Here is a 121896-nt window from a genome sequence, read left to right as displayed (position 1 = left end):
AAAAATTATAGTAATTTTTTTTCTCCAAACAAATGAAAGTAATATTATAGTTTCCAAAAAAAAAACCCTCTATATATTCCATCACCAGCCGCGTAAACATCACTTCGGTTAAAATGCCCTTGGCTATATATTTCAATCTTGTTCCGGAGAACAAAACATATTTAAGTGAAGAATGATACAATGAAGTGCGGCATACAAAAACCAGCTACAAGGGCGCCTCCATTGGTCAAATCTTAAGAAAGTGAGAAAGTGGATCACTTTCTTAAGATTGGACCAATGGGGCGCCCTTTCATCTGTTTTCTGCATTCGGTGACATTCACCAATAAAGGTATATTTGTTCTTTCCTAAAAAATTAAGGGCCCCCCCTTCCCTTACAAGTGCCGTCGCCCCTGCATATAGTCCAATATTTTTAAAAAAGTACTCGACATCTTACACCATAGGATGATCCAAACCACCCTCCAATTGATGGGCCATAAAAATCATTTCTATAGAATGATCCTAGCCGTACGATCTATTGAGAAACTACATATCATGGAAACCTCTATAGATTGGAGATCTAAAAAATCATTTGCACTCAATCTATTTACGTTGAGGCCTTCGAATGGACGGTTTGGATCATCCTATGGGTACAGTACTTTTTGAATACGACTCAAATACTTTAAGAAACATGAATGATAGACACAAGGGAGCTCTTGCATAAAGAGCCAAAAGAGGGCTCTTGATTAGATCCACGTCATTAAATGTAACTGATTTTACTTTTTCAAATGATTTTAAAATGTAACAGTGGGCAACTTTAACGCCTTTTGACGTCCGATCATGTTATAAGGGGAGCGCATGCGTACTGCAAGGGGGTGAAAATATCAGCACCCTAAAGTTAAACCTATAAAAAAGCCCTAACAATCTTTCAGCGGGGAAAAGATTCGAGGAGACCATATTTCCTATACGGCCCCCTCGCTCTTCTCTCGTTGTTACAAACTTACAATCTCTCTCTCTCTCTCTCTCTGATCCTTGATTCAGAGTTTTGCAGATGTAAGATTCTGTTTCTTATTTGGGAATCTTTAATTTTCCTTTCCTTTATTTAAATATTTGTTTTTCCTTTCTGTTTGTTGATGTGAGAGATGTTAGATTAGTGTGGATTAAGGTAGAGAAATCCTTTAGAAAAGCTCTTCTTTTGTTGATTCGATTTGTTTGTTTTCTGCTGTTTAGTCTCGAGATTTAATGCAGTTTTTTGGATTGGTGATTAGAGATATTTATCTGGGATTTAGGATTTTTGGTAGGGGATTAGAGATTTATATGTGACTAGAGCTTGTGTGGAGCTTTCCATTTAAAAAAAAAGAGCTTTTGTGGAGCTTTGATTGGGAAAACCTCAGAGAGAATTCCTGGGCTTGGGTTTAGTTTGTTGCGAATCGTTCCTTGTGGACTGGGTTTGTAATGGTTTTGCTTTTGATCTGTTGTACCTTTTTTGAAGACTAGTTTTAGGTTGTTTGATTAGGGTATTCCTTTTCACTGTAGGTGCCTTCATTATTCCTGTATCTGATGCGTTTTATATTGAGTTCTTTTGTGTTGAAATTGGTAACATTTTTTTTTCGTCATTGAATTTTTTATGCCTTCAAAAGTTGAAGTATTTGGATTTGCTTTTGCCATCTGACTGTAAATAATGTATGGTGATTTCTGTAAGGTTATGTATCTCTAAGATAATTTTTGCATGCAATATTGTAGACCAAGTTCATCCGCCGTGCTTACTTTTGTGATTGCCTATTGTCATACTACTCTATGGATCTATCCTTAATGGTGGTACATGTAATCCTTTCTTCATGTAATTGTTCTGTCATTTGAGTTTACTTGTGTCAATCACTTTCATTACGAACTACTTCAATCTGATCCTATATGATCTTGGACTCTTATTAACACTTTTCCCTACTCAATGTTCTCCTTCCCTTTTAAGAGTGCCCTTATTTGTTTGGTATTCTGATGCAAGAATTGCTGCATAGGCTACCTTGGTACCCCAAAATTGGATCCGTAGAGTGGCTCCGAAATCTGAATATGGTTACCATTTACATATACATATGCTGGTACACGTATATTATCTAACCGTGTATATATATGATCCTGCCAATGGACGTTTGAAGAAACCATATGTTGACCTAATGAGAAACTTTATTATAATCTTCCAAATATATAAGATACAACTAATCAAATATCTGTTTCTCAATAGTATATGCATGGTGCTTAGAATATATGAGTTATGGTTGCCTGAGATATCAACATTAAATGCAATAGCTGTACCTATGTAGTATCTTGGTAGTGTATAGGTCTGTTAAAATACATTGCCAAGTTACCAAAGTTGCTTTAATTAATTTAATATATATAAATATGCTAGGCTCGTTTTCTGGAATCCTTTTAGCTTGTGAAAGGGCAGCCATATTCTCATTTCTTTTTTATGTCACCAATTCTTTTGCTCTGCTTTAGGGGCTCCTTCCAATAGATGATACTTTGTTCTGTCTCTTTGACTAGATATCATTTGGCATTAAGATCTTGTTCCCTACACTGAAATGGGTCTTTTCCCATTATAAGGTCCTTATTGTTGTATTTAATGAAGCTATCTTATTATTAGGTAGATCACCATTAAAAATAAATAAAAATCTTATTATTAGGTGGAACCTGTGATTTAGCCGACACTTTGAATTTATTGCTGACACGTTTCGTGTCGTATGACACTGACTCGCGTATCGATACAGACTTAATGTGGGCGTGTAGACAAGTTTTTGTATATGTCAAGTGTGACATTCTATTTTATTATTGAATATTATGTTTACTTCTTTTGTTATAAACTCTTCTTTTATTATAAACTCTTCCTTTAGCTCTTCTTTAACTGATATTATATCCTATTGTGTCCACAAATTATACACACACACACACGCACCTTTTGTTTTAGCCATGTCCCTTTTTAAATTTTTGTGGGGTTACTGTGTTTGATACTCCGTGTCCGTGATCACTTGAAGAAAAGACACTTCAGCTTAGCAAGTATGTGCGTTCTCTGTTGGCAACATGAGGAAACGTTGGATCATCTTATGCTGCACTCCCCTTATTCATACCGCATGTGGGTGAGCGGTAGGAGTTTTCAGTATATGCTGGGTATGTCCCGAATCTATCAGCTCTCTTCTCCTTGGGTAGCAATCTGGTCCCTTCAGTGACACAGATAGAGCGTTATGATCAACCTTTCCCTACACCATAATTTGGAACGTCTGGAAGGAACGTAACAGACGGATATTTGAGGAAAAAAATAGAACTTCTGATCGCCTGGCTTCGGACATTAAAGTGGAATTAGTTTCATGGATAAAGGCTAAGAACTGAATGCCCTATGGGATGAGAGATCTTATAAGGAATTAGTGGGCTGTTATATGGGACAGAACAATTAGAACCAAGCCTAAACCTATATGTGTACCACCACCACTGGCATGGCTGAAACTTAACTTTGACGGTTGCTCCGTCGGTAATCCAGGAAAGGCTGGTACCGGGGGAGTCATTAGAAATTCTAGCTCTTCGATGGTTATGACCTTTTCCAGACCGGCTGGTATCTGTGATGCAAACGAAGTGGAGATCAGGGCTCTCCTCTTCGGATTGCGATGGGCTTTCGAGAATAACCAACGTCCCTTAATTGTTGGTGACTCTACCAATGCTGTAGCCTGGGCCTCTAGTTCATCAAAGGGACCTTGGAAACTCCAGGAATTGGTTGCGGAAATATTGGATCTGATAAGGGTGCTTGATCTGATGATTGAACATCGTAGGCGATCGGCGAATGAGGTAGCTGATAGCCTAGCAAAGGCTGGAGCCCAAAGGGAAGAAATAGAAATAGAAATGGCATCCTTTCTGTAAGCCCGCTTCAGGTTGTTGAAAGGAAGAAAGGAGTAATTTAGGATAGTGTACTTTTCCTTACTTTTTTGTATCTTCAAATTGGCCTCGGGTATGCCCGTGCCTTTACGCTTTAATATTTTGTAAAGCAGGGTGGGACTCCTGGTCTCGAATGCTACCTTAATATTAATAAAATATGTCATTTTTCAAAAAAAAAATACTCCGTGTCCGTGTCGAAATCCGACACTTGTGTCCGTGTCCTTAAATCATAGGGTGGAACTAGCTATTTTAGTAAATATAGAAAGATGAATAAAAGATAAAATTAACGAAGTGAGTATATGCTTTTTCGTCAAATTTCACTAGTCGTTCACCGGCTTGTGAAGGTGAAAACCACTTTCATTCTATGTTAAGAATGCTTCTCTTGTATCATGTTCCTATTTTGGAAGTATGAGATTGGGGGGTTTGTGTTCTTAATTTTTTTTCCTTTTTAATGGTTTTTGCAGTTCAAAGCATCACAGTTTTTGGCCTTTTCTTTCTCGAGAGAATGTAAAACAGTGTTGATGAATGCCGTTTGGTTAAATTTCTTATTATGGATGTTGGGCTGTTTACAGATTTTGTCCAGGAACATTCTCTACATTTAATATCTACATTTTTTTTTGAAGAAGTACATTTAATATCTACATTGACACATTATTTTAGCCATCCGTGCGTATACTTGTGCTCATCCCCCCCTCTCCCCTCGTTGGCTTACTTAGTTGGTCATTTTGTCTTGATGTGCAGAAACTGTTGTCATTTTGGAAGTCCTATGAGCGTTCCATTTTATTAAAATCTCTATACACTTTGGCTTCACTGTTGGTATGTCATGTACATTTCTGTTTAAAAGAAAACCCAAAAGAGCATCGGACGACCCTGTTCAGAGGTACAATTTAGCTTGCATGCATTTACGTATGAAATGGGGTGTCGAGCAAGACTATTCTTTGATCTTAATGAACCTGCTACTGAAGAGGGCGAAGAAACCAATGATGTCCTCTGTTTGCAGCCTCAAAAATTGCTTCCTTCTTCAAATCCTCCTCCCTCTGACTTGTTTGAATCATTGCAAGGTTGTCAAAGGACGCTAAATAATTGTGCTTTCTCACATGCAACTTCTGTTTCAGGCTTTCAGCCTTTTGCTAGGGTTAAAGATGTGCATAATTCTAAAGAGTGTGCTACAACGAAGGTCGCGGAATTTAATTCCCATCACGCCTCGACATCTATGGTAACAATTTGTATTGAGGAAGATAAAGTTATACAGTTGGCGACTTCTGGTACCACAGATGCTCATACTGTTGAAAGAGAAGAAGGGGAATGGTCTGATATGGAGGGTAAGGCCTCTGAGAATACTTGTCACGATGTTGGGCTTACTGCTAGCATCAAGGACGCAGTTATAGATGACACCAAGGGTGAGACTACTCGTGTTTCTTTGGGATCGGAGCCGGACCCTTCTGATCAGGCGCATCGCAATAGCAGGAATTCAGATGGTAATATTATAGGAGACGTACCTGTGGATGGGTTGGAAGAATCATGTTTAGATGTGAAGCAAAAGGATGTAAAAGGAGTTGTAGCAAGTCATGCCTTAAAGTATGCAAATAATCCCGGAAAGAGACATAAGCTTGACCAGCACAAGGAGGCAATGCTAGGAAAAAAACGGAACAGACAGACTATGTTTCTGAATTTGGAGGATGTTAAGCAAGTGGGTCCCATTAAAACTTCAACCCCTAGGAGACTGTCACTTTCATCAACCGTAACCACTCGTACAGTGAAGGAAACATTTCGTGCTGTAACCAAGGATCATAAACAAGAAGACACCATTTGTACTGAAACAATTACTCCCTTGGAGTTTAATGACCACAAACCCGAATCCAATGGGAATATAAATCCGGGATTTGAAGCTCTGCCTAAGAAGCTAAACGGTGGCAATGACTTTTCTGTAGAAGTGAATCCAGTTTCCATTCCTAGACAGGGTTCATGGAAGCAGCCAACAGACTCAAGACAGCTCATGAACCATGTATCAACTAGAAAATTGATAACGGTTGGTCAAAACCGTGAAAATATGGATTTGAAATCAGGCAACAAAAAACATCTTCCTTCAAAGAAACAAAATGCAAACAGTACACTCTATCAAGACACATCAGTGGAACGCCTTCTACGGGAGGTGACCTGTGATAAGTTCTGGCATCATCCAGGTTCGGAAGTTGTACCTTTACTTCTGTAGATTCTCTCTTGTTATTATTCTTGGTCTTTAGTCTCTTAGACTATTCACACTGATTTCCTTGTGATATATTTCTATTCAAACCTAAAACTTGCATATATGTTTTCTTCTGGCGGGTCGGTTGGTTGTTGCTTTATGCCATTCTTTCTTTCTTTATTGCTGTAGTTTGAATGTCTTTACTGCCTGTTGATGAAAACCTAATCTTACTTCGTTGGTGCCCTTTTAGTTTTGTCAAGGTTCATGGCCAACCCAGGTATTATTTTTTTTAATAATTGTGCCTTACAAGACACACTAGGAAAATAATTTAGGTTCTTCTTAGTATGGAACATTGGGAAACATTATGAAAAAAAAGCAAAAACAAACACAAGTCTAAGATTCTTGCGTTGGTCCTCAGCAACTTCTCTTCTTTGAAACAGTAGATATGAAGCAAGTATCGTTGCCAATATGTCCTCAGCAACTTCTTATTTTGGAACTGCTTTTCTTTTGATCAGTATTTTTGCGTTGGTCCTGTGAGATTTAGTCATTTTTCTTTGTAGTTTTTATAGAACAATAGAAGTCATAATCCATCTCAATGGTTGTACATGAATAACTAAATGATATCTCAGTACATGAATATATAAGTAGGATCTCAGTAGATGCCCATAACAAAACTTTAGAATTTCAATTTTAGACCCACAGTATCGATTCAGTGTATTATAAAGAGTTGGAGTAGTCTATTGAATATCAATATTTAGAATTACACTAAGATCAGGATTTTGATAACAGCTTTCATGTGGTATTTTGTTTGGTCAATGATAACTTTCTTGCCCTCCTTTTTCAATACGAGGCAACAAAGAGCAGAGAACTGTTACTCAAGTATCAATAAATCAGTTATAAATATGAGGGAGAGCAATAGTGTTTAAAAGAAAAATTCTTCTTGTGATTTAGTCGGGATGTTGTTCCTTGAGTTCTAGTAATATTTTTGAAAGAGGCGCCCAATATAGAGGGAATACGGAATGTTTGGGAAAACCATGCTTCCTCGTAAATTTGTATTGTTCATTATTCTAGGACCACATTGCCTGATTTCTCCAGATATCCCGTTTATCATCTGATCTTCTCTGTTTCGTTTCCGAGAGCATATCAGATAGGAGTTACCCTTCTATTTTTTTTTTTTTTGTTGAAAAATGCACTCCAATTTTTTAGTTACCATTCTATATGTTAAGCTAAAAATAAGCATCGTTTGAATATCAGAAGAGACGGAGCTTCAATGTGTTCCTGGCCGATTTGAATCTGTCGAAGAGTATGTGAGAGTATTTGAGCCTTTGCTTTTTGAGGAATGTCGGGCACAGCTATACAGCACTTGGGAAGAGTTCACGGAAACAGTTTCAAGAGATGCGCATATAATGGTCCGGGTAAAAAATGTGGATAGGCGAGAAAGAGGTAGGCTTTTTATACTAATTTATTTGGAGCATACATAACTTTGATTAACTTTCACTCATATTGGCACTCCATGGAGCATGTAATAGAATACCTGATTTCTTTGTTTCTTTAATTTTATAATTCTTGGACAAAGTTAAAGTTTATTAAGGTAATAATTGTTGCATGGGCAAGCACTATTTTTCTTGACTTGATTCAACATAAACTGAAGTTTGATGTTATCAAATTGCTTATACAATTTTTCTTCTTGCTCATTGATTTGTGCTAGTGTACATTTAGCTTCTTCAATTGACTCTTTCTTTCTTTCAGATATTGCTTGGTACTAAATTGAATTAGGTTTTATCATATTATCTTTTGTGACAGATGGATATCCATGTCACTCTTGATCCAGCATAACAGGTTTTATTAACATCCAATACAAGTTGTTGGAAGTTCTTGTGACTTAAGACCTGCGAGGTGAAGATAACGTAAGGTTTTGAAAAACTAGTTTAAAATTAGTAAAGCCAATAACAAAGCTAGGCTAACACAGTTCTAGCCCATACATGCATAGATATAGCCCTAGGCAGTCATGGTTTGAAATTTCGGTTTCGGAATGCGTTTCGGTCCTTACTGAACTGAAATTTCAGCCAAAATTTTGAAATTTCGGCCGAAATCCAACGAAATCAATTAAAAAAACATTTTATATCGTACAAAATTTCGGCCAAAATTTCGGGAAAATATTAGCAGGAGTTAATGCTAAGTTAGAGCTATGGAGAACTACTTTGGAATCCAAGGCTTTAGACAGAGTATATGGAGTGCAACTTTTGTAATGTAAGGAGGCGGGGCGAGGATGTAGTAAATATGACTAGACAAGAGGTACCTAAGAGGGATATGTTTTGCTATCTTGGTTCAATCCTACATAAGGAAGGAGAGGTTGAAGAGGATGTTAACCACATAATAAGAGTATGTTGGTTGAAGTGGAAGCATGCTTCAGGAGTTCTGTGTGACTGTAAAATACCTACCAAGTTGAAGGGAAAGTTTTATAAGATAGCTGTGAGGCCGGCTGTACCGCTCAGAATGTTGGGCCACCAAGAAGCAGCACGTGCATAAGATGAGTGTAGCGGAGATGTGAATGCTTAGATGGATGTGCGGCCACACAAGGTTAGATCGAATTAAAAATGAAGACATCCGTAAAAAGGTGGGGGTGACACCAATTGAGGAGAAGATGAGAGAGCACCACTTCTTCATGAACATTTTCTAAAGGATTCATTAGCCGACCCCAACTAGTTTGGGAGAAAGGCTTAGTTGAGTTGAGTTGAGTTGAGTTGAGTTGAGTTGAATTGAAGATTTGTGAGTATCCCAAAAATCCTTTGGGGAACCTTCCTCACATGTTGAAAGCAGTTAACACTAGAGCATGGTTCGTTCCAGTATGTGGTATGGGAATGGGAACGGATATATGGGAATGGGAACGGGTACGGGGTACGATGGTAAGCTCGGTATGCGGTACGATAGGTGTATGTCCTACATATTTATTCAATAAGAAAATTTCAGTTCCAAACAAAAAATATATAGAATTTGAAGATCTCAAAATATCACTAATTGAAGTACGAGCATTTATTGCGTACTCAATCTTAAAAGAAAACTAATAGGAAATAACTACCAACTCTGAAATAAAAACATTAAAACATGATTAAATGATCAAATTAATAAGTTACTGTGAAGCTGTCTTTCCCTTGTTCACCGAAGGTGTTGCCTCTAGCAAAGCTGGATAGGGGGAATATGTTGTAGTCCGGGACGATGTAGGTACCATTTTTAGCGAGCCGGATTGCGGACATACTGCATTTGGGATCGTGCGACCTAGATCGCAGGATGATAGGGAGGGTAGCGACCCTGATTACATTAATTGAAAGAGAATTAAGAAAAAATATGGTTTTGAAAACCCTACTGTGATAAATTTCTGATACATGAGTGTCCGACTATATTGGATTGTATCCTCTGATTCCAGATGTGTATCGGATGAAATTCATAATCCAGACATGGTCATACTTTTCAATTTCCACCAACACAACATGAAACTACCGAAATGTTATCGTTTTCATCCCCACTGAAACACATACCGAAATCAAAATGTATAGCGAAATCAAAACCATAAGTATATATATTTTTTTGAAAGGTAATCAGAGAAAAATATATTAAAACGGGAAGACCAAGGAGGTCACCCAAGATAAAACAACAAGAGAAAGAAAATTAGTATATTAGTGGTATAGTATACCAGTATGTGTTACATATTTATATTTGCATGTAAATATAAATATATATTTACATTAATTACATGTGAAGTGTGGTATCTACTTAATCATCAGACAAGCACTGCAGTGCATGTCACTGTGTTCGATGTTAAGGTTTTAAATTTCATTTTCAATTTCGGTCTCCATGGAAACAGAAACGTTTCGGTTTCGGTTGGAAATTTTGGTGGAAATCATGTAAAATCACGGACTCATATGGAAACATGTGCAAATGATAGAATTTAAAGACGATGCATCAGGAAATGCTAGAATAAGCACATATACACACCTAGAAACCATTACATAAGCAAGAAAACCATCCATTAATAAGCACAGATACACACTTTGAAACCATTACACAAGCAATAAAACCATCCATAATGGTTTAAAAATGTTAAAAGTATAAAAGATTAACCATCTCCAACAGCTTAAGCTTTTGGAGTAGTTCGTCGTTCACATGGTATCAGAGCAAAGGTACTGGGTTCAAAACTCCTTGATATTAAAAATCCACATGCCATGGTCATCCAAAAAGACAGGCCACATGTGACACGTGTAGGCCAACCCTAAAAAGAGGGGCCACACGTGAGGGGGAGTGTTAAGTATGAAAGATTAAATAACGTCATCTCCATCAGCTTAAGCTTTTGGAGTAATTGGTCGTTTTACAAAAAAGTATCAGACACCTACTAGCATACACTGTTGCAAATGCCTGATAATTTAATACGTACCAAAATTGAAAATTCACATGTATGAATACATAATGGGGAGCTTTTTTCTATCCCCATTCATTGTAACTTTGTAGTTTCTTTTTTTGCTGTTATTACTTTAGTTTCCACGCCAGATCATAGGAAATTGGTGCTCAGAAGCTTCACTCTAGCAAGATGATTTTTTGGCATTGTTTGTGAATTTATCTGGTGAGGTCTCTTCTATATATGTGCCACTAATCCTCTGACCGCGTGTTTGATAGATTGAATACTAACACATTAAGTTTCATTTGTTTAAAAGCTTGGGACTTGGACAGTACTTGGCCAACGTAAAACTTAGTTGACTCGGTTAAGTCAATGGTTGATACGGTTAATTTTGCATTAACCTAGGTGAGTCAAAGGATTTTTGATTGACTCGGTACGGCAGAACTGAGACGATTCGGGCGATTCGATAATTGACTTGGCGAGTTTCAAAACAGTGGTTTCAGTCATTAAAATCGTTTGTTGGTGCTGACCTGTAGTAGAGGAATATCAGTCGTTATTTTTAGCTGAAGGATTGATCCAATACTATTATACTTTCTAATTGCTTTATTTAATAATATAATTCTAACTGCTAAGTATGTTCAAGTACTTGAGACAGAGACTGTCCAAAGCCTTTACTTTATATTTAACTTTAATTTATTCATGGTTCCTAGGATGGTATGATGTGACAATTCTTCCTGTATATGAATGCAAGTGGACCTTTAAAGAGGGTGATGTTGCAACTCTTTCAACACCCCAGCATGGGGCAGGTTTGTATATGAACAATTTTTCCTTTTTCCCATATTTGCATACTACACATCTATTTTCCATTTGAATTAACAACCTCAATTGGTACTCTGTCAAGCAGCCAGAACTAAGAGGAACAACAATGCTGGTGCAAGTGAAGAGGATGTGGATCCCGAGGTTATTGCACGGGTGGCAGGCACAGTTAGGCGATATTCACCTATTGATACCCGTGATCCTCCTGGGGCCATTCTACATTTTTATGTTGGGGATACATATGACTCTACTAGGTAATATTCCAGTTTCCTTCAAGGCCTTGCTCTATTGTCATTAAGTTCCTATGCTTGTCTGTGTGGGTGGTAAACTTATGATAAGGTTGCTTCTGGGTGTCATTGCCATGGGGATTCAGAAATATTTTATTTTTCCAAAATTTTTAGCATCAAATTTGAATGATAATACTTTCACCTTTTTTTCATTTTCTGTAAATACTAAATACCGTTTAAATCTGTATCCTGCAATATTTTATTATCAAAATGACTAATCTTCAAGGAATAAATTTTCAGCAATATAGGCAATGATCATGTTTTAAGGAAGCTCCAGCCCAAAGGCATCTGGTATCTAACTGTGCTTGGATCCCTTGCAACTACTCAACGTGAATATATTGCTCTACATGCGTTTCGTCGTCTCAATTCTCAGGTGACTTACAGGTCCAATTTTATTAAAAAAAAGGCTTTGTAAGGTCATTAAGTCTAAAGCATGAACACCGACTAATATCATTTTATGGTGACGCAGATGCAAACTGCAATTCTTAAGCCGAGTCCAGAACACTTCCCTAAATACGAAGAACAGCCTCCTGCGATGCCTGAGTGTTTCACCCCAAATTTTGTTGACCATCTTCGCAGAACTTTCAATGGGCCCCAATTGGCTGCTATTCAGTGGGCCGCGATGCATACGGCTGCCGGTACAAGTGGTGTTGGAATGACGAAAAGGCAAGATCCTTGGCCTTTTACCCTGGTTCAAGGGCCTCCCGGAACAGGAAAGACACACACCGTATGGGGAATGCTAAATGTCATCCATCTCGTTCAATATCAGCACTACTACACCTCTCTTCTGAAAAAACTCGCTCCTGAAAGTTATAAACAAACAACTGAGAACATTTCTGAGAGTGTCAGAACAGGATCCATTGATGAGGTTTTGCAGAGCATGGATCAAAACCTCATTCGCACTCTGCCAAAACTTTGCCCGAAACCTCGAATGCTAGTATGTGCTCCATCAAATGCAGCAACAGATGAATTGTTAGCGCGTGTTCTTGATCGTGGATTCATTGATGGTGAGATGAAAGTCTATCGACCTGACGTTGCTCGAGTAGGTGTTGACTCGCAAACCCGTGCGGCTCAGGCGGTTTCTGTTGAGCGGAGAACCGAACAGCTTTTAGTTAAGAGTCGTGAGGAGATTATTGGTTGGATGCACGAGTTGAAAGCCCGCGAAGCTCAGCTCTCACATCAGATTGCTATTCTTCAGCGCGAACTCAATGTTGCGGCTGCAGCCGGTCGTTCTCAAGGCTCTGTTGGTGTCGACCCCGACGTTCTTGTTGCTCGTGATCATAATCGCGACACATTGCTGCAAAATCTTGCGGCAGTTGTTGAGGGTAGAGATAAAGTTTTGGTGGAAATGTCCCGCTTTCTCATATTAGAAGGGAGGTTTCGTGCGGGTAGCGGTTTTAACTTGGAGGAAGTTCGCTCGAATCTTGAAGCAAGTTTCGCAAATGAAGCCGAGATTGTTTTTACGACTGTCTCTAGTAGTGGGCGTAAGATATTCTCTCGCCTAACTCACGGTTTTGATATGGTTGTTATTGATGAGGCGGCCCAGGCCAGTGAAGTGGCGATTCTCCCTCCTCTTTCTCTCGGTGCGGCTCGGTGTGTTCTTGTTGGGGATCCTCAGCAGCTTCCTGCAACCGTTATTAGCAAAGCCGCTGGCACTTTACTATACAGTAGAAGCCTTTTTGAGAGGTTCCAACAAGCGGGGTGCCCAACTATGTTGTTATCTGTGCAGTATAGGATGCACCCCCAAATTCGTGATTTTCCGTCTAGGTATTTCTACCAAGGACGTCTGACCGACAGTGAGAGTGTTACCAATTTGGGTGATGAGATCTACTGCAAGGACCCTTTATTGAAACCTTACGTATTTTATGATGTTACGCATGGAAGAGAATCGCACAGAGGTGGGTCCGTTTCATTTCAGAATGTTCATGAAGCACAGTTTTGTCTGCGGATGTATGAGCATCTTCAGAAAACTTTGAAATCCTATGGTGGGAACAAGGTCTCCGTTGGCATAATAACGCCGTACAAATTGCAACTAAAGTGTCTGCAGAGGGAATTTGCGGATGTTTTAAACTCAGAGGAAGGTAAGGATCTATATATTAACACTGTTGATGCATTCCAGGGCCAGGAACGTGATGTCATAATCATGTCTTGTGTTCGTGCCTCAAACCATGGGGTAGGCTTTGTCGCTGATATTCGTCGCATGAATGTTGCTCTTACTCGTGCAAGGAGAGCTCTATGGGTAAGCTTTTGATATTTGTTTTTGTATTCCTTCTTAATTCAAATATTAGTTGGAAAATGCCAATTTGACGGAGATGTATTCTTTGCAGGTGATGGGCAATGCTAATGCGCTCATGCAATCTGATGATTGGGCTGCGTTGATTTTAGATGCCAAGGCAAGGGACTGTTATGTAGCCATGGATTCCATCCCCAAAGAATTCCTGGTTCCAAAGGCATCTATTTACACTCCACTGCCAGGTAAATCTTCGAGAGTAATGAGAATGGCGGGACTGAGACACAGACAGTTGGAGATGCTTCCGGAGCCTAAGCCTGCCACACTGTTAGAAGGTGATGAGAAATCGAATACATCGATATTGACAAATGGTAGTTACAGGGATTTCAAGCCGCCAGTGGAAGATTCCATACATGATTTGGAACAATCAGGAGAGAAACCTCGAAAGGTGCAAAATTTAGCCGGGGTATTCAAGAGAGATTCATAATTTGACCTTTGGTGACATCTATGGGTTTTTGCTGCACCTCTGGGGATTTGAGAATCCTTGTATAACTTGGGCAAGATCCCCATTAATGAGCAATTCAGAATGAGTGTGTCCATTCTTCAAGGAGCATGCACCATCATGTTGGTGCAAATTGCGGCTTTTGTGGCAGCACAAACCATGATTAACCCTGTAAAGCCGATTTTGCAGTTTACAATGTTAATTTGCACGTGGTTGTGCTGGGAGGATCGGAAGAATGAACTTGAAGGGAATTGTGGAGATCTTTCTCAAGTCCCTGATCATTGATGGGACGGAAACAGGGATGATCGGAGCGAAATTGCCAACCATGCATCAGTGGCGGGACTTAATGTGATTACATTCGCTTTTCACAAGGAACTGCCAAGCCTAGAATGCCTTGGAAATACCTGCACAGTTGCTTATATGGGTTGCAACTTGCAAGATTAAGATTGTCATGGTCTATATCTAACCTGGAAATGTGGAATCCTCGCAGGGTTCCAACTTGTGGATTCTGGGCCTGGGCCCCTTTCAAATGCAAATAAATAGTTGGAAGCAGGCAAGGCGTTGTTCTTACTGCAAGCCGTGATTTCTTCCAGACTGCCAGTAGCCGGTGCAATCGTTTGATTTCTGTGGCTTTTTTGGGCTCCACAACGATTCGTTCACTTTCCATAGCCGTCTATTCACTATGGCCTGCTGGTAACATTTGTTTCTTGGAAGAACAAAGCTCTGTAAATCGTTAGGATGCATGTTCAGATACATTAGGATGATTGCAGAAGTATGTATGGCCTTTAGGGCTGAATTATTTGTGGCTGCCCAAAGAAAGGGTTGATGTAAATGCCATCCTCAGGAAAAAAAAAATTAAAATTCTGTACAGTTTAGAGGTTACAGGATTACTTGAAGAAAAATTTCAGAGGGACTGAGATGTCACCTATCTGTTGTATTGCACATTACAGGAGATTATAAAAATTCATTTCTTTCTTATTTCTGATACTTCTTAGATCAAACTGCAGGTGTGCTATCCTGGATATCCCGGACTGTGCCCTTACAAATGCTGAATGAATGACCCTGTCCTGCCACCTAGAAATTACAGCAATAACAGAAAATAAAACCACCTCCAGTGCCTCTTTTTTTTTTTTTTTGTGGGGAAAATTGACAATTTATTAATCTTCAGATAGGTAGGATGGGACAACTTGTCCTTTCCCAATTACAAGAAATGGATAAAAGATCCAGGATAAACCCAAAGCATATAAGAAGTACAAAGATAAACCCAAAGCATATAAGCAGTACAAAGAGGATACAACCAACATTTCATCCCTGAGAACACCAGCTTTTGCCAGGCTATCCGCTCCCTCATTTGCCGACCGCCTCCGGTGCTCAATCAAGGGATCCAGCGCTCTTATTAAATATAGGATTTCCGCTCCGCTAATAGATACCTCCAGTGCCTCCTTATGGATCATATCCCCACCTTTTGCTAGTTTATCAGCTTTTTAATTGGCTGGAGTGCTGGACACTTCACATGCTGAAAGCGTTGTTCGATTTTGCGAATACACTCTAATTTCTGTCTTAACGCCTGCTAATTTCTAAGGTCCCCTGATATTGTTTGTGGCCGAAGCCAAGAAATCTATTTGAATCTATTTGCGAAGCAGCATCTTAAATATGTCAACCAATATTGGGTAATTTCTCATTCATCAACTGCAGGTCAAGCGTTTTGGAGAAGGTTGCTTTTTCGGCATTGTTTAGCTTCAGTTTACTCGACTCTTTAGAAAACCATAAATTCCACTTGGGCCCAGTGATCAACTGTAGAATACTGTAAGGAGTGAAAAGTGAATCCTTTATCTTGTATTTAACATCTTTTTTTCCAAACAAGACAAAATGCAAAGCCGCGAATTCCCTGTACATATAGAGGCACCTATAAAAAAGATACTCCCAAAGGCTTTGGGATTGAGGTATCATTAGCTTAAAAAGACCATCGCCAATCCACATGAAATATTCACCCATTGTCCATCAACTACGTCTTTCAGCCTCTTCTTAGGCCCTGACGCACCTTCGTGGATGAAACTTGGATCATCAAACCAGAGGATCCTAATTGTACTGCCGCCAATACTTTTCCACCATATAATTCCTGAAAGATTTGCATCAAGTTCATATCCGGCCCAAAACCCATCTGGATAACAAAGTATAATATCTATAATGAGTAATCCTGTAGAATGTCTGCCACCACTCACGGCATCTAGAAGAGTGTTGATTTATGCATTGAGAAGTCTAAGCCTCTTGTAACTTTTTTCTGTGTCTTTTAATAATGAAAAAACAATGAGCCCTGTCTTCCATGGCCCAGCAAAGCATATTAGACTCAGACAGTATTCTGCTAGATTTGTAGCTGAAAGATCGACAGAGATGAAGTTCTCACAGAGGTGATACATTTCTGACATTTTTCTTCTATAGAAACTTGGCTGTGGATTCATGGGTCAGCCAGTTTGGGCAGTTTATGGTTTGTGTAATGCCTGTTAATTGGCAGCAAATAAATGAATAGAAATATCCAAGTTTTATTTGTTTTCTCCAAGCTATGTATCTTGTAACAGCTTCTATTTTTGTTCTTCAAAAGCACAATTTACACCTGAAAACCCCACCCGGATGGCAACATAAATGATAGGCGTATCTTTGGAATGTCAATTAACAGCAACATAAATGATAGGCTTATCTTCAACCGCACATTTTACTTCAACAGCTTCTAATCTTGTAACATCTAGCTGTCTCAGATATCTTAAGTTCCACTCGAAGGGCACCTTATCATTCTTCCACCATAAATCACACTAACCCAATCTTTGGAATGTCAATATAAACATGCAGCCCATTGATTATTCTACTGATTGCTCATTTAGCCATGTTTCTGTTCTTGGTTGACTGTTTGTTTCGATTAAGCTCATACCCGGTCTCTTTCTGATTCCTCCTTCCTCCATTAACTTTCTTATCTTCTCCGCATCGTCCCACCTCCCCGTTGAAGCATATATATTCGAAAGGAGCACATAATCACCACAGTGGTCGGACTGCAGCTCAAACAGATTCTTAACAGCAATCACAGCTAATTCGGAATTTAAATGCATTCTGCAAGCACTGAGAATTGTCCTCCAAATGATTGCATTCGGCCGAATCTCCATCGAACAGATGAACTCGAATGCCTCCTTTAGCCTGCCAGCGCGACTGAGTAGGTCTATTATGCACCCATAATGCTCAATTTTTGGCACAATGTAGTAATCTTTTCTCATTGACTCAAAGTAGCACAGGCCTTGATCAACCAAACCCGCATGGCTACAGGCACATAAAACACCCACAAAGGTGATCCCATCAGGCTTTGGACCAGAGCTTTGCATCAACGAGAAGAGCTCCAGCGCATCTTTTGCACGTCCATGAACGGCAAGCCCTCCAATCATAGACGTCCAAGCCATGACATCCTTTCTTGGTATATTATTAAATAATTCTCGCGCCATATCTATGGACCCACATTTCGAGTACATTTCGACTAAAGCTGTTCCTAAAGCTGTGTTCAAGGTGAATTGTTTTTCTTCTGCGTAGGAATGGATCTTCTTGCCAATATCCAACGCCCCTAAATGTGTGCAAGCGCACAATGTGCTTACCAATGTTGGCTCGTCTGGATTCAAACCTGCCGCCTGCAATTCTTGAAACACATCCAAAGCTTCACCAAAGTAGCAATTTAATACACAACCTCCTATAAGCGCATTCCACACTCCGATATCTCTCACTTGCGTCTCATGGAAAACCCGTCTTGCCAAATCCATTGCCTTACATTTTGAGTACATATCTATAAGAGCTGTGCAAATGTTAGCATTTGACTCATATCCCATTAAGTTTTCATTGATGTATGCATGAACCCATCTCCCCAAACCAAATTCTTTTTTCTGAGAACAAGCCGAAAGAACGCTAACCATAGTGGCATCATTGGGTCTAATACCTAAGAACTGCATCTGTTCAAATATCCTCAACCCATCTTCCGGCTGGCAATTGTGTACATAACCCGCGATCATGGCATTCCAAGTAACGACATTCTTCACACCCATTTTATCAAACAGCTTCTGAGCACTGTTAACGTCGCCGCATATGGCGTACACATGGATAACTGTGTTTGCGACGAAGATATGTGATTCGTGCCCGTTCTTTACGACAATACCATGGATGGTTTTTCCATTCTCAATTGCATGGGATCGCGCGCACGCCTTGAGGACAAAGGCGTAGGTGAAGGTTTCGGTTTCAATGCCTTTTCGAAACATTAGGATGAAGACTAGAAGAGCATGGTATGGTGTGGTGCTGATAGAGAAGCCTCTTATGATGGTGTTCCAAGTGAAGGGGTTTGGGTGTTGGGAGTGAGTGAAGAGTAGCATAGCATGGCTCATGTTTTTTTGGGTGAGTTTGATTGCTGAGATCTCTACAAGTTTGCCTAGTAGGATTGGGTTTTTGTGTAGGCCTGAGGTTGTGATGTATGCATGGATTTTGTTAAACTGATTGAGAGTGGTGCATTGGTTTAGGAGGAGAATAAACTGGTGTGGTGTTGGGGTTTGGGGAGGTGTTGAAGTGCAAAAACAAGCTCTGCAAATTGGCTTTGAAGATACAATTCTCATAGTCATAGAGGTTGAAGAGAAGGAAATCATGAGAATGTGGTATATAGGTTTGGAAATTTTAATTTGAGTGGGAAATGACAACGCTGGCAACTTGAATAAGGCCTTTTGATAATAGACAGTTGGAGAACATTTTGAAGTTCTAATGCCCATCTGTAATTTTTTTTTTTATCTTTTCCTTCAGACCATGCTTATAATAACCCTAGTACAAGTGCAAACAACCCATGCTAATAGCCTTACTTTTCATTTAAAGGATGTGGAGTACTTTGTATATTTTTGTTTTCGGGTGAGTCTATCTTACACTGGAATTGAGCTTTCACTAGAAATATATCATAGATTTCGGTATCCCATATGATAGGCCCCATCTGGGTATATATGCCAGAGGTTGAGCCCAAGTAACCTTGATTCTTTTAATACCACTTTTCTTCCTAATCTTTCCTTCTCTCAGCCCAACCCCAACCAAAGCCATTCAGTGAAGCCCACCCACATGAGAGCATCATCATCATCTCTCTAACTATACAAGAAAAACCTTATTTGGCGACAGCATATTTTCGTCGCCTTTTACTAATAAACCGTCACGAAATATTTTTCGTGACGGTTAAAATATATTCCATTCCATATTTTATGCAATGGATGGTATCCACCGTCGCTGAAGGTTATTTTTTTTGTTAATGTAAACTTTTTTGGCAACATTACCTATTTGTCACCATTAAAAGCCGTCGCTGATAATAGATTTTAGTGAGAAGAATGTGGGCCATCACAATTTCTAACTAATGCTGTGACGGTACCCTATCCGCCGCTAATATTGAAATTGACGGTGGATGTTAACGGTCACCAATTCCGTTATGATTTTTTTTAATATGGGAACGGAAAAAGCCATTGCCAATTAGTATTTTATTATTTAAAAAAAAAATTATTTGGCGCTTCCCATCGGCACGCAAGGTAAATTTATTCGTATGGATATGATTCTTTGCCCGATTTTGTACATAAAGCATAATGTTCAAAAGACATGATTTTATAACTCAACAATGCATTTCATTTTTAGTAAACAGGATTGGATTATATACAAAATTTTGTTGAAAAAATAACACCCAGAGTATATACAAATATTGCATTTCATTTTAGTAAACAGAACTTCACACCGAAAATCAAAACACTTCTGCCGTGAATTTAGTCATTCAAAGTGCATCAGTCAACAAAATTGCATTTTCTTGACACTGATCCGTTTGTCACACCCTAAAATCTTCATCAACTTGGTTTTCCAAATTTTCAATGTCGTCATTGAATAGGGTTCACATAGTGCCATACTACACGATTTTTTGTAGTTGTTTCCACCATTGGAGAAGCTTCTGCAGCTACATTTATTTGGTCTTCGTTGTCATCATCTGAATCTATTTGTATGGCTCAACAAATCGAATCTTCACGTCCGTCGACGTAAACTTCGAGCAGCTCGTGAATCTCTTCATGGGTAGGGCAGAGCTCTTGCATTCTGTACCAGAAAACATGCACATAAAGGTCCCAAAAAACTACATCAAAAACAAACAAAATGAAGATTACTATACCATAACACAAAACCCAAACCCTAACCTTATACCATAGCACAAGATCTAAACTATGTAGTTCTTATCATGAGTGCCTTATACATAGACAACTTGCCTAACAAGCATTTCCTTACATCCATGTGGCTATGCCGGGTAGGCTCAGGCTCCCTTAGCGTGGTTTGGTCTAATATACATCCCAGACTACTCTTTGGATCCAACGATAAGGGGAAGCGGGGTCCATTTCATATACTCATTTGAGGTATGAGGCTAAGAATTAAGAATTTTGTGACACACTAGTGTCACATCCGTATGAATGGCTTACGTCGTACTCTGCTTCCTGGGGTAGAAGGGACCTAATGCAATGCAAAATGCAAATATAGAATGTGTGCATCTGTCAGATTTCCATGCATTGCTATGTAATTGTTTTAACTTATTTATGCAATTTATGAAAGATGAAATGCAAATTATGTGCGTTATTTATGAAAGTTATTTAAGTTATGTAATTTATAAAATCAAAAAATCTCTTGCAATACGGTAGGGTTTTAGTTTAGTTTAGTTTTAGTTTTGTTTTGGGAATAAGAACTAGGGTTTGACGTCTAATCTTAGGAGAAGAAGAAGGGAGAATGTCAAAAGGGAAAGTCAGTATTGGAAGAGATAAAATTGTTGCTTATTTCCTAGTTTTTTTCCAAACATATTGCAAGGGAAATCAAAAAACGCTAAAACTGATTAAATGGCTTGGGAGTAAATTTGCCAATTTAAAAATTTTAATGTAGAAAATTGAAGTTCATGAGTTTTAGGGACCTTTTAGCAAATATTTTCTAAAAGTAGGACAGTTCAGCTAATATGCTTTTCTTAGGGACTAATAAGCAATTATTTTGTCATGTAGGGACTAATCAGCAAAAATCCCTATCCAAAACCATAACCCTTTACATAAGCCAAACCCAAATCCAAAATGTAAAGTTGCTTAAAACCTTTTAAATGTAAAGTTTCTTTTAACTATTAAATATCTTATAAATGTAAATTTTACTATAACTATTAAATATCTTATGTATGAAAATTTCTCTATACCTATTAAATACTTTATATCGATACAATTTTCAAAGTTTTTATTTTTATCTCATAAAATTAATTAGTTATTAATTGTGGAGTTTAAATTTAGGGCGCCCCTCTTGTAGGATAAATTGGCCCCTTTAACGTGTCTTTAGCGGAAAGTGTTAAAGTGAGGGGGTTTCCCTCTAACCGGTTAATACTCTCTCTCTTTCTCTCCCTACACCCTTGGTGGGGCCGAACAATGGAATGGCGTAAAATTTTTAAAGGTGGGCCTCATTGTATTTTCATATCTGCTTACGCTAGGAAGAGTCCCGGCATAACTCTGTCTGCTCGTCAATGTTGTCATAGTGGGGCTTGGAGGTAAACAGTCCACAACATCCGTCGCTAAAAGTCTATAACACCTAGGGGCTCGTTTTAATGCGACAGATTGATTTCCGTCGTGAAATAATATTGTGATGGATTTTCACCGTTAGTCTGTCGCCAATGAGTGTATTTCTTGTAGTGTTTTGAATTAAGTTAAATATGATCATTTGTAAATACAAACTTTACATTTTGACCTTCTTTTCTACTAATTCGACCCAATTGACATTTTGCAAATAAGGAACAATTTTGTGGCATAAAATGAGGCCCTTCTTCTCCGTGGGCTGTGCGCAACTTATAGTGATAGACAAAAGAAGCAACGCGAAACATGCGGGGAATTTCCACGTAAAGTAATGGTTATAGTAGTCTTACTAATGATACTTCGAAAGGGATCTTAATGTCCCGTTCGACTTTTTGCTAATAAGGAACAATTTTGTGGCATAAAATGAGGCACTTCTTCTCCGCGGGCGGTGCACAACTTAGAGTGATAGACAAAAGACGCAACGCGAAACATGCGGGGAATTTCCACGTAAAGTAATGGTTATAGTAGTCTTACTAATGATACTTCGAAAGGGATCTTAATGTCCCGTTCGACTTTTTGCTAATAAGGAACAATTTTGTGGCATAAAATGAGGCACTTCTTCTCCGCGGGCGGTGCACAACTTAGAGTGATAGACAAAAGACGCAACGCGAAACATGCGGGGAATTTCCACGTAAAGTAATGGTTATAGTAGTCTTACTAATGATACTTCGAAAGGGATCTTAATGTCCCGTTCGACTTTTTGCTAATAAGGAACAATTTTGTGGCATAAAATGAGGCACTTCTTCTCCGCGGGCGGTGCACAACTTAGAGTGATAGACAAAAGACGCAACGCGAAACATGCGGGGAATTTCCACGTAAAGTAATGGTTATAGTAGTCTTACTAATGATACTTCGAAAGGGATCTTAATGTCCCGTTCGACTTTTTGCTAATAAGGAACAATTTTGTGGCATCAAATGAGACCCTTCTTCTCAATTTTGTGGGCGGCGCACAACTTAGAGTGAGAGATGAAGACTCACGCGAAGCATATATGCAGGAGATTTCCGTGTAAAGACAAAATTCCACGTAAAGATTAGGTCAAAATAATCAAAAAAAAATTCCACGTAAAGACAAAATTCATATGAAGATTGATATTGATTTGCCATTTTTTATTGTTAAAAGTTTGTCAAATGAAGATGAAGAATGGGCCTCATTAAAATTCAACATGGGACAAATGACATTGGCTCTGAAGTCGTTTTACCACTCTTTGATTTAGATATTAGAGTTAAGATGAGCCAAATATTAGTCTGCAAGGGCACAATCCAACTCATTGTTCAACAATATACAGGAAACGAAAGAGGGTCTTCTCTCTTTCGGTAAATGGCATTGTCACGTGCAAGGGCACAATTCAACTCATTGGTGAACAATATACAGGAAACGAAAGAGGGTCTTCTCTCTCTCTCTCTGGAAATGATATTGTCACGTGCCTAATTGACCGTAACGTATATAAACAAATTAAATAAAAAGAAAGAAAAGAGGTGGAGATCGAGGTTGATTTGAGGCAACTGGACCTCCTAAAGGCTCATTCGAGAGGAGCCATGACTCTCCGTGAACAAAGTCTCTTTGTGCTGTAAAATTTCTCTTCTCCCCATTTATGTTGCAATACAAGTACTTAAATACAAATACAAAGGTAGCACACAACATTAACACAGTTTCCCACTTACATGACACATCATTACGAACTAACATCCACTACCCTAAAACACATCACCCACAATCAGTCAATAACTACATTCTAACTTATCCCATTTATACCACTAAAATGCACATATCAGATATACACACTCCGTTGTTTTAATAATGCTACTCCTCTATTAATACTTATCTAATTATTTGTTAATGAACGATGGTGGGTGCTAAAGTATAAAAGATTTAATAACACCATCTCCAACAGGCTTAAACTTTTGGAGTAATTGGTCGTTTCACATGCTATCAGAGCAGAGGTCCCAAGTTCAAAACTCCTTGATATTAAAAATTCCACATGTAATGGCCAACCCAACAGAGGGGTCACATGCGCCACGTGTAGGCCAAACTTTTTTAAAAAAGGGCCACACGTGAAGGGGAGTGTTAAAGTATAAAAGATTAAATAACACCATCTCCAACTACTTAAGATTTTGGAGTAATTGATTATTTGACAGTGGGCATTCGATTGTTTAAAATGGGAAATAAAGAAATGTGGCGGACATGCATACTATTGTGGGGAATTTAACCTGTAGAACTCACCCCTAAAAGATAGCCGTTCGAGGGAAAGTGCCCATTTCCTTATAACCCATCTCCATCTATTTCATTTATCTGATGTGGGACTATTTGCTTTTGCGTGGAACCCCAACAATCTCCCCCTCTACCCAGAAGCAACTTGGACAATCTCGCCCCTCCACACGGCGGCAACGTGGGAACCACGAGATACTATACTGGGGTTTCCAAGATCTTCCCCAAGGGACATCCCCGCCCTTGGAGGCAAAACGGAGTTCCCACACCCTGAGCTCTGATACCAATTGTAATGGCCAAAACCCACCGCCAATAACATCCGCCAATCTACCACCGGCGAACACACAAAAATACCTGACAAAATCCAATGGAGAAGAAGATATGCTTTGATAAACAAGAGGAAAAACCCTTTTTTGCATCACCACAAAAAAGCCTTTCAAGAGCCTAAGAGAAAACACCTCTCCTAAACGTTCTCTATAAGAAGAACCTTGCTTTTGCTTTAACACAAAAGCCCTCCTTGAACCCCCAAGAGAAAACCCCTCTCTTGCCTTGCCCTATCTTTCTCCTCAAGAAGAACTTTGCTTTTGCTCCACCACAAAAGCCCTCCTGGGGCCTGCCAAGAGAAAACCGTCTTGCCTTACCCTAGTATTTTCTCCTCTCATCCCTACATTTTTCTTCTTCTTCAAATCCTTTCTTTCATATACAAACCCTATACAAAGAGAGAAAACACATCCCACTTAAAAGGGCCAAGTGGGACCCACTCCAAGAATGAAATCAAAACAGTGATTTTGTATCACCGAATCAATAGTGTTAATGTTAAGAAAGAGCCTAATAATGATTGTTTGGCGAAAAAATGACAAACTTTTTTAAAAATTTTACAAATATGGAAGAATTGCTCCTCCTTTTCATTGGTGGAAGTGATACAAGCAACTTATATGGACACCCCATTGTTGTGGTGGGTCCAATCAATTCACTACTGAAAACGTGAGGACACTCCAATCAATTCATTACTGAAAACGTGAGGAATACTCTAAATTGCCCGATCCCTGTAGAAGAATTGAGAGAACAAAATATATTGTCGCCTTCGCTTGGTGCTTGACTCGCACTTAAAGCAACTTTTGCAAGCCTTCCCTACAAGCGCGTACCCACCAACCCATGGAGAGAGAGAGAGAGAGAGATGAAACCTGTACAGTGAGGTGAGAAGACTAAAGGCAAAGGTGGCGGACCTTCAGGAAATTTCCTGCCTACTTATGGAATCTCATGTAAGGAAGTTGAATTCCCACAAGCCAAGGCTTTGTATTTATCCTCAAAACAGAAGAAGCGAGAAACATGAGTAGGAAAAGCATTTAACCAATCATTTAACGAGTTATTATATGGTAACTGGTAAGTTTACGTGCATTTCCTTATACCAATTGTCCTATATATGACCATTCAACGGTTGGATCCCCACTTTTTGATTTCTAAACATTTTGCTCCAAAGCCTTAAGGCAGACACTATTTGTCATCCAATAAAGACCTAAGATTCCTAATAATAAAGCAAAATTCCGTAGACAATTAATTACAAATGTTTTTTGACAATCATTTGCAGCAATTGGTCGTGTGAACCAAAAACCTATTAATATATAGATACGAACGAACATTTTATTAGTACTTAAACGTCCCTGTTGGCGAAGACATTAGCCTATAAATGTGAGTTATGGTTGGAAAGAGACCCTTCAATATTAGTTCCTTAATCTCATTCCAAAAGTATTTCATTTTCCAATGTATTTGCAACTTTGATCGGGCTATTTCCACTATAGTTTTGCGGTTAGATTCAATAGAGATCTGATGCACATTTAGTTTTGTTTGTTTTTTCTTTTCTTTTGTTTTGTTTTTAATCTAGGGCCATCTACAAGGGCTCTGCACTTTTCTTGTGTATTTGATCCAATCCCATAGTATTGGAAAATACCATAACCAAATTAACACTTTCATCTCTGAACAAGCCGGCCTCCTCCACCTAATATCCCTGGTTTCCCTTTTGCCGCTCCATCTATGTTGAGTTTGTATGTTCCTGAGCTTGAGAGACTCCAATAAATTGTCAAAACTCCTCGACCCACAACCGCTATGTCAACAAGGTTAAACCAATTCAATATCTACAATCACCCTTACTTATTTCTTGTTAAGCATTGGAATGCTTCTAGTAATTAAGATCGTACCCAATATTTAACCTTCCACTCTATTAATCTACATTGAGAGTGCTTCCCTTTCATTCTTCTATTACACTCTTAAGCCATACCTTCCATAGAGTGAAGAGAGTTGTTGAAATGATCGAGCAGCTTTGCTATTAGATTATTGTTTCTCTTGCAGAATCATAATTTTTTGATTTGATGTACTATTTTTGGGTTCTCATCTATGTGTTGGACAACCAGATCATGTGTAGTAGAAATAACATTTCACTGAGTTCAACAGTCATGGAACTATATCTTTCCCTTTGGGCCTATTTACAGTGAGCAAATTGAGAGAAAAATTACAAGTCTACCAATTTCAACTTAGTTTCTAGAGATGCCGTGAGCTGATTGTCTAGTGCAACTTGAAAATGATAGACGCAGTAGGGGACAACGTAGCCAACTGAGCAAAAGAACGTTCCCATCAAGCACCCCAGCACCCACAATTCAAAAAAAATTATTCTCCTTCCCATCAAAGGCCCCACCACCAAAATACCAGTACCCAGAATTCCAAAAAATGACTCCTCTTCCACACTAGACGCCTTTGCTTACTACTGACTTTTGTTACTTTACACTCCTATAAATACTACCAGTTTTCCTCAGCATTGATTCATTCATTCAAAGCTTGAGTAAGCTAACTTATCCAAACCTTTTCATCATATTCTTCTTCTTTAATGGAGGGTTTGTATAACCACCTTGCACTTTCTTTATTTCTAGTACTTACCTTGGCCACCACTTGTGTTAAAGGCCAAGGCACACGTGTGGGATTCTACGCATCTTCGTGCCCACGAGCTGAATCGATTGTTCGTTCCACCGTTCAGTCACATTTTAGCTCTGTTCCCACAATCGCTCCCGGATTGCTCCGGATGCATTTCCATGACTGCTTCGTACAAGGTTGCGATGCGTCTATCCTCATTGATGGGTCCTCAAGTGAGAAAACTGCTGGGCCAAACCTTAACCTTAGAGGATTTGATGTTATAGACGATGCTAAGACTCAACTTGAAGCCGCGTGCCCCGGGGTTGTGTCCTGCTCGGATATTCTAGCACTTGCTGCGCGAGACTCTGTGGTTCTGGTAAATAATTCTGTGACAAAACATAAAAAATTTGCATTTTTCCCTAAAGGTTTTTAGTTTACATTAGCTTGCCTATGTAGGGGTTGAGCTGAAAATTGAGCCTTTAGCTCAACTGGTTTAGGCTTTGTTCCTCAACCTCGAGGTCGGAGGTTCAATCCCAATTACTCCAAAAGCTTAAGCGGTTAGAGTTGGTGTTGTTTAATCAATTGTACTTCAACACTCCTCATGTGTGGCCCCTCTTGTTTTGTCGTGGGCCGTACAAGTGGCACATGCGGCCCCTCAATTGGGTTGGCCATACATGTGAATTTTTAATATCAAGGAGTTGTTGGGTTTTGAACGCCGGACCTGCTGTGGCCCGTGAGGCAATGGCTCTGATACCATGTGAAGCAACTAATTACTCCAAAAGCTTAATCCGTTAACGGTGGTCCCCACTTAAAGATCATGTTGACAAAACAGGTCTCAAAAGGGCTTTTATTCCATTTTCAGACAACACTAAGTGAGTAGAAAGATTCTCCACCCAAGTGTGTTGTTATTTAATCATTTGTATTTCAACAATCCCAGCTTACCTACCAAAAAAAAAAAAAAAAAAGCAGAATTAATATTTACGGTAAAGAACTTGATAGGCAATTTTGCAAAAAAAAAAAAAAAAAAAAAAAAAAAAAAAAAAAAAAAAAAAAAAAACCAATTTTGCTGCTCGCTTTGTAGGACCTCAGATGAATTAAATAAATAATAATAAAAAAAAAAAGACATTGGCGTTACCCATTTTATTTGTCTTTTTTTGAAAATATTTACTGGAAAGGACAAACAAAAGGGGGTGGATACCCATTTTATTACAAAAAAAGGATTAAAATTGGGAGGGTAAAGATTACCCCATATAAAATGGGACCCAGCTACTGACTTAGTGATTTACCAAGGCCATAACCCAAATGGTCAGTGCTTCTAAGAATGAGAGAGAATGATTTCCCTAAAAGTAATTTTAAACAAGTACATATTCATACTCACAAACCTTCTTTATTTCCTTGATAGGAAGATTAATAAAAATAAATTTTGGGTTATTTTTAACAGACTAGTGGGGCAAGCTGGGGGGTGCCTACTGGACGTAGAGATGGACGGGTGTCATCAGCTTCTGATGTTGATCTACCGGGTCCCAGTGATTCAATCGACGAGCAGAAGAAAAAGTTCTCGGATAGAGGTCTCAACACACAAGACCTTGTCACCCTTGTGGGTAAGCAATAAGCATGATATCAAGTCTCTTAACTCTCAAAATGTCTATGTTTTTTCAGGGAGAACAACCTTACCAGAACATTGATTTACCTTAAAATAGGAGTATTTTTACCATGGAAAAATTAGGAGTGCCAGAGTCATTTTTTGGGAATTTGTGTCGGATTAGGTTTGTTTCCAACTTATTTTTTTTTTAGCAAAAGCTTAGTCCCACCTGATCTAATTAAGTTGCACCCCTGGTAAAAATTCGTAGTGTCCACCCATGAGAGAAATTGCCATATTGGGGTTGAGATTGTTTCGCCTCCGTCACAACTAAGTGTGTCTCTCAGAAATCAGTCTTTCATTTTTTTTTTCGAAGGAGCGAATTAATCTCACAAGAAAACATGTTTTTTAATCTCAGCCATTCACAAAATAGTGAAAGACTGATTTCTTACTATGTGTCTAATTTCTATATTATCTATTATATATGTTAGTTCTGTGTTTTCATCAAATATTAGATCAACAATTTTTATAAGAAAATATAGAGAAGATGTTCTTTTTCTTGTATTATAAAGTTTAAGACAAAGAGAAGCCCATTTAATAAGTAAGTTATGGTGTCTTCCTACTAGGTGGGCACACCATTGGAACTACGGCTTGCCAATTCTTCAGCTATAGACTGTCCAACTTCAATGGAACTGATGCCGATCCGACCATCGATCCCTCATTCCTTCCTCAATTGAAAGCTCTCTGCCCAGAAAATGGTGATGGGACCAAGCGCGTGGCACTAGACACAGGAAGTGTTAACAATTTTGATCTTTCTTTCTTCACAAACTTGAGAAACGGGCGAGGTATATTAGAATCGGATCAAAAGCTATGGACCGATGCTTCCACAAAGACTATTGTGCAAAACTACGCTGGTCTTCTCAGAGGTCTGCTTGGCCTGAGATTCAATGTCGAATTTGGGCGATCGATGGTCAAGATGAGTAACATCGGAGTGTTGACAGGGACCCAAGGAGAGATTCGAAAAGTTTGTTCTGCTTTTAACTAGGGGAATTGTATTAGCTAGATAATTGAAGCATCAACTAGTGTTTAATCTAAGTAGATGCTATTGCAAAAAATGGAAGGCAGAATTGCCAATACTGTAGTTGAAGATGATGCAAGTATCATCTTATATAAAGAGAAGAAGTAATATAAATCCTTAGTCTCTGATGGGAATGCCATTGTGCTTGATTTTTGGGTGGATTTAGACAAAAGTAACATGGAATTGTCTGGATTTTCATTACTCTTATCATATGGCACCCACCATAAATCCTGTTGTTGATCATTGTGAAAATTTGCAACATAAAACTATAAGGAGCCACTGAGATATACGGCCAAGGGACACGTATAGAGTTCCACTAGACATAAGAGATACCAACCGGTCAGGGTGGGACCAATGTCAATAGTCTTGACTCGTCATGGGACATGTGGCCGTGCATCGAATGTTTTTTGTCTATTGCGTTCTAAACCTTCCATTTTTTTGGGGGAACTGATATTTCCCCCCTCTAAACGGGATAAAATTCCCCCCTCTGACGGATAAAATCCCCCTTTAACATTATTCATAAAGTTTTAAAGGCAATGAAAAATGTTTAAGGGGTGAATTTATCCTCAAACAGTGAACCATTCTCACAGAAACTGTCAGGGGGGGTGATTTTATCCGTCGCGGGGGCGGGGAAGATCATTTCCCTTTTCTTATCAATTACAGAAGTGTGGGTCCGTTTAGGATTTATTTCGGTGCTTGTGAGTGGGCCCATTGTACAGCGTCAATCAAGGTCATCTGTGCACTTGTTTTAACTCCCCGTTGGGTGCACAAAGCACAGTACATATTTTTTTAAGGAAATTGTGTTGTCTTTTCATTCCACACCTACAAAATTTAATACGTTGCAAGATGGAACTATTATTTTTTGGGGGTTTTACATCAACACCTCTTGAGTCTTGTAAAATTCCTAAACTCTACGGAAGTCCCTGCCACAAAAAACAATGTAGTCCTTACTTAAAGCAAAGTTATTGGAAAACAATATTTTCCTGGAAATGTTATTAGCACTACCGTATTTTGATGAGGGCACTCCTCACTTTATTCAAAGTACGGTATGGCCCGCACTATAGGATGATCCAAACCGTCCATTAGATGGGCCTCTAAATAGGTTGTGCTCCAAAAATTATTTCTATAGGTTGATCCTGACGCACTCCGATCTGAATGTTAGAGGGTTAGGAACCCTCTAACATTCAGATCGGAGGGTTAGGATCATATGGTGCGGGTCATACCGTACTTTTAATAAAGTGAGGAGTGCCCTCATCAAAATACAGTAGTGCTGATAACATTTCCCTATTTTCCATGGAAAATAGAATTCTAGAGTCAAGTAGGTTTGCAATTTTCCTAGAAAACAAGAAAATTTGCTCCGAAAAATGGTACCTGTGCAAATGATATTAGCACTCCTCTAAAGATATGGTATAGCAAAACGAAAAAAAGAAAAAAAAATGATGTTTTGTAGTACATTTAATAGGAAAAACCACTTGGCACCGACGCTTCTATATTTCGGCTACTATTACAGTATTAAGTTTCAACAAATTACCATATTTCAATGGCCCCAACGACAAAATGCAAACAGAAAAGAAGCGTGGCGGGATTTGATTCATGAAGAAATACATAAAAGAGGTGGAACAAAAAATAAAAACAAGCTTTATCAATCATGTAAGATTGAAAAGAGCAGAAAGGACTCAGCTTCTAATCAAACAGTGAAGTACTGACTATAGCTTTAGACAATATGGAACTCCCTTCCACATAGGTGGTATATGGCTTCCTAAGACATGACAAGATGGATGAAGGTGTGATTCTAATATGCATCCGAACTGAATTCCTGCAAGAGATATTGATGGGAATGCCCTGCAAGAAATAGAACATGGAAAGTGAGCAGAACGAGGATCAAATGGCAGAATATAATGGATGATGGATTGGAACTTGCCTTGAAGTATCAATGTAACATTTCATCTAACTTTTGCCTGTATAGAGCCAAAGTCTGCAGTTACAGACATATGAGATTAGTCAATAAGTTAATTTCTTAATGGCTTAGTTAGTAAGTTTATTAATACTCTGGTAAGGATATTGCCAAACCCCAGCTTGCTTACCAAATAAAAAGAGGTTAGTTAATAAGAGGACATTAATAAAAATAAGCAGAATCATCCTTGAGACAATATTCGGACTCAAACGTGATAGCAAAAATAATATGTTTTGAGAATAAAGCAAGTCAGCAAAGACATCAACATCGTTTGCTTTGGCTAAGTCAATGCAAACATCAACATCGTTGGCTATTTTCTTATATTGTGAGGATTACATGCAATGTTTCAAAACCGTGATGCGAGCGAAAATGCGACTAAAGCAAATCCCAATTGACTAGGCGCAGAGCGATCGAGTACTCGGTTGTCGGACAAGAACTCAACCAAGATGAAAGGGAGATGACTAGAGCGAGTCAACGATGACGTGGGGGAATTTTGAAACTATGATCGTATGGCATGACCTTCTAAGGCATGTGTTGATGTGAGTATGTTACAAGTGAAAGCAGAGTCCCAAAAGGCAAACTCAAGCGTGCAGTGGTTTTAGTCCAGTGTGGCAGAGAGGATAGGATAACTCTGCATCCATGACACTCTTGCATCACAAACTCTATTGCTGAGTTTCTATAATTAGTTTTCTAAGGTCCATTTTTTTGGTTTTGAGAACCGATTGGAAGTCCAAAACTGATTATTAGACTCATTTACGTTTACTTTTGAGTCCAATAATCAGTTTTGGACTCACAATCAGGACTAAAAATTCAAAACGAACAGGGCCTGACCTGTGATAAACAAATATGAACCCGATTGTGAAGTTGGGAGAGTCAGACTAACTCGACAATATTAATTCCAAGGACACAATGCAATACAAGATGAAAACGTATTCCTAATTATGTAAAATAGAAATTACAATGCAATTGCTACAAGCTTTGAACTTCATTTTCTCCGAGTTGTATTTGTTGCTGTTCAAGAACATGCTATAGAATTAGGGCTTCTTTGGATACAACCAAAATTGATCATCATTTGCAAATGGGATTATTTTAAGTTAATCTAATTTGCAAATGGGACATTAAGGGCACTTTAGAATCAATTATTAAATATATAAAACTATTATAACTATTATTTGCATAATGCATTATAAGTTTATATGGAAAGAAGACTATCTGCATAACAGATTATATGCAAATAACTTTTAGAGGTATTTAAAAGAGGCCTTTAAGAGCTTAAAACAGGGACATTATCCAAAAGTCATCCTCTGGAATGTTACTTTCCTGTGATATCCATCGCAGGTATCATGAGGTATGGGATTGAATCCTTCAAGGAGACCATCACTCCTATGGCTGAGAAGCAACCAAAGAGACAGAACAGAACTGATGTGTCACAGAGTAAGTTTCAAGCAATCAGAACATTGGCTTTTTCCAATGCACATGTTGGGTAGTGGAGCAGGAAGATTAATCAAGGGGTGGCTCCTCTTTTCCTGCTTCAAGGTATGGAAAGCACCTCAAATTTTTATGAAAATAAGAGCTGCGATCTGATTTGTAACAAATATGTCACGTGATGGAATCTTTTTGGGAGAACTCCCTCATGTTGGTCCCTTGCACATGCAACATATCTTCTTGAATTTGTGGGAACATGCAACAAATCTTGAATTTGTGCAACAAGGTCTGATCTAAGAGACGGATACCATAGCAAAGGGCCTGCACATCCACCTAACTGGAATCCTTCTCCCCAATAGGACCCCCAAAGGCCCACCTAATCTCACCTAGGACAGGGGTGCTCTGTCCTACGATAGCTCATCCAAATTGCCTCCTAAGACCTGAAAAAAGTAGTCACAGAAATGCCCCCGAAAATAGGGGTTTGTTGCCCACTAGATAACCATAGAAATGATTTTCCTTTGAATGTTGCGTGCACTGCTGCTGGAGACACTTTTAAAAACTCTCCTATTATTTTCCTTCTAGACCAACTAGATTGAAGCAGCAATGAAAAGGTTACAGAGGATTCTACCTCTAGAAGGCCAAGGAGCGTATCTCCAAGCCTAAAAAAGATCCGCGATATGACAATGAAAATCCCAACTAACTTCGAAAGGACCAAAAACGAAATATCAAAATCTTACTGAATGTACAATGTCTCAAGAGGTGATCAATAGACTTAAGATCTGTGATACATAAATCCAGATCATAAATCCATGGGCGGCCAAGTAAGATGTGGGCAACATCCATGGGTAGGACATCACTCGATATCCTATCTGAGTAATCGCTCATTTGGCTCGCCCATTTGGCGCACAGTGAATGACAATGATTCTTTGTCTATAATGAAGATAGTCAACGATGAGAATCTTGTCTTGTCAAGAAGACACACGATCCAGTAGAGAGCCTTAACTCTCCAAGGAGCCTAAGAGCTCTAAAAGTTTCTCTATCGACCGAAGGGCGTGCTTGACCAACCAGGTATTATAATAAGAGTGGACAAAGAAATTTCCTATTGTAGCCCATCTCCAAACTCTTTTATTAGTTTTCTGTCTAATAATGCGGATTGAGTTAATTCTAGACAGGAAAGAAGCGGCCATGTCCACATCCCTTTAAAATCTAACAATTAATCATCCATCCATGTCATTTTAGCTGTAAACCCCATTCTGCCCATAATGACTCAAGGTATGCCCTCTCTACTCTGTGATAAGCATTTTCCATAGTTTTAGCACAGGTCCCATTCCTCCCACAACAATGATAATGATAAAAATCGACACTCATTTGCCGGCAAAGCACCATCAATGATTTGTCTGTCATCAATGGAAACACTTTATGCTTCAAAGATAATGTCCCCCAAAGCCCACGAAGCCTATCAGCCTGCACTATATCCAAAATTTTATAAACGCTTTCCACCAAACTAATTGGCCCAAAATCGACAAGACTATCTGCCCATCCTTTTTGGGAGTCAGAGTAACAAAAGTGGCTCTCGTGTTTCTCCCAAGACTCTTTCGAAAAAATCATCGACCATTTCTAAGAGAACTCCTTCAATCCAATCCCAAGATTCATGAAAGAATGCCAAACAGAAACCATCTTCCTTAGGAGCTTTACCTATTTTCATGGAAAAAAAGAGAAAACTTGATCTTTTCCTCAGAGAACCGTCTTTCTAACCCTTCGCGTGATGTCTCATCGAAATGCCCAAACATCACATCCTCCTGCTTTGACAGGCTTCGATTCTATGAAGAATACAACATTTCAAAGCAAAAAACAATTTTCAATGAGATCGAACTTTGATCATTGACCTAACTCCATCAATGACTAGATATGTCCCACTTTGTCATTGTTTTAAATTCCCACCTAAACTGGTACGAAATGACCTAAGTGCATATCTTTCCATCCCCACAAAACACTTGCCGACTAAAAGTCTAAAACACACACCAAAACCGTAAGTATATTAGTGATATACTATATCAGTGTGTACGTTATATAATTATATTCATATGAATTGCACGTGAAATGTCCTATATGTATAAATATCTATATGAATTACATGTGAAATATGGTATGTACTGAACTATGAAACATGCGCGACATCATAAATCACTAGGTGTTTGATGTTGCTAATCCATTACGAATGGTTGTCTTGCCCATGTGATGATTGCTAAGTACTTAAGTCTGTAGTTGTGCTTAGCATTTCCTGAATTAACGTCTTAAAATTCTATCTTTTACAGATGTTTCCGTACATTTCTATGATTTTATAGGGTTTCTCCTGAAATTTCCAACTGAAACTGAAATATTTTCGTTTCTGTGCCAATCGAAATTTAAAACCTTACTCTTTGCACATCTCCAGGGACTTAAAATACTAATTTTCTTTTCTTACCGTGTTTAGCACTTCTGCAGTTATCTTAGTGTTTTACATATTACTATTGTTTATGTGATGATTTCCTTACCTAAAATAGTTGTTTATCCGCTCCTAGTCCAAGCAATAACTTATATGCAATACAAATCAAATAAATCACATTAATATTATCAACATCATAATTTGTGGAAGTAAATATTCAAAAAATAATTACAATTAAAAGTAAACACTAAAACATCCTCACAATGTTTTGAGACCATGAGAATTTGTATTACTCGAGTCACAGGCATATCACCGATCTAGCCTATACACATCACCGATAAGGACGATATACTTCAGCCTTGTGCTGAAACGCTGTATGATTGTAATATTTTGAACCTTGCTGGTGAGTAGAGCATAAAGAAAATCTCCTTGTAACACGGGAAAATACATGGACTTGTCTATGTATCATAAATGATAAATCAAAAAATGTTGCCTATATTTATTGCTCTGAAGGGCATATGATTCGCTATGTTGGTTCAATTCTGGGTAAGGAAGGAGAGATTGAAGAGAGTGTTAACCATAGAATAAGAGCAGGTTGGTTGAAGTGGAAGCTTGCCTCAGGAGTTCTGTGTGACAGTAAAATCCCTACCAAGTTGAAGGGAAAGTTTTATAAGACAGCTGTAAGGCTAGCCATGCTGTACGGCTCAGAATGTTGGCCCACCAAAAAGCAGCATGTGCATAAAATGAGTGTAGCGGAGATGTGAATGCTTAGATGGATGTGCGGCCACACAAGGCTAGATAGAATTAAAAATGAAGACATTCGTAAAAAGGTGGGGGTGGCACCAATTGAGGAGAAGATGAGAGAGCACCGCTTAAGATGTTTGGACATATCCAACGTAGGCCTTTGGATGCTCCGGTGGGAATAGGCGACTCGTGCCAAATTGATGGAGTAAAAAGAGGTAAGGGCAGACCAAAAACAACTTGGATAGAAACAATGAGGAAAGACTTGATAGCTAGGAACATAATAGCGAACATGACCTTGGATAGGATAGAATGGAAGAAAATGATCCATGTAGAAGAACCCAACTAGAGCTGGGATTAGAGCCGGATAGATTCCTTTCACCTTCTTTATGAAATTTTTCTAAAGGATTCATTTAGCCGACCCCAACTAGTTTGGGACAAAGGCCTTGTTGAGTTGAGTTGAGAAGGGCATATGATGCCAATACATGTCAAATTGCATTACGTAGACGACAGACTTTTGATTCAACCAGAATAATGAGAAAAAGAAATTACATACCCTGGTATAAGCATAGACACCAGCCTCAGAAGGTGCTACCGGACTACCTCTCCTAATGAATTTTCCTTCTTTGAATATGTAAAGCATAGGAATTCCAGTTGCTAGCTCCAAGCTTATAACCTGTGGCAAAAAAACAGAAGCACTATTCTGTTAGAACCAGAGGATGCTTTCAACTCATAAAAAAGTTGAATGGCACTCATACTAATTTTTCCAATGAAACTAGAATTACCTCTTGAGAAGTCAACTTGTCAAGATACATAATAATAGACCTTAGAGAATTCCCATGGGCAGCAATCATCACATGTTTCCCAGACAGTAGCTGTGGCTCAATCTGCCATTTAATCCTTTTCAGTGGTCAGATTTCTGTGGACGATATATGATATTAAAGTTCTGGAACAAGATCTGGTTCAACCTATACAAGCGCCAACTTGCATTTGGCATATTATATTTGGTCATTATGATATATGCGAGTCTGTGGGATATTCAAAGTTTCAAACGGCCTCATGAAATATCAATGGAAAACCAGGAAATAAATAAATAGTCTCTAGGTTACACATCCCACAATACAAGCTACATCTTTTTAAGTAAACAGTATAATTAGAAGGAAGTGCATACATGCTCTTTGAAATAAGCAACAGCTCTCTGAGCACACATTTCCAGGCTCTCGCCATTTGGGGGAGGAATATCATAGCTACGACGCCACTGATGGACTTGCTCTTTCCCATACCTATCAGCTGTTTCCTGCTTGTTAAGACCCTGTAATTTCCCATACCTAGTTAAAAAAACATAAAATAGGGCATGTGTCAACAACAAGGTTGAGCCTACACGAGCAAATAACAGTATTTTGAAGAAAACTCAGAAAAAACTCATTACATTCTTTCATTCAATTGCCAAGCGGTAATAACTGGAATGGTTTGTTTCTTTGTTTCTTCACTGAAAACCTGACTCCATGCTTTGGCCTGTTCGCTCTCATTATGCATAATTATTGGAACCTACAAATCAGGATAAATACCAACAACTTTCATTTCAGAGACAATATCAACTTTTAACGACTCATATCTCAAACTTTTTAATTGGTCCAACAAAACAGTAAATTTGTTTCCTAAATATGAAACATGTAACATTTGTAATAATTCTATGGAAAATACCTTCTTGCGGCGATGCTGGGTCATGGCTAGCATTGCAGTCATCTGGGCACGGATTAGTGCAGATGTATAGATCATGTCGACAGGTATGTTGCTTATTCTTTTACCAGCTTCAATTGCCTCTTCCACACCTTTCTTGGTCAAAGGTACATCCACACAGCCGGTAAATAGATTTTTTTCATTCCACAAAGACTCACCATGGCGAATCAAAATCAATGCAGTTTCGTCTGAAATTGAGATTGAAAAATAAGTAGACACCATTCCAATTCAATTTTCAAGAGACACCAGTAATTTAGAGGTAGGAAGGATCAATTCAAGTTCAACTGGAGCTAAAATTCATGATCTGCCAAATATCAAAGGGAATTTTATCCTCTTCCTTCCAATATGTGACCCAAACCCCAACAAAAATGATCATAACCATGCGTGTGCCAAAAGACAAATTCAGCCCTTCTTTTTCAGGAAAGAAGTGCCACCTCATATGAATTAACTCTTAAATTTTAAAGTGTATTTTTTGGGTAGCTTTATTTTAATTTTATTTTGAGTGATGTAGTGAGGAGAAATATGTATTTTGTCTCCATGGGCATTTTGGTCTTTTGTTTGCTTAGCTTGCACATGTGTGAGTCACACATGTTTGCTACAACTTTTCTCACTACTTCCTATTTCAAATTCAAACATTTACTTGGAACTCCAAACCCACTACTTCCCTAAGCATTTAAGACACCACTTTCCCATACCCACTACCACTTACCTAAGCTACATTCTCTTTACTTTCCAAGACTAAGCCTAATTCTCATAACTTCACTTTGGTAGAGATTCTCCACTACCTAGACCTCCATTGAAGCTCTCTTGTGTGCAAGCTTTCCTCTTGAAGCTTTCTTCTTTTTTATTGTTCTTTATCTTGTAGTGTTGGTCTTTCTATCATATATTGAAGCGCATCTTTTTGGGCATTGTTCTTCTTCTACTTTGGTTGTTGATTTTGGGCTAGTGTAAACTAACTTTGGTTTCACTATTTGAGGAGAGGATTTTTCGGTAGTGAGAAATTCGTCTTTCTCTATATGGTATCAGAGCCACAAGGGTGGTAGTAGGTGCTTGCCTAGATTTCCTTAGTGAAGAAGTTCAATCGGTGCTTTGAAGATGGATATGAGTGGAAGGGTTAGTGGACTCGGCATTGAGTTGCTAAATCAATCAAATTACAAGATATGAAGAACATGTATGGAGTCTTATCTTGTGGGAGAAGATTTATGGGCTGTTGTTTGCGGAGATGCAAATGTGGCTCCGGAAGATACACAAGAAAATGACGATGTGTTGAAGGCGTGGAGGATGAAGAATGCTAAGGCCGAATTTCTTTTGAAGCGGTCTATTTCGCATGACTTGTTTGAGCACATCATTGGGTGTAAATCGGCGAGTGAGATTTGGACTACCCTTGATGGATTGCTCAACAAGAAGAATATGACTCGTCTACAAATGTTGGAAAATGAGTTGGCAAATACTACACAAGGTGGTCTCTCTATTTCTCAATTCTTTTTGAAGATCAAGAATCTTTGTTCGGAGATTTCTTTATTGGATTCGGAAGAGCCTATTTTGGAGGCACGAATGAAGCGGCATATTATTCGTGGGTTGAAAAGAGAGCATATTCCTTATGTTACGTCGATTCAAGGGTGGGATCGACAACCTTCTTTGATAGAATTTGAAAATCTTCTTGCTTCACAAGAGCCTTTAGCTAGACAAATTGCGGGTTGTTCAATATCCGGGAGTGAAAGAGAAGCATTATTTTCAAGCAACAAGAAGCCTTCCAACAAATATAAAGAGAAGAAAAATATTCCAAGTAAAGGTGGAGATGAAGGAGGATCATCCGTTATGGGTAATGGAAACCGAAAGGGTATCAAGTGTTACCAATGTGGTAAACTTGGGCATATACAAAAGAATTGTCGTGTGAAATTGAAGGATGAAAAATGTAGTCGAAAAAGTTGATGATCCAAAACATGAAGAAGATTGGGGTAGATGTTTCGTGGCGGAAACTACTACGGTGGGTGCTCTGGCATCCATCAATTTTGAGGATGACTGGATTGTTGATTCCGGTTGTGGGCATCATATTACCGGCGACGAATCCAAATTCTCAAAGTTCCGAAAATATAAAGGCAATGATGCTATTATCATGGCGGACAACACTATACATCCGGTAGAGAAAGAAGGGGTCATTACCATTGGTGGTGCAAATGAGGATCCTATTACACTTAAGAATGTGTTTCATATTCCCGGTATGAAGAAGAATCTTTTTTCGGTCGCAAATGCGGTTGATGCATGAAATTATGTTTTGTTTGGGCCTAAGGAGGTGAAATTTCTTCGGAATATTTCACGCTTGAAGGCGGATGTTGTCTACACTGGTAAGAGACTTAAAGATTTGTTTGTTTTATCGGCTTCAACCTTATATGTTGATAAAATGAATACAAATATGGTGCTTCAATTTGGCATGCTAGATTGGGTCATATTAGCATGGATAAATTGAAGGTCATGGTGATAAAGAATCTAGTGAATGGGCTACCAAATTTGAATTCTTTTGATGGTGAAAAGGTGTGTGAGGGTTGTCAATATGGTAAGGCACATCGTCTTCCATTTGACAAGTCTCTTTCAAGGTACAAGGCCCCCTTGGAGCTTATCCATAGTGATGTAATGGGACCTTGTAGTACACCTTCACTTTCTGGCTTCCGCTATATGTTATTATTTGTTGATGATTTTACTTGTAACGACCCGATTTCCGTCGTGTCGCTACGAGCAAAAGAAAGTAAAAATCATGGAAATATTTTTTTTTTTTTATACAAGCATCAACGACGATCCCGATAGAATCTTATTACAACTTAAAAATGATACATGACGTAAGACGTCAAAATGCAAGGACTCCAGGAACGAACTCTCTGATCACACAGTCCCTTATCCCATGGTTCCTTCATTTGCAAATGCTCCGCCATCTAATGCCTCAACCCCTGTGGTGGAGGAATCAACGTCAAAGCAGGGTCATCCAAAGACCGAGCAAAGTAAAAGAGACAATAATAACAGTGCATACAATAAAATCCACATTTCAATAATGTCTAGAATAAAGATTACAATGCCCATGGCAATATAAATCAAAGGAGTGACAATAATTTCAATGTATGCTATGTATGCATGTATGCAACAATTTTATAAAATGAGACAGCACATTCCCCAGGTACATCCGGCTTTTCCCCCATTTATTTTTCTGTCAGTTCTTTTCTGACTTTTTCATTTTCTTTTATTTTTTTCTGCCGGTGTCCTTGCCGCACGGCTAACCACTACCCCTGTCTGAAGGTAGTGACGTTATGGACTTGGATTACGGTCTCGCATTTGCCGAGCCGGGGATACTATCCCTCGGGGATACTTTCCCTTTTTGGTTGGTTTGCCAACGAAAGGCAGTACACGCTTCTCGCGTTGGCCTTTGGACCTTAGGTCCCAGGATGATTCCACCACACCCTTAAGTTCCCCTTCACTTTCCCCCATGTATGCAACATGTATGCAATTACTTACCTTTGCCTTTCTTCCTGCATTCATTTCAATTCATTTGATTCCAGCATTCATTTCAATTCATTTGATTCCAGGCAAGCGAGTATAAATTCACTAAGCAGGTATTTATCAGGCAATTTATAAGCAGAGCTACATTGCATAGACAATTATATTGAACACCATTACAAGACAAGGTCTAGCTGTCACCTGCCTTTTCTTATAGTCGCAGTAGGACGAGATGGCTCCTGTAGGCAAATAAGTGAAATAGGTCAACTTATTTTAGTCTAGGTCCTTTTAATATCACACAGACAACACTTGTCCTTTCTGTGTCCATTTATGTCCTAAAATAAGGTTCCCTGTGTTCACTATTCATGTGGGCCCCACATGCTACTATTCATGTGGGCCCCATCATGTCACTATTTATGTGGGCCCCGCATGTCACTATTTATGTGGGCCCCATCATGTCACTATTTATGTGGGCCCCATCATGTCACTATTCATTTCACCATAAGTTGATAAAGTTTACTTTACGGTTACTATGCTAGTATTTCACCGTTAAGTATATAGGTGGTAGAACCAACCATTACTTTATCCATATAGGTGGTAAAACCAACCATTACTTCAAATAAAATATAGGTAGGTGGTAGAACCAACCATGAAAGAGATCATTAAATAATTTAGGTGGTAGAACCAACCATTGAAAGAGATCATTAAATAATTTAGGTGGTAGAACCAACCATGAAAGAGAGACTATTATAAAAGACTTACTTGGTAGTGGATTTTCTTTTTCCTTCTTCTCTCTCTCTCTTCCTCTTTCTCTTTCTTCTCTTCTCTTCCTCTCTCTCTCTCTCTCTCTTCTCTTCTCTTCTCTTCTCTTCTCCTTTTCTTCTCCTCCTCCTCCTCTATTTATAGACATTTTTTTGCATAGTACTTTTTGCATAGTAAAGACTATTTACTATTTTAAATTATTATTTCTGTCGGTCAATAGTATTTTTGCATAGTACTTTTGCATAGTAAAAACTATTTACTATTTTAAATTATTATTTTCGTCGGTTAACAGTATTTTGCATAGTTAATAATATTTTTTTATTATTAATTTTGTCGGTCAATAGTATTTTTGCATTTTTTTATTATTATTTTCGTCGGTGCGATGATATTTTCGTTTCCACTAGGGATGGGTCCCGCTGGTGGTAGGACCCGCTGGTCGTGGGGCCCGCTTGTGTGGGACCTACTTGTGTGGGACCTACTTGTGTGGGGCCCGCTGATGTGGGGCCCGCTGATGTGGGACCTGCGGGTGTGGGGCCCGCTGATGTGGGACCTACTGATGGTGGGACTCGTTTGTAAATAGTACTCGGTGGGTCCTACTGTGAATAATACTTTTAAATAGTGTATCTCAATAGTGAACTTGCATAGTATTTCTGCATAGTAATCTTGCATAGTGACTATTGTGAATAGTAATTGTGAATAGTGACTATTGGAAATTTTTAACATATATATATATTTATTCCGTTTTTGTTGACATCTGGGGTGGTGGCTTAGTGGTAGGAAGCCGTTCAATCTTAGCTTAGACTTGGGTTCGAATCGTGTACGCCCCATTATGCCAGATGTCCTCATGCCCGATTAACTTGGGGAAAATGAGTAATGGCCGATGATTACCCACCTATGAGGCCATTTTTATATTTATATATATATATATATTTTACCGGTTCTTACATTCTACCCCCCTTAAAAAAAATTTCGTCCCCGAAATTCCTACGCCCATAACCTAGATATCTTGATAATCAGAATCTCGACACATGATAATTTAAGATCATCTCCTTTACTTTGTAAATCTTAATTTTGATTAGAAATTAACGTCTTGTGAAATCCATCATAATCTGCACTGCCTCTTAAATACTACTAATCTTCTATTCTAGGCAGACATTTTACTCCTATGAATTCCCTTGTTTCCCATAATCCATAATTTATAAATAAGTTTTCTGACCTTCTGTTGCCCCATCCTGTACCTCGTTGTCATCGTTGATTAGGCCCCATCCTGTACCTCGTTGATTAGGGCGAAGAAACGCTTTTCAGTTCCTGGCTGTGCGTTCTTATCTTGGGTCAGAGGGCGGTACTGATTTCTTCTTCCCTGGTTCTGCTGATTGTTTGCACCGGTTGATATTGTGGCGGAGGTGGGCGGTTTTGGATGAAGGCTGGTGCCTTAGGGCAATCCCTTCTTCTCCAGCATTGCCCAACGTGAATCCTTCCACAGTGGGGGCACAAGTTCTTTGATGGTGGACCACTATCAATTTTATTTTTTTTTTCCAGTTTACCCTTGAAATGTGACACATCATATGTCACCTATTAGCTATCTAACCCTACTTAACGACACAACCCACAAGCACCAGGGTTTCCGTAAACCCGGGGCCCACAAGCACCAGGGTTTCCGTAAACCCGGGCTCTGATACCACAACTGTAACGACCCGATTTCCGTCGTGTCGCTACGAGCAAAAGAAAGTAAAAATCATGGAAATATTTTTTTTTTTTTATACAAGCATCAACGACGATCCCGATAGAATCTTATTACAACTTAAAAATGATACATGACGTAAGACGTCAAAATGCAAGGACTCCAGGAACGAACTCTCTGATCACACAGTCCCTTATCCCATGGTTCCTTCATTTGCAAATGCTCCGCCATCTAATGCCTCAACCCCTGTGGTGGAGGAATCAACGTCAAAGCAGGGTCATCCAAAGACCGAGCAAAGTAAAAGAGACAATAATAACAGTGCATACAATAAAATCCACATTTCAATAATGTCTAGAATAAAGATTACAATGCCCATGGCAATATAAATCAAAGGAGTGACAATAATTTCAATGTATGCTATGTATGCATGTATGCAACAATTTTATAAAATGAGACAGCACATTCCCCAGGTACATCCGGCTTTTCCCCCATTTATTTTTCTGTCAGTTCTTTTCTGACTTTTTCATTTTCTTTTATTTTTTTCTGCCGGTGTCCTTGCCGCACGGCTAACCACTACCCCTGTCTGAAGGTAGTGACGTTATGGACTTGGATTACGGTCTCGCATTTGCCGAGCCGGGGATACTATCCCTCGGGGATACTTTCCCTTTTTGGTTGGTTTGCCAACGAAAGGCAGTACACGCTTCTCGCGTTGGCCTTTGGACCTTAGGTCCCAGGATGATTCCACCACACCCTTAAGTTCCCCTTCACTTTCCCCCATGTATGCAACATGTATGCAATTACTTACCTTTGCCTTTCTTCCTGCATTCATTTCAATTCATTTGATTCCAGCATTCATTTCAATTCATTTGATTCCAGGCAAGCGAGTATAAATTCACTAAGCAGGTATTTATCAGGCAATTTATAAGCAGAGCTACATTGCATAGACAATTATATTGAACACCATTACAAGACAAGGTCTAGCTGTCACCTGCCTTTTCTTATAGTCGCAGTAGGACGAGATGGCTCCTGTAGGCAAATAAGTGAAATAGGTCAACTTATTTTAGTCTAGGTCCTTTTAATATCACACAGACAACACTTGTCCTTTCTGTGTCCATTTATGTCCTAAAATAAGGTTCCCTGTGTTCACTATTCATGTGGGCCCCACATGCTACTATTCATGTGGGCCCCATCATGTCACTATTTATGTGGGCCCCGCATGTCACTATTTATGTGGGCCCCATCATGTCACTATTTATGTGGGCCCCATCATGTCACTATTCATTTCACCATAAGTTGATAAAGTTTACTTTACGGTTACTATGCTAGTATTTCACCGTTAAGTATATAGGTGGTAGAACCAACCATTACTTTATCCATATAGGTGGTAAAACCAACCATTACTTCAAATAAAATATAGGTAGGTGGTAGAACCAACCATGAAAGAGATCATTAAATAATTTAGGTGGTAGAACCAACCATTGAAAGAGATCATTAAATAATTTAGGTGGTAGAACCAACCATGAAAGAGAGACTATTATAAAAGACTTACTTGGTAGTGGATTTTCTTTTTCCTTCTTCTCTCTCTCTCTTCCTCTTTCTCTTTCTTCTCTTCTCTTCCTCTCTCTCTCTCTCTCTCTTCTCTTCTCTTCTCTTCTCTTCTCCTTTTCTTCTCCTCCTCCTCCTCTATTTATAGACATTTTTTTGCATAGTACTTTTTGCATAGTAAAGACTATTTACTATTTTAAATTATTATTTCTGTCGGTCAATAGTATTTTTGCATAGTACTTTTGCATAGTAAAAACTATTTACTATTTTAAATTATTATTTTCGTCGGTTAACAGTATTTTGCATAGTTAATAATATTTTTTTATTATTAATTTTGTCGGTCAATAGTATTTTTGCATTTTTTTATTATTATTTTCGTCGGTGCGATGATATTTTCGTTTCCACTAGGGATGGGTCCCGCTGGTGGTAGGACCCGCTGGTCGTGGGGCCCGCTTGTGTGGGACCTACTTGTGTGGGACCTACTTGTGTGGGGCCCGCTGATGTGGGGCCCGCTGATGTGGGACCTGCGGGTGTGGGGCCCGCTGATGTGGGACCTACTGATGGTGGGACTCGTTTGTAAATAGTACTCGGTGGGTCCTACTGTGAATAATACTTTTAAATAGTGTATCTCAATAGTGAACTTGCATAGTATTTCTGCATAGTAATCTTGCATAGTGACTATTGTGAATAGTAATTGTGAATAGTGACTATTGGAAATTTTTAACATATATATATATTTATTCCGTTTTTGTTGACATCTGGGGTGGTGGCTTAGTGGTAGGAAGCCGTTCAATCTTAGCTTAGACTTGGGTTCGAATCGTGTACGCCCCATTATGCCAGATGTCCTCATGCCCGATTAACTTGGGGAAAATGAGTAATGGCCGATGATTACCCACCTATGAGGCCATTTTTATATTTATATATATATATATTTTACCGGTTCTTACATTCTACCCCCCTTAAAAAAAATTTCGTCCCCGAAATTCCTACGCCCATAACCTAGATATCTTGATAATCAGAATCTCGACACATGATAATTTAAGATCATCTCCTTTACTTTGTAAATCTTAATTTTGATTAGAAATTAACGTCTTGTGAAATCCATCATAATCTGCACTGCCTCTTAAATACTACTAATCTTCTATTCTAGGCAGACATTTTACTCCTATGAATTCCCTTGTTTCCCATAATCCATAATTTATAAATAAGTTTTCTGACCTTCTGTTGCCCCATCCTGTACCTCGTTGTCATCGTTGATTAGGCCCCATCCTGTACCTCGTTGATTAGGGCGAAGAAACGCTTTTCAGTTCCTGGCTGTGCGTTCTTATCTTGGGTCAGAGGGCGGTACTGATTTCTTCTTCCCTGGTTCTGCTGATTGTTTGCACCGGTTGATATTGTGGCGGAGGTGGGCGGTTTTGGATGAAGGCTGGTGCCTTAGGGCAATCCCTTCTTCTCCAGCATTGCCCAACGTGAATCACAACTGTAACGACCCGATTTCCGTCGTGTCGCTACGAGCAAAAGAAAGTAAAAATCATGGAAATATTTTTTTTTTTTTATACAAGCATCAACGACGATCCCGATAGAATCTTATTACAACTTAAAAATGATACATGACGTAAGACGTCAAAATGCAAGGACTCCAGGAACGAACTCTCTGATCACACAGTCCCTTATCCCATGGTTCCTTCATTTGCAAATGCTCCGCCATCTAATGCCTCAACCCCTGTGGTGGAGGAATCAACGTCAAAGCAGGGTCATCCAAAGACCGAGCAAAGTAAAAGAGACAATAATAACAGTGCATACAATAAAATCCACATTTCAATAATGTCTAGAATAAAGATTACAATGCCCATGGCAATATAAATCAAAGGAGTGACAATAATTTCAATGTATGCTATGTATGCATGTATGCAACAATTTTATAAAATGAGACAGCACATTCCCCAGGTACATCCGGCTTTTCCCCCATTTATTTTTCTGTCAGTTCTTTTCTGACTTTTTCATTTTCTTTTATTTTTTTCTGCCGGTGTCCTTGCCGCACGGCTAACCACTACCCCTGTCTGAAGGTAGTGACGTTATGGACTTGGATTACGGTCTCGCATTTGCCGAGCCGGGGATACTATCCCTCGGGGATACTTTCCCTTTTTGGTTGGTTTGCCAACGAAAGGCAGTACACGCTTCTCGCGTTGGCCTTTGGACCTTAGGTCCCAGGATGATTCCACCACACCCTTAAGTTCCCCTTCACTTTCCCCCATGTATGCAACATGTATGCAATTACTTACCTTTGCCTTTCTTCCTGCATTCATTTCAATTCATTTGATTCCAGCATTCATTTCAATTCATTTGATTCCAGGCAAGCGAGTATAAATTCACTAAGCAGGTATTTATCAGGCAATTTATAAGCAGAGCTACATTGCATAGACAATTATATTGAACACCATTACAAGACAAGGTCTAGCTGTCACCTGCCTTTTCTTATAGTCGCAGTAGGACGAGATGGCTCCTGTAGGCAAATAAGTGAAATAGGTCAACTTATTTTAGTCTAGGTCCTTTTAATATCACACAGACAACACTTGTCCTTTCTGTGTCCATTTATGTCCTAAAATAAGGTTCCCTGTGTTCACTATTCATGTGGGCCCCACATGCTACTATTCATGTGGGCCCCATCATGTCACTATTTATGTGGGCCCCGCATGTCACTATTTATGTGGGCCCCATCATGTCACTATTTATGTGGGCCCCATCATGTCACTATTCATTTCACCATAAGTTGATAAAGTTTACTTTACGGTTACTATGCTAGTATTTCACCGTTAAGTATATAGGTGGTAGAACCAACCATTACTTTATCCATATAGGTGGTAAAACCAACCATTACTTCAAATAAAATATAGGTAGGTGGTAGAACCAACCATGAAAGAGATCATTAAATAATTTAGGTGGTAGAACCAACCATTGAAAGAGATCATTAAATAATTTAGGTGGTAGAACCAACCATGAAAGAGAGACTATTATAAAAGACTTACTTGGTAGTGGATTTTCTTTTTCCTTCTTCTCTCTCTCTCTTCCTCTTTCTCTTTCTTCTCTTCTCTTCCTCTCTCTCTCTCTCTCTCTTCTCTTCTCTTCTCTTCTCTTCTCCTTTTCTTCTCCTCCTCCTCCTCTATTTATAGACATTTTTTTGCATAGTACTTTTTGCATAGTAAAGACTATTTACTATTTTAAATTATTATTTCTGTCGGTCAATAGTATTTTTGCATAGTACTTTTGCATAGTAAAAACTATTTACTATTTTAAATTATTATTTTCGTCGGTTAACAGTATTTTGCATAGTTAATAATATTTTTTTATTATTAATTTTGTCGGTCAATAGTATTTTTGCATTTTTTTATTATTATTTTCGTCGGTGCGATGATATTTTCGTTTCCACTAGGGATGGGTCCCGCTGGTGGTAGGACCCGCTGGTCGTGGGGCCCGCTTGTGTGGGACCTACTTGTGTGGGACCTACTTGTGTGGGGCCCGCTGATGTGGGGCCCGCTGATGTGGGACCTGCGGGTGTGGGGCCCGCTGATGTGGGACCTACTGATGGTGGGACTCGTTTGTAAATAGTACTCGGTGGGTCCTACTGTGAATAATACTTTTAAATAGTGTATCTCAATAGTGAACTTGCATAGTATTTCTGCATAGTAATCTTGCATAGTGACTATTGTGAATAGTAATTGTGAATAGTGACTATTGGAAATTTTTAACATATATATATATTTATTCCGTTTTTGTTGACATCTGGGGTGGTGGCTTAGTGGTAGGAAGCCGTTCAATCTTAGCTTAGACTTGGGTTCGAATCGTGTACGCCCCATTATGCCAGATGTCCTCATGCCCGATTAACTTGGGGAAAATGAGTAATGGCCGATGATTACCCACCTATGAGGCCATTTTTATATTTATATATATATATATTTTACCGGTTCTTACATTACTAGATTCACTTGGGTATATTTTATAAGGGAGAAATCCGATGCATTGCCTAAGTTTGTTGAGTTCAAGAAGACCGTTGAAGGTGTACTTCACAAGAAGATCAAGCGGTTGAGAACCGATATTGGTGGGGAGTTTACTTCCGATGAATTTTTCGTATTTTGTCGTGAGAATGGTATCCAAAGGGATCTCACTTGTGCCTATACGCCTCAACAAAACGGAGTTGCGGAGATGAAGATTAGGCATCTTATGGAAACTTGTAAAAGTTGGTTGTATGCAAAGAATTTACCCAAGGCCTTATGGGCGGAAGGTATGTCTTGAGTAACTTATGTGATTAATCGGACTAAGGTGCCTCTTAGTCCGATTAATATGAAGTCTCCTTATGAGTTGATGTTTGGCGTGAAGCCTAGTGTCAAGCATTTCAAGGTTTTTGGTTCAATTTGCTATGTGCATGTGCCGGATGAAAAGATAACCAAGTTGGATGCTAAGGCGAAGAAGTGTATTTTCATTGGGTATGATGAAAGGAAGAAAGGTTGGAAGTGTATGGATCCTACAACTCACAAGTCCATTGTTTCAAGAGATGTTGTGTTTGATGAAGTCTCTTCCTATTACGGTTTGGATGGTGGTTCCACTAATGGCGTGGGTGTAAGTGAGCACATCCTTGTTGAGGTTGTGCCTCAAGTAACAATGAACTTGCCTTTGACACCAAATGCTCCAATGGAATTTGTGTCTTCTTCGTCTTTGCCGACGGGGGAGCAAGGTGATAGGGGGAGTGATGTTGCACGTCATGTTCAAGAAGATGAGCAAAATGAAGAAACTAATGAAGAGGAGTGTAGTGCATCACATCTTAGAAGATAAAAAAGAAAGATTGTCAAGCCGGCACGGTATCGGGATGAAAACTTGGTGAGCACTTATTTTTGTTTCCTTTCTGGTCCATTTGATGACAATGAGCCTTCTTGCTTTGATGAAGCAAAAGCGATGAGAGAATGGAATGATGCCATGAATGAAGAGATGAATACACTTTTGAAAAATGAGACTTGGGATCTTGTTCCTAAGCCTAATGATGTGAATCTGGTTACATGTAAATGGATGTACAAATTGAAGCGGAAAGCGGATGGGAGTGTGGATAGATTCAAAGCAAGGTTGGTGGCTAGAGGGTTCTCTCAAAAGTATGAAGAGGATTAAGGGTGTCAATTTTGGCTCGGGCTTGGAAGCTCGCTCGAGCTTGAATCCTTAACGAGCCGAGCCCGATTTAGGCCAGGCTCGGCTCGGCTCGTTAAGAATTTAATATATATATATTATATATTAATATATACATTAAAAGGGTTGTTCAGGGAGTGAAAGGGGGGGGGGGGCAAAATATGTCACTTCATTTTGGAACCCCATTTGTTACTAGGACCACCCCCCATAGTGTAAAAAAGGTAGTCAAATTACACTAGCAGGGCTGTCCAAGGAAGATGAGGGGTGTGAACTTAATATAACCCGAGCTCGGTAAGGCTTGCGAGCCTGGCCGAGCTCGAGCCGAGCCGAGCTTTTGAGCTTAACGAACCGAGCCGAGCCTGGCCAAGCTCGGCTCGGCTCGTTTACACCCCTAGAGAGGATTATGAGGAAACCTTTAATCACGTTGCCAAGATGACTTCCGTTCGAGTTGTAATTTCATTGGCCGCTTGTCAAGGCTGAAAATTGTTTCAACTTGATGTGAAAAATGCATTTTTGTATGGTGAGATTGACAAAGACATCTACGTGGAGCAACCGCCGGGTTATAACTCAAGTGATCATCCGACTCATGTTTGCAAGCTCAAGAAAGCTCTTTATGGGTTGAAGCAAGCTCCAAAGGCGTGGTATGGTAAGATTGCCGAATACTTGCAATTTTGTGGTAATTTTGCTTCTAACTCCGATTCTAATTTATTGTGAAGAAAGACAAAGGCTTGCTTGCTGTTGTGCTTCTTTACGTTGACGACATGATAGTTACCAGCAACAATGATGTTGAGGTTGCAAAGCTAAGGGATGAGCTATCTATTCATTTTGAGATGAAAGACTTGGGAGAGCTAAGTCACTTTCTTGGCTTGGAGGTAGAGACCTTGAAGGATGATGTTCTAGTTTCTCAAAATGGCTATGCGGAGAAATTAGTTGGAAGATTTGGGATGAGTCAAAGTAAAAGATCTTCTACTCCTCTTAATCCCAACATAAAGATAAGGCGGGGAGAAGGCAAGCTTCTTCCGGATCCGCGGCCATATCGTGCTCTTGTGGGTAGTCTCATCTACTTGACTATCACAAGACCCGATTTTTTTTTTCCGTTGGGCTTGTTAGTCACTATATGCAAGCGTCATGGAAACCACACTTGGAGGCGGCAAAGAGAATTTTGAAGTATGTGAATTCTACCCTTGACTTTGGGTTGCTTTACAAGAAAGTGTTGATTTTATGTTGAATGGATTTACCGATGCTGACTATGGAGGGGACTTAGATGATCGGAGATCTACTTCCGGTTATGTGTTTTTGTGTGGATCGGCGGGTGTTTCCTGGTGTAGTACGAAATAAGACTCGGTGTCTCTTTCAACAACGGAAGCAGAATATAAGGCCGCCGCTCTTGCGTCTCAATAATGTGTTTGGTTGCGGCGGTTGATTGAAGATGTCCATTTACCTATCCACAAGGCGACGACTATTCTTGGTGACAACCAAAGTGCTCTCAAACTTGCCACAAATCCGGTTTGTCATGCAAGAACAAAGCATATTGAGATCGAGCATCATTTCATTCCTGAAAAGGTGTTAGATGGTACAATTGGTGTAGCGGAAGTGAGGAGCAAAGAAAACATTGCCGACATCTTTACTAAGTCACTTTTCAAATGACCATTTGAGCTACTTCGGGATAAGCTTGGAGTAGTTTCCAAAAAATCACTTTAAGGGGGAGTGTTAAATTTTAAAGTGTATTTTTTGGGTAGCTTTATTATTATTATTTTTTTAGTGATGTAGTAAAGAGAAATATGTATTTTGTGTCCATGGGCATTTTGGTCTTTTGTTGGCCTAACTTGCACATGTGTGAGCCACACATGTTTGCTACAACTTTTCCCACTACTTCCTATTTCAAATTCAAACCTTTACTTGGAACTCCAAACCCACTACTTCCTAAGCATTTAAGACACTACTTTCCATACCCACTACCACTTACCTAAGCTATCTTCTCTTTACTTTCCAAGACTAAGCCTAATTCTCATAACTTCACTTTGGTAGAGATTCTCCACTACCTTGACCTCCATTGAAGCTCTCTTGTGTGCAAGCTTTCCTTTTGAAGCTTTCTTCTTTTTTATTGTTCTTTATCTTGTAATGTTGTTCTTTCTATCATATATTGAAGCACATCTTTTTGGGCATTGTTCTTCTTCTACTTTGGTTGTTGATTTTGGGCTAGTGTAAACTAACTTTGGTTTCACTATTTGAGGAGAGGATTTTCCGGTAGTGAGAAATTCGTCTTTCTCTATAGTAACTATTAAATGAGTAGGACAACTTCGACTAGAAGGTGGCTCTTCTCTCTTGAGAAAGAAGGGCCGCAAAAAATTGCGTATTATATAAGATTTAAGAAACATGATTCTTTTGACAAATAGAAAAAGGGGAAAAAACAAGAAAGAAAAGAAACAAGGGCTTACTTGATTTCTTCCTAGAATCACTTGTGTTGTTGCTTGAGGGCAATGAAACTGGATCAACCACAGAGGTATGGGAGGTCGAGGCTTGAATAACACCTAATTTCCACCCATGAGAGCAATTTCTTCCTCTCCGCGCGCCTATCTCAACCGTTACACCTTTTGAAACCAAACCCGTATATAAATTCACAAATCTTTTCTGAGAATTGGACTCCCTGCAGCATCCATGAGCCTGAATGCTTCCAATGCCTTGGTGAAATGTCGTAGCAGCCATTCTGGAAATCCATGAAAAAACGTCAAGTCCCCATCAAAACGAAGTGGTAAAACATATTAAATAAGTATGTTCTTTCCATACAACGTAAAATAAAAACCCTGTAAAAGTAAGCTTAATAACACATATTACAGATAGCTCTTCCATATTGTAGGTAAAAGAAGGCTATAGAAGATCTTTGCACGTGGAATTTTGACTGCAGAAAAATTGAGTAAATCGCCACTGAGATAGACTCCTAAAATGTCTACAAATGGGGTTTGACATAGTAAAATTTGATTTTTCATCAAAATCAAAAACCCTCCTCGGGCCAACCCGAACTTATGCTAAGAAAAAAAAATTCAAATGAAAATAAAAGAAGAATGCACATACGTCTAGAATAAGCCATGATCACAACAACAGATCTAATAGAAACTATATTAGAGATTAACCACACAAATTACTAGAATATAGAGAATAGATTAAGAAACTTATCTCATTCGACCATGGCGGTGATTGGCCGGCCTGGATCTTCTACTGCTTCTGTGGTCTACCTAAACTCTGGTGGGGGAGATCTCCTTTGGTCAGGCTAGGTAGCAGCAGAGACCAGCCCATATTTACAGAAAAGGCCTCCTAGAGCTCCACCCACAATAGAACTATATTTGGCTAATCTGTTTGACCAACTACACTATTCGGACTTATATGATGTAGTTGAAATGGGCTACACTAACCATCCATATCTCTGCTGCCATCTAACCTGTCCAAAGGGGATCTCCCCCACCAAAGAGTAGGCGGACCAGAGAGGCAGTAGAAGATCTAGCTTGGTTGATCACCGCCATGGCCGATCGAAATAAGTTTCTTAATCTCTGACAAATTTAGAGAATTTCTATTATTCTTGGATATACTACAATAATCTCAAGGTGTCCTTATAAAGAGCACTTACATGGTAAACATAGAAATAAATTAAGATAACTATGAAAGGAGATATGTGTAGAATATTCTAACCTAATTACTAATAAAATCTACTTTCCTAATATATCTAGGTTACCGGTACTAGCCAACTTGCCTAGTATAATAAGATGATCCAATGGTGAGATCTCCACACAATCCACCAATGAGATCTTATGAGATCTCACATATTCTAACAATCTCTTCTTTGTATTGTAGTAATTGACATTGTTAGTTGATAGATCAGTCATATAGCTTCTATTAGATCTATTGGTGTGATCATGGCTTATTCTAGATGTATTTTCATTGAATAACATGATCCCTCCGCCTCGATCATCTCGGTCGTGCGCCTTTCTAATATAATTTATTCTTTCCATTAAAAAAAAAAGAAAAAAGAAGAAGAATTGAAGTTTAAAATATACGGCAACAGAATTCATATCCAATCAAATAGAACAAGTTTTTGCAGATGGGCATTTCACAGTTAAATCAAAACCCACGTAAGATCCAATAGAAATTATGATAAAGAAAAACATAAAATGCATGCTATGGGAAAACTCCAAGAAAATCCCATCAAATACTATCTAAACAAGCCCAGAAATGCATATTTCCATAAGGGGTTATTTCCTTGTCAATTTTAAACCAATTTCACCTATAAAAAAAAACACCCATTTAAGATCAAAATTAACTTCCCTACATAACTAAAAAAATCAAACAAGAAACCCTATAGAAGCAATTTGCTTACAAATCATTAAAACCCTATACGGCTATACCAGCAATCTATAATCATAAATTTCCAGATTTGTTTCCCTCCATTACAACAGGCATGCCATTATTATATCCAAAAAAAGAATTAACTAAATAAGCAAAAAAACATGAAAAGGACTTAACTTTCAAATGCATGAAAAAACCATCAAAAAATCCATATCACAAATTTCAAGTCACTGTTCCTTACTCAGATCCAAAAACCCAGTAACTACAACATAGAGAAAATGAAAAAAAAAAAGAAAAAAAGAAAAAAAAAGAGAGTAGCAAAGCAATAACATCATACATGAATGTTCCAAGAGGTTGTTGTAATGACAAAATCCTGGCTTGAGGAAATATAACAGGTAAGAAAGTATCACCTTTTTTATAACGAAAGATCCGATGCAGAAATGGGTTCGAAGAAACCGAGGTCGGGAAGATTTTAGGAGAAGAGAAAGATAAAAGGAAGGCGAGAATTACAGAGATGCATGTCGATTTCGAAGAGATAGTTGGTGTCGTGCGTGGAAGCAAATTGAAGTCTCCTGTTTTAAAATGACAGCAAATGAATGAACGAAATGAGTCATATGGTATAAAATATGACAATATGATATTAGGACATGATATTGGCTGGCACGTGAGGCACGTGGACTGGGGAAGTTTGCTGGATTAATATTTGATTGAACAGACACTAGTCGGGTGCTAAGTACAGGGTTAGAAGAAGCAAGAGGTGGGGGTAAATAGGGTAGTATGAGAGGGTATTTTGGGGAATAGATTGTATTAATAGGGTTGCAAAAGGATCCAAAGAGGAACAAAACTTGGCTATAAAGCAAGCTTAGACACATGGCCAGCGTGCCCTCCCCCCAATGACTTGCAAACAAGGTTTAAAATTTCGGTTTCAGTACCGGTTTTGGACCCGAAAATTTGAAATTTTGGTCGAAATCTGGTACAAAAAACAGATTTTTTGGGTCAAATTTCGGAAAAACCGAATTTTCGACCAAAATTCCAAATTTTTGGCCGAAATAAATGACCGTTTCGGTTTTTATCGATTTCGGTGGAGACAAATCTGAAATTTCGGTCGAAATTTAAAACCATGCTTGCAAAATCCCTTTTATTAGTACGGATATGTGTAGAGATTACTTGCAAATTAGATATTTTATACATACAATTCATTCCCAAAATGTCCCCACCCATTATAGTACATAGTCCCCAAATGTCCCCGATGCACCCCATTCTCTCACGGGCATCACGTTTGTTCATTCATCAGAAGTAATATAATTATAATCTGAAAAATGAAATTGTTAAACACATGTATGTGATTTTTAATGAAAGATGATGTTTATACCATTTTCTAGTAGGGTTGATGATTAACTCACCTCATTTTTTTTGGGAAACGAAGCTAAGAGGCTTTAGACCAAATGGAGCTTAGAATGAGATTAACTCTGAGCTACTCTTCTACAAATAAGAGTTAGTGCAATGATAAGAGCATAAGAAGATTTATCTGGGCCCACCCACATGACCCTTCTTTTGGTAGGACCTACCACGGATTGTCATGGCCTGAAAAGTGCAATTATCTGATGATTCCAGCCGTTTGATCAATCCTGGCAAATTCACATTTAACTTCTATTACAATCAAATGGTTTAGAAAAGTGCGAAGAGTGATTTTCACATTCTGACATCTATTAAGTTAGGAACCCTCCGATGAAGATCGAACTTCATCGGATCATATTGACATCATGTGGTGGGCCCAAGTCAAGCTTCTGGTAGACTTCTCTTCTCTTAGTATCATTCCTTTTTAGAGAGAATAAAAGACTAACAACCCTTCATTGCATACTTGATACCTAACAATTCATTGTGGGCACCCAACATCTTTGACTTGGCTCATATGCTACACAATGAACAAACCAACCCTAGCTACCTCACAATTAGGGCCCACTAATGAAGCCCATTAAATCCCAACACGTGGCTGCAAAGATGTCGACAAGTAAAAACACAAAAAAGAGAGGACAATAATTGCACAGAATATCCCTTGAATATGTTGCTGACTGTCCCTTTCAGACGTAAAAAAGCAGAGCTTAAGACTCTCCCAATGTGGGCTTAAGATAAACTAATCATTATTCTAAGTTAGGACTTTGGGGCCTCTTTGTATACCTCTAAACTTATTTTCATATAAAATTATACGGAAACAGGTTGGGAAAATGATCCAGAAATTGCCTCAAATTTCTGAAACTATCACTGGATGGTGGCTGAATTTCGGTTCAATGACTTATGGCTAATTAAGGTTGCAACTTGGATCAGGTAAATAACATGAGCCTGGTTTGGAAATCATCGGTCTTGGGTTGGGTCGGGTTTCAGGTCGGAAAAATCCGACCCAGTCTTGAGTAGGATAGGGTTTTAAGAAAAAAAACTCCGAACCCGAAACCTGACCCCACTCTTATAGGTGTGCTATAATTTTCTTAAGTATCTTTTTTTTTATGGCAAAAGATTTCATTAAAAGAAAGCAACCGAGATGGCCGTTTTCTTCAAGTGTATTGAGATAATTTTCTTAAATATCTCTTAAAGAACATGGCAAATTATTTTCAAGTATGTTAAGATAATTGTTTTTCACTGTGGTGATCAGGTTTGTGATGTGAAAAGATAGTTTCCTTCTTAAATTTATATACTTGACAACTTAAATTTAGAGATTTTTGGTGTGAAGATTTTTCAATTTCTACAGTCTTTGAAATTAATCACTATAGTAAGCTGAACATTAAAAACCCGACCCGACCCGAGATAGTTTCTTCGGTAGGGTCGGGTTTATCAATCTTGGGTTTTCCCATAAAGACCCGACCCGACCTGAGATAATTTCTCGGCTAGGGTCGGGTTTATTAATCTTGGGTTTTCCCATAAAGACCCGACCTGACCTGAGATCATTTCTCTGGTAGCCTAGGATTACGGACAACCCAACCCGCCCGACCCGGGTTGAACCCTACTTATGGCGTCGTACAGTTCCTAAGACTTTTTAGCCCTCGAGTGCATATAAAGCAAAGAAAAATGCCATCTTCTTCTTCTCTTCCTTCAAATTTTTATGGTTTTTCATGGGAAAAGAGGAATTGACGCCGGAAAAATGGAAGGTGCCGAAAAAAATGGAAAAGAAGAGGAAGAAGGAAAAAAAAGAATTGATGCGGGGGAAAATGGAAGGACAAAAAGAAGATTTAATTCTCGAAAAATGGAGAAGAAGAGAAAAAGAAGGAAATAAAGAAGAATCGACGCCAGAAAATTGGAAGGCGTAAGAAGAAGGGAAACTTGGGGTCGTCTAGGAAAACTTGGGGTCATTGCTAGTACTTGGGAACGACCCAAGTTTTCCAAAATAACCCCATGTTTAACCAAGACGATCCAAACTTTCGCTGAGACGACCCCAAGTTTTAGCAGTACAACCCCAAGTTTTCATAGACAACCCCAAGTCAAAGATTTAATTAATTTGTTGTATACAACTCATTTTATCCCACTTTAGCTGAGATTTAATTAATTTGTTGTACACAACTCATTTTATCCCACTTTAGCTGGTGGTAGGTACTTGCCGCAGTTTCGATAACATCCACTAGAGCCCGTAGAGCCATCGCTTTGACCAGGAGTGAGATAGTATTACCTTTTTTTTTTTTTTTTTTGAATGGTTAGGATATTATTACCATTCTAACGGAAACTGCTAAAGGGGGGGATTTTATCCGTTTAGGGGGGAGGGGGGAATATCATTTCCCTATTATTACTCTCCCATTTGAATCTCAGAATAGACCTCCAATACCTGCTCACCTCGGATTTCCTTTTGAGCTTTTGTGAATGTTCAGTTTTATCCATCTGATTGGTGGCAAGCTCCATGTAGGTTTCATGCAAAATTAACCCGTGCCCACGGGTCGACTCAGCCCACCCACGGGTCGACTCAGCCCACCCACAAATTTGCAGGTAAAGGTTGACATTTGAGTGACCCGTCAAAACTGACCCGCGGATCACCTAACCTGCCAAAACAGTGACCCGTCTAATACTTTCTTTTCGATCTACTCAACGATATAATGTTGGTTTTAATATCAAGCAATAGCTGACTCTACACGGTGTTGGAGGGTCCAGGCCGAGGCGGTTGGACGCTGGCTGAGGCGGGCCGGGCCCATGTGGATGTTTCTAATTTTGTTTAGGTTTAGTTTCTATATAGAATTTTATTTTGTTGTTTTCATTAGAAAAGGAAACATGATATGGGTAGTTTACCGTATCTCTAATAGTTCTCTTGAGTTTTAGAAAGAAGAGGAACCCTTGTATAAGAAAGTTTCTTTTATTGGTAGAAGAAGAGACATACATCTTAGTTTTAAAATAAAATTTGAGCCTTAATAGGAATGTTTTGTTTTGTTTTGTTTATAAAAGGGAAGAGTCATGAAGAGTGGTGTATATAGAAGAAAAAACATAACAGCAAAAGTAGAGTGTTGTGTACTGTTTTGAGTTTTTGGAATAAAATATTCAAGAGAAGTTTCTCTCTTTCCTTGCTTTTGTGTATCCTTTCGTTTCTGCGTTTTCTGCTCTGATCTCCTTATTCAACACTGAACAAGTCTTAAAAATCTGGTTATTCCTCTCCTTCCATATGAGAGGAGGGAGAGGCATACATTTATCCGTAATAGAAATTTCAATATCCATGGGGACTCGGTTTTTTTGGCCTGATTCCAACCAAAAAAAGACACAAATTCAAGTACCAAAGGAAGAGGAAGCTATGATAGATATTAAATTTACCTTGGAGCATGCATTAATACTTCATTTTGTGATGCACAGCCATTATACGCGGTGTAATTACATCATGTTGAATCTTACTGAGTTGTAAACCCAGTTTGAATCTTAAACTCATTTCGATCCAAGAACAATTTTACTAGGAGAAAGATGAACATATTCCTTGATTTCTCAACTCAAACTAACGTAATCAGTTTGCCTTTCGCTATGGGCATCCTCTTTCGCGCATGACATATAAGATTGGCTCATGACATATTGTGCCAGGTTAGAAAAAATTTCAAGATTAGCTATTTAGCTACATGAAAGAAAAATATGCCGGGTTTTCTATATTAGAATGTATTCTGAGGAATCATATGATAGTACGTTTGAAGTAAAAATCCAAACGAAGAGCTTGAGAATGTTGTAGCTATAATATTATTGGTAAATTGTGTTTGGATTGGCAACAAAGACTACAGAAAAAGTCCCATAAAATTTGAATGCATCTATCTCTTAGAATGTGATTAAATGAAGATATGTAAAGAACAGAGAGCAACTCATTAAATAAAACTGAAAATGTATTCTAATAATCGTCCAAGTATAATACTTAATAAATGCTTCCCTAGAGTTTTCTAAAGCCTATGGAATTCCAATTTTCTAAAGCCCATGGCTTCATGGTTCTAACAATGTTGGAAAAATTGCCAATGGGGGACATCGAAATACGTGAATTGCCAACAGGGGACACACTTTTGAAAATTTGTTAAAGAGGGTTGATAAACCCTTTCGAGAGTTTGATAACCCCCTTTTAGAGACTTGATAACCCCCATTTCGTCCCTCTCTAACAATTTTTCATAATTGTGTCCCCCTTTGGCAATTCTCGTATTTTGATGTCCCCCATTGGCAATTTTTCCAACAATGTTTAATTCATGCATGTATGTGTCAAGACATCATTATTAGGGAATTGCTAGCGTCCGTCGCAAAAGGCATTTCGCGGCTGGTCTGTCGCATGCAGACCACCCACCTTGTCTCCATTCACAAGGTGGGTGGTCTGCATGCGACAGACCAGCCGCGAAATGCCTTTTGCGAAGGACCCTAGCAAATCCCTTAAAACACACAAGGAGACCAGTACTAGATAAGACCTTGAAGATACATGACAGAACATCTGTAAATCAGAAATCAAGAACCAACACAACCCAAATTCCCAAGGAAATCAGATCCTTCGCTAAGAAGTTTGAAAATCAGAAAACAAGTCACAATAAGAACACCATTAATATAAACTTATTAGGAAAAATGCTTCATCATTCAAAAAAATTAAATACCAGTTACCAACTGTTACAATCTTAGAAATAACAAATAGTAAACCATCTACGATCACAACAAAGAGAGCAAGTAGAAAATCAAACCTTGAAGATACATGACAGAGCATTTGTAAATAAAAAATTAAGAACCAACATAACCCAAATTCTCAAGGAAACCAGACCCATTGCTAAGGCAACTTGGAAATCAGAAAGCAAGTCACAATAATATAATAGTTAAATAAGAGCACCATTAATACCAACTTGTTAGAAACTTAGAATATCAAATAGTCAACTACTTACCAAGATCACAAGAAGTGACCAGATTACATACTATAAGTCAACTAGTCAACTGCATTCAAGCACTGAAATCTGCATAACTAAATATAGGAAACTGCATTGAACACAGACAATAATCTTTCAATAACAATATCTAGATTATTTTAAGAAACCCCACATCAACATGAATCAAACTCCCCAACAAAAAACTGAAATCTCTCAACCATCATACTCGTATTGCTTGAGCAATTTGGCACAGCCAGCCAAAGGGGCATCCTTCTGGAAGCCCAAGTTGTTGGCATATCGGGTATCCGAAATGACACCATTGTTGTGGGTGAGAACCACACGGGAACGCTCCCGGCCAGCCACGATAGTCGCGCATTCGCTCTGGGGGCTGCTCACGAGCACCGACTCGCAGATCTCGTTCTCGTGGTCGTCGGCCACTGGGATCTTGTAACAACCATTTTTGTCAGTTAAACCCTCAATGCTGTATGTAGGCAGCCCTGTCTCCCTGTTCCGGCATTCCACTCTCACTTTCGCACCTGTAGCAAAATGTAAATTTGGGGAGTGGTGACAAACAGAAACTCATTGTTTAAGTCATCTCTACCGTTTTTTTCAAATTAAATGCACATTTTTATATTAAAGTGATTTTTCTAAAGGAAACATGAATTTGACGAATAATTTGTCAATTTCACATATATTATTTGCCAATATAGTCAGAAATTCAAAATGAAAACTAACTCACATCCTACTCTAGCAAACCCATGCACTTAACCATCCTTTCATGCGTTTGCTGTGTCTTATCTAGAAAAGTAAAGATAAATTTAGTCAATGTTTCAAAACATGACCAAAGCAAATCCTAGTCGACTCGGCACAACGCAGTTGAGTACTTTGGTTAACACAGTCATAACTCGGGAGAGTCAACAGAGTTTTGACGGACTCGGACAAGAACACAGCCTAAGGAAAAGGGAGTCAATTTGGGGTAGTCTCCACCATGACGCGGGGGGGTTTTGAAACTATGAATATCGTACACTTATGTGTTGTAAATTGAACAACAATTTCTTTTCCAAAAAATTTCAAAACATTACCCAATTTTTTTGAAAATTTACCACACAGAATTATTCTGGAATCCAAACCATTCATTTGTTGGGCCACACAAGGCCCACAACATAAATAGGTCGAACACCATAGATCATTTCCATAGGAGGTCCTAACCCTCCGACCTGTAGAGGGACTGCACATTATAGAAACCTCTATAGATCGGAGGGTTAGGATCCGCCTATGGAGATGATCTACTCCGTACATCCTATTTATGTTGCAACCCAAACTATGATTTGCGGACACATATTCGAGTGTCGAGTGTCGACACAGACAAAGAGTGTCAGACATGCAAAACCCACAAAATTTAGAAATAGGTACAAAGGTAAAACATATACAATCATCATTTGATTTTCAAAACGAATACGAGGTGCCTCACATGACAACCCATAAAAAATCTAGAAATCGTGACACGCTCATACACACGTACATTCATATAAAATTGCTAATTATTACAATAATTTGCAATAATATAAATACAGTATTCACTTGACATACTAATAAATCTTAAGATTAATCAAATAAAATCTAAAACAAGCATGAGATAATCAAATAACAATGTATTCATCAATTTATTCAGTCTCTAATATGCATTGAGAAAAGAGGATCAATAGGATACAACGAATATAATATTAGAATAAGAGTTTGTTTGGGGTTTTAGGTTTATGGGAGGGAATATAAAATCAAATATTAGTTACAGAAAAGCTAAAAGAAGAGTTTATAATAAAAAATAAAAAAAAGAAGAAGAGTTAGTAACAAAAGAGGTAAACACAGTATTCAATAATAAAACAAAATATCACACTTGATACGGTACAAAACCATGTCAACACGCCCACATTTAGTTTGACACTTCTAACAGTACATTTAAAACTGTTGAAAGGAGTGTCGCCACGTGTGTCGTGTGTCAAGAATAATTCCAAAGTATTGGCTAAATCATAGGGCCCAACAAATGACCGGTTTAGATCATCCCATGAAGTTGGCCCCATTGTACTTTTTCAGAAAATACTGGACTACACGCGCACTCGGTAACTTTCCTATCAGAAATGAAATGCCATAGCACAAAATAAAAATTCTACAAAGCCCCAAGGCTAATGTGCACTGGTTGCAAAAAAGTTATGGCCAGACCGTCCAAAAATGCAACCGTTAAAAAAACAAAAATCTGCTTCAGTGAACCACAAACCCATGACACACAATAGAGATTCTCTTTATTATCTAACCAAGAAAAAACTTAAATTGATGCTGTTTTTTTTTTCCGGACTAGGATTGAATAATGTAATGGCAATATGAAGCTGCTATAAGTCGTGTGGGATAGAATACAAATGGGTGTGGTAGCATTATCCCCCATGGAGCACTATAGACATTCCACAGTTTTAATCAAATGGGAGTTTTTTCTCAAGACAATATGATCTAAACCAAGGGATGAATGAATGAATGCCATGAATGAATGCCAATACCATGCAAAACCAACCCCATGCCGCAGCAAGAATACATGAGTACCTGCAAAAATTAGGGGTACCTTGATCAAGCAGATGTATGCTAAAAGGGAAAAATGGGAGAGTTAGGGTATGGGGTTCCAGAGGAAATACTCTTGTTCTCTCATGAGGGGGTGGACTTTTCGGTTTCTCCAATTTGGGACTCTTCTCTATTTTCCAGAATAGATACTCCCGTATGGTGGTGGTTGCTCTTTTCCAACAACTCCCAGGAGAGACTTTTCCATCTCTAGCATGGCCTATCATTTAGCTCCATTCACAAACGAATCAAGGGTCAAATTACAACTTGGGAAGACTTTTCATCTCCAAACTTGGAGAGACTTCTCATTCTCATAATGACCCCATCACCACCAATCACACACACCCATTTAAGACAACTACTCTTTCAGTAGGTGAGATATGATCACCCCTGATGAGTCACCCACAACAAGCTTGTTCACCAACTGATGTGGGAGGCTCATCCTCTCTCAATGTCCCCAATGCACATGCCTTGAGATTGATAAAGACACAGTTGGATATTAGTTTTCAATACAAAAAAATAAATATAATATAATGTATAAATCAATGCATGTGTGCAATACGTGTCTGGAGATTGTCTGTTTTAAATTTCTCAAGGAACTCTTCAAGAAAAGCAGTTTTGATTTCCAATCTTTTATTATCTTTATTCCTCAAACAAACAAAAAATAAGACTTCTCCCACATCTGTCAGTTCATAATAAGATTTCAACCACGATTTCGCCTCGTCTATCACAGACAAATCGTTCTTAGCAAGTGAAGTGTCATCAACATATACTGACAGTATAATGAAGGACCTGTGCATTGGGGACATTGGGAGATGGTGAGCTTGCCACATCAGTTGATGAACCAGCTTGGTATGGGTAGCTCATCAGGTGATTGACAATATCCCACATCGTGAGAGGGTAGTTGTCTTAGGTGGGCGTGTGTGATTGATGGTGATGGGGTCATTCTGGAAATGTGAAGTCTCTCCAAGTTTAGAGATGAAAAGTCTACCCAGATTAACACCCTGGGTCCTTAGTCTAATTGTGAATGGACCTAAAGGAAAGGCCATGCTGAAGATGGAAAAGTCTCTCCTTAAAAAAGATAGAAAAGTCGCTCCATAGAGTTGCTGGAAAAGAGAAACAACCACCATACAGAAGTATATATCCTAGTAATCAAGAAGAGTCGCCAATTGCTGAAGAAGATGTAAAGACTGACAAGTATAGACCCTCCTAAGAGAACAAGAGTGTTTCCTCCGTCCAATTCTTAGCTATTTTCCATTTTCCCCTTTTAGCATCCATCTGTGTGATCCAGGCACTGCAGGTACGAAGGTATTATTGTGGGAACTCCATTGGTATCAGAGCAAGAAGATCTCCTTGTTGCAAAAATCTTAGTAATTGGATCAAGCATCAAGTTTTATCTTTCCTGACTTGTTTTCCCATCGTGCACCCATCCGGTGCACTCTCCTTTTATTTGGATAGCGGTGATCTAGATTTTTGGGCCGGTGATGCCTCTACAACTCCAGCTCCTTCTTGCTGTTGACACAGGGGCAAGCATCTTGCAACTCTTTCCATTGTCTATGTCAACTTGGCAAGATAAAGATCAAGAAAGCAGTCATTGCTGAGTGACAACCGAAGTTTTCGTGTTTCCATCCCCAGTTGCGATTTCTACTAGGCACCCCAAGTGTTTTGCAGGTACCCAGGTACTCAGATATTCTTGTGCAGGATCTTCAATAGATATTGACAATTTTCATGAAGAACAAAACTCTAATGTTGGGGAGAATGCAAATGGACAAGCACCAAAACCTCAGCGGCGCAAAATAGAGATCAACCATGTTCATTAAGAAAAATAAACCCATAAATAGATAGATAGATTGTAAAGTAGAATGCCTTGGGGGGTAAGTAGCTCATAGATCAAAGATCTACGGCTACACTCTCCCATGTTGTTTATACATATACTAAACAAAACATAAAAATGGGTATTTTCTCATAGATCATAGAACCAAAGCTAGAAATGAATGATTACCAAAGCCTACCTGCAAAGCCCAACATAAGTTAAGTGGGGGAGAATGCAATTGGGTACACCTAACCTCTCCCACAGCGCACAATAGACGAAACCCATTTTCAACAGAAAATTAAAGAAAAAAAATCCATAGAAGATAAAGAAGAATAAAACCTTTGATGTAAGTGGTGGCACTGGTCTCGAACCCAGCCTGGCAAGTGTCGCAATAGACTTTGCCCTGGACTATGAAGTTGGGTCTAGTGGGGCGTGCGCTAACGAGCGCCGGGAGGACACAGAGAGCCATCAAAATGAAAAATCTAGCCATTGTAGGAGTCTCCTCTGTTAGAGAGAAAGAGAGAAAGAGAGGGAGAGAGAATAAATAGAGGAAGAGAAAGGGAAAAGCGTTTAAATAAAGAGATAGTGTAGAGAGGGTGTCGGTGGTCACATGGTGCGGGTGGGTGCGTGACAGAGAGGCCATTTATTTATTTATTTGAGTGTCGGTGTGGGCCCTCTCATTTATACGCGGTGTTTTGAAAAAGGAGAGCGTGATTTAAGGCAGAAGAGATAAGATGAGAATTTACGTTACTGAACCATGTTTCTAGGCGCAAGGTCCTCTAACAAAATATTGATTTTGTTGACACTGTTTTAAGGGTTGCTAGGGACTATAGTCAGTCCCCCTCATGTTTCCCACTCCCACCCTCTTTCCCACCGTCCCCTTACCTTTGGATAAGCTAATGTTAAAGGGAAAAAATTCAGTGTAGCCAGACATTGCTTTAAGAGGAAAGGGCACCCTTGTAAGAAAAAACAGCTATAAGGGCACCCCAATTTAACAATTCCGCCTATTAGTAAATGCACTTCCGTAAGATTGTTCAACAAGGGCGCCCTTGTGGTTGGCTTTTGTAAGGGAGCCCTTCATTTTAGCATTGCTCTTGTTTTAAATATCACTAGGCTTCGGCCTCACTTGTACTTTTATGTAATCTACACAAACCTTTCTTTTACTCTTAGGCGGTTGAACCTCTAGCTCAATTAGTTAAGGATTTGGTTTTCAACCTGAGGTCGATTATTTAATCCCAACTTACTTATAAAAAAATGTATGCTCAACTTGTACTCTTATAAATAAAACCCACTTATACTCTCATTTGGGCTTACAAGTAGATTCCATGGCTTCGATTCATTTTATAAATAGAGGCTGACCATGATACTGATCGAAAACATTCATGTAGTAGACTTAACTTTAGATGGTTTAACCCCCAAAATTCATTATGTTTGCGTGATATTAAGTATGTGATCAAGATTTAAAAATAAATAAATACAAAATATGAATTATGCAATGGTCCAAGACACTTAAGACATTATTAATTACAGGGATTTGCTGGGGACCATCACAGAAGGCATTTTCGCGGACTGGCTGTTGCATGAGACAACAGCCACATAGGCTCACTTTTCAACAGATTTTGTCTTATTCATTTAATTTAACCTATGTGGCTGTTCTCTCATGCAACAGCCGGCCCTCAAAAGGCCTTCTACGATGGTCCCTAGCAAGTCCCTTAATTAAAATGATTGATTTTTGGATTATAGGACATATAAGCTGGAACATAATGTTTCATCTTAATCAAGTTGTGCCCCATGTGCAGGATGGGACTTGGAAGCATGATGAGACTAGGAAGCAAGGTAATATAATGCATCCAAGGAGCATTATACACTAAGGCCCTGTTTGGATTGCAGGAATAAAAATATTTCCCGAGAAAAAAATTTTCTTAGGAATTTTTTTCTCATTTGTAATCAAACAATGGAACACATGAAATTTTCTTTTCCAAACTTTTCCTGAAAATTCATGCAATCCAAATAGGTTCTTAAGGATATATCCGTTAAAATTCCAATCTAAACACTACTACACTAGTGAATATTCAAATCATTCTCTCAGTGTGAGTCTAGATACAAATGGGAAATTTCTTTGTTTTTTTTTTAAGATACAAAGCCTTGACCATGAGCTAGAGCTAGAGGGTCAATCCCCAAATGGGACAATCTTGTAAGGTTCTTAAGGATAGGAGAATTGCCCACATTTTGTGGTAAAAAAGTTTTGCTATTCTTTGGCTTCTGATTAAGTAGCCGCATTTGTTTAGAGCATGGGCCGTGATTCTCGTGAAAATAGTCAAAAGGCCTGCAAGTCATTAGATCTACAAATAAGTGAAAACGCGTGAAAGTAAAGAAATGATTAATTCCAATGTCAAAAGAAATGAAGCATTTGGGATCCATGATTTAGATGATTTAAGTGGGGCATGCTTTGGATTTGCAATGCCGGGTTCCTGTGGACCTGGGTGGACCCTAGTTCTTAACCAAAGTGAACAAAGTTTCGTGCAGGCCCATCCATGATCAGGCTCACTAGATGATGGGCATGAATCTATAAATAATGGGCTGCATATACAAATTATTCAGCACTAGAAGAACTCTGCTTGTTTTCGATAGTTCATTTTGTGTGCTTTAAGACTTGGCCCATCACCATATGCTTGACTTATCTGTATTACCAAAAGTATGGAAAAATGACAGATAATTTTCTACCACATTTGATTGGAAATGTTAAAAGATTAGCGGTGTATAGTGGATCCGGGTCATGATATGGGCCTAATCGAATCTAGATTCACCTTGTAACCTGATCAGACAATGATTTATTTTTTTCATTTTAATTATCTAAAGCTATTATTGAGTCCTAAGTCCCGCTCCACTTCAAACTTTATGAGTCCAATCTTCGGCCCATTTGTGTACCTGTTGGCCTTTTGGGCTGATACTTTACGATCTTGCTTTTGGCCAATTTGTGAGTTTCCAAGAGTCCTGTGTTCGACCCATTTGCTCTCTCTCTCTCTCTCTCACCGAAGGTTCTAGAAACTCATGAAGGAGATATTGGAGTGGTATATCTCTTTGGGAAGAGGGCAGCCTCAGACTTCCCATTTGAAACATACAAGTTGAAATCCCTAGAAATATGAAATCTTCAACTCTTGCATTTACAAGCAACTAATAGGCTACTAATCTGAACTTTTTCATGATTATTTTTCAAAATTTATACTGTCCACGGCTAATAACAAGCACATGACAATGCACGTGAGGAAGACCTCATCTAAAGAGTATTGGAAAGTCTCCTTCCTTCCAGCCCTTTCACAAAAAGTGAGCTAATTTCAATGCATGGGAGGTCCGGCACGATGGATCTTCGGGAACACTCTGTCATTTGAGTCAAATTTTAGGTACATGAAACCATGGTTTGATCAAACTAAAAGGAAACACAATGATGGAAGAGCAAAAAGTGGCTGAAACTTTGGTAAAGACCTTCGAAGGTGAGTTGAAAGATCAATGGCCATAATAGGCTAGTGCAAGCACTAAACCAAAAGGAAATCTTATTTGAAGGTGGAGTTTGCTGTGTTGATGTGAAAGTCGAATTGGAATCCTAGGTGCCCCTTTGATATCTTATTTGTTAATAAGACATTTAGAAAAAGTAGAGATATGCTTAAAAAAAATTACTTTTATGCTCCTTTGGGGTCTATTCTTCCATCGTTCATGTGATCAAATCCATTGATCCAAACAGCCACCCAAAGTCCGGCTGAATGCCTTTGAGAATACATTGTTGTGGCCTAGGCTCTTGATCCATGAAGGCCCTCTTATTTTATATTGTGGCAACCGATTGTGAGCCCCAAACCGATTTTGTTTGAGGCTCATAATCGTTTGTCACAGTCTTAAACGAACAAAGCCTGAGCCTTATTTAAGTTTGTACCGAGAAATGCTAAACCATTGATCTTCGCAGTACTTTATACGACCATTTGCTATATACAAATCGAAGCCCACTCTTACTTTTTAGAGGGGCTAATTAATATCAGTTTCCGAGGTTTAGCAGGCAGGCCTAGTATAATAAACTTATCAACCGACCCGGCCCTAGTTTTGTCAACGGCCAGGATCAACAGGCTAATCGGATCTATGATTTACCTTGTAGGTCAGTCAAATCCGGATTCAGGCGAATTCATTTTTCCGTCAAACTTGTGATTAAGTCCGGCCCATTTACACCCTTACCCGACCAGTCCTACAACCTAGCACGCGATAACTTGGAAGTAGATGAACGATGGAAGATGGGATGGAACTAATCATCATTGAGGCCCAACAAGTAGGGAGACAGAAGAAAACTTCCATTTACTAAACGAGTCAGACCAACTAAGATGTTTCTTAGACTGGAAATTGGTCCGATGGATCGAGTCTTTAATGTTCTTCCTAGAACTTTATCTTCTTGACCACACCCGCCTTTATTACCCCCATGAGATCAAGTTGAGCCTGTTAGAATATGTGAGATCAAACGGTAGGATTGGATTAAGATCTCACTGTTGGATCATCTTGGGCGTAGATTGGGAGAGTTGGTTATATAGGGTAACCTAGATAAATTAGGCAACTAGATTGGATTAGAATAGTCTGTTTCCATGGTTATCAAGATTTTGATTCCATATTTATCACCTTAGTACCCTATATAAGCACTATTTGATTCTTTGTAATGGCATCCAAGAATTAGTGAAATTCCTTAAATTATCAGTGCCCACATTGGCCAAAATTGTAGGCCCCTCCCATGTAGTGAAATTTTTTTGGCTCATTCGAAGGCCAATATTAGTAAAAAAATGAGTCCTACAGGCGACAGTGGCAGACGAGGTGTTCTAGTGGGGGGGGGGGTTGGGCCTATGGCTAAATTGGTTGAGGCTTTGTATCTTAACCTTGAGGTGGTAGGTTCAATATCAGCTAACCTACCAATAATAAACGGCAATGATATTTCCACCCCCTTTGCTTGATATGTTAAGGGGGGATTTTATTGGTGAGAGGGGGATATCATTTCCCTATGTTTTTCCTCAAAAGATGCATCATAATTCATAAAGTTTCAACCCCTTTATACTCTGTCTGTCAGTAACTCAGTAATAGAAAAAACTTCATTTTCAAGAAGAATAAACAAACAAAGGGGGTGGAAAAACCAAATAATGAGGGTAAAAATACCATTTCCAGGACAGGAAGAAACTGATAAAATTTTCTGCTGGTAATGATATCTCCACCACCTATTTCCACAGAGTCAACCATAGTCATTACGCAAAGGAAGAAAGTCAACCAGAGTACACCCCCACTAATACATAATAATTACAGGCCTAACCACTGATTTACCCCTGGCAGAAATTCATTTCTTCGGGTGTTTGGAGGAACAAGTAGGTTTCTTTCTCGGAATGCATTTTCCTTTCAAACACTTCTCTTCCTCTCGCTTTTCCGATTCTTCCACAATTCCAGCTTTGGAACTCCTGATCAAATAAAAAATAAAATAAAATGGGCCCACTTCTTATCACCGTCAGATCATTTTATAGAACATACAATACAGGTTGGATTTCAGATTCAGATTTAGCTACATCCAACTTTTATTCAAGCGGGCCTAACACATAGGTAGAAGGTGGGGCCCCCAATAGATTTTCATTATGAGTGTGAATCTTGTCACCTTTCAATTAAAGATTAGACGGTGATGGGAAATATGCCCCAAAAATGTCAATAAATGGGAATCACTCCCTATCACCATCTATAAGATTTTACCCATTTTTATAAGGTGCAAGCCCCTAATTAGTCCAGTATTTTAGTATTTTTTTTAAAGTACTGTACGGCTCACACCACAGGATTATCCAAACCGTCCGTTTGATAATCCACAAGGTGTAAATATCATAGGATGATCCTAGCCCTACGATATGGATGGGATCATCCTATGAAAATGATTTTTGGAGCACAAACCTATTTTATTTATGTGGTGGCCCGTCAAATGAACAGTTTGGATCATCCTATGGACCTATGTGGTGTAAGCCGTACAGTTATATTGATGACAAACGAGTCGACTCGTTCTGAGTCCGAAGATAATGTTAAAAAAACAGACCTTTCTTCATTATACGAGGACGATTTCTTCAAGGATGGCTCGGCCGAAACTCGGTTCTCGGACATTGACTCAACGATACTCCCACTAAAATACTCCTTCTCTTCAGATTGCATATTCCCAAATCGAGGATTTTCAGACATGTAGATGATCTCTTCCTCTCCAACCGATTTAGTCGCCGTTTTACAAAGAACCCCTTTATGGAGACTGTTGCTCTTACGACTCATAACCAAGTCATTACCGAGTCCACTCAGTGACTGACTTGGCTTCACAAAGCGAGCGCTTCTTGCCCTGTTAGAAACCGCACCACAAGCAATGAGTTGCATCAACACCGAGTTCCGAGTCACCACCGGTTCCAACTCAGCTTCACCGTTCTCTTCAAACCTTTGGGAATCGCTGTTGTTTGTTTTAACGGAAACCGTTGAGGAAGAAGACGGTGGAGAACAGTCATCTAACGGAAGCTCTGTTGCGTTGTTTTGGGGCTTGGGTTTCTCGTTTGGTTCCGTTTCGTCAGTCGAAACGCCTCTATTACACCGAGAGTATGGTGTATTAGAGCTGCTATTGCTTCCTTTCTCTTCGTATTCTTCTTCTTCTTCTTCTTCTTCCACCCCTATTTCTTGATCTACTTCTCTGTTTTGATTTCCATGGAGTAATTTTCTCTTGGGAAGGAAAATGGGTTCTGGATTTTGCAGCTTGTTGCTTACTTGAAGGTGTTTAAATTGTTCTGCCACAATGGTCAAGGGGGGAAAACAGAGAAAAACATAAGCTGATATAAGAAAGCTACTGACATTTGCACTACCATGTTTTGATAATTGCACAAACTCAGCTTGTTTTTTTTCAACATGTAAATGATCTCCTGAGAAGGAAGAAGAAAAACTGGGTTTCGGATAAATTTATATGTGGGGGTGTTTAATGATACAGGAGAGGAGTAAAATTGAGTTCTCTGCTAAATTGCTATGTGGGTATTTTTTATACTAGGCAGCACAATGGAGAAGTAAGAGAGAGTAGAGAGAGGATGATAAAAGAAAGTTATTCATGTTGGCACTACCATATTTTGATAATTGCAGTAACTCATCTTGTCTTTTATTATTTAAACAGAGGTCAAAAGTTCTTACAGTTCCCAAAGAATCTCTCATAGACAGGCTAAGTTTGTGCAATTATCAAAACATGATAGTGCCAATATAAGTAAATAGAAGAAAAGATGAAGAAAAATTGGTTTTTTTCTCTGGAAAATTATTATCCAAACATGATATGTGGGGGAGCACGACACTAACCTGCGCACCCTTCTATAATTTCCGACCCTTTGAGAACATACTCAGCTCCATCTGTTGGATAGATCACATCATTCTCACCCAAATCGTTCCACACATACCCGTTCTTATAGCTCCTAAACCCAAGAAAATTTTGACAAAATTAAAAAGATGGTAAGAGAAGTTACTGTAAAAAGTGAATAGACAAAAACACGATTAGAAAATGATAGAAAAGAAAGAAAACCAAACCTTTTACAAGACCAAGAGAATAGAGATGGCATGCCTCTGCCTCTGAGAACCGTAAGCCGATCCACCACATCTTTTACAAAAACAAAGCAATAAATAAGAAAACACAAATGGGTTTTTCATAAACAAGAAAAGAAGCATATGTTGTTCAAAATTTTCCTACCTTTCAAACGTAGTTGTTGATTGGCCAAGTAAGGAACCTCCATGAAATGTGGGTGTTCAAGCTGTCCATTTCTACAAAGGTAATACACGACTTGGACTCTTCTAAAAGGTTTTATCTTTGGTTGCATGCAAACTCTCGCTCTATCGGGGCTCGTTTCTCTACTTCTCCTTGCTCGAACATCCATTTTCCTCTAACTTCTGCTTCAAAACTAAGCTATCGTTTTGACTTAAAATCAGAGAGCGAGAGAGAGAGAGTCCTCGAAAGACGTAAAACAGAAAGCTTTTGGGTTGTGAGAGATACAAAGGAATTGAGGACAGCAGAGTGAATACAATTGCGTACCTGTCTCTCTCTTTGTTTTTATATATTTATTCAATGGTTTTTCTCTGATCCAGAATGGAGACAGGAAAGCGATTATCAGATTGAGCTTTTTTGCCTTTTTCACCAGCATCGCACGGTACGATGTTAAAGCCTCGAAACTTATTGTCATGAATAGGGGCTAAGGTTACGTGATGGCGCATGTTAGAAAAACCGGCGTTGGATTAAAAGGTTATATAAAAGTTTTTTCTAGGGATGGATGAAAACTTGGCAGTTTGTAATGTTTTTAAGTCAAAGCGAATTGAAACGGTCTCTGTCACCTACATGGTTTTGATACCTTTCTACCCATCTCGTTAAAATTTTGAAATGAATAGATGCTTCTAAAGTTATAAAAAAGCCTGTATCGTCTAGCATACTCTTTGTTTTACGATTAAAGATAAGAGAGTGCAAATGTCTGTAAAGATGGGTGCAAATGAACGTCCTTTTCCTGTGTAATAGGGTTTTTTTTGCTCTGTCTTAATGGGTTAGTGTACCTTCTAAAGAATCCCTCTCTCGTGGTTCTCATGTTGCTTCCATCGTGGAGAGAGGCAAATTTGTTGTGTTCCACACCAAAATCAAAGGCCCGCATTGAAAAAGTGAATATGTGTGGAAGGGCTTTTAAGAACTTGGGCAGTCACCCCCGTTGAAATCCGATTGTTGCCATTTGAACCCAAATTTTGGTAAATGGAACCAAACTTCGGTGCTACATGCTACATGAACCCAATTCTTTTGTGCTTTTGTAAAATTCAGAATGAGAATAAAGTCTACAAAAAAACATCTTGCAAAAATCCGATTGTTGACGAGGAAAGAAAAAAGATTGAGTCAGGCAACTTGGCCTTGTTGGTAACTCGTGCTACTTGGTCACTCATCTTAAGAATCGTACCCCCTACAATGCTAACGATTAAAAAACGGTAAGAGATTAAAGGGCTCAATTAAAACTCCATTTAGCAATTTAAAACTAAAATTATCATTTAAGAAAATAAAACTGTTTTTCGAAAGAAAAAGATATTTTTTATTCACCCAAACCCAGACCACAGCCTAACCTGACACGCGCACGTTATATGAACTTTTTTACATGTTAAACCGGGTCATCCAACAAATTCAAATCCCCCCGAGAGGTCCTAGCCTTTGCTCCACAGTGTCTCTTTTTGGAGAAATTATATGATACCTGACCATGAAAATGTAAAGGGCGGATAGACACAAAACCTGCAACCTTGGCTTTTGAACCAAGGAAAAGTCAGAAAAATGGCTTTCTCTTGGATTAAAAATCAAAGGAGAGATGGTTTTCTCTCTCCGCCCTTTATAATCTCACAGTCGGGCATCATATAAGTTCTCCTCTTTTTTAGGAGTTGAAAGTCTCATCGACTTTCTAATATGGAACTAACAAAACTAGCATTAGAGTTCAAACCCACTCAAACACCACATAAAGTTTTGGGTTCAAATTTAAGGCAATACTAAAAGACAAGGGTATGGAAAAGCAAGAGGGAGATTCTTTATTTTGAATCTTCTCTCCAAAATTTTGAGTTCAACTTACAACATTTTAGAATAAAATAAGAACAATTTAATGTGCCAAATTTCTTTTACACCAATTTTACACTGAAAGAAACAAAACCTTGATAAAATTAAAGGTGCCACTCGGGTTCCTAAATAAATTCTGGGTTAAAATGTAAAGATGGGTACAAATTGATCACAGTCAATGTTGGTTGGTGTGTTTGGCAAAGGTCCCCGTCTCACACCGTTTCAAAGAAAAAAGAATTCAAAGGGTAAATATATTGATGAATTAACACTTAATCATCGATTTAAAGATGAATGATCAAGTTAGAGTAGAAGAGATCTAGTCCCTTGATTGTAAAGGAATCTTGATCATTGATTATAAGGGTGGTAGATTAGGTAATTGCTTGGATTAGACAATTAAGCCAAATGTGATGTGGTAATTAGGTTAATTAGAGTAGGATATTTCCATATTTATCTCATTCCAAAATAAATTCTTATCTTTCTCTATAGTTATTTTGATTTCATTCTATGTTTATCATGCAAGTGCTTTATATAAGTACTGACATTTGAAATCTTAGCTTTCCAGTGAGACTCATCCACAAAACCAAAATGATGATAATTAGGGTCGACATATCTCCCTAGCAACAATCTAACTATGGCTGAATTTTGAGTATGAGATATTCTTTTTGAATAAGTATTATTTTTATTGAGGCTATATTTCTAGCCGAAAACAAATTCTATGTCATTTTTAGTGGAAAATGGGCTTAAAATCTTTTTTACACCCATTTTACGCCGAAAGGAATTGAGCTGAGGAAAAAAAATTCCTGGTACGACATGCATCAATTATCACGTGTAGTGTGATCGAGTACACGAACAATACTGCCAATCACAAGTTCAGTTCCTTGATAGGATGATTCCAAACCTGCTTCGAGTTCGCTGTAAAACATGTCTTTTACCTGTTGATTTTCGCAAGTCTCAATTGGGAAATGTTATATTTGGCCCCTTTTCTTCCCCAGGCCACCCCCTTTTACTTAAAAAGAGTTGTCATAAAAACACGAGTGAGTGAGGGTCGGCTGGGGACGAGAAGGAGGCGAATAAACCACTTCCCGTCTCAATTTTTATTAACAGGGCCAATGGGATCTCTATTCAACATCAGGCCTGTACCCTATAATGGCCCATTGTATCAACGGTCCCAACCATGGCTGCTTTCATTCTTTTAGACCAGAACATTATGTTAGTTGATGAATTTGAGAACAAAATTGGCAAAGAAATTACTAATAGAGACTCCTAAAACTCTGACGTCCTAAAGATGGGTCCACTACTTGCAGGATCCACGTCAGAATGCTAACTTTATTGGGTTGGTGGAATAGTATTTCCATTTTGCAAAATTCAAGGTACAAATCGGGAGGATGGACCGAGGCGTTGGCTCTTCGGCATAAAGTCACGGGTTTGCACCATGTTGACGAGTGTTTGAATTCCGCCCCCAACTTACCTGATACACACGTGGTGAGTGAGTCGTTCCGTGTATCCGTAGGGACTAGTCCTACTCCCGAAGGGGGTGGGGACATCCTACGTCATAAAAAAAAGAAGGGATAATTACATTTACACCCCCTCTAGTTTCTGACACATCCACTTCAACCGCTATAGTTTAAAAAGTGACAAAGACATCCCCTCTAGTTTCGTTTTGTTTAAGGTTTGCCCCCTCAGCTGGAGGTTCGTCCATAGATTGAAAGGTTAGGATGATCCGATGGAGCTGATTTTTTGGGCACACCCTATCTATGTCAGGACCCATCAAATGAACGCTTTGGATCATCCAAATAATGTGGGCCCATACCCGAATCCAAAGCGTTTGGTAGTGTTTGGATCAAAAAGTAAAATTCAATTGGTAGCTCCAATAAGAACATCGTCATTTCATGTAAGAATTAGGATCATCTATTTGGGATATAGGGCATGGCTTTTGGAAATTGAGCCCAGTAGATGAACGGTTTGGATCATTATGTAGTGGTTTAAACTCATATTTTTGCTTGCTTATAAAGAAAGCATGCAATTTTCCTAATGGGGTCTAAGTATGCTTAAGTTGTTGAAATGGTTAAGGTCTGCAGGAGGCCTTAATCTCGCAGGTTAAAATTACAAGAGCTGAGGTGGTAGAAATAACTCTTTTTTACATAGATTGTGACAAAAAAAAGAGTAGAATATCTGTCTAATTCTTGTTTGGCGGGCCAGGCCCATTGGAGTAATTAGTCACAAAACTAGCCTTTTCTTTATTAAAGAGGCTTAGGTTCCCCACTCTGTAAGACCAGATTAAATACTTCTTTTTTTGCTGTCTGGTTGGTGTAAACATGGCCCCCACCATGCGATAGCACTCTTTATTAGGGAGAGTTGGACAGCACATAATAAAAGAAACAGCCAAAAGAGCAAGAAGGACAAATGAGTATAAGGGAATTCACTATTTCTCATGTGATTGTTGGGGCCCAATACAGAAACAAATAGGCCCAAAACCCATTTAGATTTGTGTTATTATGAACCTGAGAACTTATCTAATGACAGGATCAATTACCAATGGGGAACAAAAATTAGGTGGAATTATCAACAGGACCCATGCTTTTCAAAAATTACAAAAATTATCAATGAGGGACAACAGAGGTCTTGTCATTAAAAGCTGGACGAAAATGCCCTTTTCTTAAGCAACACGTTTTTCTTTTCCACTTTTCCCTCTTCTCTCTTCTTTCCCTATTTTTTTTTACTTTTTCATTTTCAACTTTGTTTTTTTTTAACCTTACCAGTCATCATCTTCATCATTTAGCCTCCATTGGAGGCGGGAAAACTGTAAAATTTGAAACGTGAGTTCATTCCCATCTAGCTCTCAATATCTATGTTTTGTTTTAGGGTTTTGCATTTCTCTTTCTCCCTTTCAATGAAGGATGAGGAAGATGAATCGTACATAAGAAAGAAAAAAGGGCGTTGATATTCTCCCCCCCCCCTTTGACGGCTGGTTAACGTTTTCCCACCATTTGAATGGTCTCTCTCTCTCTCTCTCTCTCTCTCTCTCTCTCTCTCTCTCTCTCTCTCTCTCTCTCCACACACACACACACACAACATGAACAGTTGGTGGGCCCAACAGAAACCATTGGTGGAATGGTGGGCCCATCTTTGAACAACGTAGGCCCCACCCATACCACACCATAGGATAATCCAAACCATCCATTTGATGGGCCATAAAGGTAAATAGGTTACATCCCAAAATATTATTTTCATAGGCTGATCCTAGCCCTTTGATCTAAATAGAAACTACATCTTATGCAACCTCTATAGATTGTAGGGTTGTGATCATCCTACGGAAATGATTTTTGGGGCACAACCTATTTACATTGTGGCCCATCAAATGGACGGCTCGGATCATCCTATGGTCTGGACGGTACACTTCATTTTCAAAAATATGGGTGGGGCCTAAATTGGTACGAACCACACCATAGGATGATCCAAACCATGGACGGCTTAGTTCATCCTATGTCGTGGACGGTACGCTTCAATTTGAAAAATATCGGTGGGGCCTACGATTGGGCCTTAATGTTAGTGTACAACCAACTCCATAGGATTATCCAAACCATGGACGGCTTGGATCATCCTATGTTGTGGACGGGCCTTAATGTTACTATACAACCACAGGATCATCCAAACCATTCATTTGAAGGGCCAACCCTTTTGGGGGCACAACCCATTTACGTTATGGCCCATCAAATGGATGGCTCGGATCATCCTATGGTCTTGACGGTACACTTCATTTTCAAAAATATGTGTGGGGCCTAAATTGGGCCTTAATCTTACTCTACGAACCACACCATAGGATGATCCAAACCATGGGCGGCTTGGATCATCCTATGTTGCGGACAGTACGCTTCAATTTGAAAAAATATCGGTGGGGCCTACGATTGGGCCTTGATGTTACTGTACGACCAACTCCATAGGATTACCCAAACCATGGACGTCTTGGATCGTCCTATGTTGTGGACGGGCCTTAATGTTTCATTATGACCAACTCCATAGAATGATCTAAACCATTCATTTGATGGGCCACAATGTAAATAGGTTGTGCCCCAAAAATCATTTCCATAGGATGATCACAACCCTACAATCTATAGAGGTTGCATAAGATGTAGTTTCTATTTAGATCGGAGGGCTAGGATCAGCCTATGCAAATGATATTTTGGGACGCAATCTATTTACGTTTATGGCCCATCAAATGGACGGTTTGGATTATCTATGGTGTGGTATGGGTGGGGGCCTACGTTGTTCAAAGATGGGCCCACGATTCCACCAACGGTTTCTGTTGGGCCCACCAACTGTTCCTATTTTGTGTGTGTGTGTGTGTGGAGAGAGAGAGAGAGAGAGAGAGAGAGAGAGAGAGAGACCGGTCAAATGGTCGGAAAGTGACATATACGTTGAATCCTAACGTTTAACTTTAGCCAGCCGAAGAGGGGGGGGGGGGGGATATCAGCGCCCAAGGAAAAAACGTGGAAATGAACGACTGAAAAAAAAGGAAGTAAAAAAGTGTTCATAAGGGACTTGATATGCCCATTCGGAATTTGGTATCCCCATTTTGATACTGGATAACCCCAACCACAGAAACTTGAAAACTCCATTCCAAAACTCCAGTACCCTTGGGCAATTTTAAGGGACTTGATAAGCCCATTCGTAAATTGGTAACCCCATTTTGATACTAGATAACCCCAATCCCAAATACTTGAAAACTCCCTTCCAAAACTCTAGTACCCTCGGCCAATTTTCAGGGACTTGATAAGCCCATTCGGAAATTGGTAACCCCATTTTGATACTTGATAACCCCAATCCTAGAGACTTGAAAACCCCCCTTCCAAAACTCCAGTACCCTCGGCCAATTTTCAAGGACTTGATAAGCTCATTCAGAAATTGGTAACCCCATTTTTTATACTAGATAACCTCAATCCCAGAGACTTGAAAACCCTCTTCCAAAACTCTAGTACCCTTGGCCAATTTTTAGGGACTTGATCACCCCATTTGGAAATTGGTGACCTCATTTTTTATACTAGATAACCCCAATCCTAGAGACTTGAAAACCCTCTTCCAAAACTCCAATACCAGTGCCGAAGAAAAAAACGTGGAAATGAACGACTGAAAAAAAAGGAAGTAAAAAAGTGTTCATAAGGGACTTGATATGCCCATTCGGAATTTGGTTACCCCATTTTGATACTGGATAACCCCAACCCCAGAAACTTGAAAACTCCATTCCAAAACTCCAGTACCCTTGGGCAATTTTAAGGGACTTGATAAGCCCATTCGTAAATTGGTAACCCCATTTTGATACTAGATAACCCCAATCCCAAATACTTGAAAACCCCATTCCAAAACTCTAGTACCCTCGGCCAATTTTCAGGTACTTGATAAGCCCATTCGGAAATTGGTAACCCCATTTTGATACTTGATAACCCCAATCCTAGAGACTTGAAAACCCCCTTCCAAAACTCTAGTACCCTCGGCCAATTTTCAAGGACTTGATAAGCTCATTCAGAAATTGGTAACCCCATTTTTTATACTAGATAACCTCAATCCGAGAGACTTGAAAACCCTCTTCCAAAACTCTAGTACCCTTGGCCAATTTTTAGGGACTTGATCACCTCATTTGGAAATTGGTGACCCCATTTTTTATACTAGATAACCCCAATCCTAGAGACTTGAAAACCCTCTTCCAAAACTCCAATGCCAGCGCCCAGTAAAAAAACGTGGAAATGAACGACTGAAAAAAAAAGGAAGTAAAAAAGTGTTCATAAGGGACTTGATATGCCCATTCGGAATTTGGTGTCCCCATTTTGATACTGGATAACCCCAACCCCAGAAACTTGAAAACTCCATTCCAAAACTCCAGTACCCTTGGGCAATTTTAAGGGACTTGATAAGCCCATTCGTAAATTGGTAACCCCATTTTGATACTAGATAACCCCAATCCCAAAAACTTGAAAACCCCTTTCCAAAACTCTAGTACCCTCGGCCAATTTTCAGTGACTTGATAAGCCCATTCAGAAATTGGTAACCCCATTTTGATACTTGATAACCCCAATCCTAGAGACTTGAAAACCCCCTTCCAAAACTCCAGTACCCTCGGCCAATTTTCAAGGACTTGATAAGCTCATTCAGAAATTGGTAACCCCATTTTTTATACTAGATAACCTCAATTCCAGAGACTTGAAAACCCTCTTCCAAAACTCTAGTACCCTTGGCCAATTTTTAGGGACTTGATCACCTCATTTGGAAATTGGTGACCCCATTTTTTATACTAGATAACCCCAATCCTAGAGACTTGAAAACCCTCTTCCAAAACTCCAATACCAGCGCCCAAGAAAAAAATGTGGAAATGAACGACTGAAAAAAAAGGAAGTAAAAAAGTGTTCATAAGGGACTTGATATACCCATTCGGAATTTGGTATCCCCATTTTGATACTGGATAACTCCAACCCCAGAAACTTGAAAACTCCATTCCAAAACTCCAGTACCCTTGGGCAATTTTAAGGGACTTGATAAGCCCATTCGTAAATTGGTAACCCCATTTTGATACTAGATAGCCCCAATCCCAAATACTTGAAAACCCCCTTCCAAAACTCTAGTACCCTCGGCCAATTTTCAGGGACTTGATAAGCCCATTCGGAAATTGGTAACCCCATTTTGATACTTGATAACCCCAACCCTAGAGACTTGAAAACCCCCTTCCAAAACTCCAGTACCCTCGGCCAATTTTCAAGGACTTGATAAGCTCATTCAGAAATTGGTAACCCCATTTTTTATACTAGATAACCTCAATCCCAAAGACTTGAAAACCCTCTTCCAAAACTCTAGTACCCTTGGCCAATTTTTAGGGACTTGATCACCCCATTTGGAAATTGGTGACCTCATTTTTTATACTAGATAACCCCAATCCTAGAGACTTGAAAACCCTCTTCCAAAACTCCAATAACCTCGGCATATTTTCAAGCACTTGATAAGCCCACTCGAAAATTGGTAACCCTACTTTTGAGAGTTACTAACCCCCTTCCAGAGAGTTGATAAACCTCTTCTACTACAAAACCCTCTGCCTATAGCAACTCTTCTAATGGCATTATAATTCTGCTCATGATAGAAATAACAAAAGAAATGGATATTGTTTTCATTAAATGTGCTTCATGTATTACATCCCAATTTGTGTATTACAAAAAAACAAATTTAAGTAAATAAAAAAATGTGTAGCCATCCATTCATGTATTACATCAACTTTTTCTTATACAACCACTTGTCTTCCAAAAAAGTGAGTGAAGTCATCCATGCATTATCTCCAGAACTCACCCTAAAAAACAAATCGCTTCAACCCTAAACAAGATAAATCAGAAACAGATGAATGACAAATAATGCAAAACCCTAAAAAAAAAAAAAAAAAACATAAATACAAAGAGATAGATGGTAAGAACTCAACATTCAAGTTTTCAAGATTTGCCAGCAACAATGGTGGCTGAACAAGGAGGAAGATGACTAGCAGGGTAAAAAATCAAAAAGGTGATAATGGAAAAGTAAAAGAAGAGGGAAGAAGAAGAAAACATGGTCAAAACGTGTTGTAAATGCCAAAGGGTAAGCAATTGGTCACATCTAGCAGCTCCTCTGGAGTCCTTTGGTAAGCTAGCCCAATCCTAGAAGATTTTGTTTTTATTCCTCTGTCAAAAGCTTAATTTTTCCAAGCTGTTTGCAAAAAGATTATCTTCACCCCTGAAATGAGTAATATCAAAATCCATAGCAAATAATATATCCCTTATTTCTTTTAATATATAGTGCATGATCCATGGGGATCTGTACTTACATTTAATGATGTTTAGCAGGACCAGGCTATCAGATTCGATCCATATTTTTTAGGCTATCAGATTCGATCCATATTTTTTTGACACGTAGGGTCGCACAGTCGTGAAGACCGTTGGTCATAGCTTTAGCTTCAGCCATCATTTTAGTATTCTCACCATAGAAGTGAGAGAAAGCAAGTCTTATCTTGCTTTTATTAAGACTAGTTACAGACCCGTTCGATGCACGGGGCGAGGAAGAAAAATGATTAAAAAAAATACATTAAACCATTTTTTTTTATTTTTAAAAAAGGAATAAATACCAAACATTAAATTTAGTGCAACCTAAGAGAAAATGATAGATTCTAAAGAGAAATTGATCAAGAATTGTGGTTAAGATACATTGAAGAAATTACACTATGTTTCACAATCATTATAATATCCAAATTTGCAAATAAGAAAAGAAAAGTTTGGAAAAAGAGTTCAGAGATGTGCCCAATAACTAAGATGCCAAGCTCACCCCATAGTCCCATTTTGAGGCTATCCATGAGCCAGGAAAAAACCAACCTTGTCTGGGCTCTTTGGAATAATTTTATAAGTAATAGCATTTCTTATCTGAAAATTGTGGGAAAAAACAAAGAATAGGAAATCGAGAAAAATTAATGTAATCATTGGTGTATCTTAGAAATTGCAGCATGAAATTGAAACCCAGTATACGTTTATGGTTTCTCTTGAAAATGATTTCTGCAGGTTGGAAAAAGTATAGTCTAGAGAGAGAGAGAGAGTGTGTGTGAGGCGGAGAGGTGCTAAATTCCTTTTCCTTTCCCTTGTTATATTATAATCTAAAACAAACAGAGTTGTTGTTATTTAATCATTTATACTTCACCACTCTATTACATGTGGTCCCTCTTCTTCTTCTTTTTTCCGGCTTGGCCGTACACATGGCACACATGGTTCTGTTACCATCCGAAAACAACTATTTTTTTTTTGGTAAGTAAGTTGGGGTTAGGCGGACCCCTACCGGCTAAAATTAATGAGAAAGAGAATTACAATCTAAGGGGGCTCAAAGGCCAATAGTCAGGGAACGTGCTCCCAGGAAACAAAAAGAGCAAAAGAGCCAATAAAAACCATAAGAGATACAGAGCTATGTCCTTGTGTAGGGGACTCCAGCGGAATCAGATGCAATAATATCTTTGAGAGAGATGGGGATGGACGACGGAGGGATGTCATCACCCTTGCAAGGGCAGTCCTCTTTTGAAAGGAAATCAGCAGCTGAGTTTGCTTCTCTCCAAACATGAGTGACTTTCCAGTCAACAAAGTCAGCTAGACCAAGGTATATTTTGCCCAACAAGGTGAGGGCCTTCCATGGGCAGGGGGCTTGAGAGTTGATAATATTGACTGCATTGAGGGAGTCAGATTCAACCCAGATTCTGATGAGGGCTTTTTCCTGAGCCAAAGATAATCCATAGTCAATAGCTTTCAGTTCATGATTGTGATGTCGTCGCCAGAAGCAAGAATAGAGAAGAGGGCGAGGACAGAGTTGGGGTCCCTAATGAGACCTCCCAAGGAGGCACCATTAACAGAAAGGGATGCATCAGTGTTAATTTTGGCAACACCGACAGGGGGTTTGATCCAGGAGCAGGTTCGGATAAGATCAGGTTTCAGATGGATAGGGATATTGAAATGGAGAGCAACTTGGAGACTTCTGGGGGAATGATTGTCATGGAGGTGGAGGAATCTAATTCTAGATTGAATCTTGTCGATGATCAGATGAAGAATATCTCTTTTGTGGGTTGGGGTACCTCCGTGGAGTCTTGAATTTCTTTCCTGCCATATACAGTATATGGCTGCCCCAAAAGAGACTTTCATGGCAATGGTAGTTTGGTTTGAGCCCCTGAATTGATTTCTCACCCATGCTTCTTCCTCACACAGAGATTTGCCAATTTTCCTTTTGTATTTAAATCTCCAGAGCAGAAAGATCCAAATCCATTTGGAGAAGGCGCAATGAAAGAAAAGGTGATTTACTGATTCAAGCCCAGAGTTACATAGAAGGCAAGCTTGATCAGTAGTAATACCCATGGAACACAGACGGTCTCTAATTGGGAGTCTGTTGCTGATGGCTTGCCATCCGAAAACAATTATTAGTCAAAAAGCTTAAGCCGTTAGAGTTGGTGTTATTAAGTCATTTCAACACCCCGCCATCGTGTGTGGCTCATCATTATACAACGAATAGAAATGATCTCTTAGGCCACAGTTCATCGACAATAGGATCCACTACATGGATGGATGGTCTAGACCATCTTATGATTCTCTTAATAAACTAAAGAAGGTGGGTCCTGAAAAGAAAAGGCGGTGAATTTATCATTTCCTTTTTAGTAAATGCACGAATAAATTACATATCTAGTTAATAGCTTTCATAAGATGTAAGCCTTTCCGAATTAAGCTACTTAAGGAAATTTGGAGACTCCATTAATATAGTCCATGTATTTTTCTAACCATCAATGAAGGGTGCACAAAATGAACGGCTACGATGGTTTGATGTGCCTCGCTCTCCTGATCCATAACTCTCTCGCGTTTATTATAGAGAGTGTGAGAGAGAGAAGAGTACCATTAAATGTGAAAGAGCATTGAGTACTGTGAGGCTCTTGGACGGTAGCATGCATCGCCCGGTCCCATCTCAAAACTCTGTTACTCCTCAGAAGATCCTGCATTTACCAGACACCTTTAGATTCATATCGAGACCCAAGAAAAGTTATATTAACAACCCCTTTTATTTGTCATCTCCTGCAGAGTGAAGACAAACAGAGAGTAGAAATAGAAATAGCGTATAAAAGAAGAAGTATGAAAGGAAATGGGGGTTGTAAAGGAAGTATAAATATATCATTTCCATTCATTGCCTCAGTCCCTCCATCAGTAATGATTCTGACCCCTTCGTCCACCTTAATGTTAAGCCATTGATGGTTTGTTAAGGGTGCAATTAGGCTGGCTCGAGGCCAAACCTTGCCCAACCCAAGATAGCATTCCCTCAACCCTAACCTGACCTAACCGCATCCTCGGTTTGAGGAACTCAACCCTCCTCTAAATCTCTCAATCCTAACTTGACACATCTAACCCATTTTTTCCAAATTGAGTCGGTTAATTTTGGGTTAACTTGGGCCAAAAATAGAAGAGATAAAAAAAGACATAATCTTAAGGTCCTGTTTATTTGAGATTATGACAACCAACGGCTACCCCTCAAACCGATTATTGGACTCAAATTGCATTAATTTTGAGTCTAATAATCAATTTGGGCTCACCATCAGCCATCATAATCTCAAACGGAAAGGTCCTAAGATTTTGAAAATTACTATAAAATTAGAGGACAAAGATCGGTTTGGGTTGCCCAAGGCCTCAGCCCTAATCCAACTTGAAATTAAATTGACTTGGCTTTTCCCAACCCAAACTCAGGAAATGCCTAGCCAACCTGAGCCAACGGGTTTCCCAAGTTTCACCCTTATATGGTTTGTAGATTTTTTTAGTTCTTGCCTGGAAATTTTACAACGATGGAACGGTGGGACCCATTGCCAGGTGTATTGTGATCTCATCGCCAAAACCATCTAAAATTTGGTTTATAGTCCCTGGTCCCACTCTAATTGGATGAGTCTACACTTTGTTCAAGCATAATGAAAAGAACCATTGTATAAAAAGTAAACACCATCTCAATTGGAGGAGTTAAAATTGTTAGACAGCTTAGACTAGTGAAGAGCCCATTCAGTTTTTTTGGGATGAATCAACAAACTTACCTTACATGCATAGACTGTAGTCTTCGTAGTCTGACGCTAACATTCCATCATTCGGCCGAGATGTGACCCAAAGCCTTTCTCTTGGCAGAGTCGGAGTAAATGAGGGGTGGAGTAAAGCCAAGTCACATCGAATGTAACGTTACTCGATAATCGATTCCATGAAAAATAATATCGTAATAATTATAGTACTCGGTTTTAGTGGTTGCAGCTGCAGATAGATAGTGAGAGATAGATAGTGAGAGAGTAGTAGGAGATGAGAGAGTAGTAGGAGAACGTTCTGCCTCTTATCTTCTTCCTCTCTTTTACCTGCACCTATTAAAAGTCAACTTTCTTGTTTTTCATCTTTTCATCTCGATTTTGGGAACACAAAATGATGTTTCAACCACCTCTTGTTTGTCATTTTCTTATAATGTAGAGTTGCAGTCTTTCTCAACAAAAAGACAACAAAAAGAGGTGGAAATGATGAAAATATCATCTGTTGTCTGGTGTGCTTCTCTTATTTGACTAAGACCGTTGATCATGTGGGCCATCATGGATTCCGTGATTGCCACCATTGGATATCTGGGGACTATGTCAATCGAGAGATTTGACTATCGATCTATGAAAATGTCGAATTAAAATTGTGCAAGTTAATTTTAGCACGTCTTACTATTATTTATTTTCTATTGGGAAATGGATTCACGGTGGTTTAAGGTTTTCATTACATGTAAGGGTTGCTACTATAAAACATCAAGGGAATTTTAGAGGGGAGATTACGAGTTGTGGTTGATTGGCTTTGCCTAAATAGTGTTATTGTTGAGTTTTGTCTTATTACCCACTCTACGTGGGTTTCTCCTCGTCCTAGTTACGTGGTATAACCGACGATTGTCATAGTGCATTGTGCCTAGCTATAGTGAATAGTTGTCACGGGGCAACTCACCAAAAATCAAATTCTGTTTGATAAAAGGGGTTGTCCGTGATTGCCTAGCACTACGCTAGTCAGCCACACTAAATCTCACACACAAAGTAACATAAATCAATAAGAATACACACACTATCACAACACAAGAGACTTTTTAACGTGGTTCGGCCAAATCCCTGCCTATTCCACGGATTTCACCATTGCCATAGCACAATTACAAAGAAACTCCAATAGTTGCCTAAGATTGCCTATGCTTGGGTGTTTTTGCCTATGAGTGCCTATATTACATTCAAACTTTGCACAATCCATATGCTTAGTTACAAACCAATACAAAGCCACCATGTGGCACAAACAACTACCTACAATGTGAGCATAATAGCTACAAACAACAGCCTTCATTTGAATATAACAGTTCCCACTCTGTTTCAAAAAACCCAAGTGTTGCCCAAGTGACGCCCAAGAGCGCCCAGGTTTGTCTTAACCGGTCCCGCCCTTTGCAACCAAGCCAATGTGTTGCCAAATGCCCGGTGCCCACTGGTGCCTTGGTTTTGCTTGCACCCACCAATGAGTGCACACCAAATCTGGTGCTTACGAATGGTGCCCAACCAGCCAGTGCCCACAACCAGTCCAGTGCCTAACCAGTTCAATGCCCGACCAGTCCAGTGCCTAACCAGTCCAGTGCCCAACACCAGTCCAGTGCCTAACCAGTTCAATGCCCGACCAGTCCAGTGCCTAACCAGTCTAGTGCCCAACACCAGTCCAGTGCCTAACCAGTTCAATGCCCGACCAGTCCAGTGCCTAACCAGTGCCCAAAACCAGTCTAGTGCAAGATGAGCATAGCCCATGCCTATGCCCCTTATGCCATGCCAAAGCCATGGTCCCATGGCCTTCTTCCCACCTTGATTTTTCAAGTGCACATTGGCAAGGGTGCAAGGTGCCACCACAAGCCAATGTGTGAACCAACATTTTAAGGGGGTGACAAACCTCCCCCACCTAAACCATCCAACGTCCTCGTTAGATCTCTTGGTAGGTTCTTCTCAATGAGGTTCTCCTCTAACCCCAACTTGGTATTCTCTTCACTAAATGCCTTCTCGTAACCTTGCTTCTTTTTGTGTTCCATTTCTTTTGTCAATGTGGCTGAAACGACATCCTCGTTTAGCTCCTTCACCCGGATTACTAAGCACCTTTCAGTCACGTCCCTTTTAACATCAAGAATCGGCACAAAACACGGACTTTGTGCATCCATAACAAAGATCCCACGCAAAAAAGGCACCACCGATATATTGGCTTGAACAAAGAAATCCAAGCCAAGAATGACTTCAAAGTCATCCAACGGTAACATCAAGAAATCAGCAGTACCTTTCCGTTCCCCCACACTTAGAGGAACCTTTCTCGCCACTCTTTGCACAGATTTTGCCTCCGAATTCACTGGCTTAATGCGACTCCCGTCACTGGTTAACCTCAAACCCAGCCGTTGCACCATAATTTCAAAAACAAAGTTGTGCGTTGCTCCGCTATCAACCATTGCACGGACCAACACCCTGTTGACCCTAGCTTCTACAAACATCAAACCCTGTTTTTGCTCCCCTTCTCTTTGGATCACGTTGAGAAGTTGGAGAGGATTAACACGGGCTGTTTCACTAGAAGCCCCTCGTTCTCCGCAACTAAGGCACCCAATTGCTCCTTCCTTGGACAATTTCGCGCTAGATGAGGACCATCACAAATGCAACACCCCAACTTCTTAGTGATTGAAGTCTTTTCTACTTAGACCTCCTTGGCAGGCTTCTCTTCCTTCTTGCTGAATTTTGCCTTGCCCTTCTTTGCTTTGGAATTCCTCTTCCCATCCTCGCTCGAAGAATCATCACTAGAATTCCTTGTTGGTTGTTTGTAGTCCGTCAAAGCATCCGCTACTGAAATTGCCGCAAGCAAGTCCTTCACGCCTTGCCTTCTTAACTCCGCTTGAGCCCAACCTTGCAACCCACTCATAAAATTGAAAAGCTTGTCTTCCTCTGACATATTCTTGATGTCCAACATCAAGAAGAGAATTGTTTCACATATTCTCTAACTGTTCCCTTGTGTTGAAGTCTCCGCAAAGCATCTCTAGCAACCCACGCCGTGTTGCTTGGAAGGAACTATTCCTTCATTTCCTTCTCCAGATCTTCCCAAGTTGTGATTTGAGGACGATTTGAATCCTCAGATCGTGTGCGCCACCACAATTTTGCATCTCCAACAAGATACATACTTGTAAATTCGACTTTGTCAACATCAGGAGTTCGAACAGCCTTGAAATAATGGTTCACATCCCAAAGGAAATTTTCCAATTCCTTTGCACACCTCTGGCCAGAGAAAGGCTTTGGTTCAGGGACTTTTGCACGTTGGCTACCGGCATCGCCACCACCAACATTGCCGAACAACGCTCTCTTAAGAAGGACAATTTCTTCCGGTTGTTCTTGTAGACGTCTTTCACAAGAAACAACCGACTCATTGCTGCCCTTCTCGAGAGTTTTCTTGATCGTCTCCAATTCCCTTGCAAGAACAGCAAGTTGCTCCAAAATTGCCTCACCCGTTGCCTCACCCTTTGGCACACCAACAAGGTCTTCTATCCTTTGAACCCTCTCCTTCAATTGTTCAATGGCAGATCCACCCGCCATCTCCTTCAAACTTTCTGCTTTGATACCAAAATGTCTGGGGGCAACTCACCAAAAATCAAATTCTGTTTGATAAAAGGGGTTGTCCGTAATTGCCTAGCACTACGCTAGTCAGCCACACTAAATCTCACACACAAAGTAACACAAATCAATAAGAATACACACACTATCACAACACAAGAGACTTTTTAACGTGGTTCGGCCAAATATCTGCCTACTCCACGGATTTCACCATTGCCATAGTACAATTACAAAGAAACTCCAACAGTTGCCTAAGATTGCCTATGCCTTGGGCGTTTTTGCCTATGAGTGCCTATATTACATTCAATATTTGCACAATCCATGTGCTTAGTTACAAACCAATACAAAGCCACCGTGTGGCACAAACAACTACCCACAATGTGAGCATAATAGCCACAAACAACAGCCTTCATTTGAATATAACAGTTCCCACTCTTTTTCAAAAACACCCAAGTGTTGCCCAAGTGACGCCCAAGAGCGCCCATGTTTGTCTTAACCGTTCCCGCCATTTGCAACCAAGCCAATGTGTTGCCAAATGCCCGGTGCCCACTAGTGCCTTGGTTCTGCTTGCACCCACTAATGAGTGCACACCAAAGCTGGTGCTTACGAATGGTGCCCCATCAGCCAGTGCCCACATCCAGTCCAGTGCCTAAACAGTTCAATGCCCGACCAGTCCAGTGCCTAACCAGTTCAATGCCCGACCAGTCCAGTGCCCAACACCAGTCCAATGCCCAACACCAGTCCAGTGCCTAACCAGTTCAATGCCCGACCAGTCCAGTGCCTAACCAGTGCCCAAAACCAGTCTAGTGCAAGATGAGCAGAGCCCATGCCTATGCCCCTTATGCCATGCCAAAGCCTTGGTCCCATGGCCTTCTTCCGACCTTGATTTTCCAAGTGCACATTGGCAAGGGTGCAAGGCGCCACCACAAGCCAATGTGTGAACCAACATTTTAAGGGGGTGACAATAGTGCATTAGGAGAGAAAGAGAAGAGTTAGTCTATGAGTCCTCTAGTTAGACTAGAACTAGATCTTGGACTTGGAGAAATTCTGCATATATTGGTAAGAGAGGGATGATGTGAGTGAGAGGGAGAAAAAAGAGAGTTTTTTTTAAGGTTTTCTTAATTAGGAGAGAAATTGAGAGGGGGATTTGATTAAGAATTCTTCCTGGCTGATTTTGTTGAACAAAATGGGTAAGGGATGAGGAATGATCCGGTGGACACATAAAAAGGTTGCTTATAGGTGTGTTACTTGTACTTGCTTTCTTTAAGAAACAATTCGCGCCCACAAATTATAGAACAAATGTGCACGGTGATCCCCAAATTTGCCTCTAAGAAACAATGAATCTCGGTAGTAAAAAACTACTCATGTATGGTTGGTTATGTGATGCGCAAATTGAAACAGACCCGACCAACCTTAGGATTTGACAAGTCTCTAAGACACTAGTTTTTGTTTCTGCAGAGTAATTGATGATCAAAGAGAAAAACAAAAATCAAAGAAAATGTGGAAATAAAAAATATTAAAGAGAATGTAGATGGATATGAAAATTCTAAATCGGTTAGTCGGCACATAGATTCTCGGATTGTTCTATAAATTAATGTTTGGTTTCTGGTCTTTTTATGGACCTTCTGGTGCCTTTTATGTTTGAACTGAACCTTATAATGGTAAATGATCAAAGCGAATTTAAATCTGATAGTTAGATCAATCTCAATCACGATTCTCAGTCCAGATCGACTCCAAATCATGATTGTTGACTACTATAAAAACTTGGCATACACTGTAAAGGTCAATTGACAATTTGGATCGCGACTGATCTTCAATATATGGTCAAGATCACTTTCGATTGAGATTTGATTATTGGTATGCGCCTGATTTTTACCCTACGGTCCAGATCGCGCTTAATTAAGTTCTAATCATTGGCACGTGACTCGTTGCAATCCTACAGTCTAGATCGTATCCAATCGTGATTGATCTCATCTATCGATCAAGATCTACAGGAATCATGATCAATGATCCAATTCTAATCAGAAAAAATTTAAGTCGCCTCCCTTGCAACAATGCGTATGAGCGGAGTTCAAAGTGTTCCCTACATCTAGGGGTGGCAATGGTTCGGTTTCGGTTCAGTTTGACCCCCAAACCGAACCGAACCGAAATTTGAATCGGTTTGGTTTTACCAAACCAAAACCGAACCAAAACTGAATTTTTGGTTCGGTTTCAGTTCGGTTCTGCCAACTTTGCCACCCTTTACTCATAATAATTGCAAATATTCGGTTTCGGTTCGGTTTGATACCCAAACCGAACCAAACCGAAATTTGAATCCGTTTGGTTTAACCAAACCGAAACCGAATTTTCGGTTCGGTTTCGGCTCGGTTCCGGTTCGGTTCGGCCAATTTTGCCACCCCTACCTACATCACACTACTCTCTCTCATTGTTCTGTGTCATCATCTCTGCGCCCACCATAACATAGGCATCAAACAGGGAAATGATATATTCGCACCCTTTTATTCCCTAGGACACCGGCACATATATTCGGACATAATTCTCACCCCTCTCTTCCGGGTCCCACCATAAAAAGTGTAGTCATAAATACACTAGAGGGGGTGCCCCAAGGAAGAAAAGGGCGCGAACAAATCACTTCCCCTTAACCAGATATGGATAAAAAAGATGATACAACTTTCTAAAGTTCAGTGTCAATCTTATCAAGTTCTAAGGTCATAACGGCCGACATCTACAAAGCCCTTAACGAAAGGTCAATAGGAAGCCATATTGGTAGATGGGAGATCCAAAGTTCAAAGCCTTTTAATTCTAAAAAATGTCAACTAACACCAGCGAATGGTCGCTGCAGATGCTAGGTCGAAAGACGTACCAAAATGCTGATCTTTTATGAAAGGCCAAATAAATGTATGCAACAATCTCGACACGTGGCCTCTCTCTCTCTCTCTCTCAACAGGAACAGTTGGTGGGCCCATCTTTGAACAATGTAGGCCCCTCCCATACTTTTCAAAATGAACTCCACATCATAGGATGATCCAAACCGTCCATTTGATGGGCTACAACGTAAATAGGTTGCGTCCCAAAATATAATTTCCACAGGCTGATCCTAGCCTTCCAATCTAAATAGAAACTACATATTATGCAACCTCTATAGATTGGAGGGTTGCGATCATCCTATGGAAATGATTTTTGGGGCACAACTTATTTACATTGTAGCCCATCAAATGGATGGTTTGGATCAATCGTAGGCCCAATCGTACAATAACATTAAGGCCCAATCGTAGGCCCCACCCATATTTTTCAAAATGGTGAGTTCCTTCTTAGTTGCTTAGAATACCTAGATGACTCATGGAAATTAAAACTATGTGGTTAATGTATTTACTATTTTTAGGGGTCTCTTTAGTCTAAAAGTATGGAGTCTTTGTGTAAAGATTGGATCCTTAAGAACTGCAAGAGTAGGCTTAGAGAGAAGCTTCAAGGGTGAAGGCTTAAGGGAGAACAAGTGTAGAAATTTCTTGTAAGTATGTTCTAATGTATAAAAGTTCTTTATATTTCGGTGTTACACTTGTCTTTTAGTGGAGCTCTACACGGCCCTTGAGCATGTATCTCCCAAGCTCCCTTACCTTTCTCTTATGATCCTAATTGATCCATCAAATTGGGCCTAACACTCTCGTACACCATTCTCACCCTCTCTGAACTCTCAACCCTCATCATAAAAACTAAATAAGCCTTAAAACCCCTCATTCAAAGTGGATCAAAACAAGCTTACCTGAATCGGATCGAACTCACTTAAATAGCGGGTTGGTTCACCCTGGGTGGCGCAAAGATTTATTCGGACCGAACTGAGTTGAATTCAGGACACCCAACTCAATGCCATCACCACCTATGAATTTGTTTTGGTTATAGATGAGTCCACGGGCGTGTTTGATCGCGTATGCAGCTAGCATCAGCATTACTCCAATAACATCTCGTCAAAGTCTTGACTCTCAAAAATAGATTTATACCTTTCATTCTCAACCTCCTTTTCCTTCTTAGATTTTAAAAGCATCCCCACCCTGCCCACCCACTTGTCTCATTATATTACGAGGTTTTCAACTAACACTTGGTCAAAGTTTCTAGATCACTAATAAACAATCTATATATATCTTATCTATGGGTCAGAAATCTCCTTCATTCACTGGCAGATAAAGTGGAAAATGGCAAGCTGCTCTTTCATGAAGTGGCTGATAAGCTTGTACTTATCTTCATGTCTTCTCTCTCTTTCATGTGCTGCAAGGGTAACCCCTAATTTCAAGTATAGAGCTGTGAATCTTGGAGGTTGGCTTGTTACAGAAGGATGGATAAAACCATCTCTTTTTGATGGAATACCCAACAAAGATCTTCTGGTATGGTGATTTTTCAACCTCAGTAACATGTTTTCTGATATGGACCTTGGGGTCTAAGTGGTATGGTGTTTTTTTTTTTTTGATGCCATATAATTCATGGTTTTGATCTTTTTTTAGGATGGTACTAGAGTTCAATTCATGTCTGTAACGACAATGAAGTACCTAAGCGCTGAAAGTGGGGGCGGAACAATAATAGTTACGAATCGGACAAATCCTTCGGGGTGGGAAACTTTCAGTGTAAGTTTTTGATGATATGCTTTCTGTTCTTTCATGAAAATAAATTTCCTTGAAGAAAGAAAGAAAAGTACATTTGGTCTTCATTTTGTGCAGTTGTGGAGGATCACAGAATCTAGTTTCAATTTGAGGGTTTTCAACAGACAATTCATGGGAATAGACAAACAAGGAGAAGGCGTCGAGGTAGTAGCAATTTCAAACACCACTGGCACATGGGAAACTTTTGAGATTGTAAGGAAAGCTGATGATAGAAATCGTGTTAGAATCAAAGCACCAAATGGGTTTTTCTTACAGGTATTTGGTTGATAATTTCCCCTTTTTTTCCCTCAATTCTGCTAGGAAGATTAAGGTCCTCTTTGAAAACATCTAAAAGTTATTTGCAAATGTTTATAGAGGAATGATAGATGCAAGGGCCCTCTTTATGCAAGGCCTAAAGAAGGGCCCTTGAATAGATTCACATCATTAAGTGCAACCGAATTCAGATTCTCAACTGACTTTAAAAATGACGTGGATCTATTCAAGGGCCCTTCTCTGGCCCTTAAAAATGACGTGGATCTATTCAAGGGCCCTTCTCTGGCCCTTGCATAAAGAGGGCTCTTGCATCTATCATTCCTCGTGTTTATATTAATTAGTTTTGGAAATAACATAGGTAGTGGCTCCCAAAGAGCCTTAATGTGTCCATTAGCAAATAAGATTAAAGTAAGACAATCTTATCTGCAATTAGATTCAAAAGATGCATTACGTGAATTGACTTGATCTGATAGTGTGGGGACCACCACCTACTAGGTTGATGGGCCCACACCCAATTTGCATAAGGAGTCGTCTCCACGTGGCAAGCATCAGATCCAGATCAAATGGCTGAAGGCACAAACAAAAGAGCAGTAGTATATTATTAATCATTATTTATTGACATGATCTGATCTTAGGCTCACTTATGTTGAACATTTTCCCGTTGGTTTTAGATTAGGACATGCCAGATTAAGACTTGGGGTTTGGTAAAAGAATACAGCCCGCGCCCCTGTTTTATTCCAAAATCACATCTTGGGCTGAGATTGGGTCGGGTCGAGCTTTTGCCAAAAATGAATTGGACTCGACCTGAACCCGACCCGATTTTATGGTAAAAGCTCAACCCGAATTCCAAATAATCATCTTGTGTAGCACCCGTAATTTTTGGTCAAAATGAATCACTTCTGCGATTCTACACTCGATTTTGGGAGTTTTTGCTCTTTTGATTCTCTCAAATTATGACCGGGTAAACCAAGTGCTTAGCCGTGTCAATTTAGTACTTAACCACGTCGTGTTGAGTCCACTAGGATTTTCTTCGGCCGCATTTCACAATTTTAAACACCGGTCGACATGCTAGATTTGAATCAGATCTGTCAGACAAAAAAATCCTGTAAGGAATCAATTTAATGCGGCTTGAATGCATCGGTTCTGCAAGGCCCGCCAGGGCCACTAGCAGCCTTATTGGTATAGATGCGACATGCATCGAATCATTGCACTTAATTTATACTTAGCCCATGGAATAATTGCGGGCCCTAGTGTGAATGGAGAGAGCATCAACAATACCCTAAAAAGCATTGAAAAAAAATATTCGTCACTTAAGATTGAATTTTGTGAGGGAGCTTTTCATGCTCCCCACTCTCTCAAGTTTTCCCCCTTTCCGGCCTATCTCTCACCACTGGCCTCATAGATATGTCATGGAATATATTTCAGGTTTGAATGAACTCATGGGAATAGATGAAGACAAATGAACCTTGATTATGCATGATTGTCATTTCAGTAATGTTGATTATGTCACCTTTAAAAAAAAGAAGTAATGTTGCTTATATCGTAAACAGGCTAAAACTGAGGATTCTGTAACTGCGGATTTTGGAGGCAATTCGAGTTGGGCTAATGACGATCCATCGGTTTTTGTGATGAGGATAGCCCGAACAATGCGAGGAGATTTCCAAATTACAAATGGTTATGGTCCTGAAAAGGCCCCCCAAGTTATGAAAGTAAGACACCTCAAGAAAGCTTCAACTGATTTAATTCAAGGAAAAATTTTCATCACAAGGGTGGCTGAAACTTAGCCTTTATTGATGAATAATCATTTGGGACAAAATCATTTTAATTCGATTAATTTGTGTATGGGTGTACACGGAAATTGCAATTTGGGCCACTTTTGTTGCAATCTGTTTAAATTGCTGTCTAAAAAATTAAAACTTGGGTAGTGATTGCAATTTGGGTGTACACTCTAAAAATAACTCTACATTCACGCAATTCTACCCATCAAATCGAACTAAACATTCTAGATCACTATGCCATGAGTCCACTTTGGACCAAGCTAAACCATAATTTTGCTCTACGCATGAATTGTATAGTTCCTAGTTAATAAATCTTTCCTCTAATCTCAGGATCACTGGAACAGCTTCATTGTCGAAGAAGATTTCAAGTTCATATCGGAGAACGGGTTAAACTCTGTAAGAATTCCTGTTGGGTGGTGGATTTCAAGTGATCCCACACCTCCGAAGCCATTCGTGGGGGGATCCTTAGAAGCTTTGGATAACGCTTTTTTATGGGCACAGTAAGTAAAAAAGTAAATTTTCAAAAACTAAGATCATAATGAATGCCACACGCCGAAATCCCCAGGACTGAATGAAGCACACTAAAGATATTGAGATTCAACTATGCTTATAATGAATGTTAAGCCACTGAAGATCTAAACATTCCACCTAAGGGTGTCAATTTTGGCTCGGGCTCGGAGGCTCGCTCGAGTTCGAGCTCGGCTCGAATCCTTAACGAGCCGAGCCGAGCCGGCTCGCCAGGCTCGTTAAGCTTAACGAGTCGAGCCAGATTTAGGCCAGGCTCGGCTCGTTAAGAATTTAATATATTTAAATATATATATATTATATATTAATATAATCATTAAAAGGGTTGTCCAGAGAGTGAAAGGGGGAGGCAAAATATGTCACTTCATTTTAGGAACCCCATTTGTTACTTGGACCACCCCTCATAGTGTAAAAAAAAGTAGTCAAATTACACTATATAGGTCTGTCCAGGGGTGTGAACTTAATATAACCCAAGCTCGGTAAGGCTCGCGAGCCGAGCCGCGCCGAGCCGAGCAGAGCCCGAGCCCGAGCCGAGCTTTTGAGCCAAGCCGAGCCTGGCCAAGCTCGGCTCGTTTACACCCCTAATTCCACCACACTATGCAACCAACGTCCCGGGCCTACTCTTTCATTGCTTCCAAGTATCCCTTTTTACATGTTCTCTATTCGGCAGGCTGGCTCACTCAGGTTGCCCTAAGGTTCTGTAGCTCACTTCGTGATAGCTTTCACTTTGTTGTTCCAAGAAATCATTTTCAGTAGTTGCCCCTTCCGTGACTCGACCACTGGACCATCAGAAGTGGTGTTGGCTCCGATACTAATGTTTGGTACCTAACCAATATGCCAAAACGCTAGCACGCTAGCACTGATGGAATGTGTTAGGCTAGGCCCTTAAACCACTTAGGATCATGACTAAAACCACCATTTCTTTGAAAAAAAATAGGCAACTTTCTTTTCTCGAGACATGATATCTGCACTAGGCACTCCTCAAACACCCAGAAGTTAGGCTGTTGGTGGTTTTCCCCGGGAATTATAAATTTATAAGAGGAATGCTAGATTCACAGGTGCTTTTAACAAAAAAAAAAAAAAAAAAAGGGGTGGGGGGGGGGGGGGGGTTGGTAAAGGGCAATCCCATTGGTCAATATCCATTCAAGATGCCACAGAAAATTACTATCATAACCGTGATAAATGGGTATTAACAATGGGGCGCCCTTTTACCCCTTTCTTTGCAGGGCGCCTATATGGTGGAAATTTAGGAGATAAGAACACAGCTAAAGATGGGGATTATCTAATTCCAGTCTGGGTTGCATTATGCAGAAAATATGGTGTGAAGGTTATAATTGATCTGCACGCAGCTCCAGGTTCTCAGAACGGTAACGAACATAGCGGTTCCAGAGATGGATTTCAGGATTGGGGACACACTGATGAAAACATCCAACAAACAGTTGCTGTTATTGAATTCCTTGCTTCCAGGTTTCACCAAAAAATGAAACTACACTTTTCTCTGAATTTTCCAAAGAATTTCAACATTTACACCCCCTAGTTTTGTGAGGAACACCCTTATACTTGAGCCTCTTTATGGTAAGTTTTCATGTATGATGGGCCCACTTATTTGATGATCTGAACAGTTCATCTGCTTGGAGAGTCAGGAACATTGTACTTTGATGAGCCAGACTTTGTGGGTCTTGGCCCATTAGGCAAATGGCTTGGATCATTGAACAAGGTGTCTCTACTAGTACTTTCCTGTGGACATACTTTGTGAACTTACCATAGTGCGGCTCAATACATGAAAGGTGAGGGTGTAAATATCAATTTTCCCTCCCCAAGAAAAAAACATTACCCACCAATTGGTGCAATCAATGGGACCCATAACCTTATATCAATTTAATTTGATTCAGGTATGCCCAGAATCCGAGCCTTGCTGCCGTGGAGCTGATCAACGAGCCTCAGTCCCCGGGAGTTTCCCTCAAGAGCCTTACCAAGTACTACAAAGCCGGTTATGATGCTGTACGGAGGCACTCCTCCAGTGCTTATGTGGTCATGTCCAACCGGCAGGGACCCGCGGACCCTACGGAGCTCTTCCCGATCACCAACGGCCTTAATGGTGTTGTCATTGACGTGCATTACTACAATCTATTCTACGATATATTTAACAACATGACTGTGCAACAGAACATAGATTTCATCTACACCAATCGATCAGCACAGTTGAACGTTGTAACTACATCCAACGGTCCTCTCACTTTTGTCGGTAAGTACTACTTAAGCCTTATTCATTTTAGATTTCGACAATAGATTGTGAGCCCGAAACCGATTATTGGACTCAAAATTAAACCTAGTTTATGACAACACAATGTAAAACAAACAGGGTCATAGATGAATTGATTATGAAATAATGAATTCATTGATAAAGTTAACTAAGGCTATTTATGTGTTTTCTTCACCGAAAAATGTCTTCTTGTAGCAAAGAATGAAATGAATGATGGGCTGTAACATGACCCATTTCTAAATAGAGTTTAACATATTTGGCAAAAACATAACTTTTGTTCAACAATTGATTGGGCCCTAACAATGGCCCAATTAGGCTTCCAGTTCAATTTTTGGTGTGATAAGCATGCTGGTCTGGCCCATTGGTACCCCAAAGGGCATGTTTGGCAACCGTGAAAAAATATTCCTTGTAATATTCATGGGCCCAATTATTAAAAATGGTTGGGGAAGGAGGAAGAGGCGTACCTGAGATGACAGGAATGTAGCATGAGAAATCCCTAAAATGGTGAAAAAAATATTCCATAGAATTATACACAGGCCCAATTATAAAAGATGGGTGGGTGAGGAGGGAGAGGAAAAGACCGGATAGGCCAGGGTTGGAGAAAATAAGAGAAATCCCTAAAACGGCGAAAAAACACACTACTTAAAATTGGGATTTATTTTTCCTGTTTTCTCTAGGGGCAGAAAACCCCCTCACACCCACGCTCTCATGTCTCTCCCTCTCCCTCTTCCCTCCCACCCATCTCTTATAACTGGCCCCATAAATATTCCATGGAATACTTTTTCATGGGTTCCAAACCTGCCCTAGTGGGAATAGTGAAAGCCAACACATGGATTTAAATAATATAAACAGAAGGGCTGGAAGTGACCCAAAAAAAGGTACCAATGTAATCACACTTCTCTTTGATTTATCATCTTTAATTTCAATGATTGATCCAATGCATAATTGGAATGAAAAATGCAGGAGAATGGGTTGCAGAGTGGCAAGTCAGTGGAGCATCAGAGGAGGACTACCAAAGATTCGGAAAGGCCCAGTTAGAGGTATTTGGGCGTGCCACATTTGGATGGGCTTATTGGACTCTCAAGAACGTAAATAACCATTGGAGTCTTGAGTGGATGATTAAAAACGGCTATATAACTTTGTAGAATCTCACTACAATTTAATCTTTTTTCGATAATTTATTAATTTTGTTCTAGTTGGCTAAAAGATCGACGAGGGACCCTAGACAGTAGCCAATCTTATGGATGAGATTAAAGATATGTGTTTGTATGGTGTTTACTCTTTTTCTCTTATTCTTAGAAGCACGGGTCATCTTTAACCCAGAAGTGCACTTGTAATCCATTATTATTTAATAAGCTTTCATTGATGGCTCATCTATAATGAAGAAAGTTACCCTACTCTTTTCTTGCCCCTTTTCATGAGGATCCATTAAGTTGCCACCAAGATTATGTTTCCCTTCCAAAGGGGTGGAAAATGGTGTTGTTTAACTCTTATTACCATTGACCATCCTTGTTGGCAAGAATTTTTTTCAATTATCATCGTTTCAGTTTCCTGAGGTTTGTGAAAAGATAAAAGTCAAGTGGGGTTTTTTACAAGTCCCTTTTTCAGGGGTACATCGAATGAACGGCTTGGATCATCCTATGGAGTGAACCCCACTATGCTTTTTGAAAAATATTGGACTTCACAAGCACACACCCTTTAAAATGTCCGTTCAATCATATGGAACTTGAATGTTGATTCAAAACTATACAATGCTATCTTTCTATGGCAAGCTACAAAGGTGGGTCAGAAAAGGCAATTGAATTAAAGAAAATCAAGTAAGAAGTGTATTCAGTTAGTCTTTGTGGGAAACATAGGTAAATGATATTATCACCACCTTTTCCAGTATTTCCAACATTTACGTTTGTATTTTCCTAAAATAGCTGGATTTCCCTCTTTAATTATCTATAAGACAAACAAAAGTAGAGGAAATATCACTTACCAAATTGTATTAAGTGTGCTGTTTCGGCTGATTGATTATTAACTCTATTAGGAAAAGGGCGCAAAAAGAAAAGAAACTATGCAAAATCAATGAGATTCTATAAGAAGGAAATTCAAAAGTATTGTTGAAGTTAGTTACAAGTGGCAGGCCCACTATTATGTGTGGCATGCGGATGAGGTGAGTGGGATATTCATCATGTGGCCTACTATGAAAGAGAGGACTGTTGGGTATACATGTGTATGGTATAACCCTAGTATATGTTCTAATATAAGCTCAATAGATAATGGACTGTTGTAGTGGGCCTATTTGGGCTAGAGCCCATTAACCTATTAAAACCTTAGTATATCTCTATATATAGGGGCTGGAGGTAACAAACTTGGTATTCCAAACTAGATACCTTGGGTGTAATGTTTCAAGCAACCTCTTGCTTGACCTAATTACTCTAACTTGGTATTCCAAACTAGATACCTTGGGTGTAATGTTTCAAGCAACCTCTTGCTTGACCTAATTACTCTAACTTGGTATTCCAAACTAGATTCCTTGGGTGTGGGTTTCTCATCCACAGACATCAATTGGTGTTTTTTTTTTTTTTTTTTGGTGCCAAAATCCTCTTGGCTATTTTTATTTTGGAGCCGAAGGTGCAAATTTAGTACCGATTTTGTTGGTGCAAATTTGAAGAGTAATCCCCTTGGTGCAAATTCGTCAAGTTTGGGTTCTCTCTTGCAACCGGTTCACGCAGTTCGGTTCTTGCAACCAGTTCACACGGTTTGGTTCTTGCTGTCGGTTCTTGGATTTAATACTGCGTTTCGCCAATCAGGTGCACTCTTTCCAATTTTAATTTTATCTAAATAATACAATGGAAAATAATTCTATTCCGTTTGAGATGGTCAAACCTCAATCCTTTGGTGGATCTGAGTTTAACTCATGGAAGCGAAAGACTCAATTCGATCTAAAATATATGAATTGTTTTTACACCGTTTTGAGTAACTTTGCTAAGACAGATGAAGAAGTTGATGAATCTCAATGGCACAGAGATAAGGATTTCTGCAAAAACTACTTGTTGAATTGTCTTTCAGACCGTCTTGTGAAACCTATAACAAATATAACACTGCTAAAGAAATATGGGACAACTTAGATGCTCAATTCAAGAAGGTGGAGGAATTGTCCAAGACCCATCTTGTGGACAAATTCATGGATTTCAAGTTTCAAGAGGACAAGGAAATCACTCATCAAGTTACTGATCTAGAGAATTTGAGATCTAAGTTGCATAATTGAAAAATAGTTGTCTGTGATTCGTTTCTTGTTGGTGCAATTATATATAAGTTACCATCTGTATGTCACTCTTTCAAAACCGAGATGTATCGGAAAAAGGTGCAAGTGAGATTGGATGATCTCAAACGATTCATTCGAATCGAAGATAAGTATCAAGCTAGCAATAACTTAGAGATGGTTAGACAGCAACAGTCTGCTGCTAACGCGGTAACAAATCTAAAGAAATTTCCTTAGAAATCCAAGTCACCTAAAAGTGAACATCCAAAGTTGGAGGCCAAAAAGACTGTCTTTCAGAAAATGAAGGGCAAGTGCCACAACTGTGGAAAATGGGGTTACTTTGCTGCAGAGTGTAAACAACATAAGAAGACTAAATCTGACACACCACAAAAGGAAGCTCATATGATGGTGGGCGGTGCTGAGCCTAAGAGTTTTGTTGCCATGTTAGGCAATGGTGAGGCCAGTACTTCTTCAGACTGGTGGTTAGATACAGGAGGCACCTGCCATGTTTACAACTCGAAGAAACTACTTACAGATGCTGTTGGCGTGAAAGAGATTGTTACAGTGGCTAGTGGAGTCGAAGCAGAGGTGACTCACACTGGAACTGCGAACCTGGTCATTTCTTCAGGTAAAATACTAACTTTAAAAAATGTTAAAGTAGTTTATGCTATTCAAAAGAATTTAATCTCTATTAGTCTTTTAGACAATGCTGGCATGTGTTCATCTTTTTTGGGTGGTAGAATAACTTTAGGTGTTAACTCTTATTATTTTGGCTGCGCCTTCTTAATCAATGGTTGTTACACAACCGATTGGGACATGTAAACTATCAAAAAATGGTCCAACTTGCTAAAACTTATAATATACTATTAGATATGTCAATTAAGTTTGACAGGTGTGAGGTTTGTGCTCAAACTAAGATCACTAGAAAAAATTTCGTTCGATTTCTATAAGCACACTACTCTTGAGTTGATACATTCTGACATCTGTGACTTTAAAAGTTTCACTACTAGAGGTGGTCGGAAGTATTTGATCACATTTATAGATGATTTTTCAAGATATTGTCATATTTATTTGTTAAAATCAAAAGATGAAGCTTTTGATAAATTTAAAATTTTCAAGACTCGTGTTGAAAATCAATTGAACTTGAAAATTAAGTGATTTAGGAGTGATAGAGGAGGAGAATACACAACGACAGGGTTCAAGGAATTCTGTGCCTCTCAGGGCGTAATCCTTGAAACTACTGCTCCTTACTCGTCTCAATCTGATTGGCATCGTTGAACCCAAGAACATGACGTTAATAGAAATGTTAAACTCTATGTCATTGACAGCTGGCATGCCTAGTTGTTATTGGGGAGAAGCAGTTTTGACTGCAAATCACATCCTGAATAGAGTGCCACTTCGTATGAGTTATGGCATAAGCATCCTTGCAGATATGAAACTCTTAAAACTTGGGGCTGTATTGCTTATGTAAGGATACCAGACCCTAGGAGACCTAAAGTGGGAACTAGAACAAACGCTTGTGTTTCTCTAGGAGGTGCAGAAGATAGTGCTGCTGATCGGTTTTTGGATCTATCAACCAATATGGTTATAAAATCTCGAGATGCAGTTTTCTTTGAGAATAAATTTCTCAGATATCAGGGTTTGACCATACCAGGCGATAAAGAGATGGTTACATAATTGTCGGTTGAGTCTGAACCAGTTACTTTTGACACTAGTCTCAATCTGATTTCTGAATCAGTTCCTGTAAGAGTTTCTACCAGAGATAGAGTACCCAAGAATTTGGTGAGGACTATGTGACCTACCAATTGGAGAATGATCCATCATCCTACCAGGAAGTGATGAGATATAGGGACTCTATATTATGGGCAGAAGCCATTCATGATGAAATGAGCTCTTTATTAAAAAATCTAACTTGGCAGCTAATCGATTTGCCAAAAAGGGGCTAAGACTATAGACTGTATGTAGATATTTGTATGTGATTATACAACGTTTGTTATGGTCTTAATCAAGCACTTAAATTGTGACATCAAAATTTTACTAAGTAGTAAAGAGTTTTGGGTTTTCTGATCAATTACTCGGATAAATGCCTTTACTATTGTTTTGTGTCGAATAAGATCATGATTATTTGCTTGTATGTAGATGTTGATTCTTGTTTCCAATCTCTGTGTGGTGAGTAATGTGAAACTCAACTTGGGTAAAGAATTCAACATGAAAAGACCTAGGTGTTATTAATATCATTCTTGGTATGAAAGTAAGTTTTTGAAAGGCAAGGAATCACCCTTGGCCTAGCCCATTATATGAAAAACTACTTTCCTTTTGGAGATGTAGTGAGTGCAAATCGATTGAGACACCATTTGATTATACCAACAAAAGATGATCTCTAAGGACAAGACAGTGTGTGAATCAGTTAGATTATTCTAAACTGATTGGTAGTCTCATGTATGTTATGTGTTGCACTAGGCCAGACATAGCCTTTACAGTTGGCATGCTGCGTCGTTTCACTAGTAATCCTGACTATGAGCATTGGGATGCCCTTATGAGGCTGATGAGATACCTTAAGGATACTCAAGATTATGCTCTATGTTTTGGTGGCCATCCTTCTGTTCTAGAAGGATATTCTGATGCATCATGGGGCTCATAATTAAGAGACGGTAAGTCTACCAATGGTTATGTGTTTTCCTGGGTGGAGCTATTGTTGCGTGGAAGTCGACGAGACAGACATGCCTTGTTCTGTCATCTATGGAATCAGAACTGTATGCCCTAGCTTCTGCAGGAGATGAAGCAGAGTGGATAAAGAATCTGATTGTGGACATTCCACTGACTCAGTTAAGGATTAATTCCTTAAGTTTGTTCTGTGATAATCAAGCTACAATTACGATTGTAAAGAACTCACTCTTTAATGGTAAGAGGAGACATGTCATGCTGAATTATCTTATTGAACAAGGGATTATGACTTTGATTGATGTGAGATCGAAGGATAATATGGTCGATGCGCTCGCAAAGGGACTGAACAAAGATCGAATATTCAAAACTGTGGGGGAGATGGGGTTAAAGTCTTTATAGACATAACTTAACCTACATTCATATTTTTTTGAATTTTTGAATCTCCCTTTTGGCCAAGATATGTTTTCCTAGATGTTTGTGGTTGTTGTGTGTCATTCCATACATAGATGACATGCCCTTTTTTGGGAAAGGTTGTGCATTCCATACATAGATGATATAACTTTACTCAAATTTGATTATCCTTTTTGGGAAGGGTTAGACATTCCATACATAGATGATTCAGCTTAACTCAAATTTGGATAAGATGACTGTAACATTCCAAATGGAAACATGAAATGGTTCTTTGCAAAAGAAACTAGTTTGATCTTGTTTTATTGAAATTTGACAATAATGAATGGTTCTTTGCAAAAGAAGCTGTTTAGGCCTTGTTCTTTATTGAAACTTGACAATGATTGTTATGGTGAAAGTGATACTGATACTTTTTCAGCCATTTTGATATTGTACTAAGTTCTTCTTCAGGTAGAACTAGATACTTTCGTGAATTAAGGAATTGTACTAAGTTCTTATTCAGGTAGAACTAGTTACTTTCATGTTTTCTAAATTGGTTGGATTCATTTTCATGAAATCTATATTTGGTAATTCATAGGGATTGGCGAAAAAGAAGGAGCATGTCTTGATTTGGACTTTGATGAAGATGACTTACTTAAATCTTCTAAAGTCATAAAGACTATGCTTTCATTTCAGTATGTATAGAGTTCACTTTTTTGTGAAATTTTATTTTGGATCTCGATGAGAATCATACCGCATGAATGAATTCCTCTAAGATCAGTGGGGTTCACTTATATGTGGAACTACCTTTGGTTGAGTTTAGATTGTATCTCAAACTCTTGGTTAATCATAAAAGTATTCGTGTTTTCAGTTGGATTGTAGATCTTTTATGATATGGCGATATGGATGATTCAACATTTTGTTTGAACATCACACTATCTATCTATTGGATTGTGCTATCTGTAGAACATAAGGAGGAGATTGTTGGGTATACATGTGTATGTTATAACCCTAGTATATGTTCTAATATAAGCCCAATAGATAATGGACCGGTGTAGTGGGCCTATTTGGGCTAGAGCCCATTAACCTATTAAAACCCTAGTGTATCTCTATATATAGGGGCTGGAGGCAACAAACTTGGTATTCCAAACTAGATACCTTGGGTGTAATGCTTCAAGCAACCTCTTGCTTGACCTAATTACTCTAACAAGGACTTGGTCCCACATCGAGTGGACAATCTGATTTTATTGAATTAGGTTTCTTTTTTGAGGGCGTGGTTTCTGAGCTCTAGCGCAGCCTGTGCTAGAGCTTAAAATACACCATCTCCCATAGTAGGTTGACTCATCCAACCCCATGCATTTTACACTACCTCACATAGATAGGGTGTTCCTAACAAAGCAGCTCCATACAATAATCCTAGCCATCCGATCTATAGGAGCCTAATTTCTAGCCATCCATTCTAAACATCCACTAATCATAACCCTAACCATAACCCATAACCCTAACCCTAACCCTAACTATAACCCTAACTACAACCTATAAAACTAATCGATTATTGTATGGAGATAGGATTTCTGAGCTCAAGCTCAGAAACCTTTTCCTATTCTTTTTTAGGCAATCTAAAAAATCATTGGCATTTGGTTGTAGGATTCATCCATTTTCTTGGACGATTGGGGTGGCTTGGGGAAGAAAAGGGTGCAAGCAGATCACATATCCCTCTTGGGTTTTCCCAGTTTCTTGGGGAGTGATAAATTGACCCCCTATGTGTCTTTCTCTCACTAAACCGGAGGAGAGAGAGAAAGACACATAGGGGTCAATTTAAGATATTTGGGGGTCGATTTATCATTGCACGTTTTTATTTAACTTTTTCTGCTGACACGTGGGTCCTACAAAAAAAAAAAAAAACCTATTATTGACGCAACGTATGCACCATAACTTCTCGTGAAATTTGTTGGTTTCTCGTAAAACTGAAATTGCCAGAAAGACAATTGAGGTTCCACCTTGGCCCAGCCAACGAAGGGTAATGATCTTACTTGTAGACATAACCAACATGTAGGGTATTAAACGATGGGTGAGTGAAAAAAATGGAATGAGGGGTCATGGGTCAAGCCCTTTTCATGTCAACACTTGGTAATTAAGCCGTATGACTTTATTCCAATCTTCTTCCATTTGTTATATACTAAAAATTTCCTCTCGTTAATAGTGGATTGTATTGTATGGTCCTCTTAACCCAACTAGGACTTTCTTTTGAAGCTCTTCTTCCCTTCTATTAGGTTGTCATTCTCTAAGACATCATCTCATAACAGGTGGTGTCGAAACCATAAAATTTTTTGGAGGCGCACACATGATTAACTAACTTCTTTGCTTCATAAAATATGAGATCTTATACGATGAATGCACGTATTTTTGCAAAGAAAATAAATGAGCAGGTGTTGAGAAATTTCATGCATTAAAGTAACAAAATTGTAACAAAATTTGAAGGCAAATTACTAAGAACTTGTAATTAATGAAATGATACAACTTTCTAGAATCCTTTGATTAATGATCTGTGGGTGTGGGATAAAGACGATGGTTTTCACAACATGTTTCTCGTTCTTTCTTCGATGTTGGAAATTTATGAGCTTCATTCCGGACTCAAGGCTTCAGCTGCTATGAAGCTATAAAGATGTGTGACTTTCCTTCGATGAAGGGCCCTCTGCCTTGGCTTGATCTTCGTTGTATATGTCTTCAAGTGCTTGATTGCGTTGTTGAAGGGAGAGTTTTTTCTTCACTTTAGCTGTCTTCTCTTTGGATTCTTTTTGTATCTTTTGTCTTCTCTGTCTCATCTGTAATAGCTACCTTAACCACTTCGCATAGTGGTCCAAGTGATTATGGAATCCACCATCCTCTCTGGGTCTAATGAGCGCGTACTTGAAATGATGGCCTTTGGGTTGCCTCCTAATGGGCCTACCTTTTTTAGCCCAAGTGAAACCATCTATATGTTAATTCTGAATATTTTATCGTCCAAAGCCTATTTAAGGAGTTTAGGTGCAATCTAGTAACTTAATGTAGACAATTTTTTTTTTTTATGCCGACAACCGATAAATGTACGAGCGGATGTCATGTTGGGGGTTCCACGGAAAAGCAAAGATCCCACATCGGAAAAGTGAATGGATGTTGATGGGCTTATAAGGACTTGTGCACCCTCCCCTTAACTGCTAGCTTTTAAGGGTGAGTTCTACCTGATTCCCAACCCAACAGATCACTTATAAATGGGTGCAGAGTCCATTTATTTTCTAAGCCTTACTTCCTATACAAGGGCAATGTGGCCACAAAGTAGGGAGTCAAGAATCCTTTCATGGGATTAATTTTATTCTCCATGGTACAAATCTTCGAAATCATTTTTCTCCGGGGAAAGAAAAATATGAGTAACCCAAAGTACAGGTGGGGGCCACTTTTTCATAGATCCATGCCATTTGTTTCTTTAGTCTTGCTATGAATGGGCTATAGAGCAAAATCCACCCCTATTGGACAACTCTAACTAGGGCTGCAACTCGAGCCGGGTTTTACCCAACCCGCATCGACCCGACCCGAAAATAGCTTGGGTCGGGTTCAGGTTTCATGGGTTTCGGGTCGAGCCGGGTTCAGCATTCAAAAGCCCGCATCAATCTCGGGTCGAGCCGGGTTTGAAGGGGCCCGACCCGACCCGACCCGAGTTACATAAGTTATAGTATGTACATTTTTTCTATTGTTAGTTAAAAGTTAAAGGGATAATTACATTATTTGGATGATTTTTTTGTAGTGTTTGGATTCGGGTAGGGGCCCACATTATTTGGATGATCCAAAGCGTTCATTTGATGGGTCCTGACATAGATATGGTGTGCCCAAAAAATCAGCTCCATCGGATCATCCTAACCCTTCAATCTACGGACGAACCTTCAGCTGAGGGGGCAAACCTTAAACAAATTGAAACTACAGGGGTGTATTTGTCACGTTTTAAACTATAGGGGTAGAAGAGGATGTGTCAGAAACTAGAGGGGGTGTAAATGTAATTATCCCAAAGTTAAAAGTGAAAACCCACGCACCCACTGTTACTGTATGTGAGTGTAATTTCTGCTTTTATGAGTTGAGTTGATTCAAGTGTTTGATTCAGCATTGTTTGATTGTAATTACAACATTGTTTGATTACAGCATTGTTTGATTCAAGTGTGATGTGAGTGTAATTACATCATTGTTTGATTCAAATGTAATGTGAGTGTAATTTCTGCTTCTATGAGTTGAGTTGCCTTGCCAAACAAGAATTTTCCTTAAAAATTTGCGTCAACGTGAAAAAACCCGACCCGACCCGAGATTTATCATGGGTAGGGCCGGGTTTGGGAATCGTGGGTTTTCCGCAAAAAAACCCGACCCGACCCGAGTTGCAGCCCTAACTCTAACCCTCCATTTTGTAGTGACTTTCTTGATGAATACAAACCATTGATATTTTTATCTCATTACCATTTACCCCATTTGTTGGCCTCAAATTGGATGGTTAGAAGTGTTGGTGGATTTTGCTCTATGGCCAAACCATACCAAGACTTAGGAAACAAATGACTTGGACTTTTGGATCCTTATATTTTGCACTTGGGAGATTAGGGATGTTGTGAATAGCTTCTAGGTGGGGCCACTGTAGTGGAATAAGCATGATCCAGAGCCTTCATTGATGACATTGGGTGCAATATCCTTAAAATCACACTAATTAGACAATAGTAGCTGATGGGGGTAAAAATGATGGCCTAATCATAGGCTGCCACGTGTCTAAGGATAATTAAGTAATCTTACCCAATTTGGAAGGTTCTAGAGTAGATCTTTGCCCAAGTGCAAGCTGACACCTCTCTAAGGGCATTAGGATAATCTTATCCCTAAGGCCTCTTTTGCTCCTAACTCTAAATAGCCTTATAAGGCTCAAAGGTAAGGGTTCGGTTCCCAAAATTTACTATTCACTATGAAAAGTTTCTGTAATTGTTGCCAGTCCCTGATTTAAGCATCAGAGGACCTTCCCGGAGAACCATGTCCGTGTAAGTCGTCTGAATGTTTGTCTCTCTTTCAAAGCCACCTCGGCAGACCTCTAATTTTGGCCGCAACTGTAGCCATTTCATAGATAGCCTCCAAATCAATGGTTATATAAGCAACAATCTATAACTTCTCCAATCGAATGGTTTGGATTGCTTGAACAGTTTGATGATTTTCATGCTATAAACGTATCTACAGTGGGGCCCTTCCAGTGAAGGGTCAAGAATTTTAGATCATGTATCTGGGCACTACTCTAAGCCCTTCTCCCTCGTCTGAATCTCACTAACATTCCTCTTTCCACTACCGAATTTCTCGCAACAAATACGACACATTAGTCATTAGGATTCACTTGCTACCACTCGTTTTGACTTGTGGGTCCCATATTTTTCATCCGACGAGGGCAGAACACTGTATGTGAAAAATCATTTGAAAACCCCAAATCGGAAAAGGCAAAATTAGAAGGTGACGTGTATGTCCTGATTTTTCACCAGTACTTTTTGAAAAATAAGGTACTACAAGGGCTTACACGGTATAATATGAATATCTCCTCTCTCTTTATATTTCTCTCTCTAAATTGAAACTGAACCGTTTTTCTTATTCTTTTTTCTCTCTTCTTCTCTCCTCTCTCTCTAAGATTGTGATGTTGGGAAAGCGCCCCCGCCCCACTATAAGGAGAACCACCAGCATCACGGAATTCACCGTTGATCTCCCACCCATCAACCCATCTCAACCGTTTGATTTGCAGACACAAAGAGAACATCAAAAACCTTGTCCAGAAACTGTTACCAGAAAATATCCTGCTGCACAAAGCTTCCACCCTCGTTTTCTATCCATTTTTTCTCCCAGAACCCGGAGAAATGAGGATCATTTTGTAGATTCAGGCCATTTCTTATGGGCTTGTGGCCTCTGCAATCGTAGGCTTGTGGCTGGCCATGATATCTATATGTATAGGTACCCCACTCTTTTTACTAGCACACCCTCTTTTTTATTTTTCAACTTCTTCTTTCATTGGTTTTGATATCTGTAGGCATAGGTTTCATTGGTTTTACACATTCTCTTTCTACTGACAAAACCCTAAAACGTGTAGATCCAACTGATAGTGAAGGAAAATACCTAGGTTAATTTTTACCAAAACTGATGTCTATGTGATATTCTTCTTTCAGTAATAAAGCATCTAATTTGTCTGTGTGAAAAATTTTCTTTGGGTTCTTTTTAGTGAGAAATGAATGGGTTTCTTTGTGCTTTTCACCTTCTTCTTTTTTTTCGTGTTTCTTTTTCTACTTTAATTTCCATGAAGAAAAAACCATGTAAAGATGGATCAAAGAGGGTCTTCTTATTAGCCCTCCTGGTTTGCTTCTTCTTCTTTTTTTCCCTTTATACAAGGAAGAAAGCTAAGCTTATTCCTCTCTTTTTCTTTTTTTGAAAGGCAAGCTTATTCCTCTTACGTTTCTAAAAGATCTGATATTTTTTTATCCTAACTTGTTATTCCAATTTCTTAGAAGTCCGTAGTTACTTATTGACAGACTTGTATTTTATCATTTCTGTGACTCTTTTTAAGAAGAACATGTTTATATCTTGCTTCTTTTTTCATCAATTTAAATGTTTGTCTGATTTTTGCCTTTAATTTTCTTTCCTTTTTTATTCAAAATAGAGTAATTTATTGGAAATCTTCTAAGATTTCTGGTTACCCTACTATTTTTAACAACTCTTACACATTCATGAACCTAGCCCATGCAAAATCTTTTATTGAATCTGCAACCATTTAATAGCTCTATTTTTTTTTATAAAAAAAAAATCTGACCCTTCTGTTCTTAGTTCTTAATTAGAAGATATACCTTATGCTCTAGATCTTTCATTTTCCATCTAACCCATGTGCCCTTTTCTTTTATTTTTTTAGGGGTGATACAGCCTTTTGCAGTCTAGAGTGTAGGCAACAACAGATGAATCAAGATGAACTAAAAGAGAAGTGCTCCATGGCATCTATGAAGAAAGAAGGTCCTTCTACCTCAGGATCCGAAGCTTCGAGCAATGGCGAAACGATGGCAGCTGCCTAAGAGTACTTAATGATCAATTACCATTTGAAACCGTTTACATAAAATCCGAATGGAGTACCGTTTATTCAAAATCAAACCTTAGAATAAATTCGGTTAATGATTTACTGTATCAGGACTGCAATTCTATCAAGAACATCAAACATTTACAATCCAGATGATGTACTTCTTCCTACCTTTTTTTTTCTTATTAATGAGAGAAAATGTGTGGCAGATATTACTAGTCTTACTCTTGGTGCAAGTTCATGTGTTAGAATATATGAGATCTCACCGTTGGATTAGGTTGAGATACCACCGTCGGATCATTGTGGTGGTGGATTAGGCACGTAGATTAGAAGAGGTAACCTTAGAGATTAGGAAAGTAGATTTGATTTGATTTCATTCTATAGACTAGGAAAGTAGATTTGATTAGGATTGTTTCCTTCCATAGTTATTTTGATTTTATTCTATGTTTATTCTGGATGTGCTCTATAAAGCACACCTTGAGATTATTGTAAAGGATCCAAAAGTTTAGTAAAATCTCCAAAATTTATCATGGTATCAGAGCCTCATGATCCTAGTTTGGTCTGAGCACAACTCAAAGAGTTTCATTCCCCGGCGGACGGCACATCTAGCTGTCCGCCGGGCTACCGCACAATTATTGTCGGAGCACATCCCTTTTAAATCATTCCGTCGTCATCCTACTTCGGCTACACCGACCCTTCTTCCCGGCATCACGATCGTCCGAGCTGCTGCTCTTCCTTCGTCCTCAACTCTAATCACCTTCCGCTCTTGCTACTGTCGTTCCATCACCTCTGTCCGGCATTGCTCACTTTCGTCTGAGACATTGAATGGGGTATCTTAATCTAGAGGAGGACGAAAGACAATGAAGTTCTGTCCATATGGACATGGATAAATAAGAAACCTTTTTTACTCTAGCTTTTACATTATTTTAATACCCTATGATCCAATCAACTTTTGTAGAGAGCTTTAAATGCATTTTTTTCAAGCACACCCAAATACCAATCATGCCACCCTAGATATTAGACCTGGCAAAAGCGACCCGTGCCCGCGGGTCGACCCGACCCACCCGCAAATTTGCAGGTACAGGTCTGAGTTTTAGTGACCTGTCAAAACTAACCTGTGGGTGACCCAACCCGCGGGCACCCGCAAGTCACTTGGCTTTTTTAAGGGTGGTGATTTTGTTATGCTAATCTAGTTAGATGGCTTTTTTTTCTAATGTAAAGGATGGTGATTTTGTCATGCTAATCTATTTTTTAAGGGTTTGATGCCTGAATAGGTTATGGCTAGCACCATCGAATATAAATAAGTTGTGGCTAGCACCATAGGTTGATCCCAACCCTCCGATTTGAATGTTAGAGGGTTCATCAGGTAGAGGGTTCATCACCTGATCAACCCTCTAACATTTTTGGGGCACAACCTATTTAGGCTGTGGGCCATCTAATGGACGGTTTGGATCATCCCATGGTGCTGGCCATACCCCCCTCATCAAAATCCAGTGATATCATTTTCAAAAATAAACAAATGTTTGAATTTGCGGGTGACCCGCGGGTTGACCCGGCCCTCCCGCGGGCCGCGCAGGTCACCTAAATTCTGACCTGCAAAAATGCGGGTCATCTCCTGACCCGACCCGTGTGACCCGCACCCGCATCACCCGCGGGTTGACCCGGCCCGACCCACCCGTTTGCCAGGTCTACTAGATATTGATAAGGACACTCCATTGATTCCTTGTTTTTCCCTTGCATATTTTAATGTAATCCTTTCCTTGCGGGACTCACTGTATTTGCCATATCCACTCTTTTTCATGCATTGTCCAACATTTTAAATGTTGCACCCTATTTGCCGATATTTGTCATCAAAATCTTCACCGCTATTTGGTTGTCTCCTCCTTACTCGTCTTTCTCTCTTATTATCGGATTCTTTCACTTATTTCAGTTGAGGTGCCTTTCTTAAGGTGCGTGCCTAAAATAATTCCTCTACTCAATTGAGGTTCCTCGATTCCTTGAGGTGCGTGCCTGAGAGATGCATTTTCCTGCCCATTCTGGCATTGGTCCATTGTGACCCATTTCTTGCCCATTCTGACATTGGTCCATAGTGACCGATTACAACTCGCCCATCGAGGCTTGAGTCTTTTCTAGCCCATTGAGGCTATGATTTGTTATGATCCGTCTCTTAGCGGTAGCGACACATCAACAAGCGGCGTCTTCTTCGGCGATATACATTCGGCAACAATATCAGGGAATATTCATCATCAAATTTTGGCAGTGCGCTTCAAATTAAATGATTCTATTTTCTTATGAGGATTCTATTGGAGGATTTTATTTTTCATATTGGGGATATTTATTGTAATCAAACGTATATAGATTTCCAATCCATATACGTTTGAGGGGGCATGTTAGAATATATGAGATCTCACCGTTGGATTAGGTTGAGATATCACCGTCGGATCATTGTGGTGGTGGATTAGGCAAGTAGATTAGAAGAGGTAACCTTAGAGATTAGGAAAGTAGATTTGATTTGATTTCATTCTATAGACTAGGAAAGTAGATTTGATTAGGATTGTTTCCTTCCATAGTTATTTTGATTTTATTCTATTTTATTATGTATGTGCTCTATATAAGCACACCTTGAGATTATTGTAAAGGATCCAAAAGTTTAGTGAAATCTCCAAAATTTATCAGAATTGTATGCATTTTTATGTGGATTCCAATGTGAAAAAAGGTTTATCTGACTTGTGAATGAGATTGATGTCAAGAGATCCTATCTTTTTACAGTGATTTCTCTCATCATTTGGTTTTGAACCAGAGAGAATACCACAAGCTCTATAATGGGTGGTGTTCCCATGACCATATATGGAATGTAAGAAATTAAAAAGAAATAAGAAAGTTATTTTTACCGTTCATTGCTTGCTATATAAAGATCTTATTGTCTACCATTTTATTGTCAAAGGTTCATAACAGTACCAACTCCGGATGTGTTTTTCACAGCATGTCCCAAGCCAGGATAAAGGACGAGGGTATGCCTCATTAGCCGACCCCAACTAGTTTGGGACAAAGGCTTAGTTGAGTTGAGTTGAGTTGAAAGGTTCATAGCAGTACTAGGGGTGTAAATGGATATTTGAAAATTTGATCACCGTCCACATCCGAATCCATTTAAAGCGAATATTATCCGAATCCGTTTCAAGCGGATATTATCCGAATCTGTTTAAGAGATATCCGGCTCTTAGCGGATGCGAATCTGGTAGATGGTATATCCGATTCGTTTAATATCCGAATCCGAGAAGTACACCCTTTTTATTTATTATTAATAATATCATTAATATTTATTTTTAGTAATGACACAATCATTTGTTTATAAAAGAAAGTGAGTTTTCTTTTTAGAAAAAAAAAACAAAAACAAAAAGTGTTTTGGGTGGGAAATAGAGTAATCTCTCATTTTAAGGGCATTCTTGGAGTTTGACCTGGCTCCCTTATGAAGCAACAGATATGGGCTGTAGGATGAAAGAGACAAATGGATGATGGTGATTGAAAGAAGACGCATAGCTTCTGGAGAATTCTAAAGCAAAAAGGCCATCTAGGTCATTGATTGTAAATGGACGGCTCAGATCAATTTTTCAACTTTGGGTTATATAAAAACCCAAAATGCAATTAATAGAGGGGACTTCTAAGGTTTGCCTGGAGAAGCAAGAGAAGAGAAAGGAGAAGGTCGAGACACCATCTCCAGCATTCATTGGTGCTCCCAACCCCACAAAAATCCACCGCCGCCCCTTTCCACTTTCTTACGGCCACCTTCATCACCGCCATTCACCTCCATCTCATACCCAATCCTCATCTCCATCCTCATTTCTCTTCATCTTCCACCATCAGCACTCCCACTTCCCCTGTTCAAAATAGCCCAAACCCATTCCATCATATACACTAAAAAAAGAAAAAACCCAAAGACCACTACCAACATCTCTCTCTCTCTCTCTCTCTCTCTCTCTCTCTCTCTCTCTCTCTGCCTTTGTTTTAAAAGGAAGAAAATGATCTCATATATTTTAGGGTTTGAGAGTTAATTTTGAGAAGAGAAGGTAGAGGTCTAGTTTTAGGGTTTGGGAAATCCATTCGAGTAAGAAGGAGAAGAAAGATAAAGTGGTGCAATAAAATGTTCAAATTTACCAGATAAAGGGATACGGATAATATCTCAATTCGAATAATATCCGTCAGAATCGAATATAGTAATAGATATTAAATATCTGTCAAATTCGAATCCGAATCCGAATTCGGATAGTGTATACTGTAATCGAATTCGGATATAGCCATATCCGCTTCGAATTCAATCCTTTTATACCCCTAAACAATACTAGTGAACTTAATTTGATGTAAAAAATGGCAAAAGTAGCCCACATTCAATGAAAATTCTTGCCTGAAACCAATCTAATAGAATTGTATGTGACTAATGTCATCAATAGAAATGATTTTATGCAAAGTTACACTTGCTTTTTCATTGACTGTATGTATAACTGTAATGAATCATTTTTTAGAGAGAGTCTTTCTTTAGAAACTCAATATACTTCTCAATTCTACATGACAAAACTCAAAAGCTTTGGTAATAAGTTCAGAAAAGAGATGAAAAGTCGATATTATTTACAGTCATGTCTCTTGAAAGGGATTGATGTACTTTTCATTTGTATATAATCCGGGTGGGTAATATATCAATTGAAACACATAAATCACAGGTTTTTTAATCAGTACCTTGGGGCCCAAAATTGAGTATATGTATCAATAAAAAAAGGAAAAAAGCATCCTTTTCTTGCTATTGGGTGGAAATGACAAAGGAATCTCAATGAAACTTATTGTTTTTAGCATTTTTCATGGCGTGTGGGTCCCAGGCCTTTAGAAAGAGGCAAGCGATTCATTTGGAAGGTTTGTGGTTTTTAGAGGTGTGGTGGGCCCCTTGATATATGCATTGAAAGCCCCATCCACCTCTCACTCTCATATGTGACTGGTATTCCAATTTCTTGGAGTCACAGGGGTGAATTCAGATGGGCTAGGAACGATCTTTTATCAACGCTATACATATAAGCTCAGTATATTAACCTCTTCAGCCGTTCATTCACCTCACATCTCCATCGATCCAGTTCATTTAATTGATGGGTTGTCTCATGGAGACAGTCGAACGTCAAGATATTGGTTACAGTGATGGAAATATCTTAGAAATGGGATTTTCGGTTGTGGCCCATAGAAAATGTGCTTTAGTCAATTCGGCTGGAAAGGAGAGTTGGTATTACACCAAATCTCTGTGTATATATCTAGTCTATATTCAAATTAAAAATTCACCTTTCTTATGACAAACGAATGAACGGGTTTGAATCATCCTTTGAATTGGCCATCCTGTACTTTCGAAAAATACTGGAGTTTGGACTTCACACCCACACACGATATAAAATCTCCACTTTTCTACTCTGTTCTAACTAAAAAATGTTCCAAATCTGGGACCAGCAAAGCTGTAAGATTTGAGTGAATTTTTTTTTGTTCTTGGGACAATGAAACTCTTTGCCAATTGGGTGGCCAAATTAATGGGATTCGAATAACAGAATGCTTTCTAAGGCACTTACTGTCATACCCTTTCTGCCAAAAGAAGTGGGCTCCTTTCCCTTTTTGTTTATTGTATTTCTCCTGTATGCCTGTATTAATCTCACTTCTTTATTACAAGTGGTTGCTTTGGCAAATGGGTTTGGTTTTCAATTGCTTTCAAGGCCCGGAGTTTGGGTCTGTCTCCCATTTCACCTCAATCTCTGTTGAGGATGGGGAAGCCATGGAATATTTAAAACGCCTAAGAAAGCTTTCAGTGTATTGCTATGGGGAACTGTACTTCAAAGGGATTTTTTATTTTATTAAAAGCCATCACTTTATGGCCACTTGTGCTTATGGCTCTTTGCTTGTCTTTTTTTTAAGGAGTGCCCATTAAAGAAAACCCGTTTCAGAAAACTTGGTTTTAATGCCTAATTACAGCTTACTGTAGAAGATGACGTGTTGAACTAAACCCATGGCTTCAAAATGTCAAAAGTAAAAACTCTCTGAACGACTGAACCTATATCTATCCCATGCTAAACTGAAGTGCACCGTTGCAAAAAACCAGACGCAAGCGCGCCCGCATCGGATCCAAATCACCAAAGTCAATTTGATTGTGTGGCATGAGATGCACAATATGCAATTCTTTTGGTTCTCTTTTGCCTCTTATCCCTTGTAGTATGGTGTTGCTGTTTGTTTTTTCATTCATAAATTACTTAGAAATTCCATATTAACTCCCTTAATTTTGGTGTTAAGAAATGACAAATTTGAGAGAATTTCTATTATTATTGGATGTGATTACAAGAGAATCTAGTAGTGCTTATATAGAGGACTTAGATGATAAACATAGAGAGAGGATCATTGTAAACATGGAAAGAGATATTGGTAGAATATTCTAATCTAACCTAATTACTAATTTAATCTGAGTGCCTAATCTAGCAAGATTACCTCTTTAACCAACTTGCCTAATCTACCACCATGATGATCCAACGGTAGTATTTCAATCCAATCTCCCTGTGAGATCTCACATTACAATGTTGTCGATTGACTAATCTTTGATAGGATGGTTATCAAACATGGGAACAAACCTGAGACTGAATTATGACTGCCCTTGTACACTAGAGGGGCTGTCCCAAGGAAAAATAAGGGGTGAATGTATCATTTCCCAGGATTTATAGCCACTTGTGGTGGACCCCATGACTTGGACATTGGAGCCTCAGGTTGTGCGGTCACAACCATAGAAAGGAATATATTAAAAAAAATAAAAATTAGTGCAAGTTACCACTTCATTTTTAGCATAATCAAACATTATCAAGCATGTAATCTTCCTTTGACCCATGACGTAAAACTTCGAGGCTCTTTTGCTCGATTGATTCCTTGGATGAAACGGTTATTTTTAGCATAATCAGACATTTCAGCCTTGGATGAAGCTGTTAAACTTCCCAATGAGCTCCTTGAACAGCTCCTCTTAAGTTAGTGCTTAATAAAATGAGGAGTGTCATTATCAAAGTAAGAGACTGGGGATATCATTCTCTTCCCAAATAGCTACCAACAGTCAATATATCAAGGGAGATGATATATTCACAAGGATGATTCGCACCCCTTTAACGTCAAACAGCGGTAAAGTCAGCCACATACCCTTCTTTTTTTACACATTTTTGACATCAATTCAGGGTGAAGGGGTGCGAAGATATCATCTCCCTCTAGACTTCCTCTTGCATCAAATGCTTCGTATGGAAAAAATTAAATTAATGACGGTCTTAATGCAAGGAGCATTTTTTTTAAGAAAAACATTTGTATGTGGGTGCAGTTAGTGTGCCTTTAGATTCCTGATTCCAGCATTTTGTTCAATTAAAGTAGAATCAAGGGGCAGAATTGACACCAGGGCAGAATTGAAAGGGGAGCAAATGCCAAATCTGCTTCCAATCCCAAGAGATGGTATTTTGATTCCATTCCGGTCAGAATGCAATTTTTATTAGAAAAACTGAGAATTAGAATATGATGTAGATACTGATTCCTGGCAATCGAAACGCAGACCTTGCAAAATCCAGCCACGAAGGCGACCCCATTGGGTCTAGGTCATCAAAATGTATTTATAATAGCACTGAAACTGAAGATGTTTAGCATTTCCAGTATACCTATAAATAAATCTGAAATTTTTACTAATAAAATGCGACAGTGCTCTCCGTCACAACCTCACTGCTTAAAATTAAAATAAAAAAATGGTTACATACTCCTTTCAGCCACACTATCCGCTGCGGAATCAGACTCCCTTGAGACATATATGCATAACAGAGCCACCCTGACTGCTGCTTAAGATATGTTTATGATTAAATTATTGATATTAGCAAATAATTGCATTGTTTGTAGTGAGTGTATCATGATCGAAGTATCTAAAAGAAAGCTTGCTTTTTTAAAAAAATTAAAAGGGTAACCCCCTTTTTTCTTTATATTGGTCAAAATGAAAGACATAAAAATTAAATAAAGCGATAACAATTTTTTATCTATGTTATTTTATCTTTCTTGTTGTAAAGCTCATATCACCAACCTCCAAATAAATTTACTTTGCAGATTGGCTTTCATATTACCTAACCAAAGACGTTTATATATGTTAGAGCAATTAAATGTTACTCTCAATATTTAGGAAGATGATAAATTCGCACCCCCAGTTGGATAATCCGCACCCCTTTAAAGTGAATTAACGTGAAAAAGCGTTAAAAGTCAGCACAATAACCTCCATTTTTCACGCCTTTTGACGTCAATTCATGGTAGTGGTGTGCGGATTATCCTACAGGGGTGCGGAAAAAGAAAAGAGAAAAACATGTTTGTCACTCAAAGGGGAGCAGTTGTTCTGCAAATAATGCATGTCTTGTTGGACAGTAAACACCTGTTGATGCAGTACACATGGAGTGTGTGCGTGTGTGAACTTTGGTAGCAATTTTTCAAACTCCTTTCAGCTTCTATCTCACCTACTGCTCACTCAAACCAACACAACATAAATAAC

General features: G+C 39.1%; 7 protein-coding genes and 1 pseudogene across 11 annotated transcripts; 4 read left to right on the top strand and 4 right to left on the bottom strand.

The window, feature by feature from the left end:
- Nucleotides 1–864: 864 nt before the first annotated feature.
- Nucleotides 865–15281, top strand: LOC143848744 (putative helicase MAGATAMA 3). Of its 5 annotated transcripts, XM_077357772.1 has the most exons (9): nt 868–1029; nt 4633–4771; nt 5007–6074; nt 7331–7519; nt 11177–11272; nt 11368–11536; nt 11810–11942; nt 12039–13808; nt 13897–15281. In XM_077357772.1, exons 3-9 carry the CDS (start codon nt 5105–5107, stop codon nt 14284–14286), a joined length of 3717 nt encoding a protein of 1238 aa, XP_077213887.1. In that variant the 5' UTR covers nt 868–1029; nt 4633–4771; nt 5007–5104; the 3' UTR covers nt 14287–15281. The 5 variants fall into 5 exon arrangements, with proteins under 5 accessions (XP_077213886.1, XP_077213884.1, XP_077213887.1 ...); XM_077357771.1 differs by having other exon boundaries at nt 865–1029; nt 4633–6074; nt 7334–7519; XM_077357769.1 differs by having other exon boundaries at nt 867–1029; nt 4633–6074.
- A 676-nt stretch (nt 15282–15957) lies between these two features.
- LOC143848962 (pentatricopeptide repeat-containing protein At1g08070, chloroplastic pseudogene) lies at nt 15958–18704 on the bottom strand (annotated as a pseudogene).
- Nucleotides 18705–26973: 8269 nt separating this feature from the next.
- Nucleotides 26974–29851, top strand: LOC143848935 (cationic peroxidase 2-like). The gene is made up of 3 exons (XM_077357978.1): nt 26974–27442; nt 28508–28667; nt 29272–29851. The coding sequence occupies exons 1-3, from the start codon at nt 27044–27046 to the stop codon at nt 29688–29690; spliced, it is 978 nt and encodes a 325-aa protein (XP_077214093.1). The 5' UTR covers nt 26974–27043; the 3' UTR covers nt 29691–29851.
- A 1326-nt stretch (nt 29852–31177) lies between these two features.
- On the bottom strand, nt 31178–55588 carry LOC143848545 (2,3-bisphosphoglycerate-dependent phosphoglycerate mutase 1-like). Its single transcript, XM_077357499.1, has 9 exons — nt 55397–55588; nt 53087–53355; nt 37973–38196; nt 37698–37816; nt 37440–37596; nt 37054–37155; nt 36825–36944; nt 31645–31698; nt 31178–31565 (listed from the first exon to the last, which is right to left on the bottom strand). Exons 2-8 carry the CDS (start codon nt 53352–53354, stop codon nt 31654–31656), a joined length of 1035 nt encoding a protein of 344 aa, XP_077213614.1. The 5' UTR covers nt 53355; nt 55397–55588; the 3' UTR covers nt 31178–31565; nt 31645–31653.
- A 5692-nt stretch (nt 55589–61280) lies between these two features.
- Nucleotides 61281–66274, bottom strand: LOC143848631 (pollen-specific protein C13-like). The gene is made up of 2 exons (XM_077357621.1): nt 66066–66274; nt 61281–61848 (listed from the first exon to the last, which is right to left on the bottom strand). The coding sequence occupies exons 1-2, from the start codon at nt 66214–66216 to the stop codon at nt 61526–61528; spliced, it is 474 nt and encodes a 157-aa protein (XP_077213736.1). The 5' UTR covers nt 66217–66274; the 3' UTR covers nt 61281–61525.
- Nucleotides 66275–70823: 4549 nt separating this feature from the next.
- On the bottom strand, nt 70824–73803 carry LOC143848575 (protein SOSEKI 2-like). The gene is made up of 5 exons (XM_077357540.1): nt 73465–73803; nt 73305–73374; nt 73080–73192; nt 71809–72529; nt 70824–71194 (listed from the first exon to the last, which is right to left on the bottom strand). Exons 1-5 carry the CDS (start codon nt 73646–73648, stop codon nt 71077–71079), a joined length of 1206 nt encoding a protein of 401 aa, XP_077213655.1. The 5' UTR covers nt 73649–73803; the 3' UTR covers nt 70824–71076.
- A 20844-nt stretch (nt 73804–94647) lies between these two features.
- On the top strand, nt 94648–101354 carry LOC143848951 (putative glucan 1,3-beta-glucosidase A). Its single transcript, XM_077357996.1, has 8 exons — nt 94648–94866; nt 94984–95103; nt 95197–95394; nt 96942–97100; nt 97500–97669; nt 99006–99161; nt 99587–99939; nt 100921–101354. Exons 1-8 carry the CDS (start codon nt 94678–94680, stop codon nt 101100–101102), a joined length of 1527 nt encoding a protein of 508 aa, XP_077214111.1. The 5' UTR covers nt 94648–94677; the 3' UTR covers nt 101103–101354.
- Nucleotides 101355–111871: 10517 nt separating this feature from the next.
- Nucleotides 111872–113569, top strand: LOC143849001 (FCS-Like Zinc finger 6-like). The gene is made up of 2 exons (XM_077358046.1): nt 111872–112240; nt 113187–113569. The coding sequence occupies exons 1-2, from the start codon at nt 111930–111932 to the stop codon at nt 113341–113343; spliced, it is 468 nt and encodes a 155-aa protein (XP_077214161.1). The 5' UTR covers nt 111872–111929; the 3' UTR covers nt 113344–113569.
- The last annotated feature ends 8327 nt before the right edge of the window (nt 113570–121896 follow it).

This window comes from Tasmannia lanceolata, unplaced genomic scaffold (genome assembly GCF_043159265.1).
Source record: "Tasmannia lanceolata isolate RefF3 unplaced genomic scaffold, GAP_Taslan_0.1 ptg000016l, whole genome shotgun sequence".
Taxonomy (NCBI): domain Eukaryota; kingdom Viridiplantae; phylum Streptophyta; class Magnoliopsida; order Canellales; family Winteraceae; genus Tasmannia; species Tasmannia lanceolata.
The sequence above is the reverse complement of the archived record's forward strand: the minus strand, read 5'-3'. Positions and strand labels throughout refer to the sequence as shown.

What these genes read in the sequence shown, in the direction of transcription:
- LOC143848951 (XM_077357996.1), top strand. Translation starts at nt 94,678, where the DNA reads ATGGCAAGCTGCTCTTTCATGAAGTGGCTGATAAGCTTGTACTTATCT. An exon ending in CGGGGTGGGAAACTTTCAGT is followed by an intron (nt 95,104 to 95,196) that starts GTAAGTTTTTGA and finishes CATTTTGTGCAG; the next exon opens with TTGTGGAGGATCACAGAATC. An exon ending in ATTGAATTCCTTGCTTCCAG is followed by an intron (nt 99,162 to 99,586) that starts GTTTCACCAAAA and finishes AATTTGATTCAG; the next exon opens with GTATGCCCAGAATCCGAGCC.
- LOC143849001 (XM_077358046.1), top strand. Translation starts at nt 111,930, where the DNA reads ATGTTGGGAAAGCGCCCCCGCCCCACTATAAGGAGAACCACCAGCATC. An exon ending in CATGATATCTATATGTATAG is followed by an intron (nt 112,241 to 113,186) that starts GTACCCCACTCT and finishes TTATTTTTTTAG; the next exon opens with GGGTGATACAGCCTTTTGCA.
- LOC143848744 (XM_077357769.1), top strand. Translation starts at nt 4,805, where the DNA reads ATGGGGTGTCGAGCAAGACTATTCTTTGATCTTAATGAACCTGCTACT. An exon ending in TAAGTTCTGGCATCATCCAG is followed by an intron (nt 6,075 to 7,330) that starts GTTCGGAAGTTG and finishes TTTGAATATCAG; the next exon opens with AAGAGACGGAGCTTCAATGT. An exon ending in TTCGTCGTCTCAATTCTCAG is followed by an intron (nt 11,943 to 12,038) that starts GTGACTTACAGG and finishes ATGGTGACGCAG; the next exon opens with ATGCAAACTGCAATTCTTAA.
- LOC143848631 (XM_077357621.1), bottom strand. Translation starts at nt 66,216, where the DNA reads ATGGCTAGATTTTTCATTTTGATGGCTCTCTGTGTCCTCCCGGCGCTC. An exon ending in TGCCACCACTTACATCAAAG is followed by an intron (nt 61,849 to 66,065) that starts GTTTTATTCTTC and finishes ATTTTGCTACAG; the next exon opens with GTGCGAAAGTGAGAGTGGAA.
- LOC143848935 (XM_077357978.1), top strand. Translation starts at nt 27,044, where the DNA reads ATGGAGGGTTTGTATAACCACCTTGCACTTTCTTTATTTCTAGTACTT. An exon ending in CGCGAGACTCTGTGGTTCTG is followed by an intron (nt 27,443 to 28,507) that starts GTAAATAATTCT and finishes TATTTTTAACAG; the next exon opens with ACTAGTGGGGCAAGCTGGGG. An exon ending in AGACCTTGTCACCCTTGTGG is followed by an intron (nt 28,668 to 29,271) that starts GTAAGCAATAAG and finishes TCTTCCTACTAG; the next exon opens with GTGGGCACACCATTGGAACT.
- LOC143848575 (XM_077357540.1), bottom strand. Translation starts at nt 73,648, where the DNA reads ATGGATGTTCGAGCAAGGAGAAGTAGAGAAACGAGCCCCGATAGAGCG. An exon ending in TTCTCTTGGTCTTGTAAAAG is followed by an intron (nt 73,193 to 73,304) that starts GTTTGGTTTTCT and finishes TCTTGGGTTTAG; the next exon opens with GAGCTATAAGAACGGGTATG. An exon ending in TCCTCGTATAATGAAGAAAG is followed by an intron (nt 71,195 to 71,808) that starts GTCTGTTTTTTT and finishes TTATTTGATCAG; the next exon opens with GAGTTCCAAAGCTGGAATTG.
- LOC143848545 (XM_077357499.1), bottom strand. Translation starts at nt 53,354, where the DNA reads ATGGCTGCTACGACATTTCACCAAGGCATTGGAAGCATTCAGGCTCAT. An exon ending in TGATTCTAGGAAGAAATCAA is followed by an intron (nt 38,197 to 53,086) that starts GTAAGCCCTTGT and finishes TCTCAATTTCAG; the next exon opens with ACGAAACTGCATTGATTTTG. An exon ending in TGGCAATTGAATGAAAGAAT is followed by an intron (nt 37,597 to 37,697) that starts GTAATGAGTTTT and finishes TTTTTTAACTAG; the next exon opens with GTATGGGAAATTACAGGGTC.